This window comes from Lipophrys pholis (assembly GCF_963383615.2).
Source record: "Lipophrys pholis genome assembly, chromosome: 12".
NCBI classification, from domain to species: domain Eukaryota; kingdom Metazoa; phylum Chordata; class Actinopteri; order Blenniiformes; family Blenniidae; genus Lipophrys; species Lipophrys pholis.
In genome coordinates, this window is record NC_137641.1 from 2,820,667 (window position 1) to 2,942,644 (window position 121,978).

General features: G+C 44.4%; 5 protein-coding genes across 17 annotated transcripts; 1 reads left to right on the forward strand and 4 right to left on the reverse strand.

The window, feature by feature from the left end:
• Window positions 1-258: 258 nt before the first annotated feature.
• Window positions 259-32,857, reverse strand: sbno1 (strawberry notch homolog 1). Of its 5 annotated transcripts, XM_080477469.1 has the most exons (35): window positions 32,509-32,838; window positions 28,083-28,202; window positions 27,461-27,559; window positions 27,154-27,384; window positions 26,931-27,063; window positions 26,633-26,733; window positions 26,445-26,541; window positions 26,192-26,352; window positions 24,669-24,802; window positions 24,489-24,579; window positions 24,240-24,401; window positions 24,023-24,158; window positions 23,843-23,948; window positions 23,048-23,201; window positions 22,741-22,923; window positions 22,057-22,154; window positions 21,830-21,981; window positions 21,557-21,751; window positions 20,959-21,126; window positions 20,701-20,870; window positions 20,181-20,312; window positions 19,624-19,759; window positions 19,078-19,190; window positions 18,877-18,948; window positions 18,706-18,805; window positions 18,291-18,365; window positions 18,046-18,192; window positions 17,842-17,936; window positions 15,985-16,071; window positions 14,240-14,377; window positions 14,072-14,148; window positions 13,775-13,968; window positions 4,354-4,493; window positions 2,070-2,196; window positions 565-874 (listed from the first exon to the last, which is right to left on the reverse strand). In XM_080477469.1, the coding sequence occupies exons 2-35, from the start codon at window positions 28,200-28,202 to the stop codon at window positions 807-809; spliced, it is 4,392 nt and encodes a 1,463-aa protein (XP_080333595.1). In that variant the 5' UTR covers window positions 32,509-32,838; the 3' UTR covers window positions 565-806. The 5 variants fall into 5 exon arrangements, with proteins under 5 accessions (XP_080333594.1, XP_080333595.1, XP_080333593.1 ...); XM_080477467.1 differs by lacking the exons at window positions 565-874; window positions 2,070-2,196; window positions 4,354-4,493 and adding an exon at window positions 12,192-13,433 and having other exon boundaries at window positions 27,178-27,384; window positions 32,509-32,857; XM_080477465.1 differs by lacking the exons at window positions 565-874; window positions 2,070-2,196; window positions 4,354-4,493 and adding an exon at window positions 12,192-13,433.
• A 768-nt stretch (window positions 32,858-33,625) lies between these two features.
• Window positions 33,626-44,251, forward strand: kmt5aa (lysine methyltransferase 5Aa). The gene is made up of 7 exons (XM_080477376.1): window positions 33,626-33,860; window positions 34,686-34,839; window positions 34,915-35,110; window positions 41,856-41,943; window positions 42,015-42,074; window positions 42,157-42,347; window positions 43,387-44,251. The coding sequence occupies exons 1-7, from the start codon at window positions 33,852-33,854 to the stop codon at window positions 43,595-43,597; spliced, it is 909 nt and encodes a 302-aa protein (XP_080333502.1). The 5' UTR covers window positions 33,626-33,851; the 3' UTR covers window positions 43,598-44,251.
• Window positions 44,252-52,005: 7,754 nt separating this feature from the next.
• Window positions 52,006-70,197, reverse strand: rilpl1 (Rab interacting lysosomal protein-like 1). Its single transcript, XM_080476799.1, has 7 exons — window positions 69,635-70,197; window positions 65,158-65,305; window positions 61,448-61,566; window positions 59,445-59,690; window positions 57,213-57,367; window positions 56,276-56,374; window positions 52,006-54,407 (listed from the first exon to the last, which is right to left on the reverse strand). The coding sequence occupies exons 1-7, from the start codon at window positions 69,920-69,922 to the stop codon at window positions 54,281-54,283; spliced, it is 1,182 nt and encodes a 393-aa protein (XP_080332925.1). The 5' UTR covers window positions 69,923-70,197; the 3' UTR covers window positions 52,006-54,280.
• A 1,548-nt stretch (window positions 70,198-71,745) lies between these two features.
• hip1r (huntingtin interacting protein 1 related) lies at window positions 71,746-105,294 on the reverse strand. The gene is made up of 33 exons (XM_080476284.1): window positions 105,052-105,294; window positions 102,898-102,961; window positions 101,767-101,909; window positions 101,061-101,117; window positions 100,478-100,558; window positions 100,190-100,266; window positions 99,897-99,958; window positions 92,905-93,045; window positions 92,611-92,668; window positions 91,769-91,844; window positions 91,547-91,687; window positions 91,109-91,231; window positions 86,485-86,668; window positions 86,305-86,393; window positions 85,322-85,438; window positions 84,363-84,452; window positions 83,795-83,989; window positions 83,617-83,727; window positions 82,298-82,492; window positions 81,426-81,573; window positions 80,821-80,907; window positions 80,647-80,754; window positions 80,360-80,496; window positions 80,179-80,289; window positions 76,776-76,834; window positions 76,669-76,699; window positions 76,522-76,584; window positions 76,003-76,103; window positions 74,984-75,089; window positions 74,260-74,383; window positions 73,901-73,962; window positions 72,039-72,722; window positions 71,746-71,957 (listed from the first exon to the last, which is right to left on the reverse strand). Exons 1-33 carry the CDS (start codon window positions 105,130-105,132, stop codon window positions 71,922-71,924), a joined length of 3,942 nt encoding a protein of 1,313 aa, XP_080332410.1. The 5' UTR covers window positions 105,133-105,294; the 3' UTR covers window positions 71,746-71,921.
• Window positions 105,295-105,593: 299 nt separating this feature from the next.
• Window positions 105,594-113,463, reverse strand: ccdc62 (coiled-coil domain containing 62). Of its 9 annotated transcripts, none has more exons than XM_080476445.1 (15): window positions 113,371-113,446; window positions 112,806-112,874; window positions 112,662-112,718; window positions 112,326-112,433; window positions 111,309-111,449; window positions 110,946-111,129; window positions 110,527-110,678; window positions 110,255-110,356; window positions 109,331-109,502; window positions 109,098-109,184; window positions 108,824-108,912; window positions 108,141-108,217; window positions 106,857-106,962; window positions 105,885-106,019; window positions 105,594-105,780 (listed from the first exon to the last, which is right to left on the reverse strand). In XM_080476445.1, exons 4-15 carry the CDS (start codon window positions 112,335-112,337, stop codon window positions 105,712-105,714), a joined length of 1,326 nt encoding a protein of 441 aa, XP_080332571.1. In that variant the 5' UTR covers window positions 112,338-112,433; window positions 112,662-112,718; window positions 112,806-112,874; window positions 113,371-113,446; the 3' UTR covers window positions 105,594-105,711. The 9 variants fall into 9 exon arrangements, with proteins under 9 accessions (XP_080332571.1, XP_080332567.1, XP_080332564.1 ...); XM_080476444.1 differs by having other exon boundaries at window positions 105,595-105,783; XM_080476441.1 differs by lacking the exon at window positions 112,326-112,433 and having other exon boundaries at window positions 112,662-112,702; window positions 113,371-113,463.
• Between the last annotated feature and the right edge of the window lie 8,515 nt (window positions 113,464-121,978).

Below are 121,978 nucleotides of genomic sequence, written 5' to 3' on the forward strand. Positions count from 1 at the left end.
CCCTGCTGTTTACAGTTTGTTTATCGTGCGTGATGTTTACAAAACCAATACAAATATTTGAAATGAAAAATAAAAATCCAAAATAGGTTAAAAAAAATATAGAAAAATGGAAAGAAAGCAAAAGATAAATAGATAGATAAATAATGTGAGTCATTGCAGAAAAAATATAAAATAAAATGAGTGTAAAATGTTAAAATAAAGAGAACAAATGTTAATCCATGACCATCAGCCACAATGAACAACAAAGACAACTATATTGAAAATACAATTTATTACACCGAGTAATAAATACATACAAAGATGCAAGTGACAGCATTTTCAGCATTTTTTTTGTTTTGTCGTTTTTTTTGTTTTAATACCAAAATTTGAAGAGCTCAACACGAATGACCGGATGCTTTTGGCACATCTGTCCCTCCTCCCTCCGTCGTGTCATCAGGGTCCGAGAAACAGACCCAGCACTAGAAAAAGAAGAGTCCTCCCCATCTAACCCCCCTACCCCTGTACAAGCCATGCAGTGTCTACCATCACCCCCCCCCCCCCCCCACACCCCTCCACCCCCCCGCATGCAGAAACCATTTGAAATATGAACTGAAAAGTAAAAACATTCGACCTCCTGCCGCTTCACCTCCCACGTCTTTTGTTTTGATCTAAATGACCCTTCAGGAGCCAAACTTCCCCCCCCAGTCGTTCTCTTTTTAAGAGCTTTCTTTCCATCTTGTTGTGTTTCTTGTGTTTTATTGGACTTCCTGCTGGTCGTCGGGAATGCCATGCACGTGTGTTCAGTTGGTTTTCTGTCCCAGTCGTAGCTAGGACCGGGCGTTCCGCTCCGTCTCGGCCAAACACTCCCGCACCAGCCCTCTGGCGTGGATTATTCCTACACACACACACACACACACACACACACACACACACACACACACACACACACACACACACACACACACACACACACACACACACACACACACACACACACACACACACACACACACACACACACACACACACACACACACACACACACACACACACACACACACACACACACACACACACACAGTCAAAGGCTGTAATGTGTGAATCAACCAGTAAAAAAAGTACTCACAATTCCCAGTTTGGAGGAGAACTGGAACTCACCCAAGTTTCTGTGTTAGGGTTAGGGTTAGGGTTAGGGTTAGGGTTAGGGTTGAGGCCCTGTTTACACGTTTAAAGAGAAAACGCATCGTTTCTACGTTGTAATAACAGAAAGATTTTGGTCTTTTTAAATGTCATAAAGCAATAACTTATAAATAATATAAACATAATAACTGCAGAAAATGTAATTATACATGAACAAGGCTCATATTATAGAAACTATAAGTCTTTTTCCTCATTTTTGAGAAAGTTGTTTCTAAAAAGCAGGTATAGAGATATATAGCTATTACAAAAATAACATTATCAACTTAGATTTTATGCCAAATATTCACAATAGATAAAAAAAAAATGGATCCCAAATGGTTTAACTGACTATTTTTCATTTGTCCAGAAGGGGGCACTCCAGAGTTATGAAAGCTTAAAAACTAAACATGGCTTGGGCTCAGAAGATTCTATAGTTCAGCCATTATTTCAACCAAAACCTAAAAGAAGCTTTGGAGAAATGGGAATCAGGGTTTCTGCAGCTACAACATACTACTACTACTACTGCCGTATTACTGTCAACAAGTAAAAAAACTACCAGGAGGAAATAGTTGAAAGTAGAACCGCCTCCATTGAGGAAAGGATCCACATCATACAGGAAGAGAACATTATGGAAAAGTCCCTCAGGGGGCAACAGAAGAGTTTGATCCGATTTGGACTAAATGGACTGAGGATGTGGAATCGATAGTCAGACTAACTGATTCCACCTGTAATTTAGTGCGACAGGATTTAGATGTAAACAGGGGAAGTTGTTACAAAAATGCCATTATTGCTTGTTTTAACAGTGTTTTATTTTCCTGTTGCCCAGAGGAGAAACACTCAGCAGAGTGTAAAACCCTGGAGGACGTCGGCTCTCTTGAATCCTGCCTGAGCAGCGAGTCAGAGGGGTTCACCTCGTTTCAGCCGCTCCATGGCACTCTTGCTCCCAGCGTACGTCGGCCGGATCTCCTTCCCCAGCTCTTCGATGATGGCCAGCAGCTCTGCATATTTGTTCTGAGGCACTTGGCTGCCAGCGGAACCCTGAGGGGCAAAAACAAGTCACATCCAGAGAGCGGAGGCCGAGTGGACAACCAGTGTTTCACCTCCCCACGTCACAGACGGAGAAACGAGAGTTTAACTCCACTCAGAAACCAGACAAAAAGATGGAGGCCAATGAAAATAATGCACCGTGATGAAACATGATTGGATTGAATCAAATCTGGGGATTTCTGAACTCACAGCTGAAAATAACTTCTACCAAGCTCTCGGACTGATATCAGACTGATTTCAACTAAATATCAACGAGGTTTCACTAAATATCAACGAGATTTCAACCAAATATCAACGAGATTTCACTAAATATCAACGAGATTTCAACCAAATATCAACGGGATTTCAACCGACTATCAACGAGATTTCAACCGACTATCAACGAGATTTCAACCAAATATCAACGAGCTTTCACTAATTCCCGACGAGATTTCACTAAATATCAACGAGATTATTGACAAGATTTCAACCATATATCAACAAGATTTCACAAAATATCAACGCGATTATCGACGGGATTTACACTAAACATCAACAGGGTTTCAACTAAATATCAACGAGATTATCAACAAGATTTCAACCATGTATCAATGGGATTTCAAACATATAGCAACGAGATTTCACAAAATATCAACGGGATTATCAACGGGATTTACACAAAATATCAATGAGATTTCAACCATATTTCTACGAGATTTCAACCAAATATCAACGAGATTTCACAAAATATCAACGGGATTATCAACGGGATTTACACAAAATATCAATGAGATTTCAACCATATTTCTACGAGATTTCAACTAAATATCAATGAGATTTTAACCAAATATCGACGAGATTCCACCAAATACCAACGAGATTTCAACCAAATATCGACGAGATTCCACCAAATACCAACGAGATTTCAGCCAAATATCGACGAGATTTCAACTAAATACAGATGAGATTTCAACTAAATATCAACGGGATTATCAACTAAATGTCAACGAGATTTTAACCAAATATCAACGAGATTTCACCAAATATCAACCAAATATAAACGGGATTTCAACCAAATATCAACGAGATTTCACTAAATATCAACGAGATTTCACCAAATATCAACCAAATATAAACGGGATTTCAACCAAATATCAACGAGATTTCAACCAAATAGCAACGAGATTTCAACCAAATAGCAACGAGATTTCACTAATTCCTGACGAGATTTCACTAAATATCAACGAGATTATCAACAAGATTTCAACCATATATCAACAAGATTTCACAAAATATCAACGAGATTATCAACGGGATTTACACTAAATATCAACAGGGTTTCAACTAAATATCAACGAGATTATCAACAAGATTTCAACCATGTATCAATGGGATTTCAAACATATATCAACGAGATTTCAACTAGATATCAACGGGATTTCAACCAAATATCAACGAGATTTCACAAAATATCAACGGGATTATCAACGGGATTTACACAAAATTGCAACGAGATTTCAACCATATTTTAACGAGATTTTTCAACTACATATCAACGGGATTATCAACTAAATATCAACGAGATTTTAACCAAATATCAACGAGATTTCACCAAATATCAACGAGATTTCACCAAATATCAACGAGATTTTAACCAAATATCGATGAGATTTCAACCATATATTGACGAGATTTCAACCAGATATCAAGGAGATTATAAACGGGATTTCAACTAAATATATACGAGATTTCACTAAATATCAATGAGATTTCAAACATATATCAACGAGATTTAGAGTAAATTGCAACGAGATTATCAACGGGATTTCAACTAAATGCCAACGAGATTATCAACAGGATTCCAACCAAATAAACGGGATTTCAAATATATATATATCAACGAGATTTCAACTAAACATCAACGAGATTTCAACTAAACATCAACGGGATTTCAACCAAATATCAACGGGATTTCAACCAAATATCAACGAGATTTCACTAAATAACAAACGAGATTTCACTATACATCAACGAGATTTCACTAAATATCAACGTGATTTCACTAAATATTAAAGAGATTTTGGCAGCAGGCACAGTCTGATTGTTGATCTTCATTAAAGGACAGAGAAGAAACTAAATGAGTTTGTTGACGTGTTTGTGGGTCAGAACCTGAGAGAATCCCAGAGACGGAGGTCCGTAGTCACTCAGGAGGGGCCGGTAGGACTGCAGCGTGGCCAGATTAGCAGCAGGGGGCGACTGCAGGCTTCCAACTGAGACACAACAACAAACACGCAGCGTCATGTTTACAACTGAGACACAACAAACACACAATGTCATGTTTACAACAGACACAACAACAAACACACATGTTTACAAATGAGACACAACAACAAGCATACAGCATCATGTTTACAACTGACACACACCAACAAACACACACCAACATGTTTACAACTGAAACACAGTGTCTGACTCATTTTCTCCCTCTTATCTGTTTCCGGGTGGTGGAGGTGTCGGTCTGAGCACCGTCACCCAGATCACATTACACCCATTAAGAACCTTCCTGCAGGTGGAGAGCCCACGGGAAGGTGGTGCCCGGCGTGGGACATGAACCCTCTACCTTGAGATTGAGAGTCTCATGCTCTACCTACTGAGCTAGCCAGGGGTTGTCATGTTTACACCTGAGACAAAACAACAACAAACACACAGCGTCATGTTTACAACTGAGACACAACAAACACACAATCTCATGTTTACAACTGAGACACAACAAACACACAACGTCCAGTTTACAACTGAGACACAACAAACACACAACGTCCTGTTTACAACTGAGACACAACAACAAACACAGCGTCATGTTTACAACTGAGACACAACAACAAACACACAGCGTCACGTTTACAACTGAGACAACAACAAACACACAACGTCATGTTTACAACTGAGACACAACAAACACACAACGTCCTGTTTACAACTGAGACACAACAAACACACAACGTCCTGTTTACAACTGAGACACAACAACAAACATACAGCGTCATGTTTACAACTGAGATACAACAACAAAGAGAGGGATTCTTCAAAACTAGTTTAAAACTAGATTAAATAAACTCAAAACTAGTCCTGAACTAGTGTTACAATTTACCGTTTACAGTGAAAAACAAAGTATAATTTGACATCTTGTAGTATTTTATGTGACATTATCTATTCTGGTTAGTGGGGTTGAGGTCAACTGAGGTCAGGTGACCTGGTTAACTGTGGTCAGGTGACCTGGTTAACTGGGGTCAGGTGACCTGGTTAACTGGGGTCAGGTGACCAGGGCCCGGTTATTCAAAACTGGGTTACTTTAACCACTGGTTAAGCCCTAACCGCCAGTTAAATCGTTAACCCGCCGTTAGCTAACCGACTGTTAAATATGCGTTGTTGAAAACATGGTTAGTCATCCCGTTAGTTAACATCGCAGTCAAAGTTAATAGTGAGATTAACAAGTGGTTATCGTCCCTGACGCTGCTCCACCCAAGGCTCCGCCCACTTTCAAGTCTCCGTTCTTCCGTGTTTTGTCTTAAACGTTGTGGTGGAGGCAGCGCAGTGTTTTTATCTGCTCTATTAAACTACCATCAAACATGACAAACTACCAGGATGTTAAAGTGGAAGATGAAAACTGAACTGGATGATCAGAGGCTTCATGTTGCCTCATCGTTTTTAATTTAGACCCGAGAGAACCATCTAGAGAGAACCTTCTAGAGAGAACCATCTAGAGAAAACCATCCAGAGAGAACCATCTAGAGAGAACCTTCTAGAGAGAACCATCCAGAGAGAACCATCTAGAGAGAACCATCTAGAGAGAACCATCCAGAGAGAACCTTCTAGAGAGAACCTTCTAGAGAGAACCTTCTAGAGAGAACCATCTAGAGAGAACCATCCAGAGAGAACCATCCAGAGAGAACCATCTAGAGAGAACCATCCAGAGAGAACCATCTAGAGAGAACCATCTAGAGAGAACCTTCTAGAGAGAACCATCCAGAGAGAACCATCCAGAGAGAACCATCCAGAGAGAACCATCTACAAAGTGGACTGAGTAGCCAGAGAGGAAAATAATAATAATAATATATAGTATATATAGTAATAACACGAGGGAACCAGATAATAAGTCGTTCCCTCAAATTAATAAAGCGAGTGAACCAGATCATTTAATCTCTGAATTGACGAAGGCTGAGGTCTGCATGAGGCAGCAGGGGGCGCTCCGCTATAAGACGCTCCACAGAACTTCTTTATAATGAAGCCAGACTTCTGGTTCCTCAGGAACTACTAAACAAACTACAAACTACTGGAAATGAAAGCTTGGATTGTTTAGACGTGTGAAAGAGAACTTTAATCAGAGTGGTTACCTAGGTTACCATGGAAACGGCTGTAGAGCAGCATTCTATCATTCTACACCTCCGTTCCTCCATGTTGAAGCTTTTGATTCAGACACGTCCAGAAATAAAGTGAAAGGAGCAGAAAGTCACTATGGAATGTTGGAATGGTGAAAAATAAGACCCAGGATCATTTATTAATGCTAAAGGAGAGACATGAGAATGAGATCTTCTCTTTCTGGACCAAGGAGAGTTTAACTCGTCTGGACTTCACATGTTTAGTTAGAAAACACCAAGATCTAATGAGCTCCGTGGAAACGAGGCTCTTAAAGCTCCAGAGCAGCAAATATGAAGGGATGGAGGCAACATTGGTGAAAAATATAATAAGAGGGAAGGAGATAGTAACTCGCTGTCTCCACTTATTAATCTGAGGTTACTAATTACTATCTAATTCCCACGCATTATATAGATATATATATATATATATTTTTTTTTTTTCTCTATGTCCACTCTGGGGCTCCATAGAGGCGTAACTCTTCATTCCAGTATCGACTCTATCAAAGTTCAGTCCTCGCTCCACCCTGTCCTTCCTTTGTTCAACTGGTATCATGAACGCCATGGTGAGAGTTAACCACTTAACAGTGGTTAAGTTAGTGAAGGTCCGGAGGTGCGTTAACTTTAACGTCAAGATAACATCCGGTTAAAGTTAACCGAGTTTTGAACAAGATAACAGTGCTGTTAAACGGTCGGTTAAATGTATTTAACGGCTGGTTAAACGATAACCAAGTTTTGAACAACCGGGCCCTGGTTAACTGAGGTCAGGTGACCTGGTTAACTGGGGTCAGGTGACCAGTCTTCAAGGAGATCAATGAAGTCGCTTTCCTTCCTCCTTCTTACCCATCAATTACTTCTATTCTCCTTTGTTCATCCTCCTCTCACCCCTTTCCTTCTCTTCCTCTTCTCCCCCCTCCTCTCCTCCTTTGTTCGTCCCGCAGGTCTCCTCCTCTCACCCCCTCCCTCCTCCTCCCCCTCTCCTTTCCTCCTCTCCTCCTTTGTTCGTCCTGCAGTTCTCATTCTCGGCCGCCAGGTGTCGTGGAAGCGCGGCTGTGCGTGTGTGTGTGTGTATGTGTGTGTGTGTGTGTGTGTGTGTGTGTGTGTGTGTGTGTGTGTGTGTGTGTGTGTGTGTGTATGTGTGTGTATGTGTGTGTGTAGCAGATCAATCGGCAGCTCGCTCGGAGGAGCATCATGGAGGAAACGGAACGAGCCTGAACAACACACCGACCGACGGCCCGGTACATCTGTGTCACCGAGCCGCGGCTCAACCCGCCCGGCGGAGCACAGCACGGCGACGACCCCGGCAGCGGCGGCTCTCCGGGAGCTGGGTCCGCCCGGCTCGACTCCCCGGAGCCCGCGGAGCGCCGAGCTCGAGCCGCGGACCGCGCTGCTCCACATTAGTAATAATGGCGGATATGAATGAGCCTCGCTCCGCGGATCTGACCCGACATTCAGAACTGGACAAAAACTACAGACACGGTCTTTCTCCAGGTATTCTCCCGACCCCGCCGCTAACGCTCGGTTTCCCCGCCGCACGCCGCCCCCCCGGCCCCCGCCGACTGCTCACCCTGGCTGCCCGAAGTTCCCGGGATGTGCTGGTGGACGTTGGGTTTGTAAGACATTCCCAGAGACATCGTAAAGAAATAAAAATGACCCGAACGCGGTGAAGCGGCTGTCTTCACTTTTTGTTTACAACAGCGGCACCGGCAAATATGGCCGTCACTTTATATTGACACCCTGCGCGCGCGGAGCGGCGGAGCGGGCTGCACGCGCATGGCCGCGCCGCGCACACACACACAGAGAAACACACGCACAAAGCAAGCGACGCGCACGGACCGGCGCGCGCACGCGCCTCACGCACACGCTCAAACTCGAAGTTTGAAGTTTGTTGGAGAAAATCTTTTAATTTAGCGGAAATTTAACAAAAACACTTCGGAACGAAAAAAAAACACTTTATTACAGTTTCTGTGGACGGAAAGACACTTTAATACGATTGTTTATCAACTAAAATCCTACTTTTTTAATTTATATAATTTTATTCAAATTAGTGTCTAAAGGCGGAAAAACCTCAGTAAAATTATAATTTAAGTCAATATGAAAATATACACTTTATAATGTCTTTTTTGAATGAAAACTGAGAGGAAACGTCTTTATTGTGTTTAATTAGTAACTAAAATGTTTATCTTCATAAAGAATTTAATGATTCAAATACGTGTTGAAAGATGGAAAAAATGATTTCAACGTTTTGACTTGATCTTATGGATGAAAAGTGAGTAAAAAAAACCTTTACTACGTTAAGTAGAAACTAAATTGTAATTTTAAAAAACTAATACATTTATATTCTAAAATAGAGTTGTTGATGTCTTTAAGCAATGGAAACTAAAGAAAAACCCCCATGTTGAATTAGAAACTAAAATGTAAGTGATTTTAAAATAGTTTATTATTTAAATAGGTGTTGAAACGTGAAAAAAATATCTGTAATCTTCTCTTTACTCTAAAATACACCTTTTATGGATGAAAACTGTGAAACTATTTTCTTTTAATAATTAAGATTATATTTGTGTTAAACATGAGTAATACATCTTTAATCTTACTTTAATTCAATGTGCTAAAAACTTTTTTATAACATCTTTTGTGGTTGATATTGAGGGAAACTTTAAATGCAGTGAAAAGTGTTTAAACTCTGTGTGTCGTATTTGTGACAAATAAAAAGTTTAATTCTTGAAAATCCCGTTTGTCATTTATCTTTTTGTCTCATTTCCATCTAATTTGATCTGTTTCGGGTTTATTTTCTCTGTTTGTTTGTTTCGTGACAGTCCGTCTTCCTTTAAGGTCATTTTACCGTTTTATTTTGTGATATGGCATCTTTTAAAGTGAAGCTCTCCTCTTACCTCACTTTGAGCTTCACCATGAACGTTTGGACTCAACCTCTGTAGTTTGCTTTCTCCATCGGGCCTTTTGGTTTTGTCATGTTTTAAAGAATCAATTCAGATCCTTCTATTGATGAATTGGTGTTTCATTGTGTTCATTTTGAATCTGCAGTGTGAAAACGTCTTGTTCTGGAGAGGTGATCTGCTCATGTTGGGATTTTCGATTCAATATGGAATACACTGAGAACACACATGTGACTGAGTTAAAAAACAAGCGACCCAAATTCAGATTTTAACCAATAAAAGGTTTGAATCAAGGCAGTAGTTTATTTACTGTACCTTAAGTTACTTTGGCATGAGGATTTTATCCAAACAGTCCAGTTTGGGAGATCATATAAAAAGACAAAAACTGAAAATGAATCATTGTGATGTGTAGAATTAACCAGAAACCCTTGAGAACACTTTTTCTCTGTGTGGTAGAGTCACAGAAAACTTTTCTAACAGATCCAAAATATGAATTTTGAGAAAATCAGAACATAAAACGAGGTGAAATTAAAGTCTGATGCAAAGTTTGTGTCCGTGTATGAGACTGCAGGGTAGAAGTACACCGAGCTTTAGTGAGCACCGCACTTGTTCACGTACAGGTGATGCTGAATGTACAACTGGAGTTAGTGGTGCCGAAAACTAGTTGGGGAAAAGTCCTTGGATTGTTTTGAACTGAGGAGGAGGAGGAAGAGGAGGAGGAGGAGGAGGAAGACGAGCCTGTCTGTCCCGCCGTGCACGTGGAAGAACACCGGTCAGTCTGAGCTGAGAAGCTTACAAACTGGTTCCAGGGTCCTTTGGTCTGTTGTCTTCTAGCTGCACCAGTGGTTCCCACCCAACACGGGGTCTGGTTCCCAGGGACGTTTCTGGACCTCCTGGGGGCCCGAGGCCAGAAGGACTACGGGGCCTCCCGGCCCCAGAATGATGATGAATAAAGTCCAGCACGACGGATTAGTAAAGAAATACATAATTAAATAAATAACATTTAAAATATATAATAAATAACATAACTATCTAAACTGAATCAAACTTTACACACAATATATAAATGCCAGAAAATGAAACAGAACTGAAATGTGCAAAATTTTAAGTCCGATAAAAATGCAACCAAGTAAAAAAAAAACAACACAAATACTCCACATTTCAGATATGTATGGAATAATTGATGAATATTCATTGGCAGTAACAACTTTAATGCTTCATGTTAACATTTTAATTAATATAACATTTAGGCCAGAGCAGAAAATGTATGGATATATTACTAGATTACTATATTACTATATTATCGTTCAGTTGTAAATGCTAATTATCCACAGTCTAGACTAAACTGACAGCAGCAGTGATGCTGGGATTAGTTTTAGCATTTGACAACAAATACTTTATTTAAGGAGAAAATATCATTGGCAGCAAAGGACTAAGTTATTGTGTGACGATGAATGTATGAACACAAGACTTCTGACAAACTGTGTGAGCAATGCTGCACTACTTCTTAAATAAAGCGGTTAGAATTGGTAGAAAGTAAAAATAAACATGTGCTCTACGTTTGTCAGACCAGAGCAGTGTGCTGTTAACCACACTGTCTAATTTGAATGATTAATAGATACATAAATACACTTTATTAATGTGTTTAGAAGAGAATGGCTGAATTCACTTTACACGGACTTAAATGTGCAGGTAACTTTTCTGCTTGTTGGTGGAGGACTGGGAGTTTGGGACAAAGTGTCTGGGACTAACTGGGACTAACGTTTTAATAATGTAACACACAGCTCACACACTCTCACTTACCACAGTCACGGTTTTTCTTTTCATCCTCCTCGTTTTTCTTTCCGTTTCATGTGAATGAGGGGTTTGTCCGCTTCATGTTTCAGTGTTTGACAACAAGGACTCCACGTTGATACAGGGTAGTAGTGGGGCCCCATTAGGGAGGTTCCCAATGTGTCATTGTAGTGTGTACTGGGGGTTCCAAGTTGTGTCACTGATATCTGCCGTCTGTCGGGGGCCCCCCTACTAGCATCTAGCCAGTGACTACTCGGAAAGGGCCCCTTGCGGGGGATTTTCGATGCGCTGTCGTTGCAGCGTCTCAAAGCAGTTACATTATTTTGTCATTGAAATTGACTGATGTCAGCCGTCCCTCGGGGCCCCCTTCAGCTCGGGGCCCTAGGCAATTACCTGTGTTGCCTACCCCGTTCCCACCCAACATCGGGTCTGGGACCAGCTGATCACAGGGAGGGTTTTAGAATGGAGAACTTTGAGCTCTAAACATTAACAGGAGAACAAGAACATTCTAGTGGACAGAGCACCAAGTTGCATTGCTACAATGGTGGCTGTCAAAATAAAACTACCAAGTTGGATTATTCCAGCGACTGTTCTCAAAGTTGTTTTCAGTCACTCCAAGCGCTGTCGTCAAAAACGAGACAGAATTGTGTTTTTTCATTTGAAATCGTCTAAACGGCGCCGTAGACGTTTAACATGTTGAATTTGTCCGTTTGCATTAAATTCTAACGTCACATTTTTGTAAATCTGCAGTTTTTCATCGTTTGCGTTTGAATAAAGTTCATTCTTTTCCATTTAACTTCACTTTGTGGACGTCTTCCTTCTTTCTTGGGAGAATCGAGGTCAAAACTAAAGCGTTGAGTTTGAATCCCGACTGGAGAGCGGAGTGTCAGACGGGGCTCTTGGTACCAGTTTAAACTCTGAGTGGATTTATTTTATTCTATTTTGGTTCAAACAGGAAATGACACGAGGAAAAAAAAAAAAAAAAGATGATTGTGGATTTGACATTTCCCAGAATTTCTTGGCTCATTTATTCAACAGTCGGAGTGAAATCAACGAGAAATACTTCAAACCAACATTTTCAAAACACAAAATGACAAAATCCTGTTTTACAACTGCAACACACAAATAATGAAACAATAAACGGTTTTATAAGAAACTAAATCAATTTAACTGTTGATTTGTTAGAAAGCTTTGATAGACGGAGCTGGAACGTGCTGGAATTATCTTTTGTTTCAAACATGTGAAACAAGCAAATCAGATCCAGTTATTTCCTTTCTGAGCCAAATTCAACAGGATTAAATTAAATTCACAATCCCAACACTTCGTGTCTTTAAATGCAAAGTTTTCTTCAATCGTCAAAAACTTAGCGACACAAATGAACCCGAGCTGAAATAAAAGGAGCCAAAGAAGCTGAGAAACGGAAACCAGCGGAGGCTTCGGATGTTTTGGTCGTTTTGTTGAACAGATTTGAAGGTGAAGTAGAGAAATGGAAGCTAAGCAGTGTTTACCCGTTTCTACCACCAGGCGGAGCAGTGAGTCATAGCCTGCGTTCAGTAGTGAGCAAGGAGGAATAAAACAGACAGCGACTCACTGCTGTCACCTGGTGGTCAGAAGAGGCGTGACGTGACTCCTGTGTTGTGAGTGGAGAAGATAAACGCCAGGGGAGAAGACTCCTCGTTCTAGTGGTTTTTATTATCGCCGCTCTGTCCAGAGCCACCAAACAAACAAAGAAAACAAACAAAAGGGAAAATAAAGTGTCTGCTGACACTCGCACCTCGGACCGAAGCTTCGTCCTCTGAATGTCAGAGGAGGAAACGCTGCCGTCGCATCCCGAGGTGAAAACTCTGAGGGTTTAAAAAACAAACAAAACAAAAAAACTACTTTTTTCTTCTGTACAAGCACTGCTTTACATCCGACAGTCAGGGCGCCTCCAACCCCCCCACGGTGAGGGTCCCGGGTGGTGCAGAGGGAGGCGGTGGCCAGGAGGAGGCGCCTCGCTGCTACTATGTGCAGGCGGCGTGGCTCAGACTCTGAGGGTGAAGCTGCTGCCGCTTCTGCTGCTCCTGAACGGCGAGCTGCTGACTCTGGTCCGACGTCGACAGCTTGTTGATGAGCGGAGAGACGCAGTTCGCTGGAATGATCAGACCTGAGGAGGAGGAAGAGGGAGGAAGAGGAGCATGGTTACCATCAATGTACATGAAACACAAGCTGACAGCAGCAGTATAAACTGTTCTGTTCTGCAGTCAAACAAATATTAAGTCTGTCTGTATCAAGTAACTTTATTAACAGTATTTGAGGACAATGGCAGCAGATCGAGGTTCATGTTCCTCCAGAACATCAATTAGTTTTAAACTGCTAATTAAAGATACATGATCAGGAGGTGAAGCTTCATGAGGAGTTCCTCAGTTTGAAGTCCAGAGAAAACTCTACAGATCACCAGACCACTCGATCGCTCTGCCCTGCGGGGAGTTCAGACTGGTGACTCACCGACGATCCTCTGTCCGTCCTCCGTCCGCAGCCGGACGATCTGCACCTTGACGTTGGTTCCGCTGACGGGCGTCAGAACTTCCTCCAGCTCGTTCCAGACGCTGAGCACCGAGCCGCACAGCACGTAGTAGGTCCGACAGCGCAGCCCCACCTCACACTGTAGCCCCACCGACGCCTTCTTACAATTACCCCGCCTGGAGGGGGGAGGGGGGGCAAGAAGAGGGGCAACTTGATGACTCCACCCAGCAGAGAGAGTGGAGTTAAAGTGAACGGTTCCATTCAGGGATCCAGACGTACCAGTAGGCGTGAGAGCAGATCTTGGCAGACAGCTTGTGCTGGTCGGTCCAGTGCTGTTTGGCATCTTCAGATAAAACCTGACACAGAAAGACCAGAGGAGAGGAGAAGGTGAATCTCACCAGGTGAGCATCAGACTCTGGGTTCCTCCCATCAGGTGAAGCCGCCGACCTTCTTGAACTTCTTCTTGAGGTCTGAGTAGGTCTCCAGTTTGAGCTGCCGGCCGGTGTTAGGTCTGTAGACCAGGAACAGCCTCTTCTTAGTGTTCACCTCCTTCACCAGGATGGACGTCTTCTTGTTGTTCCTCATCTGGAAGCAGACAGACGGAGGGTGAATCCACTGCCTTCAGGTCAAAGCTCTTCAGGGGAGATTATAGCCTCTAAAACTACACTGTTTATTGTTTCAATACTTTACTTTTCACTCTTAAATGCCACGTTCTGAAAGCCATGTAGTCTTCCTGTTTCGTGAAAGTGACGTTTTCGCCAATTTACAGACGACGGAGAATCAGGGTGCTTCCTCATAGTCCCTACTGTCTGCTTCTCTATCCACCTTTCCTGAACCCAGTGCATGACGTCACGGGGTTAAGGAAAGGTGTTAGGAGGCTTCCTAAAGGAGTTAGTGAAAGGTGTTAGGAGGCTTCCTAAAGGAGTTCGTGAAAGGTGTTAGGAGGCTTCCTAAAGGAGTTAGGAGACTTCCTAAAGGAGTTGATGAAAGGTGTTAGGAGGCTTCCTAAAGGAGTTAGTGAAAGGTGTTAGGAGGCTTCCTAAAGGAGTTAGTGAAAGGTGTTAGGAGGCTTCCTAAAGGAGTTAGTGACAGGTGTTAGGAGGCTTCCTAAAGGAGTTAGGAAAGGCGATCATGTTGTGGTAATCGGACCACACTTCCACTAGGTGGCGTAATAATAATCTGACGGCGGTGAAGGTTAGTGACGTCTGTCGTGGTAAACAAGTAGGAATGTGTTAAAAGGTAGTATAAAGGTGGTTCCTCTCACGTTCCTCTGAGGTTCTAACCTCTGATATAAAGTCAAATATCTCAGGTTTGAATGTAAATCAAAGGAAAAGAGGAACTAAAGGGAAACGGCTGGCAGGTGAATAAAGAACCAATCAGAGTGAGAAGAGGCTGCACTAAAACTGGACTTTACTGTGTTGGTTCTTCAACATCCAGAACATTCCTCATTGGGATTTGGGTTCTAGATGATTTCAAGTGGTTCTAGGCAGATTATTACTTTGGTAACTTACATGATCTGCTCCTTTTTCAGTCATCCTGAGTTTCCCTGAACGCTCCGATGAGCGGGTTCCTTTAAATGTTGTCGCCGCAAGGAATTGTGGGGGAACATGAGCTGGTCTCCTTTGGTAAAGGATGCATCAGTGGTTCCTAGGTTAAATGAGGTTCTAAAGGATGCATCAGTGGTTCCTAGGCTAAAGGAGGTTCTAAAGGAAACATCAGTGGTTCCTAGGCTAAAGGAGGTTCTAAAGGAAGCATCAGTGGTTCCTAGGCTAAATGAGGTTCTAAAGGAAGCATCAGTGGTTCCTAGGCTAAAGGAGGTTCTAAAGGAAGCATCAGTGGTTCCTAGGCTAAATGAGGTTCTAAAGGAAGCATTGAGCCTCCTTTCCTTAGCGTGAGAATTCCAACACTCCTTATCATGGCCGCCACTTAAACACTTCCGGGGTTAAGTAGAAGTGGATAGGAAAGGAGATAGGAGGGATTGTTAGGAGGTAGGAGGGACTATTATGACGCACCCAAAGTGTTTTCAAAAACTTCCATCTTGGGAGTCGTTCTCATAAATTTGTGTGAATATTGTTACCCAACACGCTGGGTGAGCTGTGATGTTACAGTAAATGTCCAATGAAGGAGATCAGTCCTTTTCTGGTACCAAAGAGGCTTTTTAAATGTCTGTCAGCTGATTTGGTCCTTCGTACCTGAACATAGAACCCGTCGTCTGATCCGTTCTGATCCGCCCAAGCATGAGTGGCTTCCTCCCAGGACATCCCGCGCTCCACACTCACCTGAGGACGCAAAGACACCAGGACATAAAGATGAAACCATGAGGACATAAAGATGAAACCATGAGGACATAAAGATGAAACCATGAGGACATACAGTGGAGGAAATAATTATTTGATCCCTCATTAATTTTGTTAGTTTGCTCACCGACATAGAAGTGAACGTTCTACAATTTTAAAGGTAGGTTCCTTTTAACAATGACAGAATTTCAAAAAGAAAATTCAGAAAACCACATTATATAAAAGATATAAATTGATTTGCAGAAATAAGTATTTGATCACCTGGCAACCATGAACAATTCTGGCTCCCACAGACTGGTTAAATACTCTCACTCCTTAGACACACCGATAAAAACTTACTTACTGCAGCAAAGACACCTGTGTCAATCAGTCACCTGTATAAAAGACACCTGTCCATGCAATCAATCACACTCCAACCTCTCCACCATGGGCAAGACCAAAGAGCTCTCTAAGGACATCAGGGACAAGACTGTAGACCTGCACAAGGCTGGATCGGGCTACAAGACTATGGGCAAGAAGCTGGGTGAGAAGGAGACAAGTGTTGGTGCAATCACTCGAAATGGAAAAAATACAAAATGACCACCAATCGACCTCGTTCTGGGGCTCCACATAACATCTCATCTCGGGGGGGTATCACTGATCATGAGGAAGGTGAGAAATCTGCCAAGAACTACACGGGAGGAGCTTGCTAATGATCTCAAGGCAGCTGGGACCACAGTCACCAAGAAAACCATTGGTAACACACTACACCACAATGGATTAAAATCCTGCAGCGCCCGCAAGGTCCCCCTGCTCAAGAAGGCACAGGTACAGGCCCGTCTGAAGTTTGCCGACGGTCACCTGAATGATTCAGAGAAGTCCTGGGAGAAAGTGCTGTGGACAGATGAAACCAAAATCGAGCTCTTTGACATCAACTGGACTCGCCGTGTTTGGAGGAAGAAAAATACTGACTATGACCCCAAGATCACCGTCCCCACCGTCAAGCATGGAGGTGGAAACATCACGCTTTGGGGGTGTCTCTCTGCTCAGGGGACAGGACGACTTCACCGCATTGATGGAAAGATGGATGGGGCCATTTACCGTGAAATCCTGAGTGACAACCTTCTTCCCTCCGCCAGGGCGCCGAGTATGCGTTGTGGATGGGTCTTCCAGCACAATGACCCAAAACATGCAGCCAAGGCAACAAGGGAGTGGCTCAAAAAGAAGCATATTAAGGTAATGGAGTGGCTGAGCCAGTCTCCGGACCCTAATCCCATAGAAAATCTGTGGAGGGTGCTGAAGCTTCGAGTTGCAAAGCGACAGCCTCAAAACCTCAAGGATTTGGAGATGATTTGCAGAGAGGAGTGGACCAAGGTTCCTCTTGATATGGGACGATATATACCACAAACCTGGTAATCAACCACAAGAAACCTCTGGCCTCTGTGCTGGCCAACAAGGGGTTTGCCACCAAGTACTAAGCCATGTTTTGCCAGGGGATCAAATACTTTTTCCACTCAATAAAATGTAAGTCTGCTTATATCTTTTATTTAACATAATTTCCTGGATTTTCTTTTTGATATTCTATCTCTCACTATGTGAAGAAACCAACCAGTAAAATGTTTGTTTCTTTGTCAGTAGGCAAACTTACACAATCAGCAAGGGATCAAATAATTATTTCCTCCACTGTAAACATGAAACATAAAGATGAAAGCATGAGGACAGAGGACAACAGGTTAGCAGCTTCCTGTTGGACAGCCATGAGTCTGGACTCACAGTGAAGAGCTCCACGTGTCCTGATGTTGTGTATCCTGGCGTGAGGAACTTCCTGCAGTCCACCTTCTTCACCCTCTCGTCTCCGGAGCCGAGGTCTGCACCGACACAACAGAGGAAAAAGAGTCTTCACACGAGCACAGCTGAGCCAGGACGGAACAATAATGTAGGATTTCTTTCTCCATGATCACGCCTGAGCCCAATTACCCAGAATGCCCATGTCGTATCGTCCGTTCTTCTTTGCCTCCTGGATCACGGCCGCCAGCGTGTCGGAGAAATACTGGAACAAGGCGTTCTGCTGCTGCACCTCCATTCCCAGAATACGGTTCAGAAACTTCCCGATGTTGTTGTAGTCTGTGGCGGCAGCAGGCGATGAAGAAATGAAACACAGGCGTCAGACACAGACGCAACAAAAACTACCGTAACACCCTCCCTTTAGCTCTTTGCTTCACCTTTATCCAGCATGAGCGCTCCGGATCGGTCCTCCACGTTGATCAGGCCCACGCCTATCAATCCACTCTGAATCTCTGCGCCAGGAAAACAGCAGTCACAAATAGGGACAGGTTCAGACAGAGGACAGGAAACCAGACGAGAAGAAACTACATGCTTTAAAAGCTCTGGATGAATTAATACAGAAGAGGAAGGTTATGAAGACTGAAATAAGTAGAGAGGGGGGGACCAGAGGAAGGGCTAAAGGTCAGGAGAGGGGGATGAGTAGAGTGAAAGAGGAAAAAGGTAGACCTGAAAACAGAAGGACTATTGATATAAGTGGAGTGGAACAAGATGAGCAGAGAGGAAGAAGCAGAGTGAAGGGGTGACGTGTCCCCTCATCATCCCCCCAAGAGATCAGCTTGTTTAGAGTCGCACCTTTGAAGAAATCTCCTTTAAAGTCGGAGGGCGGAGACACCAGCGGCGAGTCCAGCTTCACGATGGACTTCATGACGATCTCCAGAGCATTCCTGCCGTACTGCAGAACAAACAGACGGCCGTCAGTCACTGCCAGAGCCTTGGCTTTACCTGCAGAGTCCTCCTGCTCACTTTGTTGTCAAAGTTGAACCTGCTGAGATCTCGAGTCTCCGTCGCTCGTCTGTCGCCGTGGGTGAGCGCCCCCTGTTGGCACGAAACCACTGGAGTCAGAAAACTTCGACGAACTGCATTCAAACGGAGGCTGGAGCTCCGAGTACTTCACTGGAGGAAACTACAACTTCACACTGCAGGATGATTAAATCCAGTTCTCACCAGGCTCTCCAGTCTTTTGGCAACGATGGAGGCGAACCTCTGCTCTCCGGCCAGCTGCGATATGAGGAAGACGTACTCCGGGGCCGTGACCTGGTTGGACCGGTGAGTCCTCCCTGTGTGGGGACGGAGAAAGAAAGAGTCAGAGGGAATTCCACATATATAGCTGGGCGAGTTGTCACACTGGATAAGCTTCAGTTACTCCGCACGTTCAGGCCTTTCAGTCTTTACTCAGAGTACTGAGACTGGAACAGTGGAGGAGGAACACTTTCTAAACTAGAGGCCTGGTAAACCACCAAAAACAACCCAGATATCAATGAGAGTCCTCCTCTCCACTCCACGCCTGCCCGTGAGATATTTTCCAACTTTTTCTTTTTGTGCTCTACGTCACCCCCCAATTTTTGCTCTTTTGAAACGCTTTGAAAACGATGTCGTCAGCATGTTGGACCACGTCCTGCTGGTCTGCGGTGCTCTAGGAAGTCCAAGCGGAGCGGGACATCCTCGCTGAGGACCTGCAGGTGGTTCTGACGTTCTGGCCGATGCACTGACCGAACTGCTGTATGGCTCTGTCTGCGCTCCAGGGCAGCTCCAGCGTCATGTGGACCCTCCGGCGCTGGTTCTTCACTCTGCGGTCGGCCTGCAGGGAAATCCCGGAGCTGGCTGCTTCAGAGATGATGGCGATGTTCTGGAAGGGAAACAAACAGGAGGAAACACAACGTGTCAAAGATAACGTCTTAATCATACAGAACAGAAATCCATAAATCACACTGTGAAACTTTGGATTTAAAATTCTACACTAAACGATCCAATAAATTCTTTCTTCTTCACAATCTAAACAGTAAGTGACGACGTTCAAACGTTTCCTGCTAGTTTCTTATTAACTTGAATATTTATTATACATGTTTATTTCATATATTAAGCTGAAATGGAATCAAACCTCAATTTATTCATCTCAAGTGGTTTTTTTTGGACGTCTGAAGAAATCAACTGTTCCAGCCTCCCTGAACGACTTCGTCTCCACGGAAAAGTAAAAACTGAATACACTCGTGTGTGTGTGGGTGTGTGTGTGTGTGTGTGTGTGTGTGTGTGTGGGTGTGTGTGTGTACCTTCTCTCCGTCCATGAACCGCTGCTTCTCGGTCAGATTAAGGATCTCCACCGGGACGTCCAGCTCCGAGCGAGACTCGTACGTGATGCTGCCGTCGTCGTTGCTGACCACGCGACCTTTACGTCCAGTCATCTGAAACAGGAAGTTCAGACTCAGTCTGGATCCAGTGAGGAGAACGGAGCGCGTGGAGCGCCGCTGGTGCAGAAACACTTAACGTCTCTTAATGTTACAGTAAAGTAGGATCGTCAGCGCAACACAGCGAGTCAAGAGGACTCAGGAACTAAAAGATTCAACACAACTTCCTGAAATCAACACATTTCTTTGGACTTCAATATTTCTCACTTGGTTGGAAATTAAGTTTTTAGCAAATAAGATTATATTGAAGGAGTTTGGGCTTTAATATCCAACAAAGGTTCATCACATGACCTGATTCTTTTATCTAAACATTCTGAAACGTGTGAATTTGGTGGTTTTACATGTTAATGACATAAACCTCCCGTCCATTGGGGCATGCAGTTACCTCGGCTACGTTCTCGGGCCCCCCCAGCTCGTCGATGAGCTCGTCCAGTGTGTTGGGAGGCAGATTCTCAGCCAGCTCCTCCAGCTGGTCCAGCAGGTCTCTCTTCATCTTCTGGGCGTGCTCCACGGCGTCCTCACTCGTCAGGCAGCTGTCCTGAGTCTCGGCTTTCACTGGAGGGGGAGGGCAACGGCCGCAGATTTAAAACAGAGCATCGGGCGGCGGGGGGGGGGGGGGGGGGGGGGGGGTTCCGGTGCTCACCTGGGGCAGGTGTGCTGGGGGTCTGCACAGAGGTGGTGAAAGCAGGTCTGGTGGAGCCCAGTCCGGAGGCTAACAAGGCACTTTGAATGGAGTCGGGATCGATACTCTTCCTCCTCTTCTTCTTCTTCTCCTTCCTTCTCTTTGGTTCCTTTCTGATCAGCCACGGATCTGAAAGAAGAACATCAGGACTTGATGAGATTATCAAATAATCGGAGGAAGCGTTTATCTAAATTCAGCACAAAATGAAAGAAAATTCATTCTGGATAAAAATCTGATGCTTTCAGAACGGCTGCTCTAAACCGCTAATTAACAGACCATAAATATAATCACTTTTCTCTCACGGTATATTTGTGTCTGAAACAAAGAAATGAAACATAAGTTTTACTTCAACCTACTCCTTTTCGAATTGTATGTACAGTATATTACTTTCTTTTTATTTATTTATTTTTTTTGCATTGTACAAGTTCGAAATAAAGACTACTACTACTAAAGAAAAAAAAAAATGACAGACAGCATCTCCTGCCAGGTCCGATTTTCCTCCCTGCAGCTCTCTGGCGCCCTCTGGAAGTGGCCGGAGTCCCCACATGCTGAAACTCACCGTCCTCGTCCTCGTCGTCCGACTCGTCTCTGAAGGGGTTGAAGTCGTCGTCCTCGTCAGCCGAGCTGACAGACTTGAAGCTGTCGTCGCTGTCACAGTCCTTCTCCGACTCGTCTGATTGGCTCTCCTCGGAGCTGGTCCCCGAAAGCCCGCCGTGCCGGCGCTTCTTCTTCTGCTGCTTCTTTGCCTCTGGAGCTGCAGAGACCAATCCGCTCAGGCTCATGTGTCCGGCTCAGGTTGGGATCTTCAACACGAGACTCAGACTTTGCTCACCTTTCCTTTTCTTGCCCTTCTGCTCGAGCTGCGACGCCGCCTCGCTGGGAGACGGCGTCTTCTTGGCGGAGAGGTCGATGCCCAGCAGGCTGTAGAGCTTCTGTCTGTCCGGGGCGGGAAAGTGCTTCTCGATAAGGGACTGCAGCACACCCCTGCAACACAAACACACACAGCTTATTACACACACACACACACACACACACACACAGAGTGGATTCAGTTTTTACTTCGCCGTGGAGACGAAGTCGTTGAGTTCTCCTCCTCCTTCCTCCAGAGCCTCTAGAGTTCGAGCTTCACCAGTGGACTGCAGACCGATGACCACACACTGAGGGGCACGAACACACACACACCTTTTAGTCAAACACACACGAGAGTTTCCCAACGTTTCCATCCTCGGAGTGGAATGAAATGCTAAAAGAGTTTTAGAACTCTGCACTGAAGGTACAAACGGTTTTATTCCAATAACTTAAGACTGTTCAATTAAAATAGATTTAAAGGAAACAAACTTTAGTCATTTCTATTTATATCTTTCCTCTTGTTTTGGGATGTTTGTGTTCCCGGTTTTGTTCTGTTTTTTAATCATAATTGTGTTTTAGCTGTATTCTATCCTTATATTTTTGCAATCGCACGTTACTGGAATGTCTTTAATCTCAGTAGATAGGCCTACACTACTCACATGCCATTACATGAGGACATATAAATCCATCTATCTCTCTGTACTTTCTTTCACCTTAGTAGAGATTTATATATTTAATATTCATTACTGTTAAGAGAATCTAAAATAATTCAATTTCAAGAGTTCATCTGATCTAATAACTGTATATGTCCTTATTTAATGCGTTTAATTGCCAAACATAATGAACTGGTGAATCGCCTCTCAGTGTGTTTGTGAAAGCTGTGTTCAGTTTCACCTTCCCGTTCTGGACCTCCTCCCGGGCCAGCTGCACCACCCGCCGGACTTTGGAGGCAATGCAGAGGTACTTGAAGAACCTCTGGTGGGCCGACCAGAACTGCCCCCACATGGACTTCTTCATGCGCTGCTCGGCATCCATGAGGTTCGCAGCCTGCTGGAACTTCTCACGAGCACTCACCCACTGGAAGAGAGGAGCCCGTGAGAGCCAACCCGATGGGCGATCGCTGCAGTGTGTGTGTGTGTGTGTGTGTGTGTGTGTGTGTGTGTGTGTGTGTGTGTGTGTGTGTGTGTGTGTTTGCGCTCACCACCCGCACGGATTTGTTGTACATGCCGATGTACTTGTGGCTCAGAGGAACCTCCTCGATCTTGAAGGTGACGCCGGTGAAGCTCAGCTGTCGTGCGATGTACATCCCCCTCAGCTTCATGTCCATCGCCACGATCTCCATGGCGCCCACACCTCTGAGGGTTCGGGGGAAAGAGAGGTGAGAACATTCACTGCTCATTAACTTTCTCTCATCAGTGTCTTGTTCTTCTCCCGACCTTATAATGTTTGATTACTTCTCTACACTTCTGAGCCATTGTGGAAACTTAATCTACTTTATTGGGTCTGTTTGAGTTCAAATATTATTGAGGAGCTGAAGAAAGAAGAGAACAACAAAAGGAGGAAGAAAAGAAGAGTAGATATAGGAGGACGTAGAAAAGGTGAAGAGACACGCAAAGCAAAAGAAAAGGGGAAAAAGAAAAAAGAAAAGGCCGACAGAAGACCAGAGCTAGGAGGAAGTGGAGGGAGAAAGATGGTCTATCATTGCGTCTTAGCATCTTGTCTGATTAATGCTTCTGTAATTTTGTTAAAACATTCAAACAACTCGTTTTCAAAGGTACTGCATGATCTAGATTATTACTGGGGAAGCACTGATACTAGTATGTGTGTGTGTAGTATCAGGTCTGATACTGCACAGAGTACTCATACTCGTCCTTTTTAAAAGTGTTATCAGTCCATCGCTAGTTATTACTATGTACTATTAGGTCAGTGTTTGCTGCGACTGCTCGCAGCTCGACCATCGTGTTTCTAATGTCCCCGCCACAATAAAAGAACCTGCCTGCGCTCCACAGCTTGGATGAAGTTCCCGAACTCTCTGAAGGGCGTTTTGTGTCCCCAGATTCCCAGCCGGTTCATGTAGGCCATGTTCCGCGGCTCCGAGGCTCCTGCGGGTCCGGGAGGAGAAATTAGACTGTTTGAGTGTCTCTCCAGACGTTCCCTCAGTAATCAGATTACTGACCTGTGGCGCTGGCGTAAACTACCCGGGCTTTGGGCAGTTTGTTCTGCAGCTCCAGCACCGCCAGGCCGGTTTTGGTGGGTTTGGAGGATCCAATGGGACACACGTTTTTAGCTTTATGACACTCGTCGTAAACGATCTGAGGACAGTGGGTGAAGGAGAGCGGCGGCGTTTCTCAAATACTGACACACAAACAAGCAAAGAATCTGTGGAAGGATACGACTCCGTCAAAGTCCTCGCCGCACCAGTGGAGCAGCTGGTCGAAGCGGGTCTTGTACTTCCCTCCCGACTGGCTCTCTCCGATCAGGGATGAGTAGGTGGCGAAGATCACACCCTTCTTCACGCTGCCGTTGTGTTTGGAGGAGATTTTCCCGTACTTGAACTGGGAGTGTGAAGATGTGAGTTAGTCCCACCTTGCAGCAAACGCTTCAAACGGTGGATTTCTGTGCTTCAGTCACAGTTTGTGTACCTTGTTTAGTGAGTGAACCTGAATGTTTTTGGCTCCGATGTCTCTTAAATCTCTTTCAGCATCGTATTTCAAATCGTTGGAGACACTGAACCTGAACAACAACAAAAAAGAAAACCATGAAAACATTTAAAAACAGACGAGGTGCTGACGTTCGCCTCAGGTTTTCAATCAAACGTTTACCAAAGTGATCTTTTCCTGCCCAGGAGGTAATTCTCATAGATGATCCCTGCAATAGTGCGACCTTTCCCCACGCCGGCGCCGTCCCCGATCAGGTAGGCGGCTCGATCACCGCTTGGGAGGAACGTCTCGTGTTGCTGCAGATCAAGTGAAACACGGCAGGAAAAGCATGCTAATCATTTTCGTCTTTACTGATCCTCCAACTGACTTCCAGTCAATTCAACACCTGAACACACGTCAAGTGTTTGTCGATAACTTTTAACGAAACGCTCAGTAATGACATGACATTTCTTCTACATGTTAAAGATGAGATTGTGGCACAAATAACAAAACATCTCCTTTGGGTGTGGGGTTACACAACAGGATTCCTTCCTAACAATGGATACGCCGTGCGCCTCAAAGCCTCTGCATCCTCTCTTTTTGAACCCATAAGAACAAAAAGAAAATTCGGCAGTGACGTCAGCCAGCTGGACTGTTCATGCTCCGATAAGAAGCTGTCGAACTTGCAGGCCACGCCCCCTCACAGCAGCCGCTGTGAGGCGGCGTTTTTACTTTTCATCTGCAGTTTATTTCTGGCCTCCATTGCTTTCAGAAACACATTTCTCTGAACTGTTTCAGTAATAAAAGAGAGTTTTTGTCCGAGCCATGACAGCTTTTCGTGATGCGTTCAGGTGCATCATGTAAACCTGCACTCCGACATTTTAACGAGCTGCGGGACTCGTACAGTAGCGATGTTACAAGCTAAATATGATTAAAATATAACTGGTAGTCATTAACAAGCTGGAACACACATGAGCAGCACACGGCAGAGCAGAAGTTTCAGCAGAGCAGCTCCTACATAGTTCGGCCAGGACGGTTGGTACAGCCCAAACTAATTTCTCCAGTCAGAGGGAGCTGGAAGGAGGAAATGACATCATTTTGTTCAGCAGGACCTGAACTGCCAAACTTTCTTCTTGTTCTTATGGAGGATGACACAGGCCTTCACTCTTGAATTGAACAGCGTTTCTCTATTAAAGTGAACATTTATGACACAACCATCTAATACTTTATTTCAGAGTGGACCAAACCAATCAGCGCACTGCCACACAGGAAACCTACATCGTTCTCAGAGTTTGTGTGATCTAAACATGTGAAGTCTTATTGTGACAGGAATTAATTTTGGTTCTAAAAGGAGGAAATGTACCTTGATATCTTTTTATAAAAAAACACTGTAGTGACGTGAAGATTGTGGCTCAGACATCAAAGCACCTCTGATGGGATTATTCTCCTTACTTCAGTGTTTGGAAATATTCGTAGTAACTTCTATCACTTGTTTCCAAGTCTTTACTCATCCATAATCATATTTTAAAATTTATCTCAAATTTATGAGAAGCCTAATTCCTACACATACATTTTTATGTTTAAATATCCATTTTCCTCTCTGGAGCTTTCTGTCCAATAAATAACTGGTGTGGACCAACCGCCATTCTTTCTCTATTCAAGAAAGAACGTCTCAGTGCGGGTTTAACCAAGGGTTCTGTGTGTACCTGAGCTGCGTATGTGACGGCCTCCAGCTGCAGAGCAGAGAGGGAGCCTCGATCGATGGTCTCCTCCGGGATGGACAGTCGGTACCAGACATCTGGAGGACTCACGCTGGAGAGAGAGCTGGTCTCCACCACTGGATCTGGGTGTCTCAGTCCGATTCTCACTGCAGGGACGGAGACGCGACCAGAGGGCAGACAGTGATCATGTGATTCAGCCGCTTCCACCACGTTTTCCACCATGAAAAAAGAGACTCACGTTTCAGCGGCATGTACTCTGCGTACGTCTCTGCGTGGCCCAGCTCGTCCTCCTCTTCCTCCTCGGGCTCCTCCTCCTCCCTCAGGCCCGGTGCTTTCTGTGTGCACAGAGCCACAGACGAGGCATCAAGCTGTTGCAGTGTTTACAGAGCGGCTCGTTCGGGAGGAAGGAAACGCAGCGGCACTCACCAGAGAGTGTGGGAAGTTCTGCAGCTTCACGTCGTCGTTCATCCAGATCCTCGGAGCGTCTTTACTCAACATTTCCTTCTTGATCCCGTTGTTTATTTCACCTGAAACACCAGAGAGTAGAAACCCGTCAGCATCTAATTCAACATTACTTATACTTTACAATTTCGTCCACAAACAAATTGGTTTGCCGCTGCTCTCCCAACAGTCCTGAAGCTTTAAATAAAACTTTTGTGTAGAAGCTGAGGGTTTCCCCTGGTAAACATTGACGAAAGAGTCGAGATGGAAGATAAAATGTTACCTGTGGCTGTGGCTGTAGCGACCGGAGGAGCGATGTCTGGTGGAGGCTTCAGCTTCATGAGCTCCATCAGACTGTTGCCCTTCACCCCGGCGCTCTTCATGGTGCTCGTGCGGAGGAGGTCTTTGAGCTGGATCTGTGGAGAGGATTTAAATCCCACCGTGAGAGAAGCACCCTGCTTTAAAGCTGTGAAGCTCCGTCGGGTGTTGGGGCTCCACTGAGTCACCTGCTCTCTGTTTGAAGGCACTACCGTGGAGCCTGAAGGGGGGGCGGTGGTGACGGAGGGGGTGGACGAGCCTCGCAGCGCCGCGTTGGTCACGTGGACCACCTTGGTGACGGTAATGGTGTGTTTGATTGGGTTGGTGGCAGATTGTTTGGTCACGGCAGCTCCAAGCGACGGCAGCTGGTTGAGCTGATTTAAGACAAAGGTGGTGGTGGATGGCTGAGGTTTGTGCTGCTGCAGAAGGAAGAGTTCACGTTGAAAGAAACGGTTCAAAGCATCACAGAAACCACAGAAATCTATTCTAACTCACCCTGATTGTGACGATGGGGACTGGAGCTGGAGGTTCAGGTCGGACCACCTCAGCTGGCTCAGCTCCCGCAGACACATCCAGGGCACTGATGGAGATTGACTGGACGACCGAAGCAAAGCAGCGTAAACATCAACCAAACTCAAGAAATTACCATTTCAAGTGAAAATTCTTAAAGGTTTTGTGCGTCTGTTTACGTGACAAAGTCACTGAAAACGAAACTTTTTGAAAATTTCTCCCAGGGTGGAACTTTTTTTAAAACGCTTGGGCTCCGTCTCCTTGCATACGGCAGAAACGCCGCTACTGCACATGTGCACAACAGCCCTCGTAAATATTTCTTCTGCACATGATTATCAGATAGCAAGAAATGCTGTGAGTACGACCTAAGAAGAGTTACTGAAGCCCAGCTAATGCTATGGCGTCTTCAAATGAAAACACTAAACTTTAGAAGCACGTTTGCGTGACAAAGGTACCCGGCGTCTCTGCAAATTGAGTTTTTTGATAAACAAATATTGCCATGTGAACGTGAAACTTCTCTGCAACAAAAGCTAATCCGATGGGTTTTCTCTTGAAACGCTGTCGAGTAAATTCCTGAATGTCTCACGAGGCTCCAGTCGGCTCTTACTTGCTGGGCTGTCGAGGGCTGTGCAACATCCTGAGAATCAACGTCGAAGAGGCCGATATCATTGGGGCAAATTCCGCTCTCGCTGAGAGCAGCGAGGAGTAAATCCTGTCCGGGATCCATCTGCAACACATCGACACAGATTCAGGAAAAAACAGCTCGCAAACACACTGCCGGGATCACGTGTTCCAACACTCAATCAGCCGTGATCACAATAACAGAAAGATATATTCCAATAAAAACCTTCTATTTAAACAGAATTAGAGTGACAATATTTCCAATACACACAACTCTGATAGAAACACATGCTTGTATAAGCTGAAAAGACAAACGAAGTTGCATCAAAGTACGACTGATGGATTTATGATGCGTCACAATTTGACCAAAAACACAAGTGAATGTCACAAAATGAAATTGCTTGTGGTTGATTTTGTTGGGATTTTATATTGTGCAAACTTACCTGTTGTAACACAGAATATAAATATATATTTGTGTATAAATATTGAACGGAAACAACATAATAACACGAAGATATCTCGCTTTCTCTCAGGTTACCAGTAAAATAAGAGAAAAGGTCATTAAATATGAAAGTTATTCCCACATGTGGAAATGAACACTAACTTTGATTCACTTTCATTCACACCAAAATGCACTTTTTTTAAACCAGGACTTAACTTGAATTGATTACCGATTATTATTGGATTATTGATCCAATAATAAAGATATTATATTGTAATAAGAGTACAACACGGTAATATTCCAAAACAAACAAGCGTAAAATGTCCCAAAATTTGAAAAACAGCAAACATACAATTGCCGTTTTTATTGGCTATTTTATTTTCTGTGTTGAATAATGCCAATTAAAAAAATTACAAATCATTTAGTCCAGAATTCATCCAGAAATATGATTCCAAACGCATGTAATATATTCCAAAATGGGGAAAAACGGCTCAGAATCTACATTAATATCCTCCAAACGAATATGAGAAATAATCCCACATGTAAACGTGATCTTCTTGTATGAACGTGGAAAAACTGCATTAAAAACACCAAGACTGAGATCAAACACAGAAAGTAGTGCCACGCAGACACAGATGAACAGACTAGATGTTACAGGGAAGAATAAAGAGATGATCCGGATTCAGTTAAACCCTGAATCTGATCTTATGAAGAGATCGTGAAACGTACCGGGGCTGCTCCGAAACTGCACATGATGGGAGTGGAGCTGAAAGACCTCTGAGATGAAGCTCTCTCTCTCTCTCTCTCTCTCACACACACACACACTCACTCTAAAGTGACTCTAAACAAGACACGTGTTTGAGGCTCCACGCTGCCTCCGCCCGTTAGCCTTTAGCTCCGTTAGCTTAGCGGCGCACGACACGGGGGGGTTTACAGCCGGACACCGGAAAATCCGGCCCGGCTGGAGGAGCCCTGTCAGCCCCGGGGAACACTCGCACCCCGTGGGCAGGGTGGGCAGGGTGTGCAGCGGCGCCACGGGGCTGAAACAGCCGCGTTTCTCCGTGTAGCTCCACCGTCAGTGCGCCGGAAGTTGGCCTCCGACATGTAGAGTTCACCAGGTATAAACCAGTCCAAAGACCCGAGGCTGTTCTGTGACTGAAGATCCCATGGAGGAGTGTGAGTGTGTGTGTGTGTGTGTGTGTGTGTGTGTGTGTGTGTGTGTGTGTGTGTGTGTGTGTGTCTGCGATGCAGAGCTCACCTGTGCAGGTGTAACCTGCATTTCAGCCCGAGTTATAAATAAAGATGTGGAACAACCTGTTCAAAATTAGTTTTAAAAGCATCTTTATTGTTCCTACAAAGGTTCGATTTTCCCTAAAAATGTGATCGATCAAATTCACAATAAGCATTCTTGTTCAATGTGTAGACACATGAAACGTAATTATAGGAGGATTCTGGATAAGTTAATTTTGGGGGGTTTATTTCTACACATGGAGCACACAAATCAAAGGGTATATATTACATTTTGACAAATCAGATATTTTGAGTTATTCTAATATTTTAGATATTTTTTTTAATCTACATAAACATCTAACAAATATTTCAGATTTGACATCCTGAAACCAAACCTTTAGTATGGTGTGATTGTTTTTTTTCCCCTTGCTGTTTTGGACAAGTACAACCTAATAAGTATAACAACATTTTTCTGTGTATTTTGTATTACTGCTGCTTTTTCTCCTGTTTTTGCTGCTGTAACGAGTGAATTACCCCGTTGTGAGATGGATAAAGTCTAATCTCATCCAAGTAAGGGTCCTTTTACTGGACAACGATTTCAAGTGAGAATGCAAAATGTCCATTGTGTTTTCTGTGTCCGTTTCCACGGCAACGGTGCTCTGGGGCAACTGGAAACTTGCTGAAAGCGCTCGGGCTCGGTCGCCGTGTAAACAGACGAAATCTAGTCTTTCTGGAAACGTAAGGGTTCCGTCTTCACTTCATAGCCAGAGTAACTAGTAGTTCTGCACATGCTCAGTAGAGCCAATCAGAACAAAGTTTCCTCTTTGGCGTCATGACTCCCAGTCCATATTCTGTTGGACTTGGTCATTTTATTTTGACAGTCACTGTAATAACAATCCAACTTGGTTGTTTTATTTTGACAGTCACCGTAATAACAATTCAACTTGGTAGTTTTATTTTGACAGTAACCGTAATAACAATCCAACTTGGTAGTTTTATTTTGACAGTAACCGTAATAACAATCCAACTTGGTAGTTTTATTTTGACAGTCACCATAATAATTCAACTTGGTAGTTTTATTTTGACAGTCACCATAATAATCCAACTTGGTAGTTTTATTTTGACAGTCACCATAATAACAATCCAACTTGGTGGTTTTATTTTGACAGTCACCTTAATAACAATCCAACTAGGTGGTTTTATTTTGACAGTCACCATAATAACAATTCAACTTGGTAGTTTTATTTTGACAGTCACCATAATAACAATTCAACTTGGTAGTTTTATTTTGACAGTCACCATAATAACAATCCAACTTGGTAGTTTTATTTTGACAGTCACCATAATAACAATCCAACTTGGTAGTTTTATTTTGACAGTCACCTTAATAACAATCCAACTTGGTAGTTTTATTTGACACTAGAACGTCTGTGTTCTCCCAGTGATGAGGGTTAGAGCTCATTGTTCTCTTCTGCATGCGTTTGTGAATTCAGTACAAAAAGTAACACCACCAACAATTGACCTGACATGCAAGCAACCCCGTTTCTGCCGTTTCCGTGGAAACGGACACCATTTTCAAAACGTTGTCTTGTAAACATGAAACTTTTCAGAAAAGAAAATGCAACAACAATTGTCATGTTGTCCTGGAAATGGGGGCGTAAACTTTTTTGGTTGTACAGGAAGTAGTTTTTGCAAAAAAAAAAGAAGAGAGAAAAAAAAAAGATTTCTTCACACATGTGGGCATTCAAGCTTTCATAACATCAAAAATAAATGCTGGTGTGTTTGGGATCAGAAGGGCCCAATTATTGTAAAAAAATAAAATAAAAACTAATTTCAGCTTTCTACACGCCAGTGAGCAGGAGGTGAAGAAATGTGCCAGTTCTGCTTTGACAACATGGGGAATATTGAGTTTTATAAAATAGTGACGTTTGAGAAAGCTCTGCGTTGCAAAGTAGAAAATAAAGCAGTTAAAAAATCTTTACTGCAGTATGACAAACATAATAAATGTCTAATGCAGGACTAACCTCGTCACAATGAGCCGTTACCGAGCAGCCGGTAACACTCAATAATGTGAACGTTTAAGTGAGATCTGTGTGAAAACAGAGTTGTATTTATCTATTTCCGGACAGAATGGAAGATTATCTCACCAGAAAATCCGTTAGTAGAATAATTCAGATGAGATAAAAGCTTTTAAAAACATAAAAAAGACGTAAACAGAGGAGCTGTAGCGGCCGCCGCTTCCTTCTTTAACTTTGCCCTTATCAGCCGGCTCGGTGACGAAGTGCAGAACCGTTTGACTAATCCAGAATAACTTTTCTTTCCCTGTCCTGGTGGGATTAATTAATCCCGCTTCTTGTTTACGTACCGTGCGCGCGGCCAGCTCGTGAAGCCGATAACGATCTGCGGCTACCTTTTAGCACTAAGCGGCGTTAAAGTGACCATAAGCGGAGGCGTCGCCTCGTTTACCCGCACCGTGTCCTTCCCAGTCCGCTAACTGCCCCCCGCTCCTCACATAACTGCCCCCGCTCCGCAAAGAACTGCCCCCAGCTCACGTTGTTGTCATGTTGTTGACGCTTCTTCGCACGCACTGTCATCGCCGCGGCTAAGCTAGCGTTAGCACCTTGGACGTACGCGCTTATTTCTCCTCCAAAACGCCTCAAAGGCTCTTTATAAGACGGCGGCGGGTGGCGGCCGCGGATGCAGCCGCTCCGGGCGCCGCTGACGGCGGTGTGGGACTCACCGGGGCTGTTGGCCGCTGCTCCTGCTGCTCACTCCTCCGCGGGTTGTTGTCCTCTCCGCTCCGCCGCGCTCACGCCATCTTTTTATCAAACGCTCCGCCGCATGCTGGTCACGTGACGCACGGGTTTCCCACCGCCGCCGCCGCGAGCTCCGCCGTCGAGCTGTCCCGCACGCCGCACCGCAGCCCGGGACCCTGCGGGGGGCTGGGGCGCTGGAAGCACACCCGAACACCGCTATGCGGTAAAAGCCACGATTCACGCATTTCTAAAAGGTTTGCGCAAACGATAAAAACAAAGCAGAGTCCGCGAGCTAATACCACATCACGTGACCCAGCAGGTCCAGGCGGAAGTGACGTAGTGAGAAGTTCTTCTTCGTGGGTTTGACAACAAACATGGTGCTTCACGGACATCTCGCATGATATTGAAACATCTATTTGTTCTCAATAATATAATATAGTTGCACTAAACATGCTGCTGGTTCATCCAATAAAACATTTATTTATTATAAATAATATAATATAGTTGCACTAAACGTGCTGCTGATTCCTCCTTCATTAAAACATTTATTTATTATAAATAATATAATATAGTTGCACTAAACGTGCTGCTGGTTCATCCATTAAAACATTTATTTATTATAAATAATATAACATAGTTACACTAAACATGCTGCTGGTTCCTCCTTCATTAAAACATTTAATCATAGAGCACTTTTCTCTATACTCTTACAAAATATATAATATAATGAGATTGTAGGAAAACATCTGGTATTCAATAAAAGAAAATAAACTATATACTAAAAATTATATTATATTTCTATAGCATCAATATCAACATTGTCATCTGAAGGTACTTTTACAACAAAAAACAATTCCACATGAACAAGTAGAGGAGATAGTTAAAAAAAAAAAAACTCACTTTAAAAGGAAGAATCCTGCAGAACCAGACTCAGAGGTGGAGAATGTCTGCACAACCAGACTCATGAGCCTGCAGGAGCCTTTCTCAGCAATTGCTCCTCTCCGCCAGCAGGGGTTGCAGTTCTACCTCTCCTCCAGCAGGGGTTGCAGTTCCACCTCTCCTCCAGCAGCGGGCGATGTCGCTCCTCATTCACGTCCACGCACGGAGAAAGATGGCGGAGCGGAGCTGTGGAGGTTTGACGGGCCGAGCTGCGGGCAGCTTGTAACGCCACACCGGGGACGCGGTGACCGGGGAAGGGGCCTGTCGAGCCGGGGGAAGTCTGTCTGACGTATCCGGGCTGCGGTGCCTTTTGACCGGGCTGCTGCTCGGAGTTTTACCCGCGAGAAGGATACGAGCTCCGGAGAGGAGCCACAACAACAACTCGGACATGAACGGGGTAAGTTGGAGCAAAACACGGCCTAAAGCCTGCAGAATGAAGAATAAAGATGATTAGATTAGGTTTTTATCGACCACGCGCCGTTTAAGCTCCACAATATGAAGGTTTATGAGTGTTTTAGGATGAATTACGTCAGTTTGAGTTCCTTGTGTTGGCAGTGTTAGCATGTAGCTCAGTAGCATGTGCCTCACATGAAAACACAAACTCTGAACATTGAACTGAAAACACAAAGTTTTGTCCGGGTGAAGAGGAAACGGAGGACTGGAGGAGGTTCAGAGGACATGGAGGTCCTGGAGACCCGGACTCTGGGTTTAAAGGGAGTGATGGGCTGACAGTAGGAGGAGGAGGAGGAGGAGGAGGAGGAGGAGGATCCAGCGTGCTGCTCCCCTCCAGGGCCCCACCCACAATCATCTTCATCATCACCTTCATCACACACAACCAACACAACCTGTCATCATCACCATCACTTCCACAGTTCACCATCATCCTCATAGTCATCATGAATTATTTCATCATCACCATCATCATCATCATTATCCATCACCAGTCACCACTGTTCTTCACCATAACCTTCATCAAATACTCCAGATTTAACCTCCTGAACCCTGAGTATTTGTCTGGTGTGGATTTTTTATCTCTCGATAAAACAACAAGAAACAGCACCAGGTCGTGGCCCAACAAGCTAACTACATCCTTTTCAGTGTTTCTGCCGTTGCCGTGGTCGTTTTCTGAACGTTTCCATGTAAACATGAAACTTTGCTGAAAACTCAAACAGTACATTTTCACTTGAAACATTGTGTGACCGTGCTGCCTCCGCTCTGGTAGGAACTGGTATGTCAGAGCCGCTCCGTCACCATGCTGAGCTGCACCAAGTCGCTCCCCGCCGTCCACGATGAGAAGACCACCATCCGACTGACGCAGGAGGGGCGGCGCTCTCCCATGTGCTCGCTGCAGAGCGACGCTCCGAGGCCGGCGGAGGGTGAGTCCCACACATGGCTGCATTAGAGACGCTGGAGGACGAAGGTCTGACTCCTCCTCCTCCTCCTCTTGTCAGGCAGAACAATCAACACCGCCATCACTGCGCCAAAAGACGAGCGTCCGCCACCTCCGCAGCTCCCGGCCTGCCCGCTCGCCTCCCCGGAGCCGCCCCTCCCCCTCAGCAACAGCTTCCCTCACACTCCTCTGCACAACAATAAGAACGGACCGCGGCGCCGAGCTCGGATCATCGCCAAGAAGCCCGCACGGGGAACGTACGTACACGCGGCAGCCCTCGTACCGTCGTGTTGTTATTTCAGTTTGTAAAGATAAGTTGGTGTGAAAGGAGATTTAAGGATAAGATTTAATTCTATAGATTTTATATATATATAACAACATATTTTTAATACAGAAAAATAATTCTATATCACTATGGAAAATTAGAGAAGGGTGAGGATTAGATCAGTTTTACGTCTTCCTGCTCCTTTTGAGGCATTCAACTAGATATAAGAAAAATGTATGCATGTTTACAAGTATGTGTGTGTCATCTCCAATATAGATGATCTATTTTGACGAATATATTTTTATAAAATAATATGGTCAATAAGGAGTTTCATAAATCGTAATTTAAGAGACCACTGCATTTTCTTTTCTGAAATCAGCATCTCTACATATATGACAGCCATTCCATTCCGGCATCTGTTGAATTCCAACACAAGCACACCTCATTGTGCTTAATGAGGTACTGATTAGGTGATCACCTGAACCAAATCTTATGTAAGGACAAAAGGTATAAAAACCACTGCTGTGTTCATCACCATCCTGTTGCAATAGGACCCGCTGGATGGCAAAAACAGTGCTAGTAGTGCCTCAAACGTAATTGGAATCAAATAAGAACTATTGACCATGACAAAACCGTTAAAAGAAAAGTTTTGAGTGAAGAAAAGAAAGGTTCAATTCTGGCTTTACTGGCAGAGGGATACAGTGAGCGTCAGGTGGCTTCCATCCTTAAAATGTCGAAGACGGCGGTTCATAAGAAGGTCAAGCGGCAGAGACTGGGGACAACGAAGCTACAGACCGGCAGGGGGCGGAAACGACTCTCCACTGACTGGGAGGACCGTCAACTCATTCGAAGGTCACTCAGAAACTGTAGGATGACATGAAGTGACCTACAAAAAGAATGGCAGCTGGCAGCTGGGGTGAAGCGCACAGCAAGAACGGTTGGAAACGGGCTCCTGGGGGTGGGGGCAGGGCTCAAGTGGTGGAAAGCTGGAGAAAAGCCCTTCATCAATGAGAAGCAAAGAAGAGCCAGGCTGAGGTTTGAAAAAGACCATGAGGATTGGACCGTCCAGGACTGGAGTAAGGTCGTCTTCTCTGATGAGTCCAAATTTCAGCTTTGCCCAACACCTGGTCTTCTGATGGTCAGACGGAGACCTGGAGAGGCCTAGTGCCACAGTGTCTGGCACCTACTGTGAAATTTGGCTGAGGATGGGTGATGATCTGGGGGAGCTTCAGCAAGGCTTGAATTGGGCAGATTCGTCTTTGCGAAGGACGCATGGATCAAGCCACATACAAAGTTATCTGGGAAGAAAACTTGCTTCCTTCTGCTCTGACAACGTTCCTCAGCTCTGAGGATCGGTTCTTCCAGCAGGACAATGCTCCACGCCACACAGCTCGGTCGATCAAGATCAAGACCCTGTCATGGCCAGCCCAATCTCCAGACCTGAACCCCATTGAAAACCTCTGGAATGTGATCAAGAGGAAGATAGAGGGTCACCAGCCATCAAACAAAGCTGAGCTACTTGAATTCTTTCACCAGGAGTGGAATAAAGTCTCCCAAGAACAATGAAAGTCTGGTGGAGATCATGTCAAGACGCATGGCAGCTGGGATTAAAAATCTGGGTTATTCCACCAAATATTTATTTATTTATTTATTTATTTTTTGTTTATTAGGAGATATAATACTATAACAACATTTCAATCAATAGTTTTCCTTTGTATGCAATATTTTCAAACAAAGACACTCATTACAACAAATTATTTCTTTTGTGTATCATAATATACACTCTAGAGACATTCACATACATTTTATTTTTAACATATATCAAATGTTATACCAATATTACCTTACATACATAATAAAACAAAAGAGAAAATAAAATATAAATAAAATAATTAAAAAATAAATAACTACAAAAAAAGGGGGGGGGCAGGCAGGCAGGCAGAGATTCCAAGGATTTGCAGTAGTCCAGAAAGGGGCCCCATTTTATATCGAATAGATCTTTATTGCTTTTAGCTGAGAAAATTATTTTCTCGATTTTAATGAATGACAAAACATTTTGTCGCCACAGAGATATTGAAGGCACCTTAGAAGATTTCCAAAGAAGTAAAATACTACGTCTAGCTATTAGTGATGTAAACGTTAATATTTTAGAGTGGGCAGGTTCAGAGAGCAAAGTGTTTACTAGAACCCAAAAACAGCCAAGAAATGGTTCATAACAACTTGAGTTTCAAGAACTTTGGATAGGATGGTGGAATGTTGGCTCCAAAAGTTGTTGAGACTTGGACACAAGAAGAACATGTGACTCAGGTTACAAGGGCTGGTATGGCATCTTTCACATTGATCCACGATCTGTGGGTAGATTTCAGATAGACGGGTTTTTGAGTAGTGAACCCTAGATAATACCTTGAATTGAATTAAGTGCAGCCTTGCAGAGGGAGTACCGGCTTTTATATATATTTTAATATCGCTTTTTTCCACGGTTGGTCAGAAATGTGTATACTTAACTCCTATTTTCTAATTTTATCTGTTGATTGTCCTTCCAAGTCCATGAGCCTGTATACCACAGATATAATTGACTTTCGATTGGGTTCAAGGGACAGCAGGGAGAGAGGGATAGGATGGAAAAAGAGAAGATGCACAATGCCAAATCTGAAAGTAGCGGAACAAATGAGTGGCTGGAAGTCCCTCTGCCGAGCATCGGTCAGAGAAACTTAAAAAGCTATCATTTTTATGGAAGTCCTTAAAAGTTTTGATGCCAGCATTTTTCCACTGCATGTATGTAACGTCGGCGAGACCGAGGGGAAATAGATGATTTTTCATGATTGGCATTGTTATTGATGCTGAAAGAAACTTAAATTGGTTCCTGTATTGTGGCCATATTTTCAAAGAGGACTGTACCACCAGGCTTTTTGTATATTTAGAGGGATTAATTGGACGAGAAGAAGACAACAACGCTTCCAGTGACGATGAGGAACAAGACAAGTGTTGACGTTTACACCACAGCGAGTCTTGTGACTGGAGCCAATAGGTCAATTTAAGAATGTGAGCTGACCAGTAATAATACAGGAAGTTAGGCAAAGCAAGCCCACCACAAAACGTCATCTTGTGTAATAGAGATTTCCTCACTCTGGGGTTTTTGCCCCCCCACAAAAACGATATTAGAAGATGGCCGAGAGTCTTAAAAAACTTTTTGGGCAGAAACAACGGAATACATTGAAATAGAAAAAGAAACCTGGTAAAACGTTAATTTTAATTGTGTTTAACCGACCCAAAAGAGATAAGGGCAGGGAGCCCCATCTCTGAAAGTCTACTTTAATTTGATTCATCAATGGGATGAGATTAGGTGTGTAAAAGGAAGGGAAAGTGCCGGTGATATTGATTCCTAAATATTTAAATCCAGAAGGGCGAAGTTTGAATGGTGTATCTGTCTGGTTCAACGCAAGAGCTAACGAATTTACTGGGTAACAATCACTTTTCAGTAGACTAACTTTTTATCCTGAGAGTAAACTGAATTTTTCCATTAACAATATAATTGAGGGAACACTAAGACTCGGATTAGAAATGTATAAAAGCAAATCATCTGCATAAAGGGACAATTTAAGGTTCATACCAAAACGAGAGATTCCTTCAAACTGAGGGAGTGACTGTAAGGATATGGATAAGGGCTCGATAGCCAGAGCAAAAAGGAGGGGTGATAATGGACACCCCTGTCTAGTGCCTCGGGATAGAGCAAAATAACTGGAGGTAACACTACTTGTGTGGACACTGGACTGAGGTGAATCATACAATAATCGAAGCCATGAGATAAATCGAGTTCCAAAACCAAATTGACCTAAAACCTCAAAAAGATAGTTCCATTCCACTCGATCAAATGCTTTCTCAGCGTCGAGTGAAATAACAACTTCTGGACTGATGGAGGAGTGGTGAGAAAGGATCACATTCAGAAGTGTGCGGACGTATGAAACAATTGACGGCCTTTGATGAAACCAGTTTGCTCCAGTTTGCTGTGATCGAAGGCAAGATGTTCTCAAGACGACAAGCCAATACTTTAGCCAGGATTTTTAGGTCAACATTTAAAAGAGATATAGGTCTGGAGGACAAGATGCAGGGTCTTTATCTTTCATGAGAAGAACTGTGATTACTGCTTCAGATAGTGTCGGGGGCAGCGAAGCACATTCCAAAGATTCATTGTACAACAATGGAGCCAGTTTGTTCACAAATTTCTTGCAAAATTCAACAGAGAAATCATCTGGACCTGGAGCCTTACCATTGGGCATTGATTTAATCCAATGTAGTATTTCCTCTCATTGAAGTGTTGCATCTAATTGTTTAGCCATGACAGGATCAACAGTAGGTGTGCTAAGATCTTTAATCTTTAAGAAAGGAGTTTAATTCCAAGGGGCCAACTGTGGATTCAGATTCATATAAAGATGAGTAATACTTTTTAAAAACATCATTTATAGCTATCAGGTCAGAAACCAACTCGCCTGTTGTGTCTTTAATTTGAGTAATCAGTCCAGATGCTGCTTGACGTTTTAGCTGTTGGGCCAGAACCTCCTGGGCCAGAACCTCCTGGGCTCATAACCATGCTCATAGGAAGTCACACGCCAGCGGGACAAGAGTTTCTCAGCTTCAGCTGTTGAAAGCAAATGAAATTCTGTTAGTAAATCTAGTTGTTTTTTATGCTAAGAGTTAAGAGTGAGTTACAATTTGTCTATCGATGTCATTCATTTTTATCATCAATTCTTTTCGCTTTGCTCTACGATCTTTATTTAAATGGACTGAAAAAGACATGATTTGCCCACGTAAATAGGCTTTCAGAGATTCCCACAGCAATGCATATGAGTCAGTGTCGGTCTTCTTTATTTGGTCGGTCCCCTGGTGAGTTTGAATGAGAACAATAAATACAGTACAAGGGCAAAATGGTCTGTGCACCACCAATAAATCAAAAGTGTCAATATACTGAGGCCCAGTAATGATTATAACAATAAAAAACAAATAACGAAAATGCAATAATAATTATTAATAGAAAATTTAAATAAAAAAAAATAATAGAAATCGAATGAACGAGACAATAAATGATTCAAAACTCACCAGAAAAGTAAATTTTTCCATAATCCTGCATTAAATTTCACAGTTCTAGTGAACCAGATTTATTTAGTGACCGTCTTAATGTAAACCTGAGCTGCCCCCGGTGAGTTGAAGTCACGCTGCACCCTCTCGTATGTGATGCGGAGCGTGGCTGGGTGGAGGACGCTGAAGCGGACTCCTGCAATGTCCCTCAGCTGGCGACGGACCTCATTGAAAGCAGCTCGGGCCCAAGCCGTTTTAGCAGTGTGGTCCGGGAAGATGGAGATCGTCTTGTTGTGCACCTTTATCCGCTGTGACTCCCAGAAGAATGTTGACTCAATCCGAGGTGTGGTGTAATCGTGTCACTACAGTACGGGTGTATCCGCCAGGATTGGGTTTGGGGGCCAAAGACCAACGTGCACGATCCACCACGGGCTCCTTCTCCAGACCAAAAACCTCCTTCAGCGTGGATACATGCTGCTCCTCTGGTACACCGACAATACGGAGATCATTGCTCCTGGATCTGGACTCGCATCCTCGCACCCAATCCTCGCATTTCTCCTCCAGTTTGACTTTGTCTTTCAACACGTCTTCCATCCTGGCACGAAGCGAGACGATGTCATCTGTGCAGGTAGTGAGGGATCGCTCCATGTCTGAAGCAGCCTTTGAGTCCCGCGACGTCCTTTTGAATGGTAGTGATACTGGAGGAGAGTTCAGTCTTCGGCTGAGAAAGCTCAGATTTTAGTCGATGTAAAGTTCTCCTCCAGTGAAGAGGAGCAGCTCGTCTTTGAACACAGCTCTGATGTCTTTATAGCACCAATGTCCGCTCCGGCTTGCGGCTGTGATACTCCGGGCATCGCGGGGACGGAGCGTCGGGAGCAGGCCGTGGCTGGGTCGCGTTCTTCTGAAGCTTGGGGGGCATCGTAAACAACAAAAATTTACTTTCCTTAAATAATTCACTCGGGTGAAGTGCAGGAGTTTAGTGATTGTACCAAAAACACTGGATAATTACTTAACTCACAAAACTCAACAGGAGCTCCTTGTGCTGCGACCTACTCCATGCTCCGCCCAGCCCGAAGTCCATTACTGATTTCTGAACTCTTCCTAAGTTAAAACATTAGTATTGTGTTGTTTTAAAATGAATATGATCTTGTTTTCCTCGCATTATTTGAGGTCTGAAAACATTGCATCTTTTGTGGTATTTTGACCATTTGTCATTTTCTGCAAATAAATGCTCTAAATGACAATATTTTAATTTGGAATTTAGTAGAAATGTTGTCAGTAGTTTATAGAATGAAACAAAAATGTTAATTTTACTCACACACATACCTATAAGTAGTAAAATCAGAGAAACTGATCATTTTGCAGTGCTCTCTTAATTTTTCCCAGAGCTGTATATGAAGATATAGCTTCATCGATGTACATATGTGATTGCATACGTTTGAAATACCTCATGCCTGAAATTAATAAAAAAAAGAAAAGATTTATTGGTTAATAGATGTCACATTATCAATTCAATAGAGAAGATGAGTAAAACCTTAATTTAGAGCTTCTGCAGACTCTGTGTTTTAGTTTCAGGCTGTGAGAAATGATACCGGAGCGTCAATGCTAACTGAAATCGTTAAGCTCGAAGCGAAATGATGGAAGGATTTTGTTTTTCGTTGCAGGACGGGAGGAAAAAACTCCCAAAACCGGAAAGTAACCGACTTCTTTCCGATCCGACGAAGCTCGAGGAAAAGCAAAACGGAGCTCAAAGTAAGGCGGAGCTGTTTTGAGTTCCACCTGTGGTGAATTGCACGGCGCTAACGGTCTGGTTTCTCCACCAGTGTGAACAGAAGAAGCTTCTGGACGACCTGATCACCAACGGCATCGAGGAAGGGATGGAGGTTCGTCCAGGTTAAAGAGCGGCGTGAAGCCTTCCCCCGTCTGCGTCGTCCTCAGACTTTCTCTCCCTGCTTCCCGCTGCAGGTGCAGCACATCGAGGGAAAAGGCCGGGGGGTGTTCGCCACCCGCTGCTTCCAGAAGGGCGACTACGTGGTGGAGTACCACGGCGACCTGCTGCAGATCCCCGACGCCAAGAGAAGGGAGGCGGAGTACGCTCAGAATCCCGCCACCGGCTGCTACATGTACTACTTCCAGTACCTCTGCAAGACCTACTGGTACCGTACGCCCAACGTTTTATTGCAAATATACGAGAAATTTTGTCCGTTTTTCTTTTAATTTAAACGTGCAAACTATTTGTGAATCAATGATTCTCAGCCGGAGGGTCTGCGGCTGGTTTTTTAAAGTGTTTTCTATTCCCTCATGGAGGCTCTGCCCGACACTGTTCACGCCACAGAAGTCCCATTAAGTTAGTGCTCACCACAGACCTCCTAGGATGAGTTACCATAGCAACCACCGGTAGCTGGATGGTCGTCATGTCAGCAGCTTATTATTATTTGTTTAATTCATTTTTCTACAGTTTAAATGTGACACATCTAGTTTAGTTTTCTACTGTTATGAAGGTTTTGCTCTGAATATTCGTGTCGGACAATTTTGCATGTTTGTTTGCAGTTTTTGTTCTTTCGCGTGACTTTTGGGACCCGTTTACACGACAACGTTTTCAAGTGAAAACAGCAAAGGTCCGTAGCATTTTGGGGGAATCCGTTCACATGGCAGCGGCGCTCGAAGCAACTGAAAACGCAACTTTTTGAAAATGGCTCCCAAATTGAAACTTTTTGAAAATGTTCCATCTCCATGGTAACAGGGGAAAACCCAACTTTATGAAAACACTCCATCTCCGTGGAAACGGGGGGATTCAACGGCACCAACTATCCCAATATACTAAATACATCGTTTTCTTTGGTTTCTATGGAAACGGACACGAAAACACAAAACGAGGCTTTTTCAATTGAAACGTCGTGTAAACGGGGTCTTATTGTGACAGGACTTATTTAGAAATGTCTTGCCTTTAAGATCAGAGTATGTTTACTTCCACTCATTGTAACTTTTGGTTTCAAAGCAGGAAGTATAACTTGATATCTTTATATAAAACGCAGAGTAGGAAATTACTTCACCATGTTGAAGACATGATTGTGGCTCAGACGTCAGACCTTCCGTCAGGGTTTGGAATCCTTGTAGTAACTTTTCTCAGCTCCTACAAATTAAAAGTTCCTTACTAATTTATGAGACACCTATTGTATTTTTTTTTCTCCGCAGCGTCGACGCTACGAGGGAGAGCGGCCGGATGGGCCGGCTGATCAACCACAGCAAAGCTGGGAACTGCCAGACCAAACTGCACGACATCAACGGCGTCCCGCACCTCATCCTGGTGGCGTCCCGCGACATCGACAATGGCGAGGAGCTGCTGTACGACTACGGAGACCGCAGCAAGGCCTCCATCGCTGCCCACCCCTGGCTCAAGTATTGACGGAGGGGGGGGGGGGGGCGGGGGGGCGGGGGACGGGCTGCTTCGAAGGAATGCAAACAAACAAACAAAAGGGAAGCTTCCGGTAACACTTCTCATTAGCTAGTGTACAAAATGCCTTAGAAACAGAATGTGTCTCCTTTTTGTTTGGATCTGGAGGTTGGGTTTTTTTGGGGTGGGGGGGGGGGGGTGGGGGGGGGGTTACCTTATGGTCGAGGTCCGTCTGCCACGTCAGATGACATCTGTACTTTTTATTTATGTGTTTCTGGAACATTCTGGTTGTTTTGCAGCACATTTCTTTTGTACGTTTTGTATTACGGAGAGACCAGCGCTTCTACCGCATGCAGGTGGTCGTCAATGCTCTGCATTTTTATACGACTTTTTTTAAAATCGGTAGTTAGAAACTTAGCAATACGTCTATTTATGGGCCCCGGTTCGTCCGGATGAGCAGGAACTATGAGATGCAAATTACAAACTGTTTTTTTTTTTTCTCTCTTTTTTTTTTTTTTTTAACTATGTTTTTCACTGATTCAGCAAACTGAAAAGAATCGGTGTGCTAGTTCTCCAGACTCCAGGGTCAGTCGGCTTCTTCTGGTTTGGTGACGAGAAATAAAACATTTTAAAGAACTTCTGAAACTCTTTCAGAAATCGCTCCATATTTTACCTTCCTCTTCATCTTTGATCATAAAAATGAACCCTTCACAGCGTTCGCATCTTTAAATTTGCACGGTGGCTCGTTCTCGAACTCTCATATTCTGGATCTCTGACCGATTCACACTTTCACACAGTCTAGAACAGAATCTAGAACTCAAACATTCTATTTCGCTTACAAATAATCACGAACCGTGGCAGCTTCTCAAACGTCTTGCACTTCCTCGGACTCTCCAACAACCAGACCACTGCTAGACTTTCAAACATTCACAGATTCTAGAACCCTCAAACGTTCCTGGATCTTGAATGGATTTATGTTGTTCAAGAAGTCTGACACTTGACACACAGAGAGAGCAAATTCTAGAAATCTCAAACTTCCTGTATTTCTTACAAATATTCATGAACTGCCACATATTGTTGAACTTCTATGCCTCCAAGGAATCTTAATTCAGATCTCTGACAGATTCTAGAACTTTCACAAAGTCTAGAACTCTCTGCATCACCTTCCATTGCTCTTAAACATTCTGCTTCAACTCTCGAACTTCAGCAAACTCTGGAGCCCTCAAACATTCTGGCTGTCAAACAGATTCTGGAACTTTGACAGAGTCTAGAACTGACATGCTTTCTATCTCTCTGAAACATTGAAGATCTCCGACAGATTCCAGAACTCGTACATTCAAGAAGTCTGACACGTTTGGGACTTCTCACAGAAATTTAGCAAATTCTAGACCCTCAACCAATCTGGATCTTAAATGGATTGTAAAACTCACACAGGCAAGAAGTCTGACACTTGTGTACAAATCTAGAAAGTACAGTTCTGGAGTAAAAACCAAAAAAAAGTAGAACTAGAACTCTCAAACGTTCTGGATTTCTTAAAATTAATCTAGAAATGTTGCATGTCCGAGGACTCACGAACAATCGAGATCTCTAATAGGGCTTTTCCACCAAAACGACCCAGCTTCTCGTTCAGGTTCTAGTTCAGGTCTTAAATGAGCAGCTCCAAAGAAGCGGTTGTGTTTCCATCGTCAGCCAATGAGAGCCACGGAATACGTCACTGGTTCCACCAATGTAGCGCCGGCAGGATCCAGGAACCAGGAGACGGACTGGAACCGTGGTTTAGTCCGGGTCGCTCCATCTAGTCGGACCTGAACCTCGGATGAAAACATTGAGTCTCCTCGTCGCTCTGTTGGTGTTTTATCACGTTCATCTTGTTTTAGTCCGGAGCCCCAGAGTGGACATAGAGAAACTTTTTAATAATGATAATAACCTGAATAATCCTGGGTCTTATTTTTCACCATTCCAACATTCCATAGTGACTTTCTGCTCCTTTCACTTTATTTCTGGACGTGTCTGAATCAAAAGCTTCAACATGGAGGAATGGAGGTGTAGAATGATAGAACGCTGCTCTACAGCCGTTTCCATGGTAACCTAGGTAAACACTCTGATTAAAGTTCTCTTTCACATGAAGCCATTAAAAGACTCATTTTAGCTCTAAAAACTTCAAGCTTTCATTTAAAGTAGTTTGTAGTTTGTTTAGTAGTTCCTGAGGAACCAGAAGTCTGGCTTCATTATAAAGAAGTTCTGTGGAGCGTCTCATAGCGGAGCGCCCCCTGCTGCCTCATGCAGACCTCAGCCTGCCGTCAGAACGCCACACAAGACCTGGAGGTGAAGTTAGTTACTATGATGTCACCATGAAAAGCCTGAAAAGAACTGGTTCTAGATTCTAGATCCACCAGCTGACTTAGTCTGACAGCAGGAGCTCTGCAGGACTCTGGAGAATCGCGGATAAAATTATCTTGTTCCCTCGTATTATTAACTTCAGGGAAACACTTATTATATCGTACCCACACAGTATTGTATTTTTGCTCTAGAACCACTCCGGGGCTCCGTGTTCGTTGTAGTTTTCAGAAAGCCGGTTCAGTGTCGCTTCCACCTTGTAGGTAGAGATAACTCCGCCCCCAGCTGATGACATGTCAGACCCCCTCTGGCCCCGCTCTAGTCCCGCTCTGGCCCAGCAACGAAGTGGGGCCGGCTTAGCACCCGTTTAGCCCCTGATAGGCCGGAGCTTTGGAGGTGGAAAGAGAAAAAAACCGGTGATGAGTCTGGCCCTGGACCAGAACTAGAACCTGGTTCTTTCTGGTGGAAAAGCTCCCAAACAGATTCTATAAGAGTCACATATTCTGGATCTCTCAAACATTGTGGATCTCTGACAGAATCTAGAACCTTCACATGTTCTTGAACCAGAACAACCAGAAGCTTCCCTCCTCTTGTACTCTGTGATTCAGTATCACTTCGGTACCAAATACTGATGTAAAAACTCTGTGGTAGTTTTACTCACAGCCACTTTTCTTCAAACTAATGTCTTGGTCTGCATTGCCGCACTTTGTAAATATAGTTGATGAGCTGATCGAGTCCTACAAGAACTGGAGACACTTAGAATTCAGTGAAATGAAGTTTAAGTTCTGTGTAATCTTCTCCTAAAAACCTCCCAATATCAGGTCTGTTGTGTTTTGGTGGAGAAACGAGGAAAAATTGGGTGTCAATCGAAAAAATGTCAAAACATGTGAGATGTTCAGTCTAATAGAGGTTTTAATTCCAACACTGCGACCAAATTATGAACTAAATGAAGTCAAACAGGATGAACCTTTCAGAATAATGCTCCAAGATCATCATTTTCTTCCCAGAAAAAAAAACAGTCTTTTTTAAATTAAATAAATTGAACATCTAATTATGAATGATTTAATTAGATTAATGTATCATGGCTTTATTTATGTAGGAGAATGATTTTTTTTAAATCCTATGAAATACCAATTGAATTACAACTGAAAGTTAAAAAAAAAAAAACACCTAAAATCAGCTGATCTGACTGATTTCATTCTGTAAAGGTCCAAAATAATGTAAAGTATTAACGCCAATATTGTAACAAAATAGTTTTCTACAACCATGACCGAGAGCGAGGCTGCGGAGTATTAATAGTATTTATTACAAAAATCTGCAAAAAAGCTTATTTCTAAAAATGCTGTTTTGTTTATTTATTTATGCGTAATAAGCTGCAGGTATTACATCTTACATGTTGCAGCTTTAAGCTAAACTTATTTAAGCTGATGAAGGTACCAGAAAAAGTATTCTTTACTGCGCAAGATCTGAAATATTTCATATAACTTCAGACGTTTTTACACAGTTACGGTACAGACGTCGGAGTCTCGTATAACTCTCAGCAAACACGAAAAACTATTACTTCAGTGTGGAATATTCCAAAACAGCTAAAGTACTCTGCTGAACTTGACAAGCTAACTGCAGTACTGTAATATGTTTATACCACCAGGTGGTGCAGGGGGTCAAGCAAAATTTACATTGATATGTGTTTTTTACTCATGACTGCTTCAAAATCCAAAACATGTCTACATTTGGGGGTATTTGTTTTTCTAATTGATGTAATTCTAAATGATGACCGTACGAACGTCAGAGTCTCGTAAAATCCTCAGCAAAATAGGGTTTTTGCAAATTCTTTCAATATACAGCATGTACTATTTTAGTCCAGGACATTCAAAAACGGCTTAAAATAAATCCCCTGGACGTAGAAGAGAAATTTAAGGAGATTCAAAAAGCTAGCCTGTTGGCCACCGCCAGATCGTGTTGTAATTCCATTCCGTGCCACCAGATGGTGCGGTGAGTCAATCTGCTGTTTTATCTGTGTTCAGTACTAAAAAAAGAGGAGCGTTTGATTCTAACTCGAGAAAGAAAAAAAAAGACGACAGCTGAGGAACCTGGACTCACTACTGCCACCCGGTGTACTAAAGTGGGATTATTAGACAATCTTCCACAGTAATCTTATGAAACAGCCTTTCTGACCTGAAGTTTGGTGAACTTTTGCACTTCCGTCCGCAGGATTTCACTCCTTTGCTTCATTCTCTCACGATAAAGCCGGATAATTCCAAACCAGCTGTTGAACTAAAGCTAACGGCTAACCTGTCTCTTATATCCACGCCGATCACGTACTTCTTATTTTTCTCGAACACATTGACCATTGATTTAGGGATTATCCAGAAGGTCAGGCACTTATTTTTAGGGATTTCTTTAGATTTTTTATGGTTAATTTTCTCTCCCGCTCATTTATTCCTAATTACTGTTTAGCACGAAGCCTTTAACGCGCCACACAGCCTGCCAGAAAACAGTTCAACCCTCCTGGAAGTGCTGAAATAAATCTGTTTCAAAGGACAACGCTGGTCTTAATGCATATTTATATTAACACTAACAAACCAAAGGAAAAACAAATGGTGACAGTTGGGGATTCTTTCATTATTTCACATGTGGTGCAGCAGTTAAAGAATCAAAAACGACCCAAAGTAAGACTTTTATTCCTAGATTTGGGCGTATCTACTATGAAATGTAGAAAACGATCTGGAAATTACATTATAATTGTAAATTATTATTGTAATGTGTGTTTTTGTCTGTTTTAGCTGAATTCGATTAGTTTTTAATTATGATGCCATCTTAAAGGGACAGGGCAACATTTTGGGAAATTCTCTCGCAGACAAAGCGACCAACAGCTTCTCGGTGGTTGTACGTTAAATCTAAAGCTATAGTCACATAGCGGTCAGCCTAGCTTAGCATAAAGACAGGAAATGAAGGGAAGTGGTTAGCTCTGTGCTACCGTCAAGTCACCACTAATTAAGATAAATTTGTAAATCTTTAAAACAAAGCTTAGCATTGAAAAATCAAAATGGCCGACCCAGTTATGAACTAAAAATGACGCTGTAGTCACAGAGCAGTTAGCCTAGCTTAGCATAGCAACTAGTAACAAAGGGAAATGCCTGATTCTGAAGGAAAATTAAACATTCACACTGGTTGTTCACTAAATATGAACCTATAAACATCAACCAGTTAGCCTAGCGTAGCATTTTTTTTTTTTTTAAATGGCCGACTTGATTCTGTCCAAATGCTAGAATTTAAAAATATTCATGCTACGTAGCTTTATGGGAATGAATTGTTTTAATAATTATCTTCACTTTTCATTTCTAACATATAAAATACATATTAAAGTAAATCATTTGGTTTGAATCTGTAATCCTCTTTATGAGCTAGCATTAAAACGGTTTAATCAACTTTATTTTTTCCAGAATTCTATGAATATTTATGTAATCAAAATTTGTATTGAAATGGCTCATATGATTTAAAATCAACTATAAACTGTATTACGGAACTAATCATGCTTTTTAGCTAGTTAGCTTTTAGTGAAATTGCTTTTGGTACTTTTACCTACAGATGATTAATTTCCAGGTTTATCTATTCAAAGACAAAAGAAATACATCAAAAATCATTTCAAAGGCATTTTAACTAAAAGTCACTTAAAACATCAATAGTCCGATTTCATTTAAACTATCTGACCATTAGCTTTTAGGGTTTTAGTTTGTCCTCCGGTGACGTTTGTAAAAGTTACGAATTAAAACATAAAATAAATCCAAATGATCTTTCATATATCAAGTTTCGAGAAAAACTACTTTAGTTTCTGTTTGTTCGTAGAATATTTTCACTGTTCAAGAATCGAATGATTTATTATTCAGATTCCATTATTAGATGCTTGCTCGTTCTTGTCTCTCAAATTACCAACGTTTAGTTAGAAGTTATGAAAAAAAGTTAAATTATTCAGGCTAGGCTAACGATTTCCCTTCAGTGCTAGCCTTTATGCTAACATCTTAGCGGCCAGATTTGTTTTCAACAGTTGTTTGAGAAGAACAAATCTTTTTCCAAAATGTTAAACTGTCTTTAGACCCTTTAAATTGTTTAGTTTCTTTCTGGGTTGTGTAGCAGCTTTGATTGAATTAGCCTAGCGAGTTCATTATCAGGGCTAAAGGACGTCGGTTCTTTCCAAACATTTCTTCTCTTCAATGTCGGGTTGCAGGTTTTGGATTTGTTTTAGTTTTTTGCAATATTCTGTTTCAGTTTGATTGAAATAAGGCGTACAAAGATCAGTGTTGACGTAAAGAAAAGCCCACCGCGTGCGTGAGGAAGTCGATCAAAACGCACCGAGGCTAACGCGTGAAGATCCGCTGGACCGTCCTCCGCGGCCCCGTTAACTGTAGCATTGCTAGAGACGTTTCTATGAGCCTTTCTTAACTACATGTTACACTTTGAAATAGTCCCCCAAAATTTTTAGAGTGGGAACAATGCAATAAATACCCAAAGGGGGGCAGAACCGAGCTACTCGTTGGCCGTTTCAGGACACGACCGACCTCTGCTGTTTGTAGCCTCCGATAAATCTTCATGCTGGGGTTTAGGCATCCGTGAATAAAGATGTGATATGCAAGTTAAGAGAGTCTGGGTCTTGTTTATTCCACTGTTCACACTTGTTGTATTTTCCAGAGTATACGGACTGTTTATACCAGGGGTTCTCCATCTTGGTCCTGGAGGGCCGGTGTCCTGCATGTTTCAGCTCTCCCAGCTTCAGCACACCTCAGTCTGATGATGATGATGATGATGTCATCGTCAAGTCACGAGGCCTTATTGTATTCAGGTGTGTTGCAACTGGGAGAAACCTAAAACATGGAGGACACCGACCCTCCAGGACCAGGATGGAGAACCCCTGGTTTACACAATGACGTTTTAAGTGAAAACGCAAAACTTTCTTGCATTTTGAAAAGTCTGTTTACATGATAAAGCTGCTCACAAAAATGTGCCACAATGAGGAAATATAAGTAGCACTGGCATATGATACTTATTTCTCGTTCTGCTGTAAATTTGATTGGTTTTACTTTATATTCTGCTGTGGACATTTTTCTTTCTTTGTCTGTAAAATCCAGTAGTAATGGAGGTTTTTCTGTGTTGTAGCAGCTTCCTGCTGTCATACGCCGACATCTAGTGGTCACACACTGTATGTACCGATATATTTTGATGTACAAGTCACTTCTAAATTTTTAAGCACACGACCTGCCAAACTTAAAACAAGTGACTTATAGTCCAGAAAATACGGCTCATCTAATGTGGTGTTAAAATAGAAATGTATATATTTGTTGTTCTTCTCATAAAATCCCTGCAGGATTTTGATTTCACAGTATTACTTCTTTACAGGACAGTGGCCTAAATAGCCTGAGTATGACCTTTTAGATGCAATGGGTGTGTATTTGAAAATAGACATACCATATTTTCTGGAATATTTCTAAAGAGAGAGTAAAAAGTATGTGTGTATATAAGTTACGTGAGCATCAGAGAACTAGAACAAGTTTGACTTCTAGTCCAGAGAATACGGTTCTCATCACTGGATCCAGGATCCCTCCAGAAACGGCTGACTGGGGTTGATCCCAGCTGACCGTGGGGTCGAAGGTCACCGGTCCCTCACAACAAACGTTCATTACAAAACAATTTAGCCAGAAACTTTAGCCCAGACTGAAAGAAAAACATACAAACAGGTCGAACATGACATGAGTTTATTAAGGAGAGACGAGTTTAATAAAACATTCCTTCATTAGATCAGTGGGAGAAGACATTCCCAGCCCCCCCACCCCCCCACCCCCCCACCCCCCACCCCAAAAAAATAGATTTGATCAACTGATTTCCCTTTTCACTGTTTAATGGTCGTTTCCCTTCAAATTCACACGTTCAGTGACAGGCAGAACGCAGGAGTGCTCTCACTCCTCTTTTTTTTGTCACTCCCTTCTTCTTTCACTCACTCTCTAACTCCTTTTTCACTCCTCTCATACCCTTCTTCCATTCCTCTCCCTCCTCCCTCCCTCCCTCCCTCCCTCCCTCCCTCCAGTCTGTCCATCCTGGCTGAACCAGAGTGACCGTTGATCACCGGCCTGCTGGAGTTTCTGCCAGCTGCTGTGAGAAGCACAAACCTTAAATAATGGTAGATTCATTTAATCTGAGAAACACTCGGATGTTCTTGAGATAAAAGCGGAGCGTCTCACAAAGCGTTGCTCAAGAGCACAAGTTAAACACCTTTAAGGGGAAACTCCACTGATGATTCTTTTTTTAAAGGTTTAGGACGTCTGGTCTGCTCGGTACATTTCTGAATACGAGGCTCCACCAACATTAAAATCAGACTCACGAGTTAGTTTTCTTCCTGCTTAATAACACAGGATTTATGTTAGAACATAGATTTTAGTGTTTACAACTTTTCTAGAGATGTGAGGAGGAAAAAGTGCTTCTAAACATGTGCGAAGCTATTTAATTTTTAACTCTAGAAGAAAATAATATAAGTTCACATCGTTTTATGATCAAGTCGTCTTAAATTCTTTTAAACCGTCTTAATAAAATATATATTCGCAAACACATGAAATATTTTCATGTTTCTTAGTTTGGAGCTCCAGATGGAGTACACGTACGTACAGATCTAAAATAATTAGATGCTAATATTAACAACTGTACAACTTACTTATTGAAAACAACAGTGAGTGGCAAAATGGCTCAACAGCGCCACCTGCAAAATTTTGAAAATTATCCAAATTTCATAGCTGAAGGTGTACATTTGTAACACAGCAAAACACCCAAAAAAGTATCTTACTTACACACACACACACACACACACACACACACACACACACACACACACACACACACACACACACACACACACACACACACACACACACACACACACACACACACACACACACAGAAAACGCAACCGGAAGTCGGCCATTTTGAAAAATATGCCAGATTTGGACCTATTTGGGCCAAAATGTACAAATGTTCTAGTTTATTGTGAAATTCGAGTCTTTTCCTCATCACTTTCCACAGCAGAGTTTGTTTACATGCACACTCAATCAAAGAAATCGATCTGTGATGATTCGTGGATTAATCAAATTCACTCAGAAGTCAAAACTGTTTAACACAAAGCCACTAAACATACATGTGACTTTCTCAGTCAAAAAGATCTTATTAACATCTCAAATATTAAAATATGACTAAATTCAGCGTGAACTGAAATACTAATAACATTTAATGAGTTTTATTAATTCATAACTTCTCTAAACTTCAGTAGCTGATTAGCAGGAGTGAATTTCTGTACTCTCACATCCCTTCTTCTTAAATATTGTTTAAAATAATTTCTACGTTTTAAACGTCAGATTTGATGCTGGTGATGAAGTGAAGAGCTGCTCACACAAACTCACCACAAAGAGTCACATCTTTATCATCTCAGGACAGAAACTCCACATTCTTTGTCATTTGTAGTTTTTTGACAGAAATGAGCTCCTGTTGTCACGAAGTGTACGGAACACGTCCGGCTGAATGCTGGTGATGAAGCGATGTGCAGTTTCCTGACATAATTTAATGTTTTTATTGATATACCTTAAAAAATACTTTTTTTTGTAGAAATGAGCTTCCATACTTACCGACATGCACCAAGTGTTTCGTTCTCTAATGCAAAAAGAGTTTAAATTATTTTACACAGCAGATAACTTACATAGAATTAAAAATTTTGAAGAAACTTTAAAGTATTTCAATATCTTCAGTAACTTTTCTTGCAAAAGGTGTTTAAGTTGTGATTTTGTGCAACATTTCATACCTCAGATTTCATGCTGGCGTTTCACAAACAGAAATGTTACAGAAGTTCAGGCCACCTTCACGTAACAACGTTTCAAGTGAAAAAGCATCGCTGCCAAAGTTGCATTTTCCCCCATTACCATGGAAACGGGGTGTTTTCCCCGTTACCATGGAGACAGAGTGTTTTCAAGAAGATGCGTTTGCCCCCCTTGAAAACGTTGTGGAATAAACAAGGCCTCTGTTTTGTTTAATTTCTTTTTTTTTTATATATATATATATATATATATATATATATATCTGCAGGGATTATAAACTAAACAAACTTTCTCCATCAAACAAAGTCCTTCATTTTCTACCAGATCAAGTAAAGATCTGGGCCGCGAGCCGGTCGCCTCAAGTCCGCAAGTTTCCCTCCTTCGACTTGCCTGTTTCCTGTTTGTCTGCTCACCCGCACTGTAAAGACTACCACCAGGTGGCGCTGCAGTCCGAGAGGCCTGAGTCCCCCACTTCCCCTGCAGGAGGCGGTCAGTAGCGCTGGGGTTTGTTGAACTACAAGTGCTGCAGAGCCTCCTGTGCTTGTTCCGTGTACACGCCATCGTCCTTCCCCGTCCATGAGCTATCAAAGGGCTGCGAGCCGCCGCGCTGCTGCTGCTTGTCGCGTGAGAAGAAACTAAACCTGGAGGAGACAGAGGAGACGGGGGGGGGTGTTAGAGCCGCTGAACTGCAGCAAATATTAATAAAACCATCAACAACCATCAATCACTTAGTTTCCTGTACTTTAAACAAGTGGTGTAAAATAGTTCTACCTCATCTGTACGTCCAGATAATTTGTTCACATTGAAAACATGAAATACTGTTTGATTCATGTCTCTTTGACTGCATTTTGTTCAGGAGGCGGAGCTGCAGCTCAGGAGGCGGAGCTGCAGCTGAGGAGGCGGAGCTGCAGCCGTGAGCCTCTGTGACGCAGTGAAAACGTTGTCATTGTGCATCCAGCTCCTGTTACTGAGAGGAGCGTCTGCACCTCATCTGAACACCAGGGGGCAGCGTAGCGCCACATTTCAATAAACCAGTTCACTAAACAACCAGTGAGCACAAAGCAGCGTAACAACGGAGGGTTTATATGCCGAGGAGATATTTAAATATTACTGCTGGTCCAGAGTGACGATCGTCACTGACCAATCAGCAGACGGCTGCATTGTAGCTCCGCCTTCTGGAACCGGCTGCTAGCTACCGCAATGGAGGAGTGACCAGAAATGGTGACAGTTGGCTATGGTACTTTAGGTACCATCCGAAAAAGAAGGCTTGAGACACCCAAGTACTGAATTACTGGAATACCAAACCACCTAAATAACGACGTGTACAACTAATTACCCACAAACTTAATTATTTGAATATGTAACCAAGTAACTGAGTAACTAAGTAACTCGGCCAGACGAACAGGTTTATCTTCATCCTTCATGAACCAATCAGATGAAACGTGACGAAGAGCTATGAGGAGGAAGTGAAGGTGGTGAGAGTGGGGGGGTGAGGGTGTGAGAGGGTGAAGGTGTGAGAGAGAGGGGAGGAAGGTGTGAGAGAGGGTGTGAAGGTGTTAGAGTGAGGGGGTGAGGGTGTGAGAGAGACGGGGTGAAGGTGTGAGAGGGTGAAGGTGTGAGAGAGGGGGTGGGGGTGTGAGAGGATGAAGGTGTGAGAGTGAGGGTGTGAGAGAGACGGGGTGAAGGTGTGAGAGGGTGAAGGTGTGAGAGAGGGGGTGGGGGTGTGAGAGGATGAAGGTGTGAGAGAAAGGGAGTGAAGGTGTGAGAGAGGGGGTGGGGGTGTGAGAGGATGAAGGTGTGAGAGAAAGGGAGTGAAGGTGTGAGAGAGTGAGGGGGTGAATGTGTGTGTGAGAAGGTGAGGGGGTGAAGGTGTGCGGGGGTGAGTCCAGAAACTACACATCTATTCTGACTGGCTGAGTCTGATCACGCTGAGACTTCCCCACTATCAGCCAATCAGAATAGGGGGCGGGGTTAGAGGAAGCCACGCTTTCCCAGTGGGGCCATGCGGGTGGGCGGGATGGGGGGAAAAAAAGAGTCGTACAAGTGACATGAGGCGTCTGATTGGCTGTAAGGTGGGGTCATCTGGGATCAAACCAGCCGCCACCATCGGCATTATGGCTGTGAAAATCCTGTCACACACACACACACACACACACACACACACACACACACACACACACACACACACACACACACACAAAAACAAACGGGGGTGGGGGGGAAACAGGGACCACATAAACCTTTGACCTCTGTAAAACCTAAAACAAAAAAGCTGAAATGTGCAGGAGTTTCGTTCTGTGGAAAGTAACTAAGTATTTGTACTGTATCCCGGCCTGCGGCTTCATGGGAACTCATCTCCATTTTGTTTTCCAGGCCGGACAAACACAGGAAGTGTGTGTTTAAATCTGCCATTTCCACCTCATTTTTTTAGGAGCGAGAGTCAAACACAAACATTCTCCCTGCTGAATTCAAGCTGCTTCTCCACAAACTGAGTGACGACGGTACGTACAGTCGCTTGATTCCCGACTCGGCCGGCGCCGACGACCGGGACCGAGTCCTCAGTTCAGGAGACGGAGACGCAGTGACCAGCTCGTCCTCGGCCTCCTCACTGCAGAGAGAGAGAGAGAGCGAGAGAAGGCCATCAGACATCGTCCAGAGGAAGACGCCACTCAGGTCTACGTGTTCCAACATTCAGATTCACACCAGCAACCCCCCCCAGACAATATATGTTAACTCGTCTTATTCTGTGCGCCTGTCTCTTTAAGAGAAAAGGTGCAAAGATTACTTTTCTCGACATTACTTTTTCTTCCGCCGAATCTTTGGTATACATTCTGTCACACCGTTGGAGAACACAAAAAGGCAAAAAACATGCAGAAAATTTGGGAATGGTGCGCGAGGACTTTATTTAATGATTCGGCAAAACCGTTTCCGCAGAAATTTTAAAAAAAAAGCAAATTTGGTGAAAACGGGAGCACGTACACAAAAAGGTAATCAAACCCGTGCAAAAAATTCAGAGCTCGTGTGCTATTTACTTTTGTTCAAAATTCCAAAAATCATTCCCACAAAAATCCCAAGAAGAAGAAAAGTTGGCCAGAGCAGAAGAGATGTGGGTGTCAATGGGACGCACAGAACCAGTGCATCCAACACGTACAGAGAATTTGGGAATAGAATTGTTAATGATTTGAGGAACCGTTTCAGTAAAAAATCACAAAAAGAAAAAAAAAGAAAACCGCGAAAAATTTCTTTAGTTGATTTAAACTTTCTGTTTATTCTGAGAGGAGCGATGCTTTCCCAGGATTTCTGTTCTCGTCTCGACCAGAAACATCAAATAAAAGTCATTGAACAGCTAAATAAGCAGAACCGCCACAGAGATAAACTCAAACACTTTGTTGGACTCGTTCTGGACGAATTCACGATGTTCTTTTGATGTAGAAAGACGATGGGACCTCTTGTAGTAGGTCAGCTCCTCCTGCAGCAGGAAGACTTTGGCCTTCAGCTCGTTCCTCTCATGCAGGACGTCTCTCAGCTCCTGCAGCGTGAACCGCGGCCGGTTCGGGTCCTTCGGGTCCAGGCCGGCCGACTCGTCCTCGCACAGCGCCTCCTGGTGGCAGACAGAGGCGTCAGCGAGCCGGAGAGGATGGACGGGAGGGACGGGAGGGACGGGGGGGGGGGGGGGGGGGGGGAACGCAGGAGGCGAGGATACCTTGGTGAAATATTGGAACACAGCAGGCATGTCCTCATGGTACATCGCCTCCTGGTGGCAGATGTTGAACTACGCGTCAGACACGAGTCTTTTTGTCGTTGAGCTAACGTGCAGCGCCGCCACCGCGGTTTAGACTCAACACACCCCAACCACATGCAGCCCACAGGAGTCACTCAGGCAACGAGCAAAAAAACACTTATTATTTTACGCACACAGATCGTATCTTTTATCGGAATTCACTGAAAGAGTACTTCTTTAAATGTCGTGAATAAATGTGGAAATAACGACGTATTCTGCAGGAGGAAGGTGGATTTTCTGAGTCACCTTCAGTCTGTTTGAGCTCGTAAAGTTGTAGTAGTTCCACTCCTGTGCACTAGGTGTCAGTGTATCCCGAAGAGCGAAAAATACTACTATTTTAATGAAGGTACAATATACACATGATCTGCTTCATGTACAGGACAGTTTATAAAATGTTTGTATGAAATATTACCCAACGTAACATCATAACATAATTCTACATCAAAATCTGAAACGTGTTTATTTCAGGTTTCTGTTTGAACATTTTTCTTCTTTAATCTGTCTTTATACCTTGAGGATCATTTTTAATAATTCTTGAAAACATGAAACATATTTCAGTTTCCGTCAATTTTGAAGATTCAATAAGTGAAAAAAATGACAAAAATATAATATAGAAAAGTTGTTAAAATGGGTCTTCTGGAATAAATGTTTTTAAAAATCATGAAAACAAGAAAAAAATGAATTGAAACTGATTCAAATTTTAAAACTTAAATTTAAAAGGTGAAGAAGAAGAAAGTGTAAATTCGGACAGTATATCTTGAATTTTCATGAATAAAGTTAAAATGATAAATAAATAATGTGATATTTCAAGGCTAAAAGCACATTTTAATAAACAAAAAGGGGAAATTTCAACACTGAAGTTAGATTTATTTTTAGGTAAGTTCATTTTGAATATATTGAGATTATATTAAATGTTGAAAATGAAAAGAAAAGAATGAAGTGAATGAAACTAATGAATAGAGAGAAAATGTGTTTTCAGTGACTTTGAATGTCGTTGTCATGGAAACGAGATTCAGGGTGAAATTTCTCCTCAAATCAAACAATCTGATCGATCAACTGAGCGGCTTCACACTGAGTCCAGACGTGCAGGAGACTCTCTTCCTCCTCCTGCTCCTCCTGCTCCTCCTCCCTCTTTCGCTTCCTACTCCTCCCCCCTCTTTCTCCTCCCTCCTCTTTCTCCTCCTGTTAGAGCTCAGGCAGCATGCAGGGAGGCTGCAGATCTCCCGGGGTCACACAGAAGTTAGTCTGCTCCTCTTCTTCCTCACTCAAACACTGCAGCTCCTACTACATTTACCCAGAGCAACACAGCTTCCTCCTCCTCCTCCTCCTCCTCCTCCTCCTCCTCCTGCCCGGCCTGGTGTACCTCAGGGCTGAGGGACCCCGACAGGCTCCACGGTACCGGATCGAAGCCCCCCGCTATCAGCTCAGAGGCCTCGGCCCCCAAAGCAGCTCTAACAGGCTGGAGGAGGAAAACACAGTTCATCACAGTTTCCTCTGGTTTGTTTCTGCTCCTGCCCCGGGCGGAGGATGGCGGGGTAAAACCAGAGGAGGGTAAACCATCCGAGGGAGTCAAGCCACAGAGTGGGCTTTACTCCCAAAATAAAAGAAAGAAACACTTTTCTAAAACTGTTATAACAAAAATGGATAATAATTATAATAAGAATTAATCAGGTTCAAAATTATGATAATAGCAATATCAATAATAATAATAATAATAATAATAACTATTATTATTATTATTGTGTTTTTAACCCCAAACATTGTTTAAACGATGGTCACACAAATACATTTTTCTGAATAAAGTTGAATTTTAAAAAATAAAGTGCTGAAATGATCAAATACAGATTAAAATGAACATTTGAGGGAAAAAGTTGAAGAATACAAGTGGTGACATTACCTCTGCAGGTGAGGGAGGCTGAGGCGCCGCCTCCTCGGGGTTCGAACCGGCAGCCTCTCCTTGGAGTCGCTCCCTCAGACGAGCCACTTCTTGCCGCAGGGCGCCCACTTCCTGTCCCCTGGTCTGGGCGCCGGCCTCCAGCTCCACCTTCTGCTCGATGAGCGCCTTCCCCTGAGCCTCCACCACCGACATCTTGTGCCGCAGGTCGTGGTTGATCTTCATGAGACGAGACTGTTGCTGCTGGAGCTGCAGAGAATGACGGACGCACAGCGGAGGTCTGACCATATGCTGGGGGCGGAGCTTAAAACCTGACGCGTGACCACATGCTGGGGGCGGAGCTTAAAACCTGCCGTTTGACCACATGCTAGGGGCGGAGCTTAAAAGCTGACATTTTACAATAGGAGGTTTGGGTTAATTCAGGATTGTTGAAGCACTCCTTTAATAAACAGTTTTTATGACCACAGCTTTAAAAAATGCTAATGCTAAAGCTAACGTGGCTCAGAGAGTCAGACATAGTGAAACAGAAGCTTGAAAAATATTCATGTGTGAGTAAAAGCGACTGGACCAGAGGAGTTATCCTACCCCTCTGGAAACGTAAGGGTGACAGGCTGGTCCACAGCAACCACAGAGGCATTACCCTTCTTTCCATCCCGGCAAGCTCTTTACTAGGATCGTGCTCACTCGTGTTCACTCTTGCTCTCTCGTGCTCACTTGTGCTCTCCCAGCCATCAGAAGCAGCCGCCGTCCCCAGCAGGCTGGCTTCATGCCCAACCACTCCACAACAGACCACATCTCCACCATTCGTCTGCTGATAGAGCAGACCTATGAATTCCGTAAAGACCGCCATCTCTACATCGGGTTCATAGATCTGAAGGCTGCCTTTGACACCGTCTGCCATGCTTCACTGTGGAGTATCCTCCAGGCCCTTGCAGCACCATCTAAGATCGTTGCTCTGTTCAAGCTGCTCTACAGCAATGCACAGAGCTGTGTCCGTATGAACGGCAGAGACTCTGACTGGTTTCCCGTCTCCAGTGGCGTTGGCCAGGGCTGCGTGGCTGCTCCAGACCTCTTCAATTGCATCATTGACCATCTGATGTTCGGGGTCTGTGAGCGAGTCCCTGGAGTGTCCTTCGGCAGGTACCACCTGACTGACCTGGAGTACGCTGACGACACCATTCTGCTCAGCACATCCCAGTCGGCTGAGAGACGCTCTGGGTATATACAGTGAAGAGGCAGAGAAGCTCGGCCTCCAAGTGAGCTGGACGAAAACCAAGTTCATGTATGGCGGTGACGGACCGGATCCACCTCCTCTACGGCTCGGGAACAACATCGTGGAGCCTGTCAAGAACTTTGTGTATCTGGGGTCCATAGTGACAGACAATGGGGATTAAAACCAGAGATTATCTGCAGAAGAGCCTTGGCTGCATCAGCTCTGCAGTCTGTCTGGAAACCACTCTGGTGGCACCAGACCATCTCACGCAACTCTGCAGTACTCTCCATCCTGCTTTATGGCTCGGAGACTTGGCCCTTAAACAAGACTCTGGCTGCAAGAATCGAAGGCTTTGATAGCAGGGCTCTCAGAACCATCGTGAACATCAGGTGGCCCTAGCAGGAAGTGCTTAGAGCCCGCATGTGCCAGCCCAGAGCATCCTGCCTGGCTGTGCAACGTCGCACCTGCTGGTTCAGCCATGTCCTCCGCCTTCCTCCTCACCATCCGACAAGAGTCATTCTCCAGTTTGACCCAAAGGCCGCAGGTTGGAGACGACCACGAGGCAAACTCCGCACTCGATGGCTCGACATCATCACGGGCTACCTCCAACAACATAGAGTTGCTGTGGAGAATGCAGAGCAGCTAGTACAAGACCGTCAGCTCCGGAAAGAACTGGTTCATCTGGTAGGCTCAATGCACAGGGACACCCCCCGCAGGAGCCCTACGTAAGTAAGAGTAAAAGGGCTAAAGATAAATTTACCGATGGTTCGGCGCGGGCAATTCTGAGACTTACCGCCTCGATGTCCTCATTCTTCAGCGTGAGCTCGCGGTCTTTGGCTCGGATCTCGTCCCGCTGCTTGTCCACCACCTCTTTCAGCTTCTTCATCACCTGCCGCTCTCTCTCCGTCATACCTGGGTGGTGTCACGCGGGAGGAGACGTCAGAAGGCGGTTCTAACCACAATAATCACTCGTTTCAAGTGAAAACGTATCGTTGCGAAATTTTCTTTTCAGAAAAGCTTCGTGTTTTTCTGAAAAATTTGCGTTTTCAGTGACTCCAAGCACCACTGTCGTGTGAACGGAACCAAAAAAACACCATGAAAGTTTTGCATTTTCACTTGGAAATATTGTTGCGTAAACAGGCCCTGAAAAAAATAAATCCCACAATCCTGGAGGGACTAAAATAATCTGAAAACGTCCAATCACACTGAGAAAATAATCCTCTCTTTGACTTGTAATCCGATACTTTTAGAAGTGTAAATACAGCAAGAGGTACTGTTACTTTGAAAACATGACTTTCATTCACTGATTTATAGAACATCTTTGAGGGTTCTGAATGTAAATGCACTACAGACAATATATCATAGTAAATTCATATATCAACAGGAAACATTATACCACATTAAGTGTAGTGATATATGGAGATGTGGTTTATTAAATATATTCTGATGTGTCTGTTTAGCCCACAGTTCATTTTATAACTAAATTCCTATTAATTACGTTTATATCAAATTCAGCTGTACAAAATGTATCATTAAAAATATTTTCAGACATTTGACCTGTTTTATCTTTTAAGAAAAAAAATGGGAAAATAATCTAATGTGCTGTGAAAATACCCCTGAGCCCCCTAGTGACACGCTGGTTTCCTCACATGTTGCCCCCCCGGGGCAGTTTGAGCTGCTTCAAGGGGTAAATCCTGGAGGGTGTGCCTAAAGTGTGTGTGTGTGTGTGTGTGTGTGTGTGTGTGTGTGTGTGTGTGTGTGTGTGTGTGTGTGTGTGTGTGTGTGTGTGTGTGTGTGTGTGTGTGTGTGTGTGTGTGTGTGTGTGTGTGTGTGTGTGTGTGTGTGTGACTGTGGCCTCTGTGCTCTCAGACTGAGAAAAGGCCTCTTTGTGTGCAGGACTGAGTCACTGGACCGACCTCCCCTGTAGAAATCACTGCGATCGTCGTAGAGAGTCAAGGAATTCACTTTCAAAACCTGATTTTTATTCAATGATGCAAATTTTTTTGTCCAACTTGGCCAGGATCTGAGCCGAGACCAAAGTCAGGCACGTCACCATCAGGGAGGCCGTCTTTGCCGACGATGCTGCCATCGCAATGCACACTGAGGAAGCACTCCAGAGGCTGACCGATGTGATGAATTTGGCCCCACGATCAGAATCAACAAAACGGAGGTGATGGGACAGGGAACTAACTCCCCCTCAAGCATCCTCTTAGGGAGTCAGGAGCTCAACGCAACTGATCGGTTCCAGTACCCGGGATCCACCATCAGCTCGAACCTCTCCCTCCAACCGGAGATCAGCTCCAGGATCACCAAGGCCTCGGCAGTGATGTCCAGGCTCCACAAGAGGGTGTGGGCTAACAACAAGCTGACGGTGAACACCAAGATGCAGGTACACAGAGCCTGCGTCTTGTCCACACTCCTCTACTCCAGAGAAACCTGGACACCATATGCCGCCCAGGAGAGGCGACTGAACAGCTTCATCTCCGCTGCCTTCGACTCAAACTGGAGATCAGATGGAAGGACAGGATCCTCAACACTGATGCGCCAGAGCAAGCAGGACTGCCATCCATCTTCACCCTTTTGAGTCAGCGCCGTCTTCGCTGGCGAGGCCACGTCCGCCGAATGGAGGACAGTCGAATACCAAAGGACCTGCTCTACGGCGAGCTCTGAGGAGGTTCCAGACCCCGAGGTCACCCCCAGGTGCACTTCAAAGACACCTGCAAACCAGATATGAAGAGTGCTGGAATCTAAACGCAGTCCTGGGAAAGCCTCGCGGAGTCTCGGGACTCCAAGAGGCCCACTGTGCACAGCGGCACCAAGCAAGCCTAGCAGGACCGCACCGACCACCAGGGGAAGAAGAGAGACAAGTCCAGCTCCACAGACCAGACGGAGACGACCCACACCTGCAGCCTCTGTGGCAAAGACGGTCACTCCCACATCAGACGTCACAGCCACACGAGAGGATGAAACCTGGTGCAGCCCATCGTCTCATGAGACGGAAGGAGGCCAACGAGTCTCTGAACCACCAAAAGACAGAAAAGTCCTCATGACTCATCTGGCAACTTGTTCACAGAATAAAGAGCACAGTTTCTCTAAGGCTCCGCCCATATAATGACGCCCTCTCATGTAACTATGGTTACTGTCCGATCATCCTCACGACGCAGCGTTTTAGGAACCCGGAGGAATTATTACCTTGAAAAAGTAATCAGATTACTGATTACTAGTTACTCCTTTCAAAAGTAACGCAGGTATTTTACCCAATACCTGTTTTTAGAGTAACTAAGTCAGATTGCAAGTTACCTCTTTATTTACTTTCAGCAGCTGCCAACAACACCCCCAATCATCTCAACATAAAAATGACAACCGGTTTTGCCAAAAAAGGGGCGGGGCTTCCTGACTTTTTCCTCAGGAAAATTTATAAAATAATGTAATGTGTCTGCAGTTGTGTTTTTGTTGTAATGTTTAGTGATGCTTGTTGGTTCTGATTCTGTTGCGTTTCCTGAACGCACCATTAGAGCTGTTGGCCTGTGATTGGCTGAGTGTGGGGAAGGGGGCAGGTCAGGTGAGCATGTGCAAACTGGGGTGTGTGTGTGTGTGTGTGTGTGTGTGTGTGTGTGTGTGTGTGTGTGTGTGTGTGTGTGTGTGTGTGTGTGTGTGTGTGTGTGTGTGTGTGTGTGTGTGTGTGTGTGTATGTGTGTCCAGTTGGGGGAGAATGGAGTGGTTCTGTTCAGCGTCTTCACAGACAAGAAACTCGTCGTCATGCTATAATGGTGACGCTACAATAGTAACTCTACAAGAGTGATGCTACAATAGTAAACTCCACAATATAGTAACTCTGCAATAGTAACACTACAATGGTAACTCTACAATAGTAACTCTACAATGGTAACTCTACAATAGTAACTCTACAAGAGTGATGCTACAATAGTAAACTCCACAATATAGTAACTCTGCATTAGTAACACTACAATAGTAATACTACAATAGTGACGCTACAATAGTAAACTCTACAATAGTAACTCTACAATAGTAACTCCACAATATAGTAACTCTGCAATAGTAACGCTACAATAGTAACTCTGCAATGGGAATACTACAATAGTAATGCTACAATAGTAACTCTGCAATAGTAATGCTACAATAGTAACTACAATAGTAATGCTACAATAGTAACTCTGCAATAGTAATGCTACAATAGTAACTCTACAATAGTAAGGCTACAATAGTAACTCTGCAATAGTAATGCTACAATAGTAACTCTGCAATAGTAAGGCTACAATAGTAAGGCACAGTGACTTGGATAAGTAACTAGAATTCGATTACTGGTTTGGAAATAGTAGCGCATTACGCCTTACTGAAAAAAGTGCGCGTTCCCGGTATGACAGTAAGCAGGTGCTATGGTAACGATACGCTGCTGTTCCTTTAATTACGCCAGCAGTATGAGGAGTGTGATGACTTGAGGTTCTGTCCACTCTGTGTTGGAGTAGCGTTAGTTTTGCTCACCCTCATGTCTCTGCAGGTCCTCCTCGCTCATGGGGTCTTTGATGGACATGTTGGTGAGCAGCGTCTTGTTCTCTTCCTGCAGCTGAGCGATCTGAGAGAGCAGATCCTGAGCTTCTCCTCTCCACACGTCCTCCACCAGCTCCAGCTCCTGGAACCGGGAGGAGACCAGTTAGGCTCCGCCTCCTTCCAAACACAGCAGGTCCCCAACTGTCCATCGCTTTTCTAGAGCTATCTGGAGCAAGAAGCTTTACTGGAATAATGTTTCTCCTGTGTGGTCTGCTGAGTTCAACAGTCCAGAGAATAAAGAAGAATGGGTTTTTCTGTTGCTGACTTTATTTAATCAAAAAGGTCAAGCTGATGATGGTAACAATATTTAGTTATATTGCCTGAGCAACATTACTACTATTATATTATACTATGATACTATTACTTTGACTTTGCTATTGTTTCTTGATTTCATCCAACAATCAGGATACGACTAGCACGAGTATGAGCGGCTGCGCGATTGCTAAAAGCTACTGATCTGTATGTACGTTGTTTGTTTTGAATGTCGTTGTTTTGCCATTTTGCTTTTCTTTTTTCTTTTCTTTTATTCTATTATTATTGTTTTGAGATGCTTGCTGTAGGACCCCCTCGCAAACGAGGTTGGTCCAGACCGGGGGAGGAAACCTTCTAGGAAAAACATTATCTAGTTACTAAACTGTAGATTTTACACAGAAATAGACTTGTTTTGATTTATTACTTTTTGCTGGAGGTTTTAACTTGGGGTTAGGTGGTCTTGACTACAACACCAGTCGACGGTGTAACGCGGCTCCTCTCCAGCTCCTCTCCAGCTCCTCTCCAGCTCCTCTCCAGCTCCTCTCCAGCTCCTCTCCAGCTCCTCTCCAGCTCCTCTCCAGCTACTCTCCAGCTCCTCTCCAGCTCCTCTCCAGCTCCTCTCCAGCTCCTCTCCAGCTCCTCTCCAGCTCCTCTCCAGCTACTCTCCAGCTCCTCTCCAGCTACTCTCCAGCTCCTCTCCAGCTCCTCTCCAGCTACTCTCCAGCTCCTCTCCAGCTCCTCTCCAGCTCCTCTCCAGCTACTCTCCAGCTCCTCTCCAGCTACTCTCCAGCTACTCTCCAGCTCCTCTCCAGCTCCTCTCCAGCTCCTCTCCAGCTACTCTGCAGCTCCTCTCCAGCTACTCTCCAGCTCCTCTCCAGCTACTCTCCAGCTCCTCTCCAGCTCCTCTCCAGCTACTCTCCAGCTCCTCTCCAGCTACTCTCCAGCTACTCTCCAGCTCCTCTCCAGCTGAACTTCTAATCTCAACGTTACTTCTTACTGTTTTGTATAATGGAGAAAAAAATGTATTCCTTAGAACTTCTCAAAAAAACCTTCTTTGAATGAACAGGCTACATGTTATTTCCTTAAAAAAATAAAACTACACAGTTTAGGAACTCTCGTCTGTTCATTACATTTGTAAACACTAGGTGGCGCCACATTTACAGCCAAACAAGCTTATTTGTTCATTTCCTCAAAAATATTCAGTGAATCCAAACTGATAGTTCCTCTAGAGGTATCCAGCAGAACAGGATGTGTTCAGAGAGGGACTGGTTAAAAAACTGCAAGACATTTAATAGAAATTAATATTTTATGTTTATAACATATATTTTAGTACGTGAGGGAAGTTTAGAAACCAACATGTGGATATCACCAGAGTTTTTATATGTTTCTAAATATGTTATAAGCATCTGTGAAACAGGAAGAGCACATAACAACATGACCGAGTCAGGAGAAGTTCCTCTTTGACACACACACACACACACACACACACACACACACACACACACACACACACACACACACACACACACACACACACACACACACACTACATCACATCTCTTTATAGCTCTCAGGCAGCAAACACACTTAATATTCAGTGTGTGAGTGTGTGTGTGTGTGTGTGTGTGTGTGTGTGTGTGTGTGTGTGTGTGTGTGTGTGTGTGTGTGTGTGTGTGTGTGTGTGTGTGTGTGTGTGTGTGTGTGTGTGTGTGTGTGTGTGTGTGTGTGTGTGTGTGTGTGTGTGTGTGTGTGTGGTGACTGATTAACTGTGTCTCATGACTGTGACAGAGTGGCTGCGCCTCACACAGCCTGTAAAATCACACCCATGCAGTACACACATCACATCTCTTTATAGCTCTCACACAACAAACACACTCAATACTGTGTGTGTGTGTGTGTGTGTGTGTGTGTGTGTGTGTGTGTGTGTGTGTGTGTGTGTGTGTGTGTGTGTGTGTGTGTGTGTGTGTGTGTGTGTGTATCATTCAGTGCATCACTTCTATTTCTATTCAATTACATTCATTAGATTCAATAAATTGAGTAATCACAGTTATATATTTTATTGCAGGACGTTCACCAGTAATCAAGTATTTTGAGGATGAATACTTTAAAGGATTACAATTTCTTGCACTGGATTATTTATATAGAATTTTTTTTGGTGTAATTGTGTTAAAATAATATTATTTTACTTGTAATTTATATTTATTAAAAAGAGTATTTATGGTAGTATGGTTTATTGAAGTATTTCTAAAGTACATTTACTGAATTCTATTATAGAACTATATTAAGTTAAATATAAACACTGCTCAGATTATATAGCTTTATTGTATACGTTACCAAAACAGTATTTTCACTGCCGTACTTTTACCAGATTATTTCAAGAGTAGAGAGCAGTTTAAATCATACTTCAGAGTATATGTGACGTGTATATATGATGGTAGAATTTCTATTACAGGTTTTCCTGAGAGATAAAATGACTTTAGCCTGAGAAAGCTGGAATGTGTTTTGTTTTATTCATTATGTGTAATAACGTGTTAAACTGTGTTAACAGGGCGGCTGGGAGCAGGTTGTCTCTCTATTTGAATGTTTTAGGTTCGATTCCCGTCTGTCCACATGCCAAAGTGTCCATGAGCAAAACGCTGAGCCTCAAACTGCTCCAGTGGTTGAACGGGGCACCGGCCTGGCAGCCACCGCCGCCACCATGTGAACGTGTGAATGTGACGCTAGAGTTTTCACTTCTGTTCAATCAGCGGAAAGGGTGTCCAAAGTGTTATTACCAAAAGGTGGCATAATTGGCTATAAAGTGTTATATGTTTGTTATAACATACATAAATTATTGTTATAAAGTCCTATGTTTGTTTTTTTCATAAACTGTCATAGTTATGATTTGCTATAAAGTGTTGTTGTAAATAATACGAAGTGTATTAAATTGTTATAACATGATGTTATAAATGGTTATAAAGTGTTATCAGAGTCATTCTTAAGTGTTACAAATGGTTATTAACCTTTCTAATTTGCAATAAAGTATTGCAAATATGGCATGTTTTTCTAAAACGTTATTATGAAGAGTTGTTATAAAGTGTTATAAACTAACACACTGTTGTGTTATAAATAGTTAGGTGTTTTATCTAAACCCTGGCTGCTGGTGAGGACCTTGTAATGCTTCTTTAAAGTGTTATTATAGTCACTATAAAGAGTAATTATAAACAGTTATAAGCTGTTGTAAACAGTATCATTAATGTGATTTGTGGCTGCTGGTTGGGACATGGTGGTACATCTTCTAAAGAGATGTTATCAACAGTCCTAATGTGTTATAAGCAATTATGACACATTCTAAACAGTTATAACGTCACAGAAACAGTTATAACCATTATAACATGTCATACACACGAACATGTTCTAAACAGCAGTAATAAGGCACTGGAACCTTGTGGTGCTTCTTCCAAAGCGTTATAACGTGCTATAAACATTTATAACGTGTTATGAGCAGTAATAAGGTGTTGGGACCTTGCGGTGCTTCTTCCAAAGCGTTATAACGTGCTATAAACATTTATAACGTGTTATGAGCAGTAATAAGGTGTTGGGACCTTGCGGTGCTTTTTCCAAAGCGTTATAACGTGCTATAAACATTTATAACGTGTTATGAGCAGTAATAAGGTGTTGGGACCTTGTGGTGCTTCTTCCAAAGCGTTGTTATAACGTGCTATAAACATTTATAACGTGTTATGAGCAGTAATAAGGTGTTGGGACCTTGTGGTGCTTCTTCCAAAGCGTTGTTATGACGTGCTATAAACATTTATAACGTGTTATGAGCAGTAATAAGGTGTTGGGACCTTGTGGTGCTTCTTCCAAAGCGTTGTTATAACGTGCTATAAACATTTATAACGTGTTATGAGCAGTAATAAGGTGTTGGGACCTTGCGGTGCTTTTTCCAAAGCGTTATAACGTGCTATAAACATTTATAACGTGTTATGAGCAGTAATAAGGTGTTGGGACCTTGTGGTGCTTCTTCCAAAGAGTTGTTATAACGTGCTATAAACATTTATAACGTGTTATGAGCAGTAATAAGGTGTTGGGACCTTGTGGTGCTTCTTCCAAAGAGTTGTTCTAACGTGCTATAAACATTTATAACGTGTTATGAGCAGTCATAAGGTGTTGGGACCTTGCGGTGTTTCTTCTCCTTCTCCAGCCGGTCCAGACGCTCCAGCCGCAGCTTGTCGAGCTCCAGGCGGAGCTCCTCGGTCTCCGGGCTGATGCTGCTTCGGCTCACCATCACCTCCAGGATCTCCAGCACCCGGACCACCTTGGGCATGAGTCGGGACAGAGCCTCGCACCCGTACTGGTCGATGATGCGCTCGAACTCCTGCCCCACCACGGCGGCGATGTCGTACACGTCCATGACGGTGAGGTCGGCCACATTCTTCTCCAGGGCCGAGCCGTACTCCTCCATGACGGCCCACTTCCCGGGGCTTCTCCCCGCACAATCCCCGCCTCGGAAAACTTCTCCCGGCCTCACCGACAACTCCGCTCCGTCCTCAAATCTCAGCCGACCGAGAGAGCGCGTGAGCCGGCTCCGAGCGGGAACTAGTGCCGCTGGCTCCTCGGAGGCTGTGTCCGGGCTGCGGTGCTCTGTGTCCGGCCTGACGCTCCCCGGTGTCCCATCGCCGTCCTGCCGCCGGAGCTGGAAGTCCCTCTGCGGAGCTAACAGCCGAGCTACCGCCGTCAATCCCCGCACAGCACTGCCTGTCCACCCCGGTGACCAGCTCCACAATAAGGCTGCAGCGCCACAAGCTCCGGGACGAGCTTCTGGAGAAATGACCGGACATGAGAGTGAATATCAGCTGGAGAACCAACAAACACAGAAATGAACAAAAGAGTAGAACAAACCAGCACAGGAAATATACAAAAAGTCACAAAAATACAAACAAGTGGCCCGAAACAGCACAATGGGACACGAAATATCCGAAAAGACTATAAAATTACAAAAAAGTGGGACAAACCTCCGCTGGAAAACCAACAAACACAAAAAATAAGTGTCCCAAACCATCACAATGAGACTTTAGATCACAAAAGACACAAAATTAACTAGAGTGGAATAAACCATCACAATGAGACAGAAAATATGCAAAAAGACAAAAAAAGAATTGACACGAAAACTTTCTGAAAGAGAGAAAACTTCGGTAAATACTGCAAAAACATCATAATGAAAGAAATGAATAAAGGTCCATACATAATACGTCTGCTCCGTTTGTGAGCTTGTATTTTGAAAGCAGGGACCGGAAATAAAGGTGTGTTATATGTATCCACCTTGACGCGCCGCCTGTCCTCCTGTGGAGTCACCGCAGATATTTTATTAAAAAACTGTCATGCAGATATTTTTCCTTCAATCGTTCCAAAATATCAGCATGACAGTTTTTTAATCTTGTAAAACTGGATTTGTGCTCCAGTAATTTAGAAGTTGTGACTTTAGAAGTTTGGTGTTGTATTTGTGGAGAGAAAACAATTCTACAGGTACACAACTCACGGTACACAACTACAAAGTGCTCAAACCTTTTTCACCAATAATACCTCCATAATATGAGAGGGCAGCTGGAGCTGCATGAGAGGATGGAGATCAGCCAGAGAAGGGCGCTGTGGAGGTCCTGGAGGAGGAAGAGGAGCAGAAGAAGTAGAAGGAAGAGGAGGATGAAGAAGAGGAGGAGGAGGAAGAGGAGGGCACTGTAACAAGATTTACTCAAAAACATGTACCAGACATTTTCCACTTGGTTCATGTTACTGCTTCCTCAACTCAGATTACACTTGGATATGGAGTTCCACAGAGTTCTGTATTAGGTCCTGTACTCTTCACATTGCCCGTTTCCTTTGGGGAATAGTTCCAGGACACCATGGAGTCCTGGTCCTCTCTTGGCCACCTCTGACTCTGGTTTCTGCAAAGGTTTCTTCCTGTTAGGAGTTTTTCTTTCCACAGTCGCAAATAAATCTGCTGCTCATGTGGATTTGTTGGGTTTTTCTCTTTTCTCTGTTAAAAGCACCTGGAAATGACTGTGTTGTATTTGGTGCTCTATAAATAAAGTTGAATTGAATTGAATTGTGTACCTGTGGACAAAGTTGCTGACAGATGACACGCAATCCTCGCCAGGCTATATTGGGGCGCTTTCTCCTAGTACAAGTACTCTGCAGTATAGGACCTGACCCTGGTATCGGTATCGGAGGGACCCTGATTGGCTAATAAACTCTTTAAAAAAGCCAAACACAGATTAAAAAACGGAATTTTGGGAAATGTTTTTTAATAAATCACAAAATCATCAGCATGATTACAAAAAAATCCATTGCGTTTCATTGGGAGGTTTAAGTTACGTGGAAAGTTTTGAAAGTTACGAAGGTGCAACGACTGAGCTATAATGTAATGTTGTAAAATATAATTTCTATAAAGTCCTCTTGGGTCGGCTTCAGGACTCCCCCGTTCCAGTTTCACCTCGTTTGAACTGCGATCAAACAAAAGAAAGAAAAACCGTTAAGAACCTCAGACGGTCGGACGGCGCTGGCGGATGAGATGCGACACTCACCGCGTTCTTCAGCCGACTTCCGGATTTGGTGAAGATGCTCGGCTTCTTGAAGGCTTGTTTGATCGACTCTGAGCCGCTGTGGGAGGAAGGTTTGGGCGGAGCCACGCCGCCGGCGGAGAGCGCCGAGGGCTGAGACAGCGAGATGGACGGAGGAGGAGGGAGACTCTGTGTTGGGTTCAGGGTGAAGGGCTGCGACGGGGTGTAGGTCTGAGGAGGGGTGTAGGTCTGAGGGGGGGTGTAGGTCTGAGGAGGGGTGTAGGTCTGAGGAGGGGTGTAGGTCTGAGGGGGGGTATAGGTCTGAGGGGGGGTATAGGTCTGAGGAGGGGTGTAGGTCTGAAGAGGGGTGTAGGTCTGAAGAGGGGTGTAGGTCTGAGGAGGGGTGTAGGTCTGAGGGGGGGTGTAGGTCTGAGGGGGGGTGTAGGTCTGAGGAGGGGTGTAGGTCTGAGGCAGTGACGTAGCCACCTGACTCGGTGCGAATGGGTTTGAGGACGGGAAGCTCTCCGTCTGATGGGACGGCGCTCCCTCAGCGGGGTCGAGCAGTGTGGGCGGCGGCGGCGGGGGGAAGGCGTCCTCCTGCTCGGCGGCGTCGATGGCGGTGGCGTCCAGATCGTAGTGCTTCTTCCTGAGCTCGCCCAGACGGACGCGCTCCTGCTCCAGCTGGTTCTCCAGCTGTAAGACCTTCACCTGAAGGAAACACAACAAACACCAGAGTCTTCTGAACTTTACGTTTCAAACCTTTAAAATCACGTTTAGCTTTTTGGGGGGAGACTGATTGAGGCCAAAGCCTTGTTTCCACTGTGCAGAGTGTGCCGCTATGGTTTTAAGGACTTTACACTGACAAAAAGTGTGGATAGAACCAAAAGAATCGTACCCAACCGTTGCCATTTTTCATAACCCCTACGTTGAGGTACCGAGGACATCGGTTCCATGAGGAGCGAGAACGCAGCCTTTCTACGATTGTCATCCCACCAGAACCGCACTATTTTGACTTGCTGCGGCGGAACCGCGCAACAGAGTTGGTTCTGGGTTAACTTTGCCTTACCGTACTGTACCGTGCCGTACTACTGAGTGGTAACCAGGCTAAACATAAGAGCGACAAAACAAAGACGGCCACAAGAGGCGCCAATCAAACCATCAAGCAAAGGGTAAAAATGTCAGAAAACTTTTCAAACTAATTTCTTAATACACATATTATGCGAAATTGACTTTCCAATGGTTTTCTAAAAGTGTTGTGACCCCAGAGCCTGTACGAGGCCCAAGAAGTGGAGAAAGTCTGTCGTCTACCTCACTTAGCGAACGTGTGCTCATTCAGGCCAATCAGACATTTTACCCTTCATGACATCATCAGGGGACATAACGCCTCCCTCTGGTAATGGATACTCACTCTGACCGGAAATATTGAATACAGGGTTGTTGGCCAGCTGACACAGACGTAAAACTGTTGGAACAACTGTATATTATGGGACCCTTCAGAGTAGTGGACACAACACTGAGACCCGAGCTGACATGTCAGTGAAGCTGCCATGAAAGCTAGCAAGGTAGCATTAGCCTCAAAGCCATGCTGCCAGGGGGAGTTTGTAAAAATTCCCATAATGCATCAGATATAGGAGAAGTTTTTGGGACATTTCACTGTATTTTATACTAGAATAAGTCATTACAATTGGCTTAATGTTGAGATTGTAGAGCTTTTCTGTAGTAATTGTTTGGTCTCCGTAAAACTTTTGACATTTTCATCTTGTGTGCAACAACAAAGAAAACAAAAGCGAAAACTCAAGATTAAATTGGTTTGTTTGTGGCTCCTGAATTAAAATCAGTTTAACATATCTGTGAATTAGGATTAATTCCCATCCTGTAACTCTCACCTGAGCCTCCATTTCTTCTTTTTTCAGTTTAATCAGAGACATTCCGGAGAAGTCCATTATACCTGCAAAATAAAGCCGTGCAAAGAAGGTCAATTATTGTGATAAACCTGCAGAGAAATAAAAAGGCATTCTTTCACTAATCCCATCGTTTCAATTCAAACAAGTAAATTTGTAACCAAACGTCAGTATTTTGCCGTTTATAAGCAAAATACGTGCTTTACGTGTCGGTGGAGACCAAACACAGAGTCGAAAGGAGCCTGAACGTCTCTTAACGACCGAGACGTCCGTCTGTGTTGACTGGACGAGTTTCCAAGTGTCTGCTGAGACTGCTTCCTTGTCGTCCTCGTCCTTGTCCTCACCGTGGTCGGAGACCTGCTGCTGGCCGTGTTTGGTGGAGGTGACGACCACGGCCGCCATGTCGTTGACGTGTCGCGACGCCTGCTGCAACACGTTCAGCTTCTTGTTGTTTCGATCCGCCTTCACCTGCAACGTCACAGCAACAATTTAATTTAATACAGCAGCTTTTTTACACTTTAAAAAAGAAAAAAGATCTGGGAGAGCTCAACGGACTCACAAAGAGACTTTTCTCATATCATTTCAATAAAACGGAATAACGCAGTTTTTCTGAGCGATTACTATGTTTGTCAATTATTACATTTTCCAGATTTCGTCTAACTTTCTCCATTTCTTTTTTTAAGTCATAAATCCTGACAAAGGAAATAAAAATAGCTCCTACTGACAGTTTTAATTCTTCATCTGGAGATTAACATCTCAGATTACTTTAAACTGTAAAGTAAGAAAATTCTTTAAACAAATTTTTTTCCGTTAAACTCCTTCCGACTCCAAATGTTAAATAATACACATTTTTATTGAATGTTAAACAAGGGAAAACGCAACTTTTTGAAATTGTTGGGGTTCTTTTTTGTTCATTACAAAAACATCAACTACATCATTTTCAGTGTTTCTGTCGTTTCCACAGAAACAGACATTTTCAAAATGTTGCCGTGTCAATGCAAAACTTTTCTAAAACACAAAAACGCTGCATCGTCACGAGTAAACGGGGCTTCAGGCTTCAGTCGGTACCTTGGAGGCGGCGACCAGCTGGGCGGTGCTTGCCGCAATCTCATGAGAACAAGCGATGAGCTCCTCGTACGTCCCCTGCTCCCCCACCACCCGGTCAGCAGAGTCCCTGAGAGCACGACGGGTCAAAGGTCACGGCTCACACCGAGGTGTGTGTGTGTTAGAGGTGTGTATTGGAGGTCTGTGTTGGAGATGTGTGTGTTTCACGTGACAACACCTAATCCGTTAAAAAAAGGAGCGTGTTTACACTGCAGCAGCGGACACAGAGACAACGATGTAGTTAGTATGCCGGGCCACTGGAGGGCGCTGTTGCTCGATTTTGTAATGAAACTATACAGACGTGTGTGCAGAGAACAAAACACTATAAACGTGAAGAAAATGGAGAGAACCTGACATCCGTATGGACTGATGACACATCGGATGATATCAGGGAGAGTCTCAACTATTAAACTACTGATCTGGACCATAAAACTAGAATATAGACCGCGGGTCGTACCACTACGGGTCGTACCACTACGGGTCGTACCACTACGGGTCGTACCACTACGGGTACGGGTCGTACCACTACGGGTCGTACCACTACGGGTCGTACCACTACGGGTACGGGTCGTACCACTACGGGTCGTACCACTACGGGTCGTACCACTACGGGTCTTACCACTACGGGTCGGCCATGTTTGTTTACAACTGGATGAGCAGGAGGGGGAGATGAGCAGTAACAGGCTCTGTAGCCTCCATCAGTCTCTGCAGGAGGGATTAGCGGCCGTGAAAGAATCTTTCCACCTTGGAAGCCGGATTAAAAACTTCAGAGATGCAGTGGATCAGAACGCTGGTGCCGTGTAAACGGACCCCCCAAAAGTGAAGAAAGTTTTGTGGATATACTCGTATCCATCGTCATGTAAACGGGGCCTTAGAGGTGTGTGTGTGTGTGTGTGTTGGAAGTGTGTGTGTGTGTTGGAGGTGTGCGTTAGAGGCGTGTGTGTGTGTGTGAGTGTGTGTGTGTGTGTGTGTTCATCACTCACAGCAGCTGCGTCGCCCCCCAGCCCACAGCCTTGGAGGCGGAGATGAGTCCTTCGGTCCAGCGCGAGTTTTTGGCGTAAAACTCTGTGACTGAAGCGGCGCCCTGCCGAGAAAACAGAAACATGTAAGAATGAATATCAAAGCACCTGGAAGCAAAGAAGGTGGAGGTTAGTTAACCACGGTTATGTACTCGACATTTCACACTTTTAACCTGATGAAAAACTCACTTAACAGTAATTTCTAAATGAAACTTCAAAATTTCCTTAAAATCAGCATCAGTTAAACAGTGTTACCGAAGCAGATCTGTGACGCCCCCTACAGGTGGTTGACTCCACACATAAAGGCTCACTGGTTCATAGAAACGTATTCCAGGGATGAATTAAACTGTTGTCACACATGAATTCAAACCAGGATCCACAGCCAGGGATGGTGGTGAATTATTTCTCTACTCAACACGTCACCTGAGAAATCAGTCAATTTGTGGTTCCTCAGCCAGAGTCATGAGAGTTTTCTTTGCTCACCCTTCCTCCTTCCACGATGTCTTTCTGCAGGTCAGTGGCTGCCGTCACCAGCATGTGGACGGCCTGCAGGACAGAGACACACTAGAGTTTAATCTAACTGCCCACCATCAAACCTCCTCCGAGGATGAAGACGGAGGAGTGTCTCACCTTCATCAGGTCGGAGCAGGAGCCCAGGATGCTGGAACGAGACATGAATCAGAAATCAGACAGACGGACAGACGAAGGACCTGAGGAGGAGGAGGGGACAGTCTCACCTCTGGTTGACCTCCAGCTTGATCCCAGTCGTGTCTTTCTTCGCCTGACTGAGGATCTCCTAAGGAACCAGTGGAGCAGAGTCAGGAAACATTCTACTCTGAGGCCCCGATTCTACGCTTTCAAGTGAAAATGGAAAACTTTCCTCGTCCCCGTTTACACGACAATGAATACGAGTGTATCCGCAAAACTTTCTTCACTTTTGGGGGGTCCGTTTACACGACACCAGCGTTCTGATCCACTGTGTCCGTAAAGTTTTTAATCCGGCTCCCAAAGTGGAAAGATTCTTTCACGGTGCTAATCCCTCCTGCAGAGACTGATGGAGGCTCCAGAGCCTGTTACTGCTCATCTCCCCCCCCTCCCTCCTGCTCATCCAGTTGTAAACAAACATGGCCGACCCGTAGTGGTATGACTCCCGGTCCATATTCTAGTTTTATCCTCCAGATCAGTAGTTTAACAGTTGAGAATCTCCCTGATATCATCCGATGTGTCATCAGTCCATACAGATGTCAGGTTCTCTACATTTTCTTCACCTTTATAGTGTTTTGTTCTCTGCACACGTCTGTGTAGTTTCATTACAAAATCAAGCAACAGCGCCCTCCTTTAGATATTGACGACTCAGGACCTTCTAGAAGGCCTAGGCCCTAGGGTGACGTCAGAATATTCAAGCCCTCTGATTGGATGGTCGGAGAGTTCACTCTCCAGCTAGCTGACTGCATCTGGAGCAGCTGCATGAACAAAATATAGTTGTGTTGATTTAATAGAGGTTTTATCAACCTACAATGGCTGAAGGAGAAGATAAAGACATTTGGTGGCAGATTTATTGTCAAAACCATTTTCAACGGGGACTTTTCCTCGAGGTCTTTGAACGCACCGCAGCGCTCAAGCATGGAGGTCTGGTGTGATTTACTAGTGCTCACTACAACATCCATGGCAGGATTCAGGATTGTGTTATTTGCCATTATATTTTTAAGACCAAAACAACTGACGTTCGTCTCCCTCCTCAACCCCCAGAAGTTTTGGGAAAAGCAGCTTTTTTATGCAGCTGCAGCAGAAGGAGAGACGTGAACTCTGATTGTTTTCTTCGTCATAAACTGTCTTCGTCCGGGACAGAAAACCAGCCAGGTCATAAAGGTATTTATTCTGGCTCCACGAGTATCTATCAGTGATACAAAGGCTCTTTATACTGCATTTCTGCATGATAACTTGGTTTTTGTAGCCATTAAAAGTTATTGAGTGGTGGATGGACTCAGGCCGGCACTAATGAAGGCCTGGGTCTGAAATGCACAGCCCGCCAAAGTAGTACGGTGACTGTCAAAATAAAAGTACCAAGTTGGATTGTTATGACTGTGACTGTCAAAATAAGAGTACCTAGTTGCATTGTTATTACAGGAGATTATGGACTGGGAGTCATGACACCACGGAGGAAACTGTTCTGATTGTCTCTACTGAGCATGTGCAGAACTACTAGTTACTACCAATGTGGTGACCTGGACCTGGACCTGGACCTGGACCTGGACCTGGACCTGGACCTGGACCTGGACCTGGACCTGGACCTGGACCTGGACCTGGACCTGGACCAGGACCAGGACCAGGACCAGGACGAGGACCAGCGATTCCACCGCCACAATGGAGAAGGTGAGTTTTCAGAATCAGAATCGAATTTATTGTCATTGTACAAGTACAACGAAATTGCCTATAAAGCTTGGGGGAAAGAGAGGCGGTGAAGCAGTACTGTTGCTTCTCTCTGCAGTGTCAGTCCAGTGTCTGATGTTGTGAGACGGCCTTGATAGTTCTGAACAGAGACAAGTTCCCAGTGGGACGGGTGTGAGGAGACATCAGGGAAGGACAGAGCCTCCGTTTTAACATCCACCTCCAGGAGAAATAGAAAAACAATCCAGCCTTCAGCGTCTGGACGTCTGAGGGAATCTGAATGTAGATCAGATTTGTTTTGGGTCAGGACGTCTTCAGCTTTCTCTCGTCCTTCAGTCTCTGGTCTCCATGCTGCTCCAAATCAGTGGCCATTTTTAGCGTTCCAGCAGAGCTCTGAATTTCTCCAAGTTGGTTTCCATTCCGCATAAACGTTAAAGAGTCGCGTCTTGCATACCTTTGAGTTCATTTATCACACGAGTCTGAGCTTTCAAAGCCCGGCACAGTCCCTCAGGGACGATTGGCGTCCTTCCCAATGCAGCTGCCAGCGTCTTCTCCACTTTGTGATAGATCAGGAAACCAGCAGCTCCAATCAGCAGCAGACCTGTTATCTTCAATCCAGTTATGTAAAGGTCTTCCACGTCCTCCATGGAAAGAATGGACAGACACACGATCCTCCAGCTGTCCCAGGAGTCGAGCGTGGATCCGGCAGCAAACGTCCCATTGGGACATGTGGGCTGTCCCTTGTCTGATCGTCTTGTCGTGAAAATTTGGTTGATTGCATTGAGAGACCAGCTGATCAATTCCATGGTTCCGTTTCGGTTCGGATAGAGATGTAAAGAGAGGCTCTTGTTAGATGCTGACACAGGACAGACAAGACAGGAGCAGCAAGCAGAGAAGACGAGGGAGGAGAGGAAAGAAGCGAGAAGCGACCACCCTGGGTGAGAGCCGGACCTTGGTCCTGTAAACAGACCATCAAAACGCAACAGGTGTTTTGCAATGTCACCTAAAAACTTGTAAATGGAGCCGAACTCATCAGTAATCCAACATGTTTAAAAAACAAACTCAGAATCAGACACTTTCTAGAAACTAGAGCAGACCTGGAAACTGCTCTATGGTATTTTCTTCTTAAACTTCTCCTGTCCTCTTCCTGTTCTCCTCCTCCTCCTCCTCCTGTTCTCCTCCTCCTGGTCTGGTCGGTCCAGAAACCTTCAGTATTCTAAGTTTCTAGCTCCTCCTTGATTTTCCTCATTTGAATATTGGATCATAGGAGCTGCATTCAGAATCTGCTGTGTCTGTGTGAGCTGGACTGGCTCCACCCACACATGCCCATCTTGGGAAGAGGAGGAAGTACTTCCTCTCGTGGTGCCATGTGCCAGGGCAGAGCTGCCTAATTGTGGGAGGAGTCAAAGGGAGGAGCCTACCTCGATTGGGATTGGCTAAACCCCCGATGACACTATATAGGGTTTGATTTCTGATTGGCTGGTTGGAGCAACACACTTTTTAAAACTGAAACAAGCCAGGGACAGAGAGGACAGACTGTCTTCACGTCATTCCAGGTTTATTGACGATTAGTACTGCTGGAGAACCTTTAGGAAGTGGATTTATAGCAGAATATGAGCCTTTAATGGAAGAAAATAAGAGAAGGGGAAACGAACGGGGACTTCACAATTAAAAATTTTTTAAAACTAGCTTGAGACGGGCTGGTCCAGGAAGCAGGATCATGTGATGAAACCCAGACAGGTTGGTACTCACGTCCATCCTCAGCACGGCTTCCTCGATGGCATTGGACGTGGCGATCATCTCGTTGTCCACCATGGCACCCAGCTCCTCCTTCAGCACGTCCTGGCCTCTGGGACGCAGCTCCTGCAGGGGAATCGAACCGTGTAACCTCTGAAGTGAAGCCGGGCGAGTTGTTGACCGGTGCTGGTCTGACCTGTCCCAGCGCCAGGAGGCGCTGCACCGTGTAGCGGGTGGCGGCCGGGTCGGCCCGCTGCAGGCTGGCCTGCTGCTTCAGGTCCTTCAGGAACTGCAGGCAGTGGTTGGCACAGTCCCGACATCCGTCCGTCAGCCCTGAGGGGGCGCCGCAACATCACCGCGCTGTGTGTGTGTGTGTGTGTGTGTGTGTGTGTGTGTGTGTGTGTGTGTGTGTGTGTGTGTGTGTGTGTGTGTGTGTGTGTGTGTGTGTGTGTGTGTGTGTGTGTGTGTGTGTGTGTGTCTTACGGTCGGCCTGGTCAGTGGGAACAGAGTGTGACGTTGCGGCTCCATTCACGATGGTGTCGGCGGCGAGGTGAGAGAACTGCGTGACGGCTCTCAGCAGGCCGCTGGCGTCTGCGGAGAGGGGCGGGGTTAAGATCCGTTCATCGTCTCATTAACGCAACGCCAAACCAGACGCACCGTTTGGGTTCCCCAGGTAGACCGTGTGGCTCTGCTGCAGCTTATCGATGGAGGCCAGAGTGGTTTCAGCTCGGTTCACCAAATAATCTGGAAAACAACAAGCGGCCAGACGAAATGTTCCAAAATAAAAGTCGGTGAGGAAAAGGTTCGAGCTCAGAGAGGCCTGAAGAAACAAATAAACACAAAGATGACAAACTACTGCAAAGAAAAAGAAAAAGAAAGCAACACAAAAAATAAAAGACTACCACGAAGAGACACGAATATTATTTCTTAGACAAAATCCACCAGCGAGTCTTTAAACTACCAGAAACAGGCCCAAAACTACACCAACAGCTACAAACTACCACAAAATCTACTGATGCCAGTATCAGGTCTGATACTGCAGAGTACTCTTTCTCGTAAAGAAACCTGATACAACCTGGTGAGTATTACCTCACGTCATCCGTCAGCAACTATCAGAAACAGATAAAAGTACCAGAAAGAGAGCGAACCAGAACCAAAGTGACCAAACGTGAACTCAGAACTCAGAAACAACGACACAGAAGAGGCAGAAACAAGCCAGAGAGGGACAGAGACAGTGTCCAGCGAGACGGATGTCAGGTTACCCGGCGAGCTGATGCAGCGGACGTGAACGGGGTCGTCCACTTTGGCGACAGCGTCCAGCACAATACCCTCGGCCTCCACCAGGGCGCACTGCAGCAGACAGAACTGCTCCTCCTGCAGCTGCTGCCTCACCTGGCTCTCCCTGCAGGCCTGGGGACCCCACACAATGTCAGGGTGGGCAGGGGGGGACATAGAGAGAGAGAGAGAGACACAGAGAGAGAGAGAGAGAGACACAGAGAGAGACCCACAGAGAGAGAGAGAGAGAGAGAGAGAGAGAGAGAGAGAGAGACAGAGATGGACAGAGAGAGACAGAGAGAGAGACAGAGACAGACAGAGAGAGAGAGACAGAGAGAGAGACAGAGACAGACAGAGAGATGGCGAGAGAGACAGAGAGAGACAGAGACACAGAGAGATGGCGAGAGAGACAGAGAGAGAGAGAGAGAGAGAGAGAGAGAGAGAGAGAGACCCACAGAGAGAGAGAGAGAGAGAGAGAGAGAGAGAGAGAGAGAGAGAGAGAGAGAGACAGAGATGGACAGAGAGAGACAGAGACAGAGAGAGAGACAGAGAGAGAGACAGAGACACAGAGAGATGGCGAGAGAGACAGAGACAGAGAGAGAGACAGAGACAGACTGAGAGAGAGAGACAGAGAGAGAGACAGAGAGAGAGACAGAGACACAGAGAGATGGCGAGAGAGAGAGAGAGAGAGAGAGAGAGAGAGAGAGAGAGAGAGAGAGAGAGAGAGAGAGAGAGAGAGAGAGAGAGACGGACAGAGAGACAGAGACACAGAGAGATGGAGAGAGAGAGACAGAGAGTGAGAGACAGAGACAGAGAGACGGAGACGGAGAGACAGAGTCAGTCCCCGACCGGGCCTCACCTGCTGCTGCAGCGCCGCCTGCAGGCTGCTGATCTCGGCGCCGCTGCGCTGCCGCTCCTGTTCCAGGGAGCCGTACTGCAGCGCCGCCTGCTGACGGAGGGAGTGAAGCTCCGCCTCCTGCTCCCTCGCCGAGCGCAGCAGCGCCTCCCTCTCCACCTGCAGCCCCGCCAGCGAGCTGCTCAGCTGGGAGCCGCTCTGACCACAACAACCACAAACTGTCATGAATCAATGAGCCGGAGCGTCGCTGCTGCAGGTTGAACAGACACTTTTCATATGATGTCCATCGTCAGCTCTGAGCCCGTCCTACTGGGTTGAATCGCCATGGACATCATGCAATGGTCTTACTCCATTGTCAACTGTTAGCAAGAAACCGTATTCCACAGGCAGCGTCCGTCGCTCGCCCAGCGACACACTTCACTAAAGTCCAGTTTCATTACTCACTCCCAAAGTTACAATTCCACTGACTTACAGAAGAATGTCGCTGGCTAATTAATGACTAAACACTGACAAGAAAACCGTTTGCTCCCAGCTCTCAAGCACTGTCTCACTATTTTCCAAAATCAAGGGAGCGTCTCTCGCGCGTAAGCGGTCTTAAAGGGGCAGTACCCTCTTTTATCAACTTTTATCAACATAGAAAAACAGGAATTTGAGTATGCTTTTAACATTTATAACCATCATATGACCTTTCAAATTAAAGTATGTATCTTTTTAGCACATTTTAATTGTGTTAACTGCATTCAGAACTACAAACTGTTCTTTGGCCTCGACACCGTCACTGAGCTTCAACATCAAAACACAGGAAGTGAAAGATTCAATCATTTAATGGTGGAGTCGTCGAGGATGATGTAACGTTAATTTCTCCTGACAGTTTTAGGCCCCGTTACTATGGCAACGTAAAACATCGTTTTTGCATTTTCTCCCCCTCTCCACATGTTGAAGTGTCCTTGAGCAAGACACTGAAGCTCAAACTGCCCGTAAAGGACGAAACACCGTGCATGGCGGTGGCCTCTATTGGTGTGTGAGCGAGTGTGTGAATGGGTGAATGTGATTACTCACACTTACACACTGAATAGGTTTGGTTTGCTGGTTCAAATGTCTGACAAGGTTTCACTAACGTCCTTCCTGGGGGGGGTTGGCTTAACTTCAGGTTACTCCAGGTACAAACAAAATACTACACAAAAGGTGAGTCTTTGACATTGTGACTCTGAATATCTGCAGTTTGAAGTACGAGGGGATGTAACAGAACGGGAACACGTGTTGCATGTTATAGAATTTGTGCTGATACTTGATGTTAACGAGTGCAGAGTTTCCTGTAGTACCATCTCTTTGCTCTGCAAGGCGCTACTGGCCCGGTTCAGCTCCGCTCTGGTGGAGTCCAGCTCTCGTCTCAGCCGCTCGATCTCCAGCTTCTGCTCGGCGTTGATGGCGAGCTGTGGGGACAGGAGACACGCTCAGGAGGCTTCAGATGGCGTCTGACCTGGGGAGGTCGGGCCGTACCTGCTGCTGCAGCTGAGCTCTCAGAGCCTCGAGGTCTCGGCTGCTCCGTTCGCTCTGCAGCTCCTGAACGCTCTGCTGCTGCTGCACCTGCTGCCTCAGGGACGAAAGCTCCGCCTCCTTTTCCCTCGCCGAACGCAGCAGCGCGTCTCGCTCCGCCTGCAGAGCCGCCAGGCTGCTGCTCGCCTGGGAGGCTGCCTAAAGGCCAAGACGGCCGGGAGAGAGAGCAAATGACCACAAAACTACAGGGAAGAGACAGAATGACCTTAAAACTACAGGGAAGAGACAGAATGACCATAAAGCTACAGGGAAGAGACAGAATGACCATAAAACTAAGAGGAAGGGACCAAATGACCTCAAAACTACGAGGAAGAGACCAAATAACCACAAAACAACAGGGAAGAGACAGAAAAATCACAAAACTTCAAGGAAGGGACGGAATGACCGCAAACTATAAGAAAGACACAAAATGACCACTAAACTACAAAGAAGAGACAAAATGACCGCAAAACTACAGGGAAAAGACAGAATGACCACTGTGTGTGTGTGTGTGTGTGTGTGTGTGTGTCACCAGCTCCATGCTGTGCAGCGCCGCCAGCTTGGCCCTCTGCTCCAGCAGCTCCTTGTTGAGTCGCTCCACCTCCTGCAGCTGCTGGTTGTTCTGATGGAGGAGAGAAACTCCGGCTGTAGTTTTGTGTTTTCATTCCAGAGAAGCTCGGCATTTTACACTGAAACCTTTTGAAAAGGAAGTCTCTTTACACAAACACTGAAACCTGTGTAGTTTCCATGTTGGGCCACTAGTTGGTGCTGTTTCTTTTTACTAATGAACACGCACACACACGCACGCACGCACGCACGCACGCACGCACGCACGCACGCACGCACGCACGCACGCACGCACAGAACAATAAGCTCTAAACATGAACACTGGGAGAACACGGACTTTCTAGTTGACAGGCCACCAAGTTTGATTGTTATTATGGTGACTGTCAAAATAAAAGTACTAAGTTGAATTGTTATTATGGTGACTGTCAAAATAAAACTACCAAGTTGGATTGTTATTATGGTGACTGTCAAAATAAAAGTACTAAGTTGAATTGTTATTATGGTGACTGTCAAAATAAAAGTACCAAGTTGGATTGTTATTATGGTGACTGTCAAAATAAAAGTACCATATTGGATTGTTATTACGGTGACTGTCAAAATAAAAGTACCAAGTCCAGGAGAATATGGACTGGGAGTCATGACACCCCGGAGGAAAATTTGTTCTGACTGTCTCTACTGAGCATGTGCAGAACTACTAGTTACTACGACTGTGGACCACAGGAGCAGGAGCAGAGCAGAATTTCAAAAACTTGCATTTTCCCCTGTTTCCATGGAGACAGAGTCGGAGCATTTTCTAATAGTTCCACCTTGGGGAAATGTTTACAAAAAGTTGTGTTTTCCGTGACTGAGCACCGTTGTTGTGTAAACAGACGCCCAACATGCTCGGAACGTTTTGCGTTTCCACTGGTAAACGTGGAGCCTCACCGAGTTCCTCTGCTCCAGGCGGAGGCTCTGCACTTCACTCTGCAGCTGGCTTTTGGCTCTCAGCAGTTCGTCCTGATCCTGTTTGGTGCCCGACAGCATCTTCATCGTTTCTGCGTTCTGCAAACAAAGAATACGACTGAGGAGGAGAGACTGAAATCAGGAGGAGACCTGGGAAAGGGAAAGGGTACAGAGCAACATGATCACTGAGAAAATTGGAATTGTTGGGTTTCTGTGTAAAAACACCTCGAGAGGACTGCGTTTTAAAAGAGGAATACAGAACTAAAATCAATTCAATAAAATACATTGGGAATAAGAGTAGACAAAAACTAAAGAAATAAACATGAATAGGGAGTTAAAAAAATTAGAAAACAGGAAAACAATAAAAATCTTTGTCATATAATGTCTAAAAGTATGAATAACCATGACATTAATGACTAAATAGAAATGCTAATAAAATAAAGCATTAAACAGGTAAACAAGCAACATTTTTATTTTTATATATATATATATATACTGTATATATAATAAATACAAGCAAATATATATATACTGTGTGTATATATATATATATATATATACTGTGTATATATATAAAAAGACACTTTTTAAAATCTAGAAACAAAATGCAAACAAAATGTCAAAGTACAAAAAAAAAACTGAATTACAAATATGTATCAATCATATAAAAGTCAAATAAATAAAACATCTTGGACAATATTTCTTGCATGCATGACTTAATGACTTAAATAAAAGTAGTTTCTATAAAAATTCAGCTGTGATGGACGGACCAGATCAAAATCAAAAGTTTTGATTTTAATTCATCCGGAAGCAGAATTTATCCTTCGTCAGGAGTCCATGCTGGATTATTGTTCCTGGAATTCCAAACCATCTTCACCTGGTATTTGGATCAGGTTCTAGAATCTACAGCCGTTGGATCCTAGAAGAGTTATGAATTCAAACAGGGTTCTGGGCGGGCGGTTTACCTTCTTCATGAGGTCGGCGTGGCTCGTCACCAGCTCGGCGTGTCGCTCTTTCAGCTGGCTGAAGCGGAGCTCTGCGGCCTGAGCTCGACCTGGAACCACAACACAAACACCGGGGGGGTTCCAGGTCTGTCCTCATGGCAACACCCCCGCCACCCGCCCCCCGCAGACCCGCCCGCTCACCGTCCGCCTCCTTGAAGCCGATCTGAGCTCCCACGTTGGCCACGCTGTTGCAGCGCAGAGCCTCCACCTCCATGCGGAGGTGCTCGTTCTCCACCAGCGCCACCTGCTTGTGTGAGCGCTGCTCCTCCACCTCAGCCTCCAGTTGGTTCACCTGAGTTTTCAGCTCCACCACACAGCGCTGCGCCTGAGCAGGAGCAAAGGAAGCACCGGAAACTTGTTTTTGTTAAAAGCTCCAACAGGAAACATCAGAGTAAAGGACATCGGGAGCAGGAGAACAACCGATTCCCAGAGATACAATCACCTCCGTCTGGTCTTAATGAGGCGTAATCGTCCTCATATTAAAATACTTCTTTATAAACACAAAGAGCTACATCTTTTCACTGAATGGGAAGTGGTTTGCTTATTTCTCACCTTCCCTCCTCCTGATCAAGGCCAGGAACATTCTGAGTGAGCTGGACGGGTCGATCCAAATATCAATTATATTGATACCTACATTGGTATCGATATCGAATCGATACCAGTGCAATAAGATCGATACTTCATTTTAGTTTCTCTCCCGTTTTCTCCTGCATTACACGCCGAGCATGTCACTTTAAATGACAAGTTGTAGTATGTTTTGATTCCCTCCATCAACTCCACCTTCCCTCCTCCCTCCATCAACTCCACATCAGAATCAGAGAGACAGATTCGGTTCCAGACACGACCCACGAGAGAGTAAAACTGTAATAAACCGGCTCCCAGACTACGGTTCTGATGATCACCTGGAGGAAGGTAACGCCTGTTTGCTGCTCCATCCTGAACTCCAATTTGTTCTGGAGTAAGGGGTTTTGTACACTTTGTTTATTTAAAAAAAAAGAAAATCCAGATATTACAATGTTTGCGAGAAAATCTTCGAGTATATTTTTTTTATTATGATAAAGTATTTTCTGTTTACCTTTAAACTTTTCCAAACTTCTGTTCTAGGTTAAACTAATTAATAAACCAAAGCAAAAATCATAAAAACACTGAAAGGTCATGAAAATTCATCCAGATTTAGCACTTTGATGTTGCCTTAACATTGAATATTAAAGTATCGGTATCGGATCGATATCGGATCGGTATCTGTGATACTGGCCCTGTAATTACTTGGTATCGCATCAATACCAAATCTTGGAGTACTGCACACCGCTAGAGCCCACCCACCCCAGCCACACTGTTCTCGCTGCTGCACTCACAACAGCACCCACTAGTGGCCCAACATGCCAACTCCATCATGTATTGGCTGTTTTCATGGAAACAGACATCGTTTTTAAAACAATGTCATGTAAAGACAAAATTTTTCTGAATCAAAAACGTGAAAACGAAGCGTTTTTTTTTATTATTATTTATTTGATAAATGTAATAATTTATGACAACTCATATTTTCCATATAATCCTTTTCCATTTATTTTTAGATAGTACTGTGTACATCTTCATTTGGGCATATTGGCCATAGTCTGAAAGTGACACCATGTGGTGCGGCTTGGTCCCCCACAGAGTCTCAAACCGCCGTTTGCACTCTGGAGAACATATGAAATATTCTTTCACTGAGTCCAATTGAGCATATTTGCTCTTCAGCATGTCTATATGATGTCACTTGCCCACATTCATACAGCTTGTACTTCTGTGCTGGTTTCCACTTCCACTACACACACATATTTTACTGCCCACAAAAATATATAACAATATGAACAATTGAACCAAGGGTGCTCTCACTTTCCAATTTTCTCCAGAGAAAAGGGTCTTCAAAAGAAGAGAGAGGGGATGAGAAAAAAGGACAGCAAAAAGGAGACGGAGGACGATTTCATTTAACTTTGAAAGGGTCATACAAAATCTGCACTGGTTATACAATAATAATAATGACTTGGATTTATTTAGCACTTTTTTCCGCTGACTCGTAGCGCGTCCAGAGACCATGATTCATCCACACCAGTCCCTCCAGTGATGCTAAGCTACGCTGTAGCCACAGCTGCCCTGGGGCTGCTGACGGAGGCCTGGCTGCCATCTTGCGCCAACGGCCACCACCAACATTCATGCACCATTCATACGAGGCAATCTGGGTAAAGGACACAACGGTAGTGACTTTTTTGATAGAGTGGGATTCAAACCGCCAACCCTCCGGTTATTGGACGACCAACTCTACCACTGAGCCACATACACACAAGTCGCCCACATAGAGTATATTCGATATATATACAGTATGTTCAATCCATTTAATCCATGTTTTGTCAAATTTGTCTTTTTGAATTCTCATATAATAGGTCGTTTTTTCCATTTTGAATATTTACAGATTAATTCCATGCCAATCTTCCAGTGTAGGTGGATTCGGGTTCAGCCACTTTCTGGTAATAGCTTTTTTTACTCGCCGCCTAAAGCTTCGTTTCCCTCCTCTGCTTCAAACAAGGAATATGGCCCAAGTATAGGTTTTCAAAGTTCAGGGGTCTTTGGGTGTCGAATACTGTATTTATTGTTGTCCTAATCCCACTCCAGTAAGTATTCAGTCCCAGAATGTGTGGAAATGGTTTGCCTCTGTTGCGCCGCACCGTCTCCAACACCTGGGATTGGTTTTCCTGTATTTGTCTTGATTTGGTGTTTTAAAGAATCTCCTCCCATTCTCCAGTCCGTCCAGCCAGCTGGTTGATGACCATTGAAAAAGACAGAGATCTCCCCAAGCTTCTTTTGAGATCCTCATTCCTGCTTCTCTCTCTCATTTCTCCTTAATATACAGCATTTTCTCATTTTCTGCACAGAATAAAGCATCATACAGTTTAGAAATGACTTTGTTCAAAGTTGAGTTGAAGGCTGATTTTAAGCTTTGAAAGAATTCAGTTGCAGTTGATACGATTACCGTTCTGCATTCCTGATAGAAATAATCACGTGGTTGGAGGAACCTGAAACAATCTCTGTGCTGGAGGTCATGTTTGGCCTGCAGGGCCTGAAAACTGTGTAGATCATCTTCATTCATGAATGAGAAGTAGGTTGGGGAGAAATTCTGTGTCCTCGGCGCACCAGGGGAAACGTTTGAGCATTTTATGGCTCCGACATGTCTTCACCACCTTCTGCCACATTTTTAACGTGACGTTAATCCAGGGATTTTTATATTGAAGGATTATGGACATGAACAGAACTTATTTACCATCTACATTAGGTACAGACATAGCAAGAAAAGGACTGAGGTGGCGATAGAGTTTAAGACCTTTCTGAGTAAAGGGGGGTATCATTTTTGTGATAAATCTTTATGAAAGGTGACTCCTAAATGTTTAAGAGATTCTGTTTGCCATTTGAATGGAAAATTCTCTTAGAATTGTTTAGGTGGGTGCCAATAGGAGAGAATTTCAGTTTTTTCAAGATTTAGTTTATAACCAGACATCGGGCCTATTTTTTCTAAAAAGTGCATCAGTTCTGGGAAACGGAGTTTTCAGGTTTGGTTAAAAATCACATGATATCATCCGCGTAGCAGGCAACTTGATGCTCTGTTTGGTTGATTGTGATACCGCTGATGCTTTGTGTTTGTCTGATATGTGGAGCTAATGGTTCCAGATACAAAGCGAAGAGGAGCCCTGCCTTTCTCCTCTTTCTACTACCAGAGGATCTGTCACATAACCATTTATTTTGATTCTTGATGTTGGATTGTCATAAAGAGCCTTGATGTTATTTATTATCAGATCACTTATTTTAAATGTTCTTAACACTTTCAATAGATAAAACCAATTTACTGAATCAAATGTCTTTTCTGCATCTGGACTAATAATCATGGTCTTCTCTTTATAGTTCTGGATGTGGCCCATTATATGTAGAGTCCGTCTAATGTTGTCCTGAGTTTGTCTTTGATTAATAAATCCTGTTTGGTCGTTATTTATATGATTAGAAGAGTATTTTCCATCCTTTTCGACATTATTGAGGTATAAATACGATAATCTACATTGTAATCCAACCTGATGCTGGACTTATCATCTTTGGCTGCACACAAACCATCGGGACCGTCCCTGCTACAACTGGAACTGGGTCTGTTTGATGCAAAAAAACTAATAATGAAAGAATGGAAGTCTCCCATTCCTCCTTCGTTCCAGCTGTGGGTCCCTGACATGTTGTCTGGAATACAAATGGAAAGACTCCATAGCTGTTGACTGAGCTCCTGTTCCAATTCTATTCTAGTTTTATCTCTACCTCCCTTTATGCTGTTTACTTGTCGATATCTGAATGGTGACACTTTATGCATCTGAGCCTTGCTGTCTTGTCTTGGAAAAATAAAAAATTTAAATAAAATATTGGGGAAAAAGTGAAACTTTATTGCTGTGATTGTCCTCAGAGTTAAAATGCATATAAAGAATCCCAAAATAAAAAGTAAATGAGGCTCCATTATTCAAGCTTTAACTCAGGTTTAAACTAAAGTGCAACAGCAACTACAGAGACCCACAAGGATTGGTAGAACGGAACGTGCAAAACACCCAAAAACTGTGGGGAGAAAAAAACTTGAATTTGCAAAATAAAAGCTTTTTTAGCTACAAATTTGATTAAACAATTAAGCCCTGACTGGACGGTTGCTCACCCTGCTCCGCCCCCCACATTGAGAACAGATCCAGAGCAGATCAAAGAAAACCATTACCTCGGACTTGATGAGCTGCAGCTCTGGTTTCAGAACCTCCAGCTCCCTCTTCAGACTGTCGTTCTCCGTCGTTCTGGTCTCCAGCGTCGGTTCAGGAGCTCCCATCTTGCTCACCATGTAGTACTGCTGAGAGAACGCCGTTAGAATGCCAGGAGAACGCCACAAAAATGCCAGGAGAACTTCACAAAAATGGCAGGAGAACAATGGGAGAACGCTCTGAGAACTCCAGGAGAACGCCGTGAGAACTCCAGGAAAACGCCGTTAGAACTCCAGGAGAATGCCGTTAGAACGGCGGGAGAACGGCGGGAGAACGCTGGGAGAAGACGGGAGAACGGCGCAAGAACGGCGCAAGAACGGCGCAAGAACGGCGCGAGAACGGCGGGAGAACACCGTTAGAACGAAACCGGGCACAGGAAGTGTTCATGTGATGAAGCCAACCTGAGGCATCTGGAAAGACTCCCTGAACTCCAGCTGTGGCTCCGCCCCCTCCTCCTCCTCCACCCGCTCCTCGCCGGGCATCAGCACCACCGGCTTCTTGTACTCGGCCAAGGCGGCAGCTCGCAGGAAGTTTGGAGGCGCCTGTGAAGACAAAGGAGAAGAACAGTGAGCGCTGGAATGAAAGAAAAGTGTGGGGAGGGGTTGATGGACGCCGGCGCTCACGTCGGGGAGATCCGGGATCTGGATGATGCTCTTGAAGAACTCCTCCTCTCGCGCTCGGTTGAAGAACTGAGTGAGGCTGAGGAAGAAAACTCAGCCATCAGTGACACTCGGCTACAGAGTGGGGGCGCTGTCCTGAAGGTCTGTAGACAGGAACTGCACCATCTTTAATTCAGGGTCCACGTACAGGCCAAGCTCATCGTGAGGGGCCGGACCGGCCGGACCGGCCGGACCGGCCGGACCGGTAAAATAGTCACATAATAACCTTTCAAATGAATCTTTAAACTTTTCTCTGTTGCGGTGTTGCGGTGCCGAACTTCAACATCAAGACAATTTTATGGGCGAGTATTAGGGTCACTCATGAGAAAAAAAATAAAACTGCTACATTTGTGGATTTGTGATCAAGGTTTATTTTTTCAATTCTATAATTAGAATAAATTAATTTACTAAATGTATGCAATCCAATTATTATTTTATTGAATATAATACAAATATTCTTATTATATACTAATAATCAATATGAATTAAATGATATAATTTTAATAAAACAGAATTACACATTTACCTTTATGCATTGTTTTTCACATTTTTTTTCTCTCCACCTCTTTAACTAGAACTCAACAGCAGCTCCTTGGCACGCACGGCGGATTGGTGAGGTTATGTCCTTTTTACGAGTTGAGAGAATTAGATATTCAAGGAGAAACTTCTTTTATACATCAATAAAAATATAGAACAGACAGAAAGCAGAATAGAGGAGGCCTGCCTCTGACCCCTGACCCCTGACCCCTGACCCTGTTCCCAGGATTTCTTCTCGCCCGTTTTTGCGGATCCTGCCGGCGACCCACCTCATGAAGAGATCCCTGAAGCGCTCTCGGTGTCCCAGCAGCATGTCCGGGGCGAAGCCTGTGGAAACAGTCACCTGGTTCACAGACGGAAACATGAGACGTGGCGGAACGAAGGTGAGCGAAGGAAGGAATGGCGAGGAAAGGAAAGAATGGCGAGGTAAGGAAAGAATGGCGCGCAAAGGAAGGACTGGCGAGCGAAGGAAGGAATGGCGAGCGAAGGAAGGAATGGCGAGGAAAGGAAGGAATGGCGAGGAAAGGAAGGAATGGCGAGCGAAGGAAGGAACGGCGACTCACGGCTGTGCAGCTTGAAGAGCAGCCGCACAGAGAAGTGGTAGAGGAAGCTGCAGTCCAGGATGAGCGGGATGAGCGGCGTCAGCCGGCACTGACCCGCTGGCGTCGTCGACTTGGCCTGGTTGGCGTCGACCTGACGGAAAACTTCAGAGACACACGCCGCCGCCACGTGAACCAATGGATGCAAACTTCTGAAGACACAATTATTTAAATAATATAGCAAACTATGTCAGTGCTGGTAGTTTTAAAATCTGTTTTCAAAGTTTTTAACAGACAAAAATACTGGGGGGAAAAAGTGGTGCGAAACAGTTTTTATATATATCTATATATATATATATACAGTATGTGTTGGGCCTTAAGATTCCATTCCACTCCTCCAGCAGTTTCTCCCTGAGAGGAGAGACACCAGGAACAATGAACAGGCCATAAAACAGCAGGGAGCAAGGCAAAGACCCCAGGAAGTCTCCAACCCCTCCAGGTTGGCAACCAATGGAGATGGTCGAACCCGACCCGGACTCCACAGGGGTCCGAAATTCAACTTGGTGAGACTCCTTTCCCACCAACTGCCCCCTGCTTCTCAATCCGACCACCGAGAGGGATGCACGTCCCTGCCACCTCAGGACGGAAGAGAGCGCACAAATGTGGAACCATAGGACCGAACCCTGTTCAGCCCGCTGGACGAGCAGGACACAGTTGGGACTACTTCTTCTCTTTTCCTTTTTACTTTTTTTAGGGATTCTGGAGACGCGAGCCGACGGCGCCCACCCACCTTCAACTGCCTCGCTGTCCACTCCTGCAGCTCAAGTGCCAGGCCCAAGTCGAATTCACGGCGCTGAATTCAGACCCGGTAACAACCAGTTACCGCTGCCTCACCGAACTGCACCGCCCCACGGACGGTGCTGTCCAACACAGCAGCCGGACAGTAAGAGCTTTGTCTGGGCAGCAACTGTTAGATTAGCGTGAAGCTAACATGCAATGTGTTTCAATGTGCCGCTGATAAAGCCACAGCGGCCCAGATGTTTGTGTACGTGTTTTCACGCGCACCAGCCCAAGTCCGAGGCTCGGGTTTTCCACCTCAGACCCACAAGTCCAAGTGAGTTCCAGGCCCACTGGGATCTCTGTGTGGAGAACCGGGTTGCTGAACCGAACCTCACCAGAACGCTCTGTCTTTCTCTTCTCTTCCCTCTCTCTCTCCCCTTTCACTAACTCGGCCGTGCTCATGTCCCCCGCCGCTCGTCTTATCTGATCAGATGTGTGCGCACACGCACACGCACACGCACGCACGCACGCACGCACGCACGCACGCACGCACGCACGCACGCACGCACGCACGCACGCACGCACGCACGCACGCACGCACGCACACACACACACACACACACACACACACACACACACACACACACACACACACACACACACACACACACACACACACACACACACACACACACACACACACACGTAGCAACCAAACTGCTCTCTGCTGCTGCAAGACCACCTCTGCATCGATCACCAGAGTTCTAACTGCATGTCCCGACATCCACTTAGAACTGTGGCGCTCAGAACCAGGCCAACAAAACCGCCGGTTCGTTTTTACAGTAGGGGAGACTGCTTCGCTCCGAGACCGCCCTCGTGCATGCACGTGCGACGGACATCTTGTTTATCTGGCCGCTAAGCAACCGCAGCCCCAGAAAGAGCGAGTCAAACGCCTCTAGTGGTCGCGTGGGTCATTGCAATCCCTCTTGACGTCCACCTGGTGGACGCATCAGGTCATTGCGCTCTCCCTCTGCGCGCCGCCGCACGCCCCTAGTGGTCGTCTCGGTCACCACACTGACCTACCAACGTCTGCCTCTACACAATCAACACAAGATCACATATAATATTAAAAATTCACGATAAGAGAGTCCCCCTCACCAGGGGGCACAGGACCTGCCTGATTCCCCACACTGAAATACAACCAGTCTAGATAGAGCTGCTCAGGCTGGTTTAATCTAGAAAATCATGTTCCTGTCTAGATAGAGCCGCTCAGGCTGGTTTAATCTAGAAAATCATGTTACTGTCTAGATAGAGCTGCTCAGGCTGGTTTAATCTAGAAAATCATGTTCCTATCTAGATGGAGCTGCTCAGGCTGGTTTAATCTAATAACAGTTGGAAAGTATTTCGATCAGTGTGATACTGCAAATAATATATGTAGCACAAACAAGGGTATTGTATGTTATCCCCTCCCCCCTCCCCCTCAACTTCTCTTCTCTCTCTCTTTGAGCGTTCCCCCCAGTCGTGTACAGCAGCCATGCTAACTTCTAATAAAGCAGCAACAGGAGGAGACTCCAGGTCTCTTGCTGTTCAAGAGGAAAAACTGTTCTGACTCCGGAAGGTTCTCAATCACATCATATTGTTTGTCAAGCTGCCGAACAGGACAGCTGAAACCTGGTTTCTCCTGCTGAAACCTGGTTCCTCCTGCTTCGCCAAATATCAAGTTTTTCACATGCAAAGATAAAATTCAATAAGACCAATGTTACCTTTTTTCGTTTGGTGTACTTTGGACTAAAAACAGAAAGGGGACAGAGGAACCCTCTCCCAGAGCCTCCAGCCTTCGTAGAACCCTGTAAAGGCCAGTGAGCCTGGGACAGGACACCACTAGATGTTCTAAAGTTTCAGGCTCTGAACAAACAGAGCGGTTCTCCCCAGAGCGTGGAACCAGGCAGGCTCTGTATCTGGTGTAGCTCCAGCTCCAGGTATCACCCTCCACTGGCGGTCACCCATCTGCTTTTCCAGGGGGGGTTTGTACAGGACCCGCCAGCTCCCTCTAGGGGAAGAATCACCACCAAACAAACCAGTCCACCTGGACTCCCTCACTCCAGCCAGCGACTGCAGATCCAGGACCTTCACACAGCTGCTGTGCAGCTCCTTCCCAGGGCAGGAATGGAAGATGACTGGAAGAGGACTGGAAGAGGACCAGTCTTGGAGTTTTAATGGTCAGTAGTTTCCCCTCCTCCTCCCATTCTTCCACAGCAGGATGAACCTTCAGGGAGCGGAAGACAGAATCTTCTCCTCTACTCCACTGGTCAGCTGATCCTTGTCCTGAGGAGCAGGAAGCGACTGTCACACCTCCTCCACCAGATGCTGGACCACCCTGCTGGACCGGACCCCCATCAGCTCTGTTAGCTGCTGTGTGTCTGTCCGAGCTGGATGGACCACCTTTGTGATCCCTGCATCAGTGAGCTGCTTCTCAAGGTGGCTGAGGAGAAGCCACGGTGGAGATCAGGCAGTTATGCAGCAGAGGTTCTTCAAAGACTCACAGCCCAGACTTGGCGTCCGGACGGGAGATGTCCAGTGTCCTCCATGCCTCCATCATTGACATGTAGAAGGGAGTCAGCCCAGAAAGGTCACATTCAGATGTCCATGTCAGGAATAATTGTTTGTCCAGTCCGAGTCTCCCAGCCTTCCTGAGTAGCAGCTGTGCAAGTGGTGTCCAGACAGAAGAGCCATAGAGCAGTCTCTGCAGACCCTGCAGTCTGAAGGCCACAGTTCTGGAGACGATGTCTATGAGGCCCTGCCCCCCCTCTGCCACAGGGAGATACAGGACCGACGCTCGCACCCAGTGCCGGCCAGATCAAACAAAGTCTATCAAAACTCTGCAGTCTTTCCAGGAGGCCTGGTGGAGGGACCAGGACTTTGAGTTTGTGCCACAGAGACGAGGCGACCAGATTGTTGACTATGAGAGTTCTTCCCCTGGAGGACAGCTGTGGTAGCACCCATTTCCATTTAGACAACCTGACCCTCACCTGGTCCAGCACTCCCTCCAAGTTCTGCTTTCTCATGCAGGGCTAAACTGTCCTGCAATGCCAGCATGTCCTCTTGTCCCTCTACAAAAACATTACCATCGTCCATCTAAGCCGACACAACCACCTTGGACTCAGGAGCTGGCGTTGGCAGACACAGACCCGTCAGCCGGTTCCTCAGTCTGCGCAGTAGTGTCTCAACAGCCATACTGTACAGCTGGCCTGAGATGGGACAATCCTGTCGGATGCCTCTATGGACAGCTACAGGACAGCTCAGCCCTCCCCCACCTTAATCACACATGATGCTTGGCTGTACAACTTTATCCCTGACACAAACGCTTGTCCAGCCCCAACAGCCTGCAGTGTCGAAAACAAAAAAGAGTGATGAACACGATCACAGGCCTTCTCTTGATCAATAGAAATAATGGCAGTTCAGGTTCTACAGTTTACAGCACTCACAAACGTCTCTCATTAAAAACAAATGATCATGTATTGACCTGTCGGGGACACAGTAAGATTGTTCTCTGCCAATTAAAAGGTCGATAAAAACTTTTAGTTTGTTGGACAGAACTTTAGACAATATTTTATAGTCTGTGCATAGAAGAGTTCCAGGTCTCCAGTTCTTCAGCAGGGTTACGTCCCCCTTCTTAGGCAGCAGGGAGATCACCGCATGGAGACAGGAAGCAGGAAGGGTCCCCTTCTTAAAAGAGTCTCTATAAACGTCCAACAGGTCACCACCGAGCAGGCTCCAGAAATGTTTATAGAACTCTGGGGGGAGTCCATCAAGGCCTGGAGACTTCCCAGAGGCCATATGTGACACTGCAGCACTCAGTTCCTCCAAAGAGAGGTCTGGACTCAGGACGTGACGGTCCTCTGGACTCAGGAAGGTCCTCTGGACTCAGGACGTGACGGTCCTCTGGACTCTGGAGGTGATGGTCCTCTGGACTCAGGACGTGACGGTCCTCTGGACTCAGGACGTGACGGTCCTCTGGACTCTGGAGGTAATTGTCCTCTGGACTCTGGAGGTGACGGTCCTCTGGACTCTGGAGGTGACGGTCCTCTGGACTCTGGAGGTGACGGTCCTCTGGACTCAGGACGTGACGGTCCTCTGGACTCAGGACGTGACGGTCCTCTGGACTCTGGAGGTGATAGTCCTCTGGACTCTGGAGGTGACGGTCCTCTGGACTCAGCTGGGGCAGATCTTGCAGCAGCTCAGCAGCAGCATCCCCATCACAGTCCTCCGCTCCAAACAGGCCACAGCAGGCCTCCTCATCTCAGCGAGGTCAGAGGTCAGCCGCCCATCTGGCAGCCGGAGACACACCGTCTGTCTCCGCTGAGCCTCCGATCTCTCCAAAGTAAAGAAGAAGGAGGTAGGAGCATCCATGTCCCTCAGCGTTCTGAGCCTGGCTCTGATCAAGGCTCCTTTTGCTCTCCTCAAGAAAAGCCTTCAGCTGGTGCTGCTTGCAGAGCAGCAGAGCAGCAAACCAGCGTCAGAATCAGAACCACTCTGTAGTCCACTGATTTCTGCTTCCATCTCTTCAACAGCCCTCCGAATCCTGGCTGTGGAGAAGGAGGTGTACTGCTGGTAGAAACTTCTGATCTGGCCCTTCCCCACCTCCCACCACCGACTGAGAGAAGAAAAACACTCTAGAACCAGTTAAAATTCTCACAAACACTAAAATCATTTAAAAGTTTAACATTAAAATGCCAAAAAGAGCCTGATTTTCTATTGCCAGATAAAAACAGCTCTGCTAAGACTAAGTGATGATCTTAAAACCAGCAGGGACAATGTGGCCGTTTACAACACGAGGGACAAAAGAGACAGACATATAAAATCTATCCAGCCTGGCTGCGCTGTTTTGACCATCACGACTTTAACCCATGTGAATTGTACATCAGAGGAGTGCTTATTCCTCCACACATCCACCAGGCCATCTGAGAGAGGAAACGGGAGGACTGAGGGTGGGGTTCTGCTCCTGTCCTGTCCACACCATCATCTGGACAACAGTTCCAGTCTCCTCCATCACTACAGTCTCACCATGACTAATGTTTTCCATTACGGCCTTCATTTTTTCAAAGAGAGCCAGACGCTCTGCACCACCTCTTGGTACATACGCTCTGCACCACCTCTTGGTACATACGCTCTGCACCACCCCTTGGTACATACGCTCTGCACCAGCTCTTGGTACAGACGCTCTGCACCACCCCTTGGTACATACGCTCTGCACCACCTCTTGGTACATACGCTCTGCACCACCTCTTGGTACAGACGCTCTGCACCACCCCTTGGTACATACGCTCTGCACCACCCCTTGGTACATACGCTCTGCACCACCTCTTGGTACAGACGCTCTGGACCACCTCTTGGTACAGACGCTCTGCACCACCTCTTGGTACAGACGCTCTGCACCACCTCTTGGTACAGACGCTCTGCACCACCCCTTGGTACATACGCTCTGCACCACCTCTTGGTACATACGCTCTGCACCACCTCTTGGTACAGACGCTCTGCACCACCTCTTGGTAAAAACACATTAATGAGGCAAAAACTGAAATCAGGGATTTTCACTGTGACCATTAAAACTTTTTCTATTTCTAAACTTGATCAAATCTTTACATTCAGATTAGGAGAGAAACGGATGGCAACTCCAGCACTTTCCGTGTGGACGGTCCAGCCAGCGGGGACACCTGGATGATCTCATCATTGATCACAACTCCGCTTTCAAATAGATCCGCCACACAATTTGGGTCCTTAAAAAACCCACCACTGCCTTATTCATTCTGGAAGCGTAGGTGAAGCTCTCACATCCGCCCTTCTCCCCAACCACCTGCAGCACCTGCTCCACGGTGGAGCTGGGCTGCGGCACCAACCGGACTCCATGTCTCAGAGACACGGGAGACGTCTCAGAGGACGCCATCCCGGCCACGAGACACGGAAAAACACTCAAAAACCTCCAGCAAGCGAAGTTTAAACTACACTAACAACACATGGAAGGATCATCCAAAAACACACAGTCGGAATAAGAAAACAATAATAAATCGCTCTCAACTCCGCTCTCTCTCAAACACACGTCCACATGTGACAGAAAGAAAGAAAGAAGGAAGTCAATTCTTCTGATCAGGTGTCACCACATGACCTACACCAGACCCCTGGGGAACACCACGGTACATTACAACAACGTGACACAGTCGATCACGTTGTGATTTCACCTGTCTCCGCCATCTTCAGTCCAGCGTCCATGTAATCCAGCAGCTCGTTGGTCATCTCCAGCCTGAAACACACAACGTGGGCGAGTGAGTGGAGAACGTCTCCTGATGGATGAAAGAGCGAGTGGACGAGTGAGTGGAGAACGTCTCCTAATGGATGAAAGAGCGAGTGGAGAAAGTCTCCTGATGGATGAAAGAGCGAGTGGAGAACGTCTCCTGATGGATGAAAGAGCGAGTGGAGAACGTCTCCTGATGGATGAAAGAGTGAGTGAACGAGTGAGTGGGTGATGTCGTACACTCTGGTCATGTCCGTCCCGGCCTCCCTCTCCAGGGTCTCGTCGCTGGCCTCGAGGTTAGCTGGGATTACTTTGTGCTGTCGGAGCAACGAAATCACAGATTAGATCAGATCACAGATTAAATCACAGGAAGAGTCACTGACACGCTCACAGCTACTCTTTAGACATATGGAAAACATTTGATTCAATGCATCAGTATAAAACATTTATGTCCAAACAAACAGGCAAGCAGATTAAAGCAAAAGTTATTGTTCCAATAAAAAACATTAAAAACACAGTGAGCTTCACCTTGGCATGGAAATCCAGTTTGTGGCCGAGGAATTTAGTGTACAAGGCCACGATGTGACCGTATCGATCGTGCAAGTTTCCCTGGAAGTTAAAAAGTCATCGAAAAGAAAAATCAGTTAATAAAAAATAAATAAATTTAAAAAAAAAAAAAGGTTAAACATTATTTGACGAGAGAAAAAACAGATATGAGATCAAAACATTCAAATCATGTCAAACATAAACAGAGTGAGAAGGAAGGAAGGAACGACAACAGGTATTTAATTACGAAAATCCTGATAGTTATTAAAAGAAACACTTCATTCAGAAAGAAGAATAAATGGAAAAGAAAAGGAAAAAAAAGCCAGAAGTAGGAAAATAAGGGAATAAAACAAAAAAAGAAAATGTGAAAGAAAAGAAATGTTGAGTAAGAAACATAGAAGAGGAAAAGAAAAGAGGAGTGAAGACAATGAAAAAAGGAAACAAAGTTTAACATTTTGAAACTCGAAACTTGAAGAAGAATCAGTTGCTTTTCATTTCATCCACCGACGTCCAGGAAGATGTGAGGTGGATAATTCAAGATGAAAAGAGAGAAAGGTCTCCTCACCCACAGGACGCCCATATCTTTAACTGTACGACAGTGTCTGTGAGAGTCCGTCACCACCTGTCAATCAAACACAGGGGGCGGGGCATCACAGGGGGCGGGGCATCACAAGCACAACATTTAAAACATCAAACCTTTTAACTTTAATAAAAATCATGGAAAACAGGGTTTCCCCTTAAAAACACCTCACACAGTATTACAGCTCTATAATCTGATGTTAAAAGGAGGAAGATGCTCTCTAATCCAAATTTTAGAGGAGGAAGATGCTCTCCAATCTGATATTAGAGGGGGAGGATGCTCTATAATCTGATGTTAGAGGAGGAAAATGCTCTGTAATCTGATGTTAGAGGAGGAAGATGCTCTATAATCTGATGATCGAGGACGGTGCTCTATGATCTGATGTTAGAGGAGGAAGATGCTCTATAATGTGATGTTAGAGGAGGAAGACGCTCTATAATCTGATGTTAGAGGAGGAAGATGTGCTATAATCTGATGTTAGAGGAGGAAGATGCTCTATAATCTGATGTTAGAGGAGGAAGATGCTCTATAATCTGATGTTAGAGGAGGAAGATGCCCTATAATCTGATGTTAGAGGAGGACGATGCTCTATAATCAGTGACTTGAGATGACCGTGTTGTTATTGTCACTACATGAATTGATTGATCTGGTAGAGAAGGTTCTGTGAGAGTGAGGAAATGGGAGGAGTTACGTTGCGGTGTCCTCCTCGCAGCACTTTGTGCAGCAGGTAGCAGAACTTCCAGCTGACCATGGAGTTGCTGGACAGCGGCAGGTTGAGGACGTACGACCAGAAGGTGGTGGCTCCACGTTCCTTATGACTCCCCAGGATGACATCTGCACCATCGTCATGGAAACTCACAAGTAATCATGAAAACGCTCAGTAAAAAACACTGAAAACAAACTGGATCAGCCACATCATGATACAAACGACAGCACCGACTAGTGGTCCAACGTAAGAACTCTTTTTAAAGGTTTCCGTGGAAACGGACGAAAATGGAAAAAAATTATCCATTTTAATTTAAAATGTTTATACAGTGCAAACTCATGCATATCACACCACATATATTTATATCCATACATAGTAGTATGGAATACTAGTCAGGAAGTGAGCAATCTAAATTTTTATAGATTTAAATTGATAATCAATTTCAATCGTGATTTTAATTTAAATCTTCATTGTTTCCGTTTTCTTTTTTTGTTTTTTTTTATTTCATGTCTATTCAATTTTAATCTGGTATTGTTGAATGAGAGGAAGTGCAGTTGCTGTTTATATATTCTTTGATGAGCTCCGGGACGATCGAATTTCCCTTCAGGGATTAATAAAGTGCTATCTATCCATCTATCTATCCATCTATCTATCTATCTATTTATCCATCTATCCATCTATCCATCTATCTATCCATCTATCTATCTATCTATTTATCCATCTATCCATCCAGCTATCCAGCTATCCATCCATCTATCCATCCATCTATCCATCTATCCATCTATCTATCCATCTATCCATCCATCTATTCATCCATCTATCCATCTATCCATCTATCCATCTATCCATCAGAGCTCACCACTACACCACCGTGTCGGGCCCTGAATGTTTCCATGACTCAAGCACATCCACAATGAAAAGTTTGGATTTTAGCAGCAATATGGAACCTTCCCACTTGAACATCATTGATGAAGAACACCACTGTGGTTCCTTATCCCATTAGAACCGTTACATCGTGGTTTTGTGGTTCTAAGGTTGGTTGGTGGTCTGAAAGCGAGTTTCTCCAGGAGGCGATCACCTGGTGTGAATCTGACCTGCTGCTTCTCCAAAGGATACTGCGAACATACTTCTCCTTCACTGGTGTTTCAGACGTGGCAACAATTTTAGTGATACTTTGGAGCTGGAAGAAAAAGAGAAAGAAAAACTTGACAACAAATCTGATTAAACTGGAAACCAAACATCCTCTAGATTTTTCTTTACAAATTTAGTTGGTAAGCTGGCATCTTGGAAGCTGGCATCGTTCTCGCCATGCTCATACCATGATCATCTAGATTTAAACGTCATCTGTTCAGACTGTTTTGTTGAAAGTAGATTAAATTCCGTTTGTAAATTTAACCTTTGTTGATATAGTTCTGGGGAAGGGGTGGCAGAGTGTTGTTGATCTAGTTTGATTATGAGATCCATCAGTTCATTTAAACGTTTTTGCCTTTGTTTATTTGTAGATGAATAATATGAAAATATATGACCCTGTAAGAATGCCTTCGAACTTTCGCAGATTGTACAATAGGTTACATCAGGTGTTAGATTTGTTTTGAGGAAAACTTCAATCTGTCTGGAGATATACTGAGTAAATCCTTCACTGGATAACAGAAGAGGGTTGAGACTCCAAGCGTAACCAGAGTTTTGGTTTGGAAAACTGAGCTTCAGAACCAGAGGGCTGTGATGTGGTGTTACGATACTGTGATATATACATGACTTGACCTTAGACAATAACTTTTTGTCAACAAAAAAGTAGTCAACGTGCGAGAGCGTTTGGTGTACTGGAGAAAAGAATGAGTATTGTCTGGTTGATGGAAAAAGGAATCACCCACATCAACAACCCCGTAAGTCTCCAGGTATGGTTGTAGGGCCAAAGACCATTTAGAAACTGATGATGGCTTAGTCGAGGAGCAGTCAAGTGCAGAGTTTATAACAGTATTCATATCTCCCCCAAGTATTAATTGGTGAGTGTCAATAAAAGGTAGTAAGTGAAGTCATTTCTTTAAAAAATGACTGTCATCCCAGTTGGGAGCATAAATATTTGCTAAAATTAAAAGGGAGTTAAATAACGAGCCAGTCACCACTACCAAGCGGCCATTTGGGTCTGCTATTATATCAGAAACAATAAATGGAGCTGATTTATGTATGAGAATTGCAGTTCCTCTCGCTTTACTGTTAAATTTAGAATAGAACGTTTGTCCAACCCAACCTTTTTATAAAATTTTTGAATGATCTATATTTTTTTAGGTATGTCTCCTGGAGAAATGCTTTATTTACCTTGAGATTTGAAAGATGAGAAAAAACTTCATTACCTTTGATTGGGTTGTTTAGTCCCCTAACATGCCAGCTGATAAGATTGTCATTGTTTTTTAAAGGATTTTTATGCAACATAATCAATACTGTTGTACTTTCTTGCACGTTTCAGAAGTTGAGGCGTCTTTTTTGGAAATATTAGATTATAAGATACTTTATTCATCGCAAAACTTAGAAATGAATTTGTTACAGCAGCAAAAACAGGAGAAAAAAGCAGAGAATAATAAGTACTCTATACAGAAAAAGATAACTACTCTACTATAAAAAATGTTTAACAATATAAATTAAACCTTTGACTGAGTTTCGTATGCAAGTGCAAGAATATTTCCATCAGCAGGTGTGGAGGTAAAGGCACTGGAGATATTTCACGGTCACACATTATTTAACAGAAACTGAATCGACAAATATTAGACATGAAGCAGGTCGGATTGAAAGTCAACATCAGTAAATATGCAAATAAATTCATATATGGTTCGTGGAGGCTTTGCATCAGGGATCAGCTAGTATTGCACAGTATAAAACTGATTTTGTGTGTGAAATACGGTCACACTGATTTAAATATAAATCAATTTTATTTTTTTATAAATAGATTTTCAGAAATGAAGAAAAACAACTTCCTGTGTAGTTATTCTAACTTCCGGTGTGGACATCTTCATAATTGAGACGAAACCTGATTTATTTGTAGATTAAAACAACAAACTGATTTACTACAATTATGAAAAGCTTCGAAAACTAAAATGGTTATTTTGATCTTATTTCAGACTCGTTTTCAACATGCCAACTCTAACAAAGATTGAATTTATAATCAACAAACGAAAACAATGAAAGAAGAAAAACAAAAAAACAACGAAAACAATGAAAACCAACGACGTAAAAAAAAATTTATAATTTCAGGATAGATTATATAAATTAACTCACCTGTTGTTTCCCGAACTGCTCTTTCTCCGCAGCCAAAGCTTTTTCCGTCTTATTGTCGCTCTTGTTCTTGGATTTACTCATGTTGGCTCGTTTAAAATCGGACGTTTAAAAGTTGAGTCGCCGCGTTGTGGAGCTCACCGGCGCGCTCGTGCCTCATTGAGACGTCAGCAGCTCGTGAGGTGCCCCTGTGCACGCGCACGTTCAGGTGAACAAGTCACACATCCCTCCCAAAATAACAACAAAAAAAAAAAACAACCACAGACTGAATGAGGCGGGTTTCGTTTGTGCGTAAAAGCTCTCCAAATGCGTAAAAACGCAAAGTGCAGACGGAAAAATAATTTTTTTCAGGGAATTAGAACCCACAGATGTAAAGTTTGAGTGTATTTACTTAAAAAATGGACGTCAGAAACGTTTATCAGCTGCAGAGATTTTCGCCTGAGTCACCAGCAGAGAAACTGGAAAGTCAAACTGATCAGCCCTGTAGGACAGGTTCCACATCTCAGCCTCTCCACAGCAGTCTTCCAAAGGAATTCATCAACGGTTAAACCACACATCTCATAGATATTTAATACTGTACATGTGTACAAAAAATAATACACAAAATATACATTAGTATAATAAAAAATTTCAGACGTTGGTGTGTAACGCTGGTTTTCAGGCTCATGAAGGCGACGTGCCTTGCTGACAGGCGCTGTGTCGAGGGCAGTTTCTGGGCGGAGCTTCACACAGCTGCTGGGGAAAGAAAGAAATATAACAAAAAGCTTTCATAGCGAGACACACCCACCGGGAGAGGATGAAGAGTCAGACACCACACCCCAGACAACAGGCATTACCATCTGTGTGGAGGCGGCGGCATGGAAGACACAGGGGTCGGAGGTCACGCTGCGTCTCAGGCTGCTGACATCGGCGAGCAGCCGGGATTCATCCAGAAGCCTCTGGGGAGAGCAGCAGGACAGAGCGCCGTCGCCCTGAGGAGGAGACAAGTTCAATGTTGAAGGAACATGGGGGGGGTAGAGTTACTGTACCACGGTGGAGGGAAATCGCTCCATTAAAAAACTCTTTTTATTTCTGGAAGTCTCATGTCGATGAGTTAGAATGATAAAATAAGATTAAGACTGAGTCGGAGCATTTTCAAAAAGTTACATTTTCCCCCCGTTTCTATGGAAACAAAGCATTTTAAAAATGTTGTGTTTCCTTCTATTTCTATGGAAACAGGACATTTTCAAAAGCAGCATTTCCTTCTGTTTTTCACAAATATGGAGTTTTCAAAAAGTCCCCCCCCCCTCCCGTTTCTATGGAGATGGAGCATTTTCAAAAAGTTGTGTTTTCCCTGTTTCCAAGGAAACTGAACATTTCCAAAGAGTTGCATTTCCAGAGAGACAGCATATTCAAAAAGTTGCATTTTCCGCATTTCCATGGAAACAGAGCATTTTCAAAAAGTTGCATTTTCCGCATTTCCATGGAAACAGAGCATTTTCAAAAAGTTGCATTTCCCCAATTTTCATGTAGATGAAACATTTTCAAAAAGTTGCATTTTCCCCATTTCCATTGAGACGTAGTATTTTCAAAAAGTTCTGTTTCCACCATTTCCATGGAGCCAGGCTTTCCAAATAGTTGCGTTTTCCCCATTTCCATAGGAACGGTGCATTTCCAAAAAGTTGTGTTTCCCCCGTTTACACAGAGACAGAGCATTTGCATTTTCCTCATTTCCATGAAGATGGAACATTTTCAAAAAGTTGGGTTTTCCCTGTTTCCATGAAGACAGTGTTTTCATAAATGTTATTGATTCATCCCCCCTTGTTTACATCAGAGAGTGTTGAGCATCTGAGAGCTTCAGTTGGCGGTGACGGATCAGAACACGAGGTTCTGTGGTTCTGCAGCTTCACACAGCGACACAGCAGCTGCTCCTGGCTGAAGACACAAACAGACCATGTGGGATTAATGCAGAGAAAACACACACTACTGAGGCCCCGCCCACACCACAACGTTGTTTCATAACCATGGTTACTGTCCGATCGTCCACACGACGTTTGAGGAACCTGAAAACGTTTAATTTAAAAGTGTTCCAGAGAGGAGGACTTAGAAAATGCCGCCCCGGCTTTGACGTGTGGACAGACAAGAAAATCTGCTGAAAACGATGATGTCATGGCCCCGCCTCTCGACCTATAACCCCGCCTCCCTCTCCGTGACGTCATTAACACCACCAACATGGCGGACTACCTGCTCCAGGTGGAGCTGCAGGAGCTGCTGATGCTCGTCGCTTTAATAAGGACACATGCTGGATTTGTCCTTTTCTATGTTTTTTCATGCTCCGTGTCTTCTTCTCTGTTTCTGCTGTGTTTCTGTGGCAGCGTTACAGCACCACCTATAGGCCTGGCAGATGGACTACGTCATTTTGAGTACCATAATTTCTGGACTATAAGCCTCTATTTTTTTCCACACACTTTAAACGCTGCAGCTTAAATGACCGGCTAATTTGTGGGTGATGCGTTCAAGTGCATCACGTAACTCCGACCCTCCGGGGAGAAGGCAGGGCTCCCCTGCCGCATTGCTCTGCTCTGAACTGCCTTTCAAACAGTCCATCTCATCATATTCTTCCAATCCAATTGTTGTTCACACAATTAAAATTTGGAATCAGTGTCGGCGCTCTTTCAAGCTGACCAAGTTACTATTTACAGCTCCTATTTAAAGAAATCACATGTTCATCCCCTCATTGACCGATGAGGTTTTTAATATCTGGGATGGGAACGGCTTACATTCTCTCTTTAATTTGAATATAGACAATACTTTTTCTTCCTTTGAACAGTTGGTCCAAAACTTTAATAATCCCAAGTCACACTTTTTTCGATATCTGCAATTAAGACATTTTGTTGTTCTTTGAATACCAAATGTTTGATATAACTTAGTCATAGGCTGCTTTATTTGATCCGGTATGTCTTATTATTTTTTCCCTGTTTGTTTGTTTGTGTTAAATATGTTTAATAGTGTTTAAAAACAATAAAAAAAACATTGATCAAAAAAAAAAAAAAGAAATGAGTTTCTTCCCCCAGAAATCAGTTTGAGAAATTGATGGTGTTTCACTGGTTCACCTGCGGAGGAGCTCCTGGGCGCTCTGCTCTTCCTTCAGCCTCAGCTGCTGCAGGTCGTTCTGCTGATTCTCACACACCTGAAAGACACAAACCGACTTCCTGCATCTGAACTCAACTCAGAAATAAACACAAACCGGCTCCAGGTGACGATAATGAAACTACAGCGGCTGCCAGTGAAGAAAACATGAAGCCAGTTTCACATGTTTGAGTTTATTTCCTGAGACTTTGGTGATTTTGACTCCGATCAGTCGAGCAGCTGTGAAGGAATGTTGCTCAACCAGACAAACTCGTCTGAAGATGAAGAGATGAAGGAACAAGGTACACTCTGCGGCTGACCTGACAGTTACTGTGGACCTTCACTGTAGTGTCTCTGTGTTACTCTGGACCTTCGCTGTAGAGTCACTGTGGACCTTCACTGTAGTGTTTCTGTGGATCTTCACTGTGGTGTCTCTGTGTTACTCTGGACCTTCACTGTCGTGTCATTGTAGACCTTCAATGTAGTGTCTCTGTGTTATTGTGGACCTTCAATGTAGAGTCTCTGTGTTATTGTGGACCTTCACTGTAGTGTCTCTGTGGACCTTCACTGTAGTGTCACTGTGGACCATCGCTGTAGTGTCTCTGTGTTACTCTGGACCTTCACTGTAGATTCAATGTGGACCTTCAGTGTAGTGTTTCTGGCCCACCTGTCTCAGCCAGTGAAGTTCAGATGCGAGTCTCTCCTGTTTGGATCGAGCCAGCTGCAGCAGCTCATCCTTCCAGCTGTCGCCCCCTTCTGGTGAGATCAGGTCAGAGCAGCAGGAGTCACACACACACACACACACACACACACACACACACACACACACACACACACACACACACACACAAATAACTGTAACTTAGTGTGTGTGTGTGTGTGTGTGTGTGTGTGTGTGTGTGTGTGTGTGTGTGTGTGTGTGTGTGTGTGTGTGTGTTTACCAGTGAGCAGCAGCTGCAGTTCCTGCTTCAGTCGGATGATTTCTTCCCTCTGAGAGCTGCTCTGGGTCACCTGCTGCTGCAGCTCCTCTACACACACACACACACACACACACACACACACACACACACACACACACACACACACACACACACACACACACACACACACACACACACACACATTGAACCTGGGGTTGGTGGACGGGTGGATGAATGAAGTTGTGATGCTTCACCTCTCAGGTGAGCGACCTCCTGTCTGGCGTCTCTGCAGCGCCGTCGGTCCTCCTCCGAGTCTCTCTGCAGTTTGTCCTCCCGACATCGTTTCTCCTTCAGCGACGCTTCCAGCTCCTGCAGCCGCTCCGACAGGTGGAGGATGTGAGAGGAGGCGTCGGAGATGTTCTTATCCTGAGAAGAGCAAACGATGGATCACAGAGAGATCAGATCTGTTTCGGCAAGCTCCGGCAAGATTTCACAATATCACTTTAGATAAACTTTGTTTTATTGGCATTCCACACTGGTGTTTAAAACTGGACGTGCTCCTTCTACTTCAGCGATAGAAGTTGATTTATTCTACTATTATTATTTTGTTTTCTCTTTCGGTTTGATTCAAAGTGAAGGAGTGAGTCCAGGTATTTCACAGTAGTGAATTCATGAATCTGGGTTAAAATCATAATTCTATCAGAACTAAAGAACCGCGGCGAGCAGCCAGGTGGAACTGCAGCAGGCACAGGTACGTGTGTGTTCTTGACGTGTTGTGATGAAGGTGTGAAGCGGACGTGTCTCACCTGCAGCAGCTGATTGAGCTCCAGGAGTCGAAGTTTTCACTTGTTTTAATGCCAAAAACTAAAATTCCATTGTATACGCTGTATGCAGAATATTTAGTTATAAAGTTATTATATGTACATACTTTTTTTTTTTTTAACTTTGATTCGTTATTGAACTTTAACTTTCTTAGTACAACGTACACAATAGATTTTCTTGTCATTTTGCTCCAGAAGCATTAAACGTTTTTTGTTTTTTTATTTATCTATTTATATGTTTTGTGACTCCAGACTAATTTTATTTGGTGTAAAATCCTGAAAACATCTTTAAAGTCCGGCTTTAACCCTTCGTTCACTGGTCAGTGTTTGTCCAGAGTCGAGGGGAGATGATCTGACCTTGAGCTTCAGCATGGAGGTCAGCTCCTCCTCCTGGACCTGCAGGACGTCCAGCTGAGTGGACAGAGCCGCCACGCTGGAGCTCAGACTCTGGTTCGCCTCCTGGAACACATGACTGTGTGTGTGTGTGTGTGTGTGTGTGTGTGTGTGTGTGTGTGTGTGTGTGTGTGTGTGTGTGTGTGTGTGTGTGTGTGTGTGTGTGTGTGTGTGTGTGTGTGTGTGTGTGTGTGTGTGTGTGTGTGTGTGTGTGTGTGTGTGTGTGTGTGTTCTACCTGGACGTGGAGCCACTGCTCCCTGCTGACTCGGGGTTCCTCCTGCTGCCGAGCGTCTCGGAGGAGCTTCTGGGCGTCGGCCTCTCGTCTCTCGGCCGCACAGAGCCGGTTGGTCAGAGCTTTGATCATCTCGTTACGCCTCTGCAGCTCCTCTGCACAACCAACACACACACACTTGAGACATACACACACCTGAGACACACACACACACCTGAGACACACACACACCTGAGACACACATGCACGCATCACAAAAGAAAAAAAACACACACCCCCCCCCCCCCCCCCCCCCACTCAGACCCTCCTCCTCTCCCCCCCTCACCCTCCACTCGGACACCCCCTGCTCTCCCCCCCACCCTCCACTCGGACCCTCCTCCTTTCCCCCCCTCACCCTCCACTCGGACACCCCCCCCACTCACCCTCCACTCGGACCCTCCTCCTCTCCCCCCTCTGCCGGTCCTCCTCCCAGCAGCGCTGCTGTCGGCGGTGAGCCGCCATCATGGCGTCCAGCTCCTGCTCGCGGTTCTTCAGTTCAGCCACCAGCAGCTGCAGCTCCTTCCTCAGCCTCTGGATGGTGGCGCCGCTCAGGTCCTTCACTGGAGACTGGGAACACATAATCCCACCTGTTTCATAATCCCACCTGTTTCATAATCCCACCTGTTTCATAATCTCACCTGTTTCATAATCTCACCTCAGGCTAATAATGTCACCTCGGCTTCGAAAATAATCTCACCTCAATTTATCTTCATAATAATCTCAATTCATTTCTTTAGCAATCCCACCTCAGTGTTAAGTGAGCTGGGATTAAACCCAGGCCCTGCAGAGGGATTAGGAGCAGCAGCGCCCCCTACAGTGCAGCCGTTCATCCTGAAGCCCATCAGGCCCGAGGTTGGGACGTGGTCCGGTGGAGCTCCGTCATTTCTCTGAAGAAATCCAACAATATTGATTCATCAGATTCAACCGTTTTAAAATCCTTCAGATTATTAATCCAATGAAACCTCAACTAATTATATTTTGTTTTCCTACACGCATTGTTTTAATCTAGTTTTTCATTATCAGGTGGGCAAGTAATGCATTACAAATACTCAGATTACTGGAACTGGGTTGCATTTTAGAGTATATTATATAACAAATATATAGATGTACTCAACTTTATGTACAAGTTACATCATGAATTCTACCTCGGTACTTTTACTACTTTTGTGATTAGATTTGTGTTTTTTGTCAATGACAGTTTGTGAGCGTTTGCCTCAGAGCCAGGCTGTCAGGCTGAGTTTGTTAAAACACCCAGAATGCAACAGTTTTTTAGGACATTTCATTGTATTTTACGCTCACATTTTCTTCACGTATACTATTTTACCGGTCCGGCCGGCTCAGGATGAAACTGCTGTTTGTGGAACAGTCAAGTCATTTATTATTTATCACACACAACAACTATACATAGTATAATGTGCAGGGAAATGCTTTAAATACATGTTCCGCACCGAAACAACAGTTTTAATAGGGTAGAGGAATGAAAATGAAAATGTTTTCATTTAGAACACAAATAGGGAAAATAGCCAGTCTGCGCTTGGTTCCTCCACACACCACCTGCACTCCCTGACACATGACATTATCAATAATATTGTAGAAAATTAAGGCACATTAAAGATAAAAGATAAATATAGGAAAATGAACTATAATTAGTTGATTAAAAATTCAAACGAGAAGTGATTTTTGAGAGCAGTGCTTCGTATTTTTATTCTATCTCCGGGGTTTGTTGCTTCTGATTGAATTCAGTTCAGGCACTGTAGTTTTACTTGAGGAAACATTTTCCTTCTCTGCTTGTTTTCATCTTTTGTCGCACTGAATTGATCAACTCAGCCTTCTGGAGTTGATCCGAGCTGACTGAGTGAAGAAAGCTCCACCTGGACAGGTGAGGAGTCCAACACACACACACACGCACACACACACACACAGACACACAGACAAACGTTCATGGAATTGACTATAAAAATATAAAGAATGTTTCAACATCAACATTTTCACTCATCGTGAATCATACAGTGATGGCAGAAAGACACTGAAATACTAATATATTTTTGTAATTACAGAACTATATGCTCACATGTCTGCTGCTATAAGACGTTAATTACCTTCTTAATAGGAGTGCTGTGCCAGAGCAGAGTGGGATCATCTGAAACAGAGTAAAACTTCATACTGGATGAATTAATTACAATTAGTTTAGTTCATTGGGATTCAAATCGAGTTAATACAGGAGTGTAGCTGTTTATGTTTACCTTTGGACCAGGGCAAACAGGCTGGGGCTTTTCCATAACAGGTCCGTTTTCTGTCTTCATCCATCACATCTTCACAGATTAAACCACACTTTAGTTTTTCTCATAGTCTTATAATCAAACTATAGAATCCTGGAGGGAACGTGTGCCTGTCAACGTCCTGTGATCTCAGCATCTCCATGGCAACAGAAGCTGGTTTCCTTTGATCTCATTTGATTTCACCTCTCCTGCAAAAGGTGCCTCTCTCGTCCGCTTTGTACGGGAATATTCTTTCTTTTTTTAATTCAGAATTGAATCGTTCACAAAAGAATATAGAAAACGGCAGAAAAACAATGGTAACAAAATTAAACGGCAGCCTAGAATGGTGATCTTTGCCCTTTTCCACTAAAGCAGGCACAAGAATTAATGTAGACTTTAGTTCGTCCTCCTCTCATCCTACAACCAGTTAGCTTCTCAAGCTAACAGCCCTAAACTCACCATGACGACACGAACAGTTTACCAGCTGCTGGCCAGATAAATTAAACTCATCGCTGCTGATGGTAAATATTGTAAATCGTAATGTAAATACCTCACTGGCGCTTTATACTCTCGTTTGTTGACCAAAGTTTGAGCACTCGGAGGAAGTTCGCCAACTTTTGAAATCTGTGACGTAGGCGGAAGTGTCCTCACGTCGACAGCGTACGCGGACGTCGCCGCCATATTGGACCGGGCAACTCTACGGTGTTTGTATTGGAAGCTGCAGATTTAAATCATTTTTGAATCAGATAATCCCAGAATATTACGGAAGGTCTTCCGTAGAAAATGTACTGCCAATCATGAGTAATATGAACAATGTCTCTCAGTCCTCCATGATGTCCTGGATGTCCATTCTGAACAATGTATAAAGATAAGCAACTTGCTTCAGCCTATTGCTCTTATTACCCATTTAAAGTGAACAGTATTTGTGTGTCCTCCCAGCTGAAACTTCCAGAAATTATTTGAGATTACTTACGTCATGAGTGTTCGAGGGGGAAATTCCTTCCTAAACTGCCCCGTGCCTCACATCAGAGAGCATTTTATGCACAGCATTACATTGTTTTGCAAAATGGTAGTTTTCTTTATAATATCTGTAAAGCAACAGTGTGTAGCGTGGTTAGAAAAGTCTCCTGCACTGAAACAACAGTTTTTATTTTATGTTATTTTATTCGTTTATTTGATGATTATACATGTCTGTAGTAATTTTAGTATTTTATTTTAATGAGTGTTGATTTACACATGGTCACATTTTATTTACTTTTTTAATAATATTTTTATTACATTTTCAGGCAAACAACAAACACGGCTGCAACACAATAGCTGACATACAGCATTATACACATTCATTTAGATCCAAATATGTCTCAGTTCTTGATAGTAATTATATAAGGTTCAAGGCTCAAAATACATACATCCTAGTATAAGCAGATGAGTAAGTTGCATTCAAAAACAGATTGCGCTGACTTTGGGAATCCCTGTAAGAGCGTTGATGATATTGTGGGTCCGACATATCGTAAATAAAGATCCCAGACTCTATAGAATATATTTAGCCTTGAGTGAGACATACAGGTACTAAGTTCTCTTGGAATGCAGTATCTGACTATATGGTGCCGTGACGTTATACTTGGAGCAGTCGCATCAATCCAAAAGGATAAGATATTTTTCCTCGCAGCAAAGGTCAGGATGTTGTAAAGCCTCTTGTGATCTCTGTTGGTGATACCATTGTCTGTGAGACCAAGTAAGAGGAGCTTAGGGTCCAGCTGGACCGGGACTTTGGAAATAGAGGACAGTACATCTACAATGCAGGACCAGTATCGCTGCAATTTAACACAGGACCACATGCAGTGAGCATAACTACCCGTCTCAGATTTACATTTCCAGCACAGTGGTGAAACATTGGGGTCCATTTGGTTCTTAATGGCAGGTGTTATAAGAGTATGATGCACAACTCTGAGCTGTATTGACTTGGTCTGACTGCACACAGATATATTTGGAGCATTGGACCAGAGCTTCTGCCGCTCTAACTCTCTGATGGTGATGTTTAAATCCCTCTCCCATGCTTGCTTTGTGGGCGGTGATGTCAGAGGGGAGTTCAAGTTGAGGGCTCTGTAGAAAATGGTGATATGCTTCCTATCTGTGGAGAGAGAAAGAGCTTTTTCAACATGTGAAGTGGAGTTATTAGTTTTTAATGTGGTGTTTTTAATTATAAAATCTGAATCTGTAGGAATCTGAAAGAATCACCCTTATGGCACACGTTGAATTGTTGTTCCAGTTGTTGAAAGCAGGACAGTGTTTCACCTCTGAACAAATCACCTCGTTTTATCAGCCCATGCCTTCTCCAGACTCCAAAGCCCTGGTCCTCACAACCTGGCAGGAAGTCGGGATTATTTGCTATTGGAGTGAGAGGGGACGTTCACTGAGCACGGCCTTCAAGAGCACCAACAAGCCTCCACGCTCCAATTGTACATAAAGTAACAGGATTGGTGCAAAAGCCTGAAGGGAAACTTCAACTGAAGTGAGAGAGAGAAAAAGAACTCGCTTCGACGATGCTTCTTCATTTGGTTAAAAATATGTCATATCGAATCAGGTGGCATCAAAAAAATCAATGACTGATGACATGAGTTGGGGTGAGAGAAGCTGGCTTCCAATCTGCTCCCCTGCCAGCACATAAGACCCTGGTCAGATATATATTGACCAGAGGGACCACACACAATTTGCTTAACATATTAATCAATGCATACAGCTGGCCTCACATAAGGGACTCCTCTGTCCTCCAGACATCCTGACAGGAAGAGATGTGACCTGGCACCTGACCTAAGCTAGACTTCCTGGAATTCGTATCTCAGGCCAAGAGGCCAGACGACACAGAACATGTCTTCTGAACACACACAAAAGTAGCCGAAGAAAATATATGAATGAGAATATATGAAAATATATGAATGAGCGTACATGAAAACTCACTTCAAGTCATTAATAGAGACAGGATTCTTCAGAAAGAACAAACTCAGCAGGGGGCACTTTGATGTTGAGCCATATGGAGTTGGTCTCACTCCTAAGCCAGTTTGAAATCGTTGGAAGGTGTGAATCCAGCTGAGAGTGTCTCAGATTTGGCACATCGAGGCCACCATCCATACCTGCCTTTTGAAGTTTTGTCATCTTAAGACAGACACATGGTCACATCTTAAATGAATCCATTGTACTAAAAAATGTGTAAACATTGTGTTAATCTCCTCAGTAGTATATTAACAGAGGACGAGTTCAAAAACTTTGTTAGGGGTTTAAATTACTACTTGAAGCAGCTACTGAATTTTATTTTATTTTCAATTATTTAAGAGCCTCCATCAATATCCAACAATATAAAGACTGAAATTAAAATCAAAGTGAGGTGCAAGTATAGCATAAAGGCATTTGCCTTTTCATTCTGAATTATGGTTTTATATTACATTTTTAGTTGCTTCCTCTGTGTGTCTCACTTAACCAATGTTCCACTTGTGTCCACCCCTTCCTTGTGTATTTAAACTCTTCTCCGTCTGTTGTCCTTGTCGGATCGTCTTGTCAACATGTCTTGTCTCCTCATCGATTTGTCTCGCCTCCTGTCATCTTGTCGCTCCTCTCATCGTGTCGTTCCTGCGTTTTCCTCGTGTTCCATGGACTTTGTTTTCAAGGAACCTGGTTTTCGCGGAACTGGCTGAGTCTGCGTTTGGGTCCACCCTGCACAACCCTGACAGAACGATCTCACCATCATGGACCCAGCAGACTCACCAGTTCCACACAAATCCTCCAAGGCTTCCCTGCAACCTGTTCCTGTCTGTCCTGCTCACCTGTGACCTGATCCAGCCCGGTCTGAGCACCAGGGACCCGTTCCCCGTATGGCCTGCCCCTCCCCCCCCCAGTCTGTAGTTTCCCGTGTTACCTGTCAGTCCCTATTCCTAGTTTCCCTGTGGCACCCGTGCCTTTTGAGCCCCCCCCCCCCCCCCCCCCCCAACCTCCGTCTTTGGGCCGTCGGGTGCCGGCCCTTGAAGGGGGGGTACCGTCAGGTCTCTGTTAGGGCTTTTCCACCAAAAAGAACCAGGAGCTAGTTCAGGGCCGGTGCCAGAGCCGATTCTTAAATGAGCACCACCAAAGAACCAGTTCTTTTTCCACCGTTAGCGGAGCCAGTAGAGCCACATCACTGCGTCACTCCAAAACGTGATTCGTCACTGATTTCACCAATTCCGCTTGGACAGCCTCGTCCAGGAACCAGGAGACGGACTGTACCAGAGGTTTAGTCCGGGTCGCTCCATCTAGTCTGACCTGAACCTCTGATGAACCAAAGAGCCAGAAGACATTGAGTCTCTTCTTGTCTCTATTGGTGTTTTTTCACGTCTGTCTTGTTTTAGTCCGGAGCCCCAGAGTGGACATAGAGGGGAAAATAATAACACATGTATGAGTTTGGGTCTTATTTTTCAACATTAGGGCGTTACATAGTGACTTTCTGCTCCTTTCACTTTATTTCTGGACGTGTCTGAATGAAAAGCTTCAACATGGAGGAATGGAGGTGTAGAATGATAGAACGCTGCTCTATAGCCATTTCCAATGGCAACCTCCGTAAACACTCTGATTAAAGTTCTCTTTCACCGTTAAAAGGCTCATTTTATGCCTATAAAATCCAGCTTTCATTTACAGTAGTTTGTAGTTTGTTTTTTAGTTGCTGATGAACCAAAAGTCTGGCTTCATTATAAAGAAGTTCTGTGGTTAGAAAATAATATTGGAGCGTCTCGTAGTGGAGTGGAGCGCCCCCTGCAGCCTCAGACTGCCTTGCTCAGCGGCTGCAGCTCCTCAGCCGGCGGTCAGAACACGAAACAAGACCTGGACGTGACGTTAGTTATAATAATGTCACCATGAAAAGTGTGAAAAATAAATGACAATGGAAAACTGCTTCTAAATTATAGCCGACGTAGCGGACTGACAGCGGAGGAGCTCTGCAGCATCTCGAGAGCCGCAGCTCTGCGAACGCGGATTAAATAATCCCGTTCCCTCGTATTAGCAACTTCAGGGAACAATTTATTATATCGTTCCCACGCGTTATTCTTATATTTTTTTCTATAACCACTCTGGGGCTCCGTGTTCGCTGGAGTTTTCAGAAAGACGGTTCAGCCTCGCTTCCGCCTTTTAGGCAGCGATAACTCTAGAGATACCTCCAGAGATAACTCCCGAGATAACTCCAGAGATAACTCCAGAGATAACTCCAGAGATACCTCTAGAGATACCTCCAGAGATAACTCCATAGATTACTCCAGAGATACCTCCAGAGATAACTCCAGAGATAACTCCAGAGATAACTCCCGAGATAACTCCAGAGATAACTCCCGAGATAACTCCAGAGATAACTCCAGAGATAACTCCAGAGATACCTCTAGAGATACCTCCAGAGATAACTCCAGAGATAACTCTAGAGATAACTCTAGAGATACCTCCAGAGATAACTCCCGAGATAACTCCAGAGATAACTCCAGCGATAACTCCAGAGATAACTCCAGAGATACCTCCAGAGATAACTCCAGAGATACCTCCAGAGATACCTCCAGAGATAACTCCAGAGATACCTCCAGAGATAACTCCGCCCCCACCTGGTGATGCGTCGGGTCCCAGTCTAGCTCCTCTCTGGTCCAGCAACGAAGTGGGGCCAGCGTAGCACCAGTTTAGCCGCTGTTTGGCCGGGGCTTTGGAGGTGGAAAGACAAAGAACTGGTGCTAAGTCTGGCCCTGGACCAGAACTAGAACCTGGTTCTTTAAGGTGGAAAAGCCCCCTGTGTCTGCCTCTGTGTTTCTCACCTCGTGTTTTCAATGAACCAATGTTCCACTTGTGTCCACCCCTTCCTTGTGTATTTAAACTCTTCTCCCTCTGCTGTCCTTGTCAGATCGTCTTATCTCACTTGTCTCGCCTCCTGTCCTCTCGTCGCTCCTCTCGTCGCTCCTCTCGTCGCTCCTCTCGTCGCTCCTCTCGTCGCTCCTCTCGTCGCTCCTCTCGTCGCTCCTCTCGTCGCTCCTCTCGTCGCTCCTCTCGTCGCTCCTCTCGTCGCTCCTCTCGTCGCTCCTCTCGTCGCTCCTCTCGTCGCTCCTCTCGTCTCTCCTGTGTTCCTGCGTTTTCCTCATGTTCCCTGGACTTTGTTACAATAAACCTTTTTTACGGAACTGTCTGAGTCTGCGTTTGGGTCCACCCTGCAAAACCCTGACACCTTTTTCCTGTTGGATTGCACCTCAATGAAATTCAGATTAAATGCCTATTTATTATTTCTCCCTGTATGCTGCCATCTAAAGTTCAATTTTAATTCAGTGGAGTGGATCATTCTAACTTGTGCGTTGATTCATGCAGCAGTTTTGTCCCAGTCGTCTCTCTCCTCCGCTGTTGCCGCGCCGGGACTTTTACTGTGAAAGAACTGGGTTTTTGAAAGGTGTTAGGAGGCTTCCTAAAGGAGTTAGTGAAAGGTGTCAGGAGGCTTCCTAAAGGAGTTAGTGAAAGGTGTTAGGAGACTTCCTAAAGGAGTTAGTGAAAGGTGTTAGGAGGCTTCCTAAAGGAGTTAGTGAAAGGTGTTAGGAGACTCCCTAAAGGAGTTAAGGAAAGGTGTTAGGAGGCTTCCTAAAGGAGTTAGTGAAAGGTGTTAGGAGGCTTCCTAAAGGAGTTAAGGAAAGGTGTTAGGAGGCTTCCTAAAGGAGTTAGTGAAAGGTGTAAGGAGGCTTCCTAAAGGAGTTAAGGAAAGGTGTTAGGAGGCTTCCTAAAGGAGTTAGTGAAAGGTGTTAGGAGACTTCCTAAAGGAGTTAGTGAAAGGTGTTAGGAGGCTTCCTAAAGGAGTTAGTGAAAGGTGTTAGCAGGCTTCCTAAAGGAGTTAGTGAAAGGTGTTAGGAGGTTTCCTCGAGGAGTTAGTGAAGGTGTTAGGAGGCTTCCTAAAGGAGTTAGTAAAGTTGTTAGGAGGTTTCCTAAAGGAGTTAGTAAAGGTGTTAGGATGCTTCCTAAAGGAGTTAGTAAAGGTGTTAGGAGGCTTCCTAAAGGAGTTAGTAAAGGAGATCACGGTGGTGAGGCAGTCAGACTTTCACTTAGTGACGTCATAATAAAGCGATGGCGGCTCTAGTTAGTGACGTCTGCCATGGTGGGGAAAGAACTACAAGTTTCTGAAAATGAACTACAAAAAGTTCATCTGGGTTCTAGATGATTTCAAGTTGTTCTAGGCAGATTATTGCTTTGGTAACTTACATGATCTGCTCCTTTTTCAGTCATCCTGAGTTTCCCTGAACGCTCCGATGAGCGGGTTCCTTTAAATGTTGTCGCCGCAAGGAATTGTGGGGGAACATGAGCTGGTCTCCTTTGGTAAAGGAAGCATCAGTGGTTCCTAGGTTAAATGAGGTTCTAAAGGAAGCATCAGTGGTTCCTCGGCTAAAGGAGGTTCTAAAGGATGCATCAGTGGTTCCTAGGCTAAAGGAGGGTCTAAAGGACGCATCAGTGGTTCCTAGACTAAAGGAGGTTCTAAAGGATGCATCAGTGGTTCCTAGGCTAAAGGAGGTTCTAAAGGAAGCATCGGTGGTTCCTAAGCTAAAGGAGGTTCTAAGGGATGCATCAGTGGTTCCTAGGCTAAAGGAGGGTCTAAAGGACGCATCAGTGGTTCCTAGACTAAAGGAGGTTCTAAAGGATGCATCAGTGGTTCCTAGGCTAAAGGAGGTTCTAAAGGACGCATCAGTGGTTCCAAGGCTAAAGGAGGTTCTAAAGGAAGCATCAGTGGTCCCTAGACTAAAGGATGTTCTAAAGGATGCATCAGTGGTTCCTAGACTAAAGGAGGTTCTAAAGGAAGCGACGAGCCTCCTTTCCTTTGCTTATTGAGAATTCAGACCGTCCTCATCATGGCCGCCACATTAAACACTTCTGGGGTTCAGGAGAAGTCGATAGTTCAGGAGACAGGAGGGACAATTCGGACGTACCTAAAGTTTGGGTAGAATCTCTCTCTTTCCATCCTTCAGCTCGGGGGGGCACGGCTGTGACCTGTGCAGCTGACCATGTGGTGACAGTGTCTTTGTTTAATAAATAATTCTGTTAATTCTTAACTATCTCAGATCTGGTGTTTCTTAAGCAAGCGACAGTTTTAGGAACATGCAGAATCTTGAGAAGATAGATAAAATTATTTTAACAATTGGTGACCTCCGACGCTGAACTGTGACTGTTAGCTGGCTGTTGGAACGCTGGAGGTGGGTGAGGGTTCCAGCATGCTTTGGGCCAACACAACAGGTACCCAGAAAACTTTTTCTGACCTGTTGTGGAAAGTTTCTGGAATGTTCATCTTACTCCTAAGCAAAATTAATATTGAATTTTATCGAAGTTTTTTTTTTTTTTTTTGTAACCACATGACAGTTTGTACAGGTTTGTATAGTCAAAGTACTGGATTGAGAGCATCGATAACACACGGGGTGCCTTATCCAAGCGTACCGACCAAAAATGCAGTCCCGGACTGTGTTTTTGTGATTATATCCCTTGTGTGGCATTCAGGGCACAAACGTCCACTAGGGGTCACTTTTTCCCATTAATTTCACCTTAACTCTCTCTCTATTGGCTCAAATGGCATGATTTTTGCTGAGGAAGCTTACTTTTACATACAATTTAAAAAATTTGATTTCAAAATTTTCATAAAGTCGATAATACCCTGTCGGCAAAATGACTCCCTTTGGTGGCATTGGTGGCTGTTTACATCCACTAATATTGACTATGGTAAAAATATATCGGATAAATATTTCTTTATATTTTTTTTGCATAAACCTCGGTCCTAATCAAAACTACCAAATATTTAAAAAAATATATTTACCGGATATATTTTACAGCTGTAAAGTGAGTGGATGAAAACAGCCACTAACGCCACCAAAGGGAGTTTTTTTGAACGCTGCACAAGGGATATCATGAGTTGGGATTGTTGCTTGTTAAGAGTTTGTGGTCGGGGAACCTCAAACCCACGGGGCTGGGGGTCCAGTGATCGAATTTACTGGGGGTCCACTTGAGCCGTGTGACTTAATAAATTACGATACGACGTTGTAGTTTAGATTAGCAGTGCGTCAGGTAACACAGAAATGATTACCCAAATGTACCGATGGATAAAAACATGGTCCCGGACCATGTTCTCATGATGTTTTGCATGTATATTATGA

What these genes read in the sequence shown, in the direction of transcription:
- sbno1 (XM_080477469.1), bottom strand. Translation starts at nt 28,202, where the DNA reads ATGGATCCCGGACAGGATTTACTCCTCGCTGCTCTCAGCGAGAGCGGA. An exon ending in AGCCCTCGACAGCCCAGCAA is followed by an intron (nt 27,560 to 28,082) that starts GTAAGAGCCGAC and finishes TCGGTCGTCCAG; the next exon opens with TCAATCTCCATCAGTGCCCT. An exon ending in CCCCAGCACACCTGCCCCAG is followed by an intron (nt 20,871 to 20,958) that starts GTGAGCACCGGA and finishes CTCCCCCTCCAG; the next exon opens with TGAAAGCCGAGACTCAGGAC.
- kmt5aa (XM_080477376.1), top strand. An exon ending in AAGAAGCCCGCACGGGGAAC is followed by an intron (nt 35,111 to 41,855) that starts GTACGTACACGC and finishes TTTTCGTTGCAG; the next exon opens with GACGGGAGGAAAAAACTCCC. An exon ending in GCATCGAGGAAGGGATGGAG is followed by an intron (nt 42,075 to 42,156) that starts GTTCGTCCAGGT and finishes TTCCCGCTGCAG; the next exon opens with GTGCAGCACATCGAGGGAAA.
- rilpl1 (XM_080476799.1), bottom strand. Translation starts at nt 69,922, where the DNA reads ATGGAGGAGTACGGCTCGGCCCTGGAGAAGAATGTGGCCGACCTCACC. An exon ending in AGGAGAAGAAACACCGCAAG is followed by an intron (nt 65,306 to 69,634) that starts GTCCCAACACCT and finishes TCCCGGTTCCAG; the next exon opens with GAGCTGGAGCTGGTGGAGGA. An exon ending in AGAATGAGGACATCGAGGCG is followed by an intron (nt 59,691 to 61,447) that starts GTAAGTCTCAGA and finishes CATTCTCTGCAG; the next exon opens with CTCCAGCAGCAACAGTCTCG.
- hip1r (XM_080476284.1), bottom strand. Translation starts at nt 105,132, where the DNA reads ATGAGTAAATCCAAGAACAAGAGCGACAATAAGACGGAAAAAGCTTTG. An exon ending in GAAGGAGAAGTATGTTCGCA is followed by an intron (nt 101,910 to 102,897) that starts GTATCCTTTGGA and finishes ACGATGGTGCAG; the next exon opens with ATGTCATCCTGGGGAGTCAT. An exon ending in TGCGAGGAGGACACCGCAAC is followed by an intron (nt 101,118 to 101,766) that starts GTAACTCCTCCC and finishes TTTGATTGACAG; the next exon opens with GTGGTGACGGACTCTCACAG.
- ccdc62 (XM_080476437.1), bottom strand. Translation starts at nt 112,865, where the DNA reads ATGAAGACAGAAAACGGACCTGTTATGGAAAAGCCCCAGCCTGTTTGC. An exon ending in ACAGCACTCCTATTAAGAAG is followed by an intron (nt 111,450 to 112,661) that starts GTAATTAACGTC and finishes GGATTTCTTCAG; the next exon opens with AGAAATGACGGAGCTCCACC. An exon ending in GAGGAGGGTCCGAGTGGAGG is followed by an intron (nt 110,679 to 110,945) that starts GTGAGTGGGGGG and finishes TTGGTTGTGCAG; the next exon opens with AGGAGCTGCAGAGGCGTAAC.